At 31.8% G+C, this 135,598-nt stretch overlaps 2 protein-coding genes and 1 long non-coding RNA gene across 3 annotated transcripts; 1 reads left to right on the plus strand and 2 right to left on the minus strand.

Annotated features, from left to right (window-relative positions):
• Positions 1–41,783: 41,783 nt before the first annotated feature.
• Positions 41,784–51,447, minus strand: LOC123656448 (membrane-bound alkaline phosphatase-like). The gene is made up of 8 exons (XM_045592131.1): positions 51,391–51,447; positions 50,367–50,540; positions 49,821–50,013; positions 49,246–49,409; positions 44,551–44,881; positions 44,031–44,239; positions 43,335–43,443; positions 41,784–42,037 (listed from the first exon to the last, which is right to left on the minus strand). Exons 1-8 carry the CDS (start codon positions 51,418–51,420, stop codon positions 41,847–41,849), a joined length of 1,401 nt encoding a protein of 466 aa, XP_045448087.1. The 5' UTR covers positions 51,421–51,447; the 3' UTR covers positions 41,784–41,846.
• Positions 51,448–66,659: 15,212 nt separating this feature from the next.
• LOC123656662 lies at positions 66,660–68,678 on the plus strand. The gene is made up of 2 exons (XR_006743571.1): positions 66,660–66,741; positions 68,510–68,678. It is a non-coding gene; the product is annotated as an uncharacterized LOC123656662 (long non-coding RNA).
• Positions 68,679–71,261: 2,583 nt separating this feature from the next.
• Positions 71,262–102,888, minus strand: LOC123656411 (membrane-bound alkaline phosphatase-like). The gene is made up of 9 exons (XM_045592100.1): positions 102,797–102,888; positions 90,394–90,695; positions 82,202–82,394; positions 79,069–79,238; positions 75,813–75,983; positions 74,754–74,919; positions 73,107–73,427; positions 72,301–72,528; positions 71,262–72,119 (listed from the first exon to the last, which is right to left on the minus strand). The coding sequence occupies exons 1-9, from the start codon at positions 102,849–102,851 to the stop codon at positions 72,115–72,117; spliced, it is 1,611 nt and encodes a 536-aa protein (XP_045448056.1). The 5' UTR covers positions 102,852–102,888; the 3' UTR covers positions 71,262–72,114.
• Positions 102,889–135,598: the final 32,710 nt, after the last annotated feature.

Consider the following 135,598-nt stretch of genomic DNA (forward strand, 5'->3'; position numbering starts at 1 on the left):
GAGTGTGGTTTACCAATAGAAGGTGGGATACAATCATGTTATAAGTTCTATTCAAATCTATTCAGTTGTGACAGACAGTTTTGGGGTTGATTTATGAAAGAAACAGACAAATAGACAAAAATAAAAAGACATTTATGGTTAAAAAATACATTTTAGCAACAGTATCGATTACAAAGAGCCATCTAAAAAAAATGTCTGTCGCGGTACATTTCGCCATTTAACTCAAATCGTATCTACATTAGGCTTATGTTAGAACTTTTAGAGATGTTACATTACAAACCTGCCATATCGATTCCGCGTGAGGCGTGAGTAGACTTTTCGTACTTGCTTGATTGACAGTTATGATAATCGTTTGGTCATGAGACGCACCGTGTTGTTCTTTCAGCTTCGTATTTATTTCGGAAATAAATATTTCCGTTTAACTTTTATTTTTCTAGGATAATACAAGCGTATCGTGTACCTGATGGTAAGGCCTGATGGTAATCACCGTAGTCTACGAATGTCTACAACACAAGCACTTTGTCAATCCTTTAACCCAAACCCCTCAAAGCGCATCCACAAGAGCTCTGGATATCTTATTTAACACATAAACTATAGATGGAGTTATTTTTTTTATTTATATGTATGTCAGCAAACAAGCGTACGGCTCAGAGCTATAAACGCCCGCAACACCAGAAGCATCGCGAACGCGTTGCCGACCCTAATCCCAATTTCCCCCAGGAGCTCTGGTAACCTTACTCACCATCAGGAACACAACACTGCTTGAAAGCAGTATTATTTAGCTGTGATCTTCTTTAAGGTCTAGATACTGACTACCCCAGTCGTGCTGCTCCATTTTTTGTGCAGAAAATTTCCTGCTGTGCCCTACCTCAGTTGAGGTGCCTCCTCATTCGGGCTTCTCTAGCTATGCCTTCTCAAAATGCAAATTAATGTCAAATTTTATCAGCACATACTTTCAACTTAATAATAATTTATGTATGTATATTATGTTTAATTATTTGAATATTTATCATAAATTTGTTGTACTTTTACAACTATGCTGACGCTAGACCATTCCCTTTACCCTAAGGTTGCCTGGAGAAGGTTGCTTTAATATATTGTTAAAATTTTTCTTTCTTTGCCATGTATTATTTTTATTTTTGGTGTACAATAAAGTGTATTATTATTAATTTATATTTTGTGATTTCATTTGTTTTATTTACAAAAAGAACTCACTTATTGACATGCTTTAATAAGTTCATAAATAATAACAATATAAGTAGAATAAAAGGAAATTTAATAAACGGTATAGTTTATTTGACGCTTACTTCAGAACCTTTGGGGCTGATTAGAAAAAGTACTTTTATATTTCACTGTAATTTTATTTAACACACTGTATATAGTTCATGAAATATTTTGGTACAATCCCAAGGGTTCAAACGTCACATATGACATACAAAGGGTCATCTTATAATATTCATATATAATTTTACTATCCAGCTTAATCTCTTCTTAAACCTCAAGACCACATCTCTGAAATTGATCTCAACCTGTTTAATTTGTAATAGCCAATTTCAATTGCTTCTCATAAAATTTATCTCGTACATAAATTGCTAGTAGACTATCAGAGAGTTTATCAGTCATTTCGACTAGTAAAATGCAACGTGTGGTTTTAGAAATACCTGTCGAATATAATTGAGTTTGAAAGCAAAACAGAAAATCCCAAAGAGAAAAAATAGTAGGAAAGTTTTTAGGAAACCTTTATATTCTTATGTTAGGTAAACTACCTTACAACGTCAACGTCAGCGATCAATGAAATTGAACTTCAGCCTGTAAAATCCCACTGCTGGGCATAGACCTCTTTCCTCATGTAAGAGAAGGATCAGATCTTAGTCCACCACGTTGCTCCAATGTGGGTTGGCGGATATATTCCCTACTGAGTAACGATCGCTATCAGGTGTACATGATAATAACCGGGACCGGCTTTAACGCGCTCTCCGAGGCATGGTGGGGAGACCCATAAGGACTGCACAAATACCCAGGCCACGGAAAACATTTGTATGCCAATACAAACGTTTGTCATGTGCGGGGATCAAACCCTTGCGGACTGGCGATCAAACGCTAGGGCAACAGCCACAAACCAGTGCTGTGATCATTGCGCCAACGCGTCTTGCTGCAGTGAAATTGGCCCTTAGTTTAGAGTTTATGCTACCTCAAATTGCTTATTTTCCACTCGGCGGGATGTCCTTATCTTTCAAACTACTGAATATTTAAGTTTAAAATTTATGTATGGTAAAGATCAGGACATAAACTATCTTTCATATGTTTCGAAAACACGATTCCATAAAATTTTCTCGATACAAAAAAATCGCAAAGTTATATCTATTTTTGTATTAAAACCTTAATATCTCAGTAAATATAGAAGTTATGGACTTGAGATTAAGCATGGTAATTGAAATAAATATGAAGAACATTTTATATGTTGCGTTTTTTTAAAAATAACAATTGATAATGTTTGTGGGGAGAAAATACATATAATTCGCGCGATGAACAACCAAGCGCTCTCAATTCTCATGTGTATTTAGTACGGGTGAAATCTGAATTTGAGCTGAGGTAGTGTAGCCCCTTAACTGAATCTCTGTAAATGAAAATGAACCACCAAAATGTGTGTACGCGCATAACTTTTGGACGACTGTACCAAATCAAATAAATTTTTTTAATATTATTTTGAACAGCGAAAAACTCAATATATTAAAAATAATAATATAATAAAAATCTCAATATATTTACAAAAATAAAATATGGCGGTAAGGAGTTCTCGGTGAATTTCGTGAGCTACTCTTAAATAATTGTAGTTATAATTCCCATAAGACGTACTTTATGATTGCTTAAAGTGTCTACTCAATATGGTCTTAAGGATAAGCCCTGTGGCAGAAAGATATTTTGATTAATTGAGTCACGGTGGGACCCTCTGGGACGTTTTGAGTAAGGATATCTAGATTGTTATGCAAACAAATCTGAGTGGGTTGTCTCCTTGTCAAATTACTTAGATCAGGTTTAGTAATGCTTTATTACATAGAAGACATGTGTTTACAATTATTAATGGTCTTTTAAATAGAATTGGTTGAGTTTTCGCTAATTCTTCTCAGCAGAATCTATATTCTGAATTGTTGCTTCACATTAACTAACAAAATAAGTAACTAATTAAATGATATACATAAACTCTCTGAGCTGACGATTTAGCGCTACTTTTGGAACTTTTAAAGAGATTTTCCATTTCGGATTTATGATTTTACAATTTGAACACTATTTGAATAAACAGTAATTGGTGCAAAAATCTTTTAATACAAAGAAATGTATCATAAAATAAATGAAATCAAAATTCAAATAAAAGGAATATAAATACGAAATAACATTTTCTTATTACGTTTTAGAGATAAATCGTTCATGTGATTTCATTGTTATTTTATGGTGATTGTTGCAAACCCCGAGCATTGATAGGGGCTTTCACAATCAATACATTTGAATAGAGGTTCAATTATCATAAAAAGGCAGACATTACGATTAAATTAATGCATCGTTTATTTTTTACCATTGTTTAACTATTATTTAAGAAAGTAAAAAATCACGTAGAATTGTTATAAAGGAAATTAGTTAATTAATCATCATCATCGTTACAGCCTATACAGTCCACTGCTAGACATAGGCCTCTACAAGTTTACGCCAAAAATAACGTGAACTCATGTGTTTTGCCCATAGTCACCACGCTGGGCAGGCGGGTTGGTGACCGCAGTACTGGCTTTGATGCACCGAAGACGCCGCTGCCCGTCTTCGGCCTGTGTATTTCAAAGCCAGCAGCTGGTTGGTTATCCCGCCACCGGTCGGCTTTTTAAGTTCCAAGGTGGTAGCGGAACTGTGTTATCCCTTAGTCGCCTCTTACGACACCAACGGGAAGAGGGGGAGTGGCTATATTCTTTAATACCGTAGCTACAGCGTACGGTACAGTTAATTAATACCAAAATAAAATTTATATAGACGTTACTAATAAACAACACAATAAGTATGACAAGACACCAATTTATAAAAGAATAATATTTATCTGTTTAATACTAAACTACTGTTATAATAAAAAACTATCGGTAAATAACTATTATTAACATTTAATGAATTTTAAAATATGACTAGATCTATGATGAGGGTACTCAAAGTAACAGAAATATATTATTTTTTTTGTCAGACTTTGTAATATACATTGAAATAATATTCAAGACAATTTATTATATTTATTTTATACTCATTTATTTAGGAATTCACATAAGGGTTCCTTAGAGAACACACAATCCCACAATTGCCATAGGTATTTTGCAGCTTACGACTAATCACTGCTCAGAAACACTGCAGTTATTGTGACAACGGCCACAATTAAAATATTAAATATTAAAACTAACAAAAATAACATAATTATACTTAAAATCAAAGTAGTAAAAATTATCGTCATTACTATATTATTACTTATCAAATAAACAATAATGTAATTTATTCATTACAAACATTATTAAAAAATGCACAGGTTTATGACAATGCTATTTAGTAACCAACTGGACAACAAATATAAAACAATCAAACATTTACACAACAACTCATATTAGAAGCAAGCTAGGACTGAACAAATCAAACAAAAATATATCATAACTAACACAGTCAAATATATCAGAACAAGTCACAATTTTATCAAGAAAATGACTTTTAAGTTTACTTTTTAAATTAATTGCATCAAAAAAATACTATTGTCTTTAAAAAAAATCTGTAAAAATATCATTCATCTTCCACAACGATTGGAGACAAAAAGTATTATGTGATTCTGACCTAACGCTATTATCCTTGAATTTCATAAATATGTATGAACAGACAGGGTTTCATTGTATATTCACTGTTTACATACTGTACGGTACTTTTAAAGTCGACTCCTTTTATTTAGGTTAATAACTGAACATAATAAAAATTACAAATTAGATATGTTTGTTTTGGCTTTTACATCTTTAAATTTAAACAGTTAAATCACGTTATTTAATTTGAGTATAATATGAAAGTAAAAATTATTTTTCAGCGAAGAGAAAATAATATGTATATCATATTTTACACTATCTCGTCTGAGTACACACTACTCATTATTACACAGTTAGAGTAACAGTACTCATTATTTATTTATACCTAACTAAAGCAAATAGGGTAAAATTCTAAGGTGAAGCAGTTGTTGGAAGTCAAAAACGATTTTTTTATTTACCTCAAGCTTTATAAAACAAAGCCTAACAAAATTTATGCTATCCTTTGGAAATAATTGTTGCAAAAAAAATCAAAATTACGCATATAGTCAATTAAAATTTCATTAAAAATTACTGATTTCCAACATAAGACAAAATTGGTCGTTAGTTACTTTACTACTTTTAAGACGAATTTATACTCGAGGCGTCGAAACGTGAAACATAACAAAATAATTTTGTTTACAATATTGATAAGTACAACAAAGTTATACAAAACGAAATCTTATTACATCAATAATAAACTAGGATAATATATTGTTTCGTTTAATAATATTGGTTGTAATGGATTACATACTACCTATTGATATTACACACAATTATACGTTATTTACTGGTAAAAACACATTGAAATGAGGTAAAAACAACTTAACAAATTCTATTTATGATGCATATTTATTTACAAATTTTCAATTTAACTGTTACATTTATTTGTAAATAGTTTATTTTGGTTATAATATTTATTAATATATAATATATTATTTATTTATTAGCGTGATTCTGATACAGAGGGAATTATGGGATGGAAATTATATGTATGTTGCCACGTGACCTTTATTTATCAAATATTGTCGTATTTAACAGAAAAATGTTTGGTTATTTCATACCTAACTGGGCGGTAAGTAGTCCCGCGCAGCAAACGCGGTTCTCCCACGTAAATACCGATTTCGCTAGAAACTCGGGATAAAAGTAGCCTATATGTTATTCCATAGCCTCCTCTATTCTTCAATGAAAGTCCCATAACAATCGGCCCAGCAGTTCAGAGACAGATAAAAAATTTAAAATATTTTGATTGTGTTTTAGTATCATATAAATAACTATATGCACTTGAAAAAAACATTTATTTAGAAATCACAGACAGACACCGAAATTTTATTTATATGCATAGATAAATTTTATTAACTATTGCATGTGTAGGTGTAACACCACAAATTCACAGTAAAAAGATTCCCAAATATTATTAAAAAAAAAAATTAATACAATAAAAAAAAGAATAACAAACTTTGAACCGCTATAAATAATAGAAATTATTAAAATGCATTTGAATGATTAAAAAAGTACGTACCCATTTTAAACTTTGTTCACTAACCAAAATACGTAAACTTATTACTGCCACCTAGAAAGAGAGCGACCGTGCACCCTCTACAGGGGATGATATAACACTGAATGAAAACTCGACGCTTTTATCGGGATGAATTTTTCTTCAATGAATATAAAAATAGTGCAGTACATTATGTTATGTGACATTTAAAAATGCCTTACATATTATTATTACCATTCAGTATAATTTTCAACTTTCAATTTTAGCATTATATATGTCTGTTTGGAATTAAGTTGCTATTGTTATATAATCGAAAGCAAACTATAAATAAAATCAATGAAATCTATTAAAAATTAAATTGCTTTTTTTGAGAGATAAATTTGATCTTTTGAAAATCAAAACGCACACACAACTAATTAAAATAAGGATGAAGAAATTTTATGATATTTTTTTTTTGTCGTTTTAGGACAGATGTAGGTTGTTGCAATTGTGGCAATCTGTGCCTAATACTGGGCAAAGTGAAGAGCCAAAGTGGGAATGATTAGTTCGCAAGCGCTAAAATAAAAGACATTGGCAAATATTCGTTTCACAATTTATTTCTCTAGAACTTCGCAACAACTTTTGCTTCTTTAAGTGTTTTTCTTATGCGAATATGGAAATAGCTTTAAACACAAACTCGTCACGGAATATTTCGTTTTTGGTACCTCGGATTAGAACATAATTATGATCTTCATTATCATTACTAATAACCAGCACCGCAAAGAAAAAGGGTTGGTTTCGAAAATCTTCGATATGTTGTTTTCTAATGTTTACGCGAATTTCACTGATTATGATGAAACAACTTCTCGGACCACGGTTCTCCGTGACCATGGTTGTTGTAAAGTATCTGAAAATTCAGGCCTCTTAAAAACATAAAAAACCGTGATAAAATACGAAAAAGTTGTTACATTAATCTTCAATATCTTCAAAAGTACCTTTATGAATTAAAAATTCAAAGAGTATTTAATGGCGCATAAAATAATATATAAAACCTTTTTATTTATTTTTGATAATTGTATCGTATCAGCCTGTAACATTCCACAGCTGGGCATAGGCTTCTTTCTCTATGTAAGAAAAGTGATTTAACTGTACAAGTTATACTTATCACAAAAGTTAAGCACTTAATAAGTGTGAGAAAGGATACAACTACATACATACAAAACACAATTGTTTACTAAAAATTTTATGGTATATTGACAGATAATGTTTAACTCTACAAAAAAAGACACTCCAGTTGAACCTTAAGCCCACTTAGTTCACGATCAACAATGTTTTGAAGCATTGTTTTTGCTCTCACAGGAGAGACAGATTTGTTTTTGTTGAAAGCGCTGTAAGAGTGCGTTAAGCCGTAAATCTCGATTGATATCATAGACACTTTATAGCGATCGTCACTCAAGGTAGGAAAAAATAATCCGTCAATCTTCTGTAGAACAGTGTAGCAAATTTAGGCCTTTGTACAGCAATAAGGCTTTTGCAGCCTGTTTCATTTCAGTTTAGAACATTTGTATTTGCCATTCAGATGTTTGCTGTAGCTATGTGTTTGTGCAGTTCTTGTGGGTTTCCCCACCGTGCCTCAGAGAGCACGTTAAACCGTCGGTCCCGGTAGTTTTCATGTACACCTGATAGTGATCGCTACTCATAATAGGGAATATATCCGCCTACCCGCATTGGAGCAGCGTAGTGGATTAAGTTCTGGTCCTTCTCCTAAATGGGGCGAGGCCTATGCCCAGCAGTGGGATAATACAGATTGAAATAATCTTCAGAAAATATTTCATTAGCATATTTTAGAAAATAGATCAACGCAATGGTCGCAGAAACTGTCAGTTGTACTAACATTTCTGTATTCAAACCCCGTAGAACAAATATTTGATAGAACATTTAGAGTTTTGCGTGGTGTAAGCGTGTGTGCTAACCTTATATATGATGAGTATGAAGCATTTATTTATTTTTACATACAAACACTTACGACCGAGCTTACAATATTTAGACTACAAATAGAAAGTTAGGCTTTATTCAATAAAAGGCATGGTAAATGTATAGTAATTTTTCAAAAGAAAAGAACTGGCGTAATGAAAACCAAAATGATGAAGCCGACGAAATTAATATATCCAGTAAAAGTTCAAAGAAACCGTAAAAAGGACAAGCTGGAGCTAAAAAACGAACGAAATGAAATGAGAAAAAAAATTAAAACTTTATTTCGAGCATTTTACGTAATATACAGAGGAGTTTATCAAACAAAACTGGGAAATAAAAATAATATTTTTACAGGAAAGGTCAAAACTAATTAAATAATAATGATGAGGCGCCTACACTTAAGATGTATTGTACTTAGTAAACTTTGCAAAATAAATACAATCGGAAAAACGTATATCTTTTTTAAAGGTTAAAGTTGCCAATTCAATTTTTTTAAAGTAAATTGATATTGTTTTAAAGTTTTTCTTTTATAAAAAAAAATATTTTTTTACATTGTTTTGTATAATGTGGCTTATTTTCAATTATAGACATTTTTTTTAGATTATTCCAGAGTACAAAAATCATGTTGAATAAATTCCTCATAAATTCTTAATCTGTGGTTGTTTTCTGTCATCTGTCAAAAGAGACAACATATTGAAGTATAAAAACAATGTATGAATTTAAACACAAATACAATTTTAAAAAAGCACGTCAAAAATATTTGTTAATTTAAAAATTCTTTATAATTTGTACATAGGTATACAAAGTATACGCATAAACGTCCATGATTCTAACTTTTTTTACAAAACGCCAGTTTCGGAGCGAGTTATGGATAGGGCCAGCAACGCGTTTGGATGCTTCTGGTTTGGCAGGCGCCTATAAGCTACGGTAATCGCTTACTATGAGGTGAGCCGTATGCTAGTTTGCTGACCTAGTCGTATAAAATAAAACTGACAAAATAAAATAAGAGAAATTCACCAACCCGCTACCGGAAGACAAGTTCGTCTCTTTAATAAAAAGGATTGAAATGAGATTAACGCTTAATAAGCGTATGTCTGTCTATCTATTTGTCTATGTGTCTCTCTTTTTGGTTTTTTGGGACTCTCACTAGAAAATAGAGGAGATTGCGAAACAACATATAGGCTACTTTTTGTCCCGGATTTATCGATAAATTAGGATTTACACGGAAAAATCCGCATTTACCGCACCTAAGTAGCTACCGCCCAAATAGATATGAAATAACTAAAAGCTTTCTATTAAATATGTACGATAATCTTTGTGAGCAAATACATATACCATAAGCCACGGGGCACAGCTAGTGATAAATAAAGCTCCGACCCTTAATATCAATGATAAATACGACTTCCAACTGTCAAGATTCACAGCTACTGAATGACGTACGTGTGCCTTGAATTTTGACATGTTTACTCAGGTGTACGAAATTATCTAACGAATTCGATTGTTATAAAACGGGGCGATGGATGCTTGCTTGCTTGGATTCTCAATCAAACGGTTCTGTTCAGCTTGACATGAAAGATAAAATTAGTCTTGAGAATTTTTTGTTTCCTTATTTAAAACATTAAGCCTTTTTTGTAAGGTTACTTCGCTGTCCCAAATTATAATAAATACAGTACAGAATTACACATCTTTTTTTAAAATTTAATATGAATTATCTTTACTTTTATGGCTAAGCAATATAACTGCTCTATGATATCATGACTTCAGCCTATCGCAGTCCACTGTTGGACATATGCCTCCACAAATTCGCGCCAAAAATGGCGTGAACTCATGTGTGTTGCCCATAGTCACCTCGCTGGGCAGGCGGGTTGTTGACCGCAGGGCTGGCTTTGTCGTACCGAAGACACTGCTGTCCGTCTTCGGCCTGTGTATTTCAAAGCCAGCAGTCGGATGGTTATCCCGCCATCGGTCGGCTTTTTAAGTTCCAAGGTGGTAATGGAAGTGTGTTATCCCTCATTCGCCTCTTACGACACCCACGGGAAAAGAGCTAGCTATATTCTTAACTGCCGTAACCACGCAGTAGTTCTATGATATAAGCATACACAAAATATCGTATTATATGTAAATGTCGGCGCGAAAAACTTTCCAATATCAAAAACACGTTTCTACGAGTTTCTTCTATTTTATTTCATAAATTGTATCAACGCGATATTACATTGTACAATTCGTTTTTAAACCTTTTTGTTACACCATATAACACCTATTTTCGTGATGCACGAAAATAACTGAAATATGAGACGAAATGTATCGTTCGATTTTACGAAAAAGGAACGATGCTTCCTGTTTGGTGCGGTGTCTGTCTGACGGTCGTGCTACATCCATTACTATTGTTTGAGTATAAATGTTAGAATTCGTATTCATCGAAATATTGTTATTGAGTGTAATGTTTAAGTTATTGATGAAATTGTTGCAAAATTAAAGTTATTCTTTTATTTCCAAAATAGTTTTATTATGATACGAATTATCACGACGTCTAGCACGAAGATGATTATATTGAAGATAGTGATGTCAAATTGATAACGTCACTTTATTAAAAAGCCTACTCTAGAGAACCTCCTTCGTTATACAAATGTATATTAAATACATGTCATGGATATTTTAATATTTTCCTTTGCGCTGTCACATAAAATTCGTACAATTTGTAGGCAGTTAAGTATAAAAAAAGAGTTCCTTACTTTCGTACTGTCTTACGCTTAATAGAATAAGATTATCTATTTATATATCGTTTTAATTTTGAATCACTATAAAAGGTTCATATAAGAAACGCGTGTCTTTAGATGTGTTCTGACTGTAAATAAAGATGGGAAATACTGAATCTTTCAATTTTTGTTTTTGTTAATAAATTAAGTATCGACTTAAGACTTCTCTTTTTGACATATACATATTTTATCATGATTCAAGTTTTTACAACTGATGGTTTTAGCATCTTCCTCTAGTAGCTTGTTCAGGAACTTATGATTGATACTACAACGATTATAAGGTCGCTTAGTTGATTTGGTTCGTCCAGATAATCACAGATGGCTTTGATTCTATATTATTATGATAGAAACGTAAAAATATTTGCTGTAAAAAATCGAAGAATTTTTCAACTAACATATTCATTAGACTTCTTAATTAATAGTTTCCTGATAATTTATAATGAATTTAAATATATGTCATCATTATAACCTATGCAGTCCACTGCTGGACATAGGCCTCTATAAGTTTACGCCAAAAATAACGTGAACTCATGTGTCTTGCCCATAGTCACCACGCTGGGCAGGCGGGTTGGTGACCGCAGGGCTGGCTTTGTCGCACCGAAGACGCTGCTGCCCGTCTTCGGTCTGTGTATTTGAAAGCCAGCAGTTGGATGGCTATCCCGCCATCGGTCGGCTTTTTAAGTTCCAAGGTGGTAGCGGAACTGTGTTATCCCTTAGTCGCCTGTTACGACACCCACGGGAAGAGAGGGTGTGGCTATATTCTTTGGTACCGTAGCCACACAGTACAATATATGTAATAAAATGAAAAAATAAAAACGGTTATTTCATCAAGTGGTTTTCGCGTTATTTTGCTATCATCCGTACATTCAAAACGTAGACGTCTAGCATAATATTTTTAACAATTATTGACGTGACAACGTCTAATAAATCGATGAACGGCGGCGGCATACACGAAAAAGGATGACTCGTTGCGTAACGCGCTCATTGTCCCGTTACGCTCAGTGATAGTCGCTCAGTGATAGTATTTTCGACTTGCGCCGCATCTATCTATATTCCACATGCTATCACTCGATTGACCTATACATCCGAGGAGATGTTTTGTTATGACGTTGTCACGTTAAACTATCGTCCGTAAACTAACTTTACAGACATCAATTTTTTTACTATAATAGTAGTCAAAAATACTTTAAATTATATTTGATTTAAAATTCGGTGTGTATTCTGTATAACAGTGTGTATTTAATATCATATTAAGGCATTGTTATAACAATATAGGAGGTTAAGAGCAAGCGCTTCCCGTATTTGCATTTAGTGTGAGTAGGCGTGAGGAGGCGTGCAATATGAAAATGAAATTAAAGTTCTGTTGTAGTGATGCCAGTATCGCGACTTTGCAATGGCAATCGCGGATTCAATTCCCACTAAGGGTAGATTTTTTTATGTATATTAAATGTTTGATCCTTGTTTGGTATAAGTCCTGGGTCTCTTTACCGTGCGTTGAGAACACGTTAAGCTGTTGGACCGGTTGTTCAAATGTAAATAAGGAAAACTCATTGGTAGTGATTTCGTAATCATCCCCTAAGCCTATTTGTACATGGGACATTAACAAGTTAATTGATGTCGTATTGACCCCAGCGACCCCATTGACCTCATTCACTGGGTAATAGTTGTGTAGTTTATTTATGTTATTGTTAAAGTTACGTAAATAATAATAATTTAAAATTATTATTATTACTATTATTATGGATAATCTAGTAAAGTACAAACAACACTTGCTAAACGTAAAACGCACAAACAACATACGCGCTTCAGCCTGTAATATCCCACTGCTGGGCATAGGCCTCTTTGCGCATGTAGGAGAAGGGTCAAAGCTTAATCCGCCACGCTGCTCCAATGCGGGTTGGTATTTGTTGAATGTAATTTTAAATAAATGCATTTTTGCATCAGAATAATAAAAAATTAAAAATGGCGTTTTTTTAGAATTCCTCTTGAATGTAATATTCTTGTTTCATTTGGAAACTTGTCTAAGATTTAATTGAACAAGTGATATAAGAATCTTGTCCAAAAAATAATAATCATGAAACAAAACGAGTGTGCTTTAGACCACACAACTGAAGTAAAACTTCTGCACAATATTTCTGCACTGTCTTAGATATACGAAAGGTAACTGGCTATGATAGAAAGAGAGAAAGAAATTTTGTGCTCGCATACCTCTCTCTCTCTCGTCCCGTTCGCCTCACCCGATCACACTTTTCGTAACGCTCTAGTCACGCATTCACTAGTTTTACTTCAAAGAAAACCTTCAATTTGGTGCGGTGGTACGGAAGTTATACGCGTACATATGTTTCGGTATTTCATTTTTATCCATATAAATTTAATTCTTCTAGACTTCTCATTCCAAACCGCAACTCTCCTATAACCGCGAGTGACACAAATATTAGTTAACAATCAAAGATTAACAAGTAGTTATGATACTTCGTTCCGAACTTAAATGAGTCACAAAATGACGATTTATTGTATATATCATTAGTCGAAAAACAGATTTACTTGGAAAAATAAAACCTTGTGGTGTCGTGGGATAAATATTAATTTCAAGTTCTATTCGAGGTATATAGAAAATTATTATTCCAGTATACATTTTTATTATGATTTTTTATCGATAAAAAAAATACAAAATTATTTTATTTACAATGATTTATAAAAATATGTAATAATTATCAAATGATATAATAATAATAATAGCAAACTGCAATAATAATAGCAATCATCACTAAACTACACATTAGACACTGTATAGCCATCATATTATACATAAGAATCTTACGCTTTTATTTAATGTTACGGCGGTTTTTTGCCAGTAAGGGTATCCCTCCGCAACGCCCCATAAGAAACTTCGTTCCAATAAGAATATTTCAATTGAAACGGATAAATCATATGCTAAACAAATAAATAAACAAACTTTGTTATAGTAACTAATTACGTAGTACTATGATATGGGAATTGTCTACGTTGCATTTTATTCTATATTTACTGAATAAAAGAGTCAATGCAGCAACGGTGTAATGTTCCCACGGATTTAGTTTTAATAATTATTTTTGTAAAAGCGATCATTCTATATTCCCACATCGATGTGGAATCCTCGTTTATAGCATTAAATTGTTGTAATTAAAATATTAATAAAGCTAGTTTTAAAGTAATTTCGGTTTTTTTTTCGATCTTCGGTCTGTCGCAAACGTAATTAACTACATATTATTTACACGAGAGTAGGTTGGATTATTCAAACCTATTTTATTTATTAAGGCAATATGTAGGAGAGCACGTTATTATGTAATCCCGGTTACATTATATATAGGTATAACCGCAATGGAGCAGCGTGGTTCGATTAAATCCTTACCCATCTCCTACACTTTCTCTACCTAGAAGTGGGATGATACAGGCTGTGTCAATTAATCTATCAAAATTACTTTAAGTGCACATATAACATGTCCCTTATTTAGGTTTGAAATGACAAATTTTATTATTTATATTTAATTTTTATTTTTTATTTTTTTTTTTATTTTTTAGCTTTGTAGAATATAAGGATACTAAATGTCAATATGCAAAGTGGCGCCAATTGACTCAGTGTTTATTTTTACACATTCTTCAGTATTGGATGTTATCAATGATTCATGTTCGGTTACAATATCAATTTAACAGTTTATTGATACCGTGGCGATAAGAAATATACACTAGAACACATTCGATTTATTGATGATTTAATATGAATTTTGTGTAGTCTTCGAAATAATACTAAAGTTGAAAAGGATAATGAGAAATAAGGAGAAAGAATGAAAAATTATTTCGAAATAAAGTATTTATTATCTTTTGCTTCTTAGAAATCAGAGAATTTTAATCGTTTGGGGTTTCATTCATAATTTTCGGCACGGACAGCTCTTTATAGTTTTATACTTCAATAGGTGTTACTCATTCCAATAGCGGTTGTAGTTTTTTTAAAGTATGCTTCAGCTTGTAATATCCCACTACTGGACATAGGCCTCTTTCCCCATATAGGAGAAGGATCAGAGCTTAATCCACCACGCTGCTCCATTGCGGGTTGGCGGATATATTCCTTACTATGAGTTACGATCGCTATCAGGTGTACATGATAACAACCGGGACTGACGGCTTAACGTGCTCTCCGAAGCACGGTGGGGAGGCCAACAAGGACTGCACAAACATCCAGACCACGCCAAACACCTGTATGGCCATTACAAATGTTTGTCATGTGCGGGGATCGAACCCGCAACCGCCAGCGCAACAGGTACAATACATGGCTGTGACCATTGCGCCAATGCGGCGTCGAAGTTTAAACTATATCCAAACGTATTGTTTCAAATAATATTAAAGTTACAAAGTACAAAATAATAGGAAAATAAAGAAAGAAAACATAATAGTGTTTGCTTGCAAACGAAAAAAAAAACCGACTTCCATTACTTCGACAAGTAATACAACGTAAGTAGACGAAAAAATAGTCAAGTAAATACGCGTTATCAAAAATTACTAAAAAAGTAGTCATTAGATCTCAATAAAATTTAAATAGGACTATAAGGCAAGCATTCGCTTTCAATTAAAACGAGAGTCATAAAAATCAGTACACCCAGTGAAAATTTATGCGGGTTATACAACGTAGGTCGACGAAAAACTAGTAAATACGTATTATTAGAATTAATTAGAGAAATGCTTGTCAAATCTCAATTAAATGGGGGGATGGGTTGAAATGGAACCACAAAACACGCAACACCTTTCAATATAAAAAAAAAAACATCGAAATCCGTAACGGTAACGTAAGGTAACACACTCGTACATTAAAAAATATAATCGAATAATAAATCGAATTGAAAACCTCCTCTTTTTTGGAAATTGGTTTAAAAGCGTTCAGAAGCTACTGTCTTATGTCCAAATAAGATCATTATGAAGCTAAAATTATATACATTCTGCGTTTAGAGTTACAAAGAAAATATGATTTCATATGTGTACACGGTAATATGGATTGATTCATAAACATGTTTGTTTATTTGTATTTTAACGACAATTAATGAGATAATTAATAATTGATAAATCGTAAAATATCCACAATGATTAATTGCAATAACGTGATTAATTATTATGTTAAAATAAGTCCTAAATTACATTTTATTACTTTGCCATATGTACTTTATGTTTCGCACAGATATATTCCAAGACTCTAAATGCAAGAAAAGCTGTGTAGTTTGAAATCTATCTAATATTAATGAAAATAAAAAAAAAACTTAAAAATATATTAAAATTTAAAATAAATAAGAAGGAATCAAATTAACAAATTTATTACATTAATCATAAGACAGTAAAGTTCTTTATCATCTTAACTAACGATAATAATAAATATTACAGATTGTGAATTATTACAATTCAAAATAAAGCAAGTTAAAAGCGAGTATTTACAAATGTCCATCTACATCCATACTTACATACGTACATATGTACATCCACCTACGCATATACACCAATTGCTAAGGTCATTACCCTTCTTTTCTAAACAGTCCAATAAAAATAAGCTGCCTACGTTAAATGCTTTTTACAAAGACACTCAAGCGTACTAATATAAAATGAATGCCAATAATAAAAGTTATTTGTATATGTTCTAGCACATAGCCATAAAATAGACAAAAATAAATACACACTTTGATTTTGGCAATCATTCAATATGTTCCTATTATTCCTTCAACTGATGCGACATTTAAAATGGCTTAAGTAAATATGTGGTTGTATTGCTTGTGGTCTGCTTACATAAATATAGACAAACCATGACAAAAAGTTAAACTTTAATTAAATATACTTAGGTGTGACTTAACTTTACCCTTAGGTAAATAAAACAGTAGTATATATTATATACTTATTTGGTATTCTATTTTGCGGCCATGTATTCGAATACACATATTAATTTTACTTATTGCATTATTAAATAGTAAATGAATAAAATATGTCTTAAAAATTTAATTACCAATGAAAAATGTTAACGGAACAAACTTTTTTTTATTAATTCTTATTGCAATAAGTAATAAATACATCTATGCAATATTGCTCCAAAGCCCCAAAAAGTCATTTAAAAATAGTTCGGTGTTACTCACTTTATACTAGCGACGGATTGTCACAAATTAAGCTTAATTTTAAGAAATAAATAATAAATTAGATACATGCCCCAAAAAGTCATTTAAATATAGTGTTAAGGAAAAACCGAAATATCGGTGTTACTCACTTTTTATCGGCGCTGGGTCGTCACAAATTACGCTTAATTTCAATAAATAATAATAAAAAAATAATTTAATATAAAAATATAAAATATAAAATAATTTATTATAATGTGATTTGTTTTCGACGTGACAACAATACCGACCAACGTGACGACCCAAACAATTTTATTACTTTATTTTTATATTCCAGACTTGTAAAATATTTATATACTGTTAACAAATTTACTTATAACTTTACTGGTCGAAACTCATAAAATAATAATCAGATACACCAATTTTTAGATGACCAGGAATGATTGATTAAGTATTGTAAATAACATACAACAAATAAAATTTATTTATTTATTTATTGCCATGAATATGCCATTACAGGTTTGTATGGCATGGCTTTATTTATTATATGCCATTAATCATGACATATAATAAATAAAGCAGCTCTTGTGAATTCATTCAGAGTACAACAGAATACGTCCCATCTGATCTGACAACTGATTCAGAAGGCGTGTGGCGCGAGTGAGCGGCGGCGCCTCCCGCAGTAAGTTAGTGCGCGCGGGGGCAAAATAATAAATGCTAAAAATATGTTTCTATTATTTAAGAACTACATATTACAATGTATTTGAAAATATATTACCCTAATTAAGCAGTTCTATATAAATATTTATAGAAAGTTCATTACTAATAAAATAAAAAATTAAACAAAAAACAATCTGTCTAATTTTCGTCTTATATAAAAAAGTCTCATATTGTTTTACATCTTTAAAAAAAATAGATTTTCAAAACTCGGTATTTTTGCTCAAACTGTTCATTTGTTTTTTAATGAATCAATTGGATTTAATGCAAAGAAATTAACATTAATACAATAATTTTTATAAACTAGCTGCCTGTACAGACTTCGTTCTGTCAAAAGTTAATAGTTAAAAATATTATTATATTTTTTTTTAGTAGTAAAATCTTCTGTGGACTCTTAAGAAACATACAAAAAAAAAAATTAGCCGAATTGATCGAGCCATTCTCGAGTTATGCGCTTAGTAACATTCATTTTTATGTACATAGAATTAACGTTAATACAACGTTAATTGTATCAAAATCTTACTAAAGAAATAAATTTAAGGAATTTAAATTTAGAATTACATCACTTTCTAATAGTGATTTTATCATTAAATCTTGTCAAAAAAAATTTAATCACGCGCATAGTGTTAAAATTGGATTCTCGTTGTTGACTGTTACCTGTGGAAGACTTGTATCGGTAAAAGTGTTTATTTAACGCCTGAGTCAGAGAGAAACGGTCAGAAAATTAATATGAATAACATTAACGGCATTATTATCGCATCCGGAATGACAAAATTTAATCGAATATTGGCACGCGTTATTTGATTCTATCGAAATTTGGATTATTTTCCAACGATAACTAACATGTACGTATATGTAATATTACGTGTTCACTACGCTTATCTAATCTCTTTTCAAAGAATTGTATCATCTTGGGATTTAGCGATTACTATGACATGCTTACTAATCGAAGTTGAAAGCACTGAGCTGATATTTACACTAATACTTTATGGCAATATTAATTCTAAATCATGTTAGCATCTGAGGGTTTCTTTTTTCTTATAGGTACTTTAATAATACATAAACTTGTCTGTTATATTATTTTGGAAATCTAAATAATTTTGCTTCTAGCAAACGAAAGTAGACAAAAAAATTAACAATTTGCTGGTTTCCTTATCATGGTACCACCCTTGGTACATCTGCTTTCCAACAAAAAAAGAATTATCAAAATCGGTTCATAAATGACGAAGGTATCTGCGAACACACATAAAAAAATATATACATATATACGGTCCAATTGAGAAACGTCCTCCTTTTTTTAAGTCGGTGATTTAAAAAATGTTAATTGTATGAAGTGTTTTTCTAATAATTAATAATGGTAAATTTATTTAATTTTATTCTAGCTTTATGTCTGCGTTTATATATTTTATGTGATCAGACAGTTCGTTTATTGAGAACTAGCTGTGCCCGCGACTTTCGTCCGCTTGAAATTTAACAAAAAAGTTATTTTTCAGTTCGCAGAGTTATAGGATAAATAAATTTGTAAAATAAAAGTAGCTTAAGTTAATAAAAGTAGCTTAATTGATTACATCAGCTACCTGCTAGCGAAATGCGAATATCCCTTGAAAATCGGTCCAGCCGTTTCAGGGATTAACCAGACCAAACAGTCAGACAGACAAAAATTGTAAAAAATGTTGTTTTGGTATAAGTGTCGTGTCATATACATATGTATATAGTGCAAAGCGATTATTTTAATATTACAAACAGACACTCCAATTTTATTTATTTGTATAGATAACTAACGAAAATACTATTACAGCTTGTAGACGTGTCACTAGACGCTCTTAATCTTGTTTAGGTTGAGAAGGTTCGATAAGCCTTAGATTAAGAACCATAAAATTTTGGGATTTGGGGTGGAAAGTTGAAGGGGGCGTTTCCCCCCGGTACCAGTGCTACTCTTCGGAAATCTATGGTTATGGAGATATTATGGAAATATCCATGGTTAAATTTTTGAGATTAAAAGAAGAATATCGCAGCATTCACACGTCATTTTCACATTTCACTCGTTATTTTCACATTTCACACATTATTTTCACATCTTATACGTTATTTTCACACCTTGTTTTCGAACAGGAGTACGTAAAACCGATCTCGACTGCAAGATCAACAAACGATACAACTTACGTTACTCATGCTCCGTTCTGTAGCTTTCACATTATTTTCACATTACAAACGTTATTTTAATAAATATAATTTAAGAAAATAGCTTGTTAAACCTACAGAACGGAGCTAAGGTGGAGTCAGACGCGGAGCTTGAAAGTATTATAATATCTTCAAATTCTTCTTCTAATCTCAAGACTTTCACCATGGATATCTCCATAATATCTTTATAACCATTGGTTTCCGAATGATGGCAGTGTTACCTAGTGTAGCTTCCCCTCCACCCTCCGCCTTCCACCACCCAAAACCCTATAATTCAATGGTTCTTAATCTAAGGCATAGCCGAAGGTTATTATCTGGAAACACATACTATACGATCCTAAATATCCAGATCAAGAGAAATATCTGTATGGTTTTTACAAATATTTGCCGTTAGTACACTTATACCCGTACTAATTATAAAGTCCTTCGCAACTTAGTTGCCTGGTAGAAATCGTTATAGCGATAAGACATGTTACAGAGATAAGATTCTATTGTTTATTTCACATGTATTCGTTTAGTCTCAGTGTACAGTAAATAATACTATTTTTTTATATTTTATAAATATAAATATGTTGCTAAGTCTGTCGCTAGGCGCAAAATTAGGCAGATCGGTTAGACCGACTTGGCTATTTTTTAAAGATATTTTTCTAAAACTTTGTAGAAAGTTCTTGTGGAATAAAAAAATAAAGAAGTTGCGCAGAAATCTGTAAATTTCAGGGAATCGTAACGACCATTTAAACATTTTGCAAGAATAACGGCTGTTGGGACAGCAATAACTTTATCATTAATTATTCACATAATAAACAAAATAATAAAATTTATTGTTAAATACTAGAAATTATGCGTGGATCTCAACTTGAATTTATTCTTGAATGGAAAAAAAAAATAATAACAATTTAAGAAAAAAAAAAAGCAAGTGTGCTTTAGTCTACCCGACTGCAGTACCTAAAACTGTTTTAGTTGACCCTAGAGTGATAAGTAAACGAAACGTAACAACGTTCTTAATTATTGAAGTAAAACAAAGTGTGACGAAAGCATTACCAAAAGTCTTATCGGGAGAGGGGAACGGAAGTTGAGAGACAGATATAAATTAGTGATGATAGAAAGAGAGAGGGAGAGGGTATACGTTTCGTATATTACTGAAGGGGCTACTAAAGAAGGTTTACTTCAATCGTAAGGTCTAAAGCTCATACGTTTTTTTTTTGCGTCTCACCCGTCTTAACGTTATCCTAATACTTATATTCTGCTATACTATTTTCAAACTTGTTATTTCTTAAAATCAACTAAAATAATGCTGTGTGGCTGCGGCACTAAAGAATTTAGCCACCCCCTCTATTCCCGTGGGTGTCGTAAGAGGCGACTAAGGGATAACAAGGTTCCACAACCATCTTGGAACTTAAGAAGCCGACCGATGGCGGGATAACCATCCTACTGCTGGCTTTGAAATACACAGGCCGAAGACGGGCAGCAGCGTCTTTGGTGCGACAAAGCCAGTCACGGTCAGCTGCGGTCACCAACCCGCCTGCCCAGCGTGGTGACTATGGGCAAAACACATGAGTTCACGTTATTTTTGACGTAAACTTGTGGAGGCCTATGTCCGGCAGTGGACTGGTATAGGCTGTAATGATGAACTAAAATATAAAAAATAAAATTCAAAAAGCAGATGTTAAACAATTTAAAACGGACCGAAATATATAAGCAGCAGCCACATGGATTGTAATTAAAAATAAAAAGTGTCAAATACCTTATTCGGTATGACAGTTATTTATTTAGCCATGACTGTTTTATTAGCCTATTCAAATTTGGAATACAATTAAAGGGAAAACCGTTAAAGCGTTCAAATCGTTATATTATAATTCATAATAATGATTAATGAAATAAGTCATAATAATTGTTATAAAATTATTAACTCCTAAGATATTAGGTCATTTTACGTGCTTCTGTGTTTATTACTAAAAATGTTTCATTGTAACGTGCTTATTGTTACTTATGACATTTTACTGTCTATACTAATATTATTATTTCTTTTTTGTAATAAACGCAAAAATTACTGGCCCGATAAAAAAAAAAAATCACTCATCAATAAAATTCTACATTATCGCTTAGTGACGTAGGTTATATTTTGAAAGGAAAATAGAACAATTAAAGTCGCGTAAACGACGCACGGTGAAGCCGCAGAGTGAAAGTTAAAATATAAATAATACATCAAAATAAATACATGCACAGTACTTCAAAGGAAAAAGATGTAAACGGCGACCTCATAGCTAAAAAGCGACGTCTAAGTATAAGTAACCTTTACCCATAGGGCACGATATAATAAATACCTAAAGATGGCGATGTGTAAAATATAAGATATATGTACCCACATAGACATATAATACAATTAAATTATTACTTTTTTGTAAGTTGCCCGTTAGCTTTTTGTTCATCAAGCAGTTTTGCTTATCCGTATGCGTTGTGTAATGGCACTTCAAATCGGCAGTCCTAAGACTTCCTAGAAATGCTAGGGTGCTGACAGTTTTTTTGTTACTGTGGCAATTATGCCTCAGCAACAAAAATACTAAGATAAAAACAATTATAAATTGTTTGTTTGATCGAACTTGTTTAGCGAATAATTAGTGATAGCTAGGTAAAAGAAATATGATGTGACAGCCTGTGAAATTATATAGCTGAAATCTTTCAAAAAAATATACTCCTCAGGTAGCAGCGAATATTTTTTTATAGAATTATAATCGAGGATGACCAGTCGAGTTTGCCTGTTCTTCTCGCTAGAATCTTCATTCCGAATCGATGATAGTTGAAATTACATATAATTAATTATTTAATTAAGTAAAAGTTAACTCTTTTTTTAATAATGAGTGTGCTTTTGAAGCCTATATTAATAATATAAATTGTAGTTTGTACTTGAAAGTAAAATATCTCACATATAAAGAGGTCCTAAATATTTATAAAGGAAAGTCACCTCACGAGTCGAGTAGCAGGGATGCGGTGATATCATCTCAAATGCATACCTTTCCGCTTACTAACTTGACACTAAAATAATATTGATAAAAAAAAAAATACATCGAAGGTCGACCAATATGGCTGGACTTACTTACTTAATGATAGTATTTGCGTTTGACTAAAAATTAATTATATGGGGGCACGGTAGTGCCCCGCCAAGACGAGCCAAAAAAAAAAAAACGAAACGAGCCATATGATCTCGTCTTGGCAACATTTTACATGAAAATGTTTTTGGTGGGATTTTTAAGTTTCTTTAAGAAAGTTACAATAGCAATTTTGGAACTGTGAAAATCAACGGATGGTGGGATAGCCATCAAAATGGTTGGTTTTTTATATGGATATAATGGTGAATATTGACGAAAACCTGTGTTAGGGGCTTGGAAGCATGCTTAGGTTAATACATGAGTACTATACTAAATTATTAGTAATTTTTTTATGAATAGCTCGTTGGCGCAGTTTGTAGTGCGCTGCTTTCTGCTCCGAGGGTTGTGGGTTCAATTCCGTCGAGTCTGGGTGTAATATAAATATTTATTTATATATTTTTACTTTTTAAATATATATATTTTTGTTACGGTGTTATGAACCGCAAATGCTTATTTTGGTCTATTTTTCATACAATTGCTTGTTTTGAAAGGAACTCATTATAATTAAAGCATCGATTTATATTTAAAAAGCTTGTTTCTATGACTTCGTTTTTCATATGTTTGCATATAAGTATCTTACTCTTAGTATACATATTTATAACCTTCAACGAATGGGTTACAGAAGGAAGTGTAGGTAGTGCCATAGGCGCCTAAACACTGGTGGTTACGGATTCGATTCCCGCACGGAATTGATATTTTATTTGTACAAATATTTGTTTTCGTTCAGGTTGTCTGTCACTGTGTCGCCTCACCGTGCTTCTGAGAGTACGCTACGTTGTCGGTCCCGGTTGTTATCATGACATCTGTTATCTAATAACATTCATTACTCGTAGTAGGTAATGTCCAGATAACCCGCGTTGGAGTAGCGTGGTGAAATAAGCTCTGATCTTTCTCCTACATGGGGAAAGAGGCCTATGCCCAGCGATGGGATATTACAGACTGAAGCGTAACTTTCAATCGTTTGTTTTGAATTGTTGCTTAACTAGAAGTTGAGAAAGTCGAGGCTTATTGCTTGTAATGAAATCGCATGCAGAAGTAAGATCCGAGAGAAAATAAAACTATAAAACTTAATATTTAAATAATTTACACTCGTAAAATCGATTAAAAGAAATAAAGAAAATAGTCCAAATGATAAGCCTTAAGATTATCTTTTCAACTAAAGTAAATTGATAATAAATAATGATTCACATGCATATAGATATAGATTTTTTTAAAATAATCGTATGAAATACCACATACGTATACACTGAATACACTTGAGGCTTAGCGCCGCTGAGTCATCTTATCAGTACATATATAGAGTCGTGAACAACTTACAAACTCAGTATCAACGCGGTTTACACACCTACAAGTCAAGATGAAGGTTGTATTCTTGTTATGTGTCACGTGCGTTATGTGTTTATCAGTTGACGCGAGAACGATAATACCGGAATTGTCGAGTGATTGGTTCTACAACAAATCGGTGCTGAGTGAAAGAGATGTTGTTGTAAGAAATAAACGTAACGTTATTAAGGACAGTTCTTGCCCTTTGGGTTACAAAAGGTTAAAGATGCTGCCGATATTTTACTGCGCTCGGTGTAAACCGTAAGTATAGTTTTTTAATTATTTTTTTTTGAAGATATAGTTCTTTTGGTACGTTAGCGAAAAATTGTGAGAGTAAATATTTAAGATGCGCGCGCACACCGTCACAAAAAACCGACACCCTGATGTTAGCGTTAGCCTAACCTGACCAATGACGTATAACTTCTTACGTGCGTAGTATTTTTAATTATAACACAAAACTGCATACGTATATATGTGTGTGTTTGGAAATATTTGTATATATATGTATTTTTATGATGAAGTGACCATTTATTTATTAAGACATTGTCTTTTTAAAAAAAGTCAATTAAAATGTCGCATTGATGACGTAATTTAAATTTCTATTCCAATTATTTTTATTCGATTCGTTCATTATTCAGTTTTTTTGCATTGAAACGAGCCAGACGGCAATAAAACTCATGGGTAACACAAATAAAAACTGGCTGTATTGAAAATATTATTGAAATAATTTCATACACACATACACACATGTACAAGTGCAAACTCTAACCGCGTTATCTAAATTAAATAAGTTAATTTATTAATAGTAACATATTATTCGAATATCGTAAACGGTAGACTTTTCCTAAGGTCACTTTAAGTCTGTATTTTAACACTAAAGTAACAGCTGATATACCTGTTCGTAGCTTTATTTTATTTTTTCTAGCTTATCTGGCAAACTTTGTTGAGTTTTTTTTTCATAAATAAACCTATTTTTTTTAATTTACATGTCTTTTCTATAGGTAGAGATGGTATAGATATATGCTAGTTTATACTATACTTTTTCGTAGTAAAAAGCACAAAGTAAAAATTATTATTCAATTTGGTGTCCTCTTACGAAATTTATGCGCGTCTAACATTTCGTTGATTCAGAGTAATTTAAATTGATGGAATTTCTTCTTTCAGATAAAGTAACTAAATCGTTGTTTGATTATGTACGATCGTTGTTTGAGATACACTTAAAACATATATAAATAATATTAATATTATTAATTTATTTATATTTATTTTTATATAAATAATTACATCTAGACCTCGGGGGTGAGAATCGCATCAAAAACTCTAAATACGTAAAAATACACTTGAGAAAACAGAGGCATTACCAAGTTCTTCAGCACTGCACCAGGCTTGTTAAATTAAAAATATTGGTCTTAAAAGAACTGTATTTAAAATGTAATAACTACTACAAACATAATTGCATTTGTAATCAAACCAAAAACCGACATCAATTTAAATTGACAAGTAATAAAATGAGAACATTATTAAAGTAGTTGAAAAAGTAGTCAATGAATGATAGCTTGTAAATTACTTGTCTGACCTCGCTTACACACGAACAGCACTAGCTTTTAAATGGACAAGAATCATCAAATACCATACACTCAGTAAAAAGTTACGAGGTTTTTTCTTTCATAACTAAGTCGGCAACCAAGCGTCAAGCAACCAGCTCGCGCGATGGTAAGCAAATACCGTAGCCTATAGATGTCTGCAACACCAGAAGCATCGCAAGCGCGTTGCCGACCCTATGCCCAATTCCCCCAGGAGATCTGGTCACCTTACTCACCAACAGGAACAGAACACTGCTTGAAAGCAGTATTGTTTAGCTGTGATCTTCTGTAAGGTCGAGGTACTACCCCAGTCAGGCTGCTCCATTTTTTGTGCAGGAAATTTCCTGCTCTGCCCTACCTCAGGTAACACACATAAAAAACAGTCAATTGAGAACCTCCTCCTTTTTTGAAGCATCTTAAAAAGAATGATAAAAGCAAGCAACAAGCAAGAGTCACTGACAACTGCACAGTGCCAGTCAATTAAATAAGATTGGTCTTACTAAAACTCAAAAAAACTTGACATGCGGTGACCGTTGCGCGAACGCCTCATAAAACTATATTTAAGATAAGATAATTATAATAACTACTTCAAATAAAATATGTATTAAGCTGTAGAACAAACAGAACGTGTTTACGCGAATAAAAATTAAATATTTACCTGGTAATTACGTTAGCGATAAACAGAAGATTGAAAAAAAAATCAAATTAACTTTCAGAAAAAAAAGATGATTACACTTCGAATTGGAAATATGGAATGATCATTTTTTTTAAAATTATAATTAAAATCATATCTGTGGAAACATTACGCCATTGCTGCATTGACACTTTTATGCAGTAAATATAAATTAAATTAAATGCAGCGTAGACGATCTCCCAATGAAAGTTTGTGAATAGACACATATACTACTAGTATCATAGTACTATGTAATTTATTATAAGATAGATAGATAGATAAAAACTTTATACACAATTCCACAATCCACATACCTACATAATTAAAAGAGTAAAAACAAAATAAAATAAAAAAGTAGCAAATAAAATATCTTAATAGCATTAATAATATCACATTAAAATACAGTGTAACAATAAGACTTAATTGCATTGTGCGCCTACTGTATGAAGTAAAATAAATAAAAAAACTGTCGCATTTTACTCACACATTTAAATTATACAAAAATACGTCATCAAATGTTTACAGATGTAAAATATTTATCATTAAATAAAAACGAATAGCTACATGTAGTTCGAATGACTGCACCAAATTGAATAAATCTTTATTTGTGTTCATCATTGACAGAACATGGTTCGCGTAGAAGAAAGTTCGCCGTTTTTGCCTAGTTTTAAATAAATGATAAAATATTATTATAGTTCGAAATTTGAAGTTAGTAGTAGGACTTTTCTCACATCCGGTTAGGCTTGCGGTGTGACAATTTGCTTGACAAATTAATTGTCACACCGCAAGTTAATCTTTGCGGTTTTAGTCACTAACTCATATTACTGGTTGATTTAATGTCATCATTATAATATGACACATATTTAAACTATGAGAGCTGGCTACATGAGCTTTATTACAGATTTTTAATGATACATAGAAACACGCTTTTCAGGGCTCTTTAATCTTTCTCGGATTTGTATATTTAAAATGGTGAAGGTCAAATTTATTATTATTGGTATAAAGACACTTTAAAAACTTCAGTAATAAAAACTTCAAAGGATACTCATGTTAGAAAATTCCATGCATTTACACGAATACAAAATCGATGTATACACAAATAATAATAAATAAATTAGTAACTAGTAGAGCAGCTCCAAAAACAACGATAATGTCACTTAGGTATGCAAACGTTTCTAAATTTCTAATAAAACGAAAAAAAATTAGTTTCAAAACATAGTTTGACAGCATAAATGAATATTTATAACGATTTTTTTTTGCGTAAAAAATAACTAGATGTCCTTCGCGTTCCTCATGCAGTTGTTTTCATTTTATAGTGAGATTGTCATTAAAGGTTACTGCTCTAAATCATCATCAAAATAGTATTTACACACCCAACAAGTTTATTTGGCAACTTTTCTGGTATTTACCCAAAAATCAGTTTTTGTAGGTTTTGTTCCCTTGCAATCGAGGTTAGATCAATGTATGGGTACAAATATCTGTTCATGCTCTAGGGGTATGATGTTATGGATGTCCCCACCATGTCTCTAAGAGCACGTTAAATTATCCTGATTTTTGTCACAGATACTAACAGCAATTTTCACTCATGGTTAAGAAGTTGTCTATCCATCCGCATTAAAGCAACGTGGTGTATGAAAATCCAACACGTCTCTTATTTGGATAAGAGGCTTTGGTCTAATAACGAAAATTTTGTCAACTTTTTCGTCATCTTTTAACTAAAAATCTCAAATAGTTTTAAAAAAACGTGTACAATAAATATAGCTTTATAAAAATGTTACATTAAAAATAATTAATATAAAATGAAAAATAAATCGATACATTATTATTATCATAAAAAAAAAACTTAATTAAATATAATAATGTAGAATTTTTATCATAACCAAAATTAACAAAAATTAGGAACATATCATCATAATTAAATAATTAATACATTTAGAAATACAATAATATATGTATAATCATTAAAAAATAAAAATAAATATTTTAAAACTAATTATGCATTCTAAAATAATTGTTGTTTCTAAAAACAGACAGAGAGTCGTGAAAGATATCAATGCCAGGAATCGACTTATTAAGTTTTTATTTTTTGCTTTGTAAACACCATCACGTAAGAATTATTGTACCGGTATTATATATTTATTTATTTATTTATTTATTTTTATTTGGGAATCAAACAGTAAAATATAACACAAAGTAAAAAAGAACAGCAACAAGATAGTGCATATACCAGTTAAGTTTCCACTAACAACTAACACATAATAAGCAGAGCGCAAAAAAGTTTATAATTAGAAATGAAATATCTAAAAGAAGAAATAAAATACAAATACAAAACCAAAATTAAATTAAAATCAAAATCAAATTATAACTAAAATTAAATTAAGATCAAATTATAATTTAAATCAAAATAAATTTACTTAAAATTAAAACACAAAATTGAGTAACTTAACAATTGAAAATGTTAATAAATAAAATGAAAATCAAAAAAAAATAGTAAAAAGCAAATAAAACATAAAATAATTAAATTCATTGGTTCATTAATTGATTAATGTTACGTCTAAAACTTAATAACGAACATGAGAATATATCAGCGTTATAAATTTTTTTATTATATATATTGCAGGAACGACGAATAAAACTTATATAATAAATATTATATACCGCGTCCCAGCCGTCTCAAGCTCAGTGCCCCAACCGGCGCACCCGTAGGATCCCGTCCAACGTGGGTTTCTCACCGAGAGCCCTCCTACCCGAGACGTAACAGTAGGTCTCGGCAAGGACCTCCGCTACGAGCTCCCACGGGGGATCGCCAGCTAGAGCAGTAGCTGTAGTCCACAATACTGTACGGTACCCCCGAATCACCCGCACCGCGATGATCCTCTGCGCAGATCGCAGCGTGGCCTTATTCTTCGCAGTGATGCAAGGAAGAATAGCGCTATAAAAGCGTCTAAGTGTCCAACAATCTATATAGCAGTGAAAAAATTTACGTCTGTATGTATTTTTGTTTATTTGTGTGGCGGTTTAAAACTTATAGCAAGCAGCACGAGCTAGCTTTGCCACCGAGACCATCACATGGTCCTTTGCCATGTGATGTGGCGTGAAAACTAAATTCTGCATCTTTACTAAAGTTCTGTTTCAAATGGAAAAGATTGATGAAATTTAATCAATTTTTAAACTTTTGTAATAAAATGAAATTTATTACTAAAACTGATAAAAAAAAACGAATGAATGAAAACTGTTGCTAGCGGGCGTCAGATGGAGCCCGGACGATAACCATCGGCTACTGCGCTCAGGCATTATAACTGGTATAGCTCCTAAACGACTTTTTCGTCCATTCTAGAACTTTGCAAGTATCTTCTATACAATATTAGCTATTTTGGGAAAAAAAATAAAAAATTAAAGTGGTCTAAGTTTAAAAAAAAATTTAAATGCACATTTTCAAAAAAAAGTATAATAGTTAAAATTTCTAAAATTATCATTACAAAGCTCATTTCATCAAGTAAACACTTTTCTATCTTGTTTATTTTAAGATAACTTATAAATGCCTAATATTGGCACTTACAATAGGGCGTTTCTACTGGTTACTCGACACTTTAATGACTAATAACTCGTTTATTAAATAATATACAATAATAATATTACAAATATGGATTAAGGGCATATATAGGTATAACATATTCGAAAATTACTAAAATTGGAAACATCGATATTTTTTAGTTGTCCGCTTCGCGTGGAATGCCCATAATTATGTATGTGTGTTAATTGTAAATTATGTAATTAAGTCACTCTAGTAAATACATATATAGAATGCCTCAGCTGTTCACAACTCAGTCTTAATACGATATCCATAGTGAGAGGTCAATATGAAGTTCGTGTACTTGTTACTTGTGTTGTGTGTTATTTGTCTATTTCGCGATGGCACGATGTCGCCTGTGCTGTCAAGCTCGTTTCAACGTCGTGCTATAGATGCATCTAATTGTCCAAAAAATTATGAAAGAAAAGGAAATTTATGTTTACCGGTATGTATTGAGTGTATTTTTCTCGTGTCCACGTATTTAATGATATAATGTAAAGAATGTAACAGTGTATGTGTAGTGTGTAAACGTGGAAACCTAGAAAGGTGTTACTTTTATCAAGATTAGCGAATATTTTTTTTGTGTTGAAACTTAGAAGTGGCACACTGCAAAAAAAATGTTATAAATATTCAATTCACTATTGCGCAATGTTAAAAAGACACTAACACTTTTTGAATTGGATGACGTTTGTGGTTATGCCTCTTCATATAACTCAAAGGGCGAAGTTTATTATAAATATACGTTAAAAGTTATTTGAAATATATAGAACCTGTTATTCAATTTTTAATCAGTTTTTAATTGAATTTACCATCATAGATATTAAATCTACAAAGTCTAGGAAAACTATCTGCGAATATCCAGAGCTCATTGGGAGGCTTGGGGGTAGATTCAGAAATTCGCTTAAAATGCTCTTGGCGTTACATGCGTTCATAGCCTGTATTTGCTTACTATTAGGTGGACCATACATTTGTTTGACATCTTAGTTAAAAAGAAGATCAGATAATTAATATTCTTACAGTTTTAGAAACAGAAAAGAAACATATAGCATACATTTATACATTCAGGAAATAAGAATAGACACGAAGCTTACAAAGTCTGCTAGTAAAATATAGATAATTAAAAATTAGTTCAATGTCGATATTTCTATCACAACTCTGTTCTGAATAATAATTGAAATATTTTAAAATACATATTTAAAATGACATTTAAATGGCATTGAGTCGCGATCATTTCTGAGAAATGAAATCGTATGAGCAGGTTTACTTAACGGACCTCTGTACCACTTTTAATGATGCCCTGGTTCACAACCACGCAAACTTTATTATTGTAATACATTTTCTATAGTAAATATGTCTTCTATCTTTACTTGAGTGTCCAATTTGATGTCTATAGTTAAGAAAATAAATTAAAAAAAACATAACATGATACTTTAATACATTGTATTGTTGTGGGCTCGGTTCTCCGCATTTAGACACAAAGGTGGTCCGTTATGCATGAAAAGGGGGCTGGCTAATTCAGCCAGCCCAGCTCTTTCCAGAAGCTCAGAAGCCTCCTGGGGCGTTCACAGGCTTCTCGGAGAGTCCTTATTTCCTTAAGGATGCTAGCCCGAATTTAATACATAAAAACGTCCATAATTTTGCTGTATTTCATAAAAAATATTGCTAAATATATAGTAAAACACTTTTTTTTAAGAGTAACTGCGGAGTTTTTACGATTTTTCTCAGTAGGATTTAAAATTTGTGGTAGGAATTTTGTGGTAGTTTCAATTTTAATTGTAGTTAATTAACTAAAACAATTTTATATTCATTGATTTCATAATTCACTTTATTTTTTTAACATTTCTCTCAGTAACCTACGAATCCAAAAGTTGTTCAAATTATTAGTAGGGGTGAAATAGGTTTTAGAGACGCGTCCATTTTAAGAAATTGCGCCGATTGTCATTTAGCATTTAGAAACTACCAATATTTTAACGTCACAGGCGCCGTAGTCACAAATGGACAACTGGCGTCTGCAACGTCGCCGATCAGGGGATTCAAAATAAAAATTGCGGTAAACTGCGTAAAATTAAAAGTGTTAATAGTAAAAAAAAGTTCAGCGATAACAATATATTTTAATTACTCTCAATTTTATTTCTTTTTTTACGTTTTTTTTTTTCGCTAGCCCTTGTCAAAATTCTCAATCATGCGCTCTGAGCTTTTTCTAAAGCGTTCTTTTAGAAATGCCAAATTAATTTGAATTTAAAAATCGCGAGAAGATAGCTAATTTCACATACGCCATATACTACGGGGATCGTGCGGATATGCTTGTTTATTAAATATTATATAAAATAATATTTTATAAATTAAATAGTAAAATTTAATATATGTGTAATAATATATAAATAAATAAATAATAAATGCCAGGTAGTTAGTAAAAGTTTCAAAGTTATATTTTTTTATTTTGTCAAATTGAGTTTAACGTGTACTTTGTTTCCTTCTAAATTCCTTATATATTATAACTACGTTTTTAATAACTCTATGACTAATGTGTTGTAACCTTGGTTTCATATGATAAAAAAGCGGCTTAATACCAATCATACGATTTGACATCAATACCTCGTACGATTTGACAGACTTTTTTTATATATGTATGTATTTAGTAAAAGAAGATTACACTCACTTAAATTACTGCCCTTAAGTGTTACTAATTATAGTTTTTTTTTTTTTTTTTTTTTTTTTTTTAAATCCGTTTCCGGATTATTTATGAAAAAGGGAATAATATATTCGAGCGTACGTTTTCTATAAAAATTATGTTTGATTTGTAATAAATCTTGTTAATTTATTATGACTCATTTTTATTTGAGTGTTTGAATTGAAATATTTTTCTGTTAATAACATATGTTTTATTTTAGTATGTATTGACATTACTTGCAGTAGTTAAATAAGTTGAAGGAGTTGTTTTTCGTATTTATCTGTTATACAAAATATTTGTACCCTACAATTGTTTTTAATGTTCTAAATTGAAGATGATAGATTATATCGACATATTATTTCAACGTAAGACCGTAGGTGCTTATTTCAAAAGATATAATAGATTTTATAAATTATATTATGATTATATAAGATTTATAATACATTAATAGTATTAGAAATTGAATTTTAGATCAATTTTTTATTTTTATCAAAATGTTGCGTATTTTGTCGAAAATATTGTTTATATTTCCTTTCCAACTGAGGTTAGTATCTATGTGATACCAAGGTAACGCTGAGTTTTAACAAAGTCAATAGCACTACAGCTACACAGTATACGAATTGTGAAAACATGTGCAGTAATGTGTATGATAAAATGTTAACAATATATTTTTTATTATTTTACTTTATTTTTTTAAGGTCAAGCTTTTTATCTTTGATTAATTTATTAAAGACGAAACAAATTACAATTATTAAAATGACTATTGAAAATTGTTTTTAAAACTAACTTTTACTAAATACCAATCCGTGTCATCCAACGTGTCGACATTCTGACTATAAAATATAAAATTGTCAACTCTTGCAACAGAATTTGACAAACTTATTTCATAAGAACGACTCGAACTCGTAATATTTAAATCAGAGTGTATTTATGTTCTTTGACGTCTTTACTGCGCTACTTATCTCGTTCAAACAGAACACTAAAACAACATGCTATCATAATTTAAAATCATTAATCAAATATTTAACAATTGATAAAATAAACAGAACCGTTCAAAAACCTGCTTGTGTGTGCTGATAACGAGTAGCATTACCACGTTACTTTCTAAAATAATATCTTATTTAATCTCTACTTATCTATACATCTATACAAGTAAATAAAATTGGAGTGTCTGTTTGTAATATCTCATATATGTGTATTTATTTTTTGTTAGAAAGAAGATATCCCAAGTGTGGTCCTATATAAGGAAATCAGGATCTGATGATGGAATCCCGGAGAAATCGAGGAAAACCCTAGAAAATCGTAGTGACGACTAGTGCGTTTGTTATTTTTTAACCGACTTCCAAAAAAGGAGGAGGTTCTCAATTCGACTGTATTTTTTTTTTTTTTTTTTTTTTTTTTTATGTATGTTACATCAGAACTTTTGACCGTGTGGACCGATTTCGACAAATTTTGTTTTAATCGAAAGGTGGTGTGTGCCAATTGGTCCCATTTAAATTTATTTGAGATCTAACAACTACTTTTCGAGTTATATCTAATAATGTGTTTTTACTTGACGCTTTTTTCGTCGGCCTACGTTGTATTATACCGCATAACTTTCTACTGGATATACCGATTTTGATAATTCTTTTTTTGTTGGAAAGGGGATATCTCTAGTTTGGTACTGTGATAAGGAAACTAGGATCTGATGATGGGATCCTAGAGGAATCGAGGGAAACTCTCGAAAATCCGTAATAACTTTTTACTGGGTGTACCGATTTTGATAATTTTTAATTTAATCGAAAGCTGGTGTTTATCATGTGGTCACATATAAATTTTATCGAGATCTGATAACTACTTTTTGAGTAATCTTTAATAACGCGTAGTTGCTTGACTATTTTTTCGTCGATCTACGTTGTATTACTTGTCGATGTAATTGAAGTCGGTTTTTTTTTCGTTTGCGAGCAAACACAATTATTTCGTCTACTTACGTTGTATTACTTTTCGGTGTAATGGAAGTCGGTTATTTTCGTTTGCGAGCAAACACAATTATTACTAAATGCATATGGGTGTATAGACGGTACATATAGCAAAATAGCATTTTTTTTCAATTTTCGTCTCTTTGTCTGTCTGTCTGTTTGTTCCAGATAACCTGTGAAACGGCAGAACCGATTTTGATGGAACTTTCACTGGCAGCAATAGCTGATATAATAAGGAGCAATTAGGCTACTTTTATTTTAGAAATGTATTTATTTTGTAACTCTGCGAACTGAACTATATTTTTTTAAATTCGACACGAACGAAGTCACGAGCGCAGCTAGTATTATATAAAATACCAATACAGGTTAAATTTATTGTAATGCGGCAAAATTTACTAATAAAAAATATGACTAGCCCGTTGGCGCAGGTTGTAGTGACAATGCTTATAACGTATATTTATATAAAATATATAAAAAATGTAGCCTATACCAGTCGGCTGTTACTTATAGCACAAGCATTAAGTTGTTTAACTTAGGAAGAGATGACCGCGTGTGTATGTTGTAGATATATATAGATATAGAAAAATAAAAAACAAATGAAAAAATATATAAAAAAGAAATATTTTTAAAAGGTTCTAAATCTAAAGGCACTTTGTTCAACTTAGTGTAATAAAAACATCAATATAATATTAAGATCACGAAATAAGGACCTTGTTGACATACACAGAAAATGAGTTCAACGATTTTGATCGTGAAGAATGTCGGTTCTTACAAACGTGTCAAACATTTTTTTAAATATCAATAATATATCTTATAAATGTCAATTTATCGACAATATTTAATAAATAACCGAAAACCGGCGCGAACTTGGGGAGGCCAATGTCCAGAAATGGACCGCAATAGGCTGAGCTGACTAACTGACTGACTGACTGACTTTTTATACTACTAATAATTCTAGTACTACAATTAATTGACTACTATTTATTCGTCTTTTTTACTTCTTTTTAACCGACTTCATTTTAATAATATACGTAATTATATATTTACGATACATTAACGATCCAACGTAATAAAAATCTCTTAATCATCGATAACGAACTACCTACAATATACACACATTACTAATATATTTGAAGAAGATAACTTATCGTAACATTGAAGGTGAATCAGCGACTAGTTTACACATAACCTGCTTTAAGATTATTATTTTTTATTAGAAAATATTGATGTTTATTTATATTGGCTATTCATGACAGTCGTGTAGTCGGAGTTTCACCTTGCTTATATTACTATTATGCTTGTATGATTCATACTTAGACGTTGGCTTGTAGCATCTCGTAATAAACAGGCTTCTAATTGCAAAATAACATAGTCATTTTACAGTTATAAATAACAAAATTAATGTCAACTTTTTAGCTTTCAATAATAAATATTCATTGCCTAAAAATGTATGTTTATTTTTATATTATACTAGCTGACCCCGCAAACGTTGTTTTGCCATAACACAAAATTTCAAATATTTTTCTCAATTTGATCGCAGCACCAACTCGGGACAAACTGAAATTAAAATAGAATAATATTTAATATTTGATGCTGCGATGGTAGCGCAGTCTACCGGATCCAATGTAAAACATTCCAAAATTAACAACTACTTATAAATGAAAAATTAGTTAAATAAACATTTTCCAGTGGACCAAATTGTGAATCTAAGCCATCCTCGAATCCCCTTGAACTCACACAAAAAATTTCATCAAAATCCGTCCAGCCGTCTAGGATGAGTTCAGTGACATACACACGAACACAAGAAATATATATATATATATATATATATATATATATATATATATATATATATATATATATATATATATAAAGACTAGCCGAATTATTTTTGTGTTGCAAATACATATATAGTAAAGTTTTCATTTCGCTCGTATTTCTCCGACTTGATTTATACATACTCTTATATTTTTACTGAATTATTTGTTCAATAACAATAAAATATAGCCTATATCAATCCTGAATAGTGTAGCTTTCTTTTAGTGAAAGAATTTTCATTATTGGATCAGTATTTGCGAAGATTACTCCCTACAAACAAACAAAGTTAGAAACTTTACCTTTTTATAATACCTTTATTAGTATAGATATGTATTACGATAAAATATATAATTACAAAATTTCTAATAAGGCTTAATTCTGAATTAGTAATAGCAAACGCCGCTAATTATTTTTCAACCAAATTGGAACTTCGTAATATTTCAAGATATAACGTTTTTAAGCAAAATGTGTTCTTTTTTAAATCTGACAGGTTCTCCTCGGACTACGCTCGTTTACAACAACATAAACTTTACAATCAATAATATAAATCAATGAATGTTGCTTTTTTAAAGGTTTATCTTGTTTATAAAATTTTAGTCAGTATTTACTTAAATAATTAACAGTCTGAAAATAAGTGTACGCATATTTTCAGTAGATAGTTAAATAGAGCAAAATATTATCCAATATTTTATTGAACTATAGGTCAGCAGGATATATCTCAAAATCTCAAAAGGCTCAAAATTGGGAGCAGCCCGTCTGGGGAAGTACCTTAACTTTACAGAAGATCATTGCTAAATAATACAACTCTCTAGGTAGCCAGAGCTTACGGGTAGGATCGGGGGTCAAAATCGTATTTTAAATACTCCTAGCAGTCGCATGTAGTCTTTGGTATTTGCACATGACTAGGCGGGCTATACGCTTGTTTGCCACTCGTGTCGTAGAGAAATGTTGCATAATGTTATCTAAATGAGTTACATGTTTCAAATATTACGCTATCTTGCTATTTTACTTATGATTTTAATTTTTTTTATTAAATCAGCCTGTAATATTCCACTGCTAGCCATAAAGAATATTTTTTTTTTGTTTAAAAGAAGGGATTACTTTAACCTAAAAACCTTTTATAGGTACTAAATAGCCTTTAACGTTCAATCTATCATCTACGTATGCGATCACGATGTGACATCGGATAAGTCAATGTACTCTCGCACAGATGTTGAACTTGTAACGCAGGCTTGTTGTCGAGCTGCAACTCTGCTTTTTTCTTATAAATATTTATTATTTTAATGACAGTGTACGAGTGCTGACACATGGCTTTAGTGCGCACGTACTTGTCGTGATGGTAACTATCTGTAATGTCATATACATTACGTCATCAAAATTAGACTTAGTACTATGTACACAAAGGACTTGTTAATTTAGCCTTAAGCTAATTAAAATTACGACATTTCTATTCGCATCTATCATCAAATCCTACAAAAAAAGACCTTTATTTTATTGGAGTGAAAAAAAAATTTACGCCTTCAATCCTTATATGTTCTCAGAAAGTAAAACATGTTTTCCTGTAACCATTGTATAGAACTACAGTATATTCGCGTTAAGAAAAGTTGTACAGGAAATACGCCCCACTCCACAGTTTAACCTTCAGACAATAAATATGAGTCTTTTGTCAATTTTAAAATACTCGTAGGAGGATAGAATATAGAAGTTAGATACTCTTGATCTTTTGATATTACCATCGTAAACTTTCCTTATATTTGTTATCTTAAATACTCCTTATCAACATTTAGGGATTTAAAAGTTTATTAGATGTCCTTAACTGTCATAAATTTAAGACTGTAGTTCAGATAAACATTATCTTGCATCTTAATTTACTTAATATTTACTTTCTGTTGTTTCAGATCGGATAAATGCTGACGCTACGAACAAGCCAACGTTAGCACAGCCAAATGCCAAGACCGTTAAATATTTATACTACAAATATTCGATTACTACGAGATTTTGTTATCTTTAAATTTATTATTACTTTATTTATTAAAGTTTGAATATAAATTTAATTATAACGAAAATGAATGGATAGATGATGTCTTATTTTATAGAAGAATAATATTTTCACAGCCCACAAAATTATTTTGAAATTGTAATCTCGACCGCCCAGATCAGTCTCCATCGTGCCCTTTTCATCTTACAATGACATTGGCAAAATCATTGGTTCTATTTTAACATCATTTTTAAATTTTCGAATAAGTGATTTTTTTTATTGAAATCATAAAAAGGGTTAATTATTAGGAATTTTAAATAGTACAGTTCATTAATTTTTTTATTTTATTTGAGTGATGATTGTTATTCTGTTTTAAAATATTGTATTTTTTAATGTGATATAAGTTTATAAGACTATAATATTCAAGGCGTATAATTTATTAATATTGATATTGTATAATTTATAAAAATTAGTATATAGAATTTTAGAATATTTCAGTAATAATTGTAATGCCATTAAAATACTTGGTTTTCCTCTTATAGCAAAATTTAAGAAAAAGCTAAAAATTTAATGAAAAGTTGTAATTTATAACGTAAATAACGGTTTGTTCTATTTTATGCAGGTATGATATGTTTTATAGGTGTATTTTATACCAAGCCGTCTTAAAATATAGCCTCCTTGAATGATAGGCTTATAAAACATAGTATTTAAAGTTTACCAGGCTTTAGCAACTTGAATACTTGTCAATTTCTTTTACCATATTATGTACGCTAGTTGTAAGACTACCATTGTTGATATACTGAGATTTAAAAATTTTAATTGTACTGAGTAATACTTTTACGTCATTTCATACTTTAATAACTTTTTTCGTCTATAAAATTAAAACAATATGTTTAATTAACAGAACAGTTACAATTAAATTATTTAAAAAAAATATTATAAAACTTATCTTAAATTGGTGGACATGGAAAAGATAAATTTAACAGAAAATAAAATAACATTAAAGAGCTTTATAGTAGAGAGGTATATTGTAACTATAGCACTTATTTCTATATATTGACGTAACTTATGTTTTAAAATTGTTTCGTAAAATGAGCTAAGAATTATCTGGAACTTTTTCTATATTCCTAGCTCATATTTTATTCTCTTCATATCTTTAGCCAGTAACTCATTTGTAGATAGCTCACTTTACATCAAACGGCTAAGAGAAGAATAAGTCTTTATTTATTATACATTTTCATAAAAAAGAGGATATTTCAAAATTTATCATTCAACTTCTTGAATTGCATGTATGTATCTCAAGATTGCCAAAAAAAAAAATTCTAAAAAAATAATATAAATGTGCCAAAAGAGAGAGAGAGAGAATGTTAGTCAATAGAGAATAGTCAGTAGTTTATTTGAGTCTCTCTAACTTAGATATAATTAAAAAGTTGTAGTCAGGCGTGAGCGAAGTGGGCCCTCGTCTATACCTTAGCATTTAAGGGGCTTTGCAATGACTCCTTTGCCTGACTTTATTTACCATAGATAAAAAAATAATTTATTTTATTCAGCAGGGCTCCAAAAATTTATTTACGTTTATTCATCTCACGTATAATTACAAATATAACAAGTTAATTTTCAGCAATAAAGGCATACTCTCTAACTCAGCTATAATAATAAATTTAATAAAGAACGTCATAAATCAAAAAACGTGGTTGTTTGAGACCTCACAGGAAGCCCTTCTTAAACGAGACTACGAAGATTTTATCTATCTTTAAAGACTGCGACACTTAGATTGATAGGATCCGGCATTTGGGTAGATATTTGGAAGGAAATAATGGGGGCATTCGACTTCGTCCATGCCATTAGACCCCGCTACATATCTATGTAATTATGTGTATACAAATAAAGTAATTGAAATAAGTGGATGTGTCCTTGAAATTCCTATAAATGTATTTTTGGAAATTTAATATCTTCAATTGTAAATGTAAATTTTATGACGAATAAAAATGTAATTTCAACAGTTTAAATAAAGAATGTTGAGTTTTATAAAGGTTTTTATTTATTTTTTTAACTACTATCATTAAATACGACACGTTGGTGCAGTGGTGGCAAATAATCCGTTGATAGTTGCGGGTTCAGCTCCCGCATAAGATTAAATTGCATAGGCCAAACAGATGTTTGTTTTCGTCTGTGGGTTTGAGGTCATCTTGTGTTGTATCTGGAGTCCTGGTAGAGGACACACATCCTGCTGGGGGCTGTTGAGTGTGAGTTGAGTGTGAGGCGTTTGTTAACTTAAAAGGGTTGAAATTTTTTGCAAATAAGGATTATTACATGTAAAGAATATTACAAAAGCTATTTTTTATCTATATGTTTATATATTAATAGTTATCATATAATAGTAATAATCTTAAATTTGCTTCAAGTCGACTGTAATATAAAAATTATATATATATATATATATATATATATATATATATATTTGCTTGAAATATACAATTTCAATTGAAAAGTTTTTTGTTTGTATTACTTTCCCGTATTATATAATTTGAAATATATAATGTTATAATTTATTCAACGTGAATATTAATTACATATTATGACGTATCTGATTTATATGCAAAAAAAATGTTCAAATTGTTTTATTTATTTTATTTACTGGGATACATAAAAATATAAATTACAAATATCAGTAACATGTCACATACAGTTTTACCGGATCTCAGTGTCGTTGACATTCAAGTTAATATTAAGATACATAATTCCAATATCGTATATACACAAAAAAAAAATGTATAGAAAAAAACCGTCAGCTCCGGACCATGTCCTAGATTTACTAGGCAGTCACGTGATTCGATTTGTAGTTCTAATGATAAATCGCCCGTGGGTATTATAATGAATTTTTTATAAAAGGCATGGGCATTTTGGGCTCGTGGATGTTAATTTTAAATAAAAAAAAATCACATATATAACTCGATCAATGTACATAACTAAGGTATTACAAAATCAAACTACTTATAATCTCATAATAATTTAATACCTTAAACATAGTATTAAGTCTAATACAAACACTTAAATCTATCACGATTTACACTTAGTGAGTCCAGGACCTATACAACTGGCGTACGCAATAGCGTGAGGTATGAAATTTTGTTCATAATTTCCAGTAAAGAGATGAGACCAGGGACCCTTGGCGAAAACCGCTACATCCTCGCCTCCATGGGTCTCTCGAGCTAGCGGAGCGAGTGATGGATATGTGTAGTTTAGATCATCTAAAATAAAGGATATTAATTAAAATAAGAAATACAATACTTACTAAAATTATGATAATTAAATAATAATAAAAATTATTATTAAATTACTAGAATATTCTTTATGGTTCACTACAAATACATTACAAATAAAGCTACATACATATTATGAAGTAAAATGGGCGGACTTATAGCTAATTAGCCATTTCTTAAAGACAACCCAACACTATTACCCATTATAAATGCAGATATACACTAGAGCACCACTATTCTTATTTCCAGAAAACGACTCACTTTAATTTTTTCATATTAAATAGTTTATAAAAATACATTAAAACCGCTGAGACTGCAGTGACTGCAACACTAGGATTTCCTTTGTTGCTAAATTTTGAGAAAATTTGGTACATTTACTTAAGGCGCTTACCTATGCTATTCAACATTATGATTAGAAATCAAATATTAAAACTTAGAAAATTAAATATTTAAAACGATTTTTAGTGTAAGAGATCAATAAATACTTTAGTAAAACTATACGAGGAAGGTCGCAGCAAAAAGGAGAGCTCGTCTGGGGAAGTATCGCAATCTTAAAGAAAATCGCAGCTCAGTTATGCTGTTCTCAAGTTCCTTTGGTGGGTGAAATAACTCTAGCATAGCTCCTGAGTAGGCTTAGGGTTACTTAAGTTAATTTGATCAGCCATCAGTGTAGTCCTTGTGGATCTCCCCACCGTGCCTCGGAGAGCGCGTTAAGTTGTCGGTCCCGGTTGTTATCATGTACACCTGATAGCGATCGTTACTCATAGTAAGGAATATATTCGCCAACCCGTATTGGAGCAGCGTGGTGGATTAAACTCTGATCCTCCTCCTACATAGGGAAAGAGGCCTATGCCCAGCAATGGGTACAGGCCGAAACGTAACTACATTCAATAATTCAATTGCTCTTTCACGCAAAAACTGCTTAAGTGATAATAATAAAACTTGTTACGATAGCTGGAGATCTAAAACAACACAGGCTACTTTTTACCACAACATTTCCATCTTATCCAAAATTACGTGAAGGAAATTGCGAGGAAGACAAACTGAAATTATTGGCAAAGGCAATTTCAAAGAGCACTTTATGATGTGTTACAGTAATAGTAAATATATAATGAAGGTCATGAAGGTGACCCGACTACTGGTATGTATTTGGACAGAAGTCCAATAGATATCAGTTGCAATTTGGTTTAGAGGTTCGCACCGAGAAACGCTTATTGTCTCTCTGAATGAATTTCAATGTGCAAAAATTATTTTTCATCAAAAATAACTATCTTACAATACTTACTCATATCATCCAGAATCAGATTATGTCTTCTAAATCCATGATTAGGCTTATAGCCGGGACCGTTCGCGTAACTGAGAGTGCTGTACGGTAAGTTGTCTGACGTATTAAACTGAAATGTGCAATTGAAACTTTAGTCCTTTTATGCTGGAGTTTGTCACGTTGTTGGAAGTAATGTTCTGAAATTTGCTAAATATGTAGCACTTTAATAAAATTGTGACGCTTATTTTTAAGTTGATAATTGCGCTACGTTAATAGAATTATGTAAATGATGTTGTTATTATGAAACAACTTATGTTAGGACAACATCGAAAATTCAAAACAAAAGTTTTATTGAATATGAATAAGAAAGGTTTTAACATAATTATGCACATTTCATAGGCAGTTATAAAAAGATTAATATTTTTAACAGACTTATTATATATATATATGTAAGATATTCATCATCGTTTTAGAATTTACTTTAAGATATATTGCTGTTACTTCTGAGTGCAAATAATGTTACTTTGTTTTAAATTCTAACAGTAGTTGTGACCAAATTGATGTTGTTTTTAATTTCCTTAGCTTTGTTTGCCAAATGAACGAATTTTATTGATAGAAAACAGCAAATTGGTTTATAGTAATACGTAACTACAATAAATACAATTTTTTTACTGAATGATTTTTTACAGCGACAGTTTAAAAATCGATATAAAATACCTTAGGACTTGCAAGTCCCAATATATCAGCACCCCTTTTGCTATAACCACTGTATGTCATGGTGTGACTGTGATCTGACGTCACCACTACTAGGGTATCTTCAAGATTCACCATTCTTAAAGCAATTTCTACAGCCTTCGCTAATTCTGCCGTTTCGTCTAAGGCCTTGCGAGCTTTTGTCTCATGATGAGCTGTGTCTATTCTTCCTCCTGAAATAAAGTATTCGTTTATCTTATTAACAATATCTTTAACAGTATTATGATTATAACAATGTCTTTATTACACAGTTTTAGACCTCTTTTTGACATTTATATCCTTTTTATTATTCTTAAATGTATCAATGACTTTTCATACAGTTAGGTCGGCAGTTAGCTCTGGTTATCTCAATCGCCATGAAAACACAACACTCCTTGAGAGCAGAATTAGTTAGCTGTGATCTTCCGTAAGGTTCAAGTTCTTACCCAGAAAATTTACTTGCTTAGTATTTTTGTCTTATACCTACATAAAATGCATAACATACCTTCAATAAATAAGAAATACCCTTTCCTGTTTTGCGACAATAGCTCAATAGCTTTCTCTGTCATTTCGCTTAATGTGGGATCATCTTCCTCAGCTTCAAGATGATAAGGCATGTGGTCAAATGAGAATAAACCTAGTATACTATCATATTCAGTATTTAATTTTTCTAGATCTTGTTTATTGTATATATATTTCGGCCTGAATCCGAAGCTTTCTTTTTTAAGAAGCCATTCCCTTATGAGGTTTCTGCCATCGGTTCTAATTCCATAATGACCATGTGGATCTATTTCTGTTGAGGGGTAAAAGTTTTTTCTTCCGCCGCCAAATATTACCTGTTGTGCAAAGATATTTCATTGGTAAAAATAGTTTTCTGCATACTTGTTAAAGCCGTAACAATTTCGAATGGTGAATTTTATTTATAGCTCAAAAATCTTTAGATACAGTCTACACTTTCTTAATGCCGTTTTAAAAATGATCTTTAAATATTTATTTATATTTGAATATGGCGCATGTTTAAAGAATGTAATTCAAAAAAGTTTTAAGATTTGTTAGATTTTCATTGATTTTACATATTTTTATGGCAGGTTTTGTTTATAATAAAATTCCTGAAAAATTCGCTAGAAAATTCGAAATAGCTGATGGCACTGTGATTAATTAAATTAATGAATGAAAAATGTAACGTTAGCTTAAATAGCTCTATTGTTTCGAGTTTTCATTAAAAATAACCTAAACTACCAAAGAGAGGGACATCTCAAACAGCTAATATTTGATGTATTATGCAATAAATGGTATATAATTGTGAATGGACGAATCAAAAATAAAAAATATACAATGTTTGTATAGATGGACCAATGTTATATTTGTTACTCTTTTATAGATAGATAGAACTGATGACGACGAAACTCATTACGTAGTTAGAGATCTGATTAATTGTTTAATTCATAAGTCAAGGCACTGATATTCTTATTACCTCAACTCGACTAATAAAGAAGAATTTGTATGAATGTAGAGTCGTTTTTGTCATCTTCAAATATCAAATCATGAAATAAATTTGTTACCAGAATTGGTTTAGTAAATGTATGACAAATTTTAATAAATTGTTACGAATTTGGTGACTGAAATAATTGAAAAAAAAAGCAAATAACAATTTTTCATAATGTGACGACTGAAATAATGAAAATTAAAAAAAAATATTAATTAAATTTATTCTAAAACACTAAAAAATACAAAATAATATAATTGCTTACGTACTATTTCAAAGTCGATGTTTAATAATACATATTTTTATATTTTTATATTTTGATTATAAAACAATTGACAAAAATTGGCAAAACCAATGAAACATGAATGTAATGTTTTTTTTTTCCTTTTTAAAGGTTAAAAAATTAAGTATTGTTAGTATATCTATTAATTCACATAGAGTAGAAATAGGTAGTTCAAGTTTTCTAATAAATATGCAATAAATGTGTATACCAACTTGATTTGAAGGAAAAACATAACCAACATTTTGAAATTTCCATACATAGTATGACTAATTTTCGGATCACGGAAAATCTAGAAGGATTTGTATTATTCATCAATACTTACACTTTCTAATTATACAAGAATCATCAATTTAATAAGGATTTAAATTTTAAGATTTTTAGATTTTTAGCTGTGCCCACGACTTCGTACGAGTGGAATTTAACAAAAAAGTTATTGTTCAAATGGAAGAGTAATAAAATAAATAGATTTTTAAAATAAAAGTAGTTACTCCTTACATCAGCTATCTGCCAGTGAAAGTCCTGTCAAAATGGGTCCAGCCGTTTCAGAAATTAGCCGGAACTAACAGACAGACAGACAAAAATGTAAACAATGTTATTTTAGCATTCGTTCATATGCATTTAGTAAAAAAAGGTTATTTTAATATTACAAACAGACACCCCAATTTTATTTATTTGTGTAGATGTATAGATATAGATAGTAGTCAGATGATGCAAAACTTCCAAACGACTGCACCAAGGAGGATTATTTTTATTATTCGAACAAGATTCGCATTCGCAAAGAAAATTGAAAAAAAATCTTTACAATCACGAAAAACAATAAATGTGGTACTTCCAAAGTGTTCCAGGTAAGCTAGTTTTACATTAACGATCGTGCATTTACGTATGTAGTTACGTGTTAAATTTAACACTTCGTATAATACAGCTTCTGACTACTAACAGTTTACTAAGAAATAGACAAATAAAATACATCTTAACCGATCGAATACTATGTTAAATTACGTTCGATGCATGTTAGCGTACGTCACTACAATAGCCACTATATCCGTCACGAATCAATTAATCATACGTTAGAATATATGTAATGAGTTAGCCAGTGAATCATCATCAACTACTTTTTTCAAACCAGGATGGATTTTTTTAATACAAAATACCTTAATGTAACAAAAATATATTTTTTATTTAATTGCAATATCCACTATTGGGTAAAAAAACTCTTTCTCCATATAGAAGGAGATTTGGAGCTCAATACTCTACGCTGCACAAGTGCAGATTAGCGGATAATTCCCTACTGACACACGACGACTTTACATGCCCTTCGATACACGAGGACATACACTCAGATTTTCTTAAGACTTAACAGAATATGCGGCTCATAATTCAAACTAAGTTTGAACCTGCCAAAGCGTGCCTGTATTTTTTTTAAAAAAATAGGTGGAAGCAGTAGGCCAAGCTTACACAATACATCAACATCACCAGAAACTGTACAATGTACATGTGTTATAATATCGGAAAGAATAAGATTTAAATTTTTTTTAGTAGCATTCGTAATGAAATTACACTGAGTCAAGTTATTATTTAAAAAAAAATTGCTGCTGGGGTATCAACAAAAACCCACGAATCCTTGCAATCACTTTGCCAGTTAGTAATGATCTTAGAACATTTTCTTTTAATATAGCTATGATGCTAAGACGCTATCGTTATCACGTTTTTTCAATAATCTATTTAAAGCACAGTCTCTGCTGCATACATTATATCTTTCATTAAATAATTCCGAACTATTAACACAATTGCTTAGCCATGCCTCCATCAGTATAATTATATCAGCACTACAGGTCACTAGGCAGCATGGAAACATTGTTTTTTTTCTTGATCTTCTCACATTCTGATAGTAAAAGCTAATGGACGAGAATTTTAAAACTAAATTAATGTACAGCTTATTTTAAGATCAATTTCCCAAATAAACTAATTTCTTTAGTATTTTGTTGTCAGAAGTATGTTTCTTGTGCATTATTATTTCTGATCCAAACGTATTTGTAATGAACTTCCTTCAATTTGAGTCTGGCTGCAGCATACAGGCTTTGTCCGTTGGGGAAAGATGTTATGAGATGTAAATAGAGGAAGAGTTATATCGATTTGTAAATGATGTGGTTTTGAGATTACCGTTTTTATAAGGTATGCCCAGTTAAATTTAATACTAGCGATAGCAAAGTGTCATTAGTGTGCTATTTTTGAAATTGCACCACCATAGCACGTGGACGAGGGCTAGATCTACAATATTCAGCTGTCCGTATGCATCTGACTACATCATTTTGAGCAATATCATATCCTACCACAGTACTCAATTTACTCACAATATTCAACAGGTCCTCGTTTTTATTTTATGGTTTGCACTGTATACTACATTACTCGAACGAGCTCTTTGTTCCATTTATTCAAATTGAGTAGTAATGTCGCTTATCGCAGTGCGCATTGACAGATGTTCCTCCTCCAGATTTTTGATAATGATAAATGTGTTCTTATGATCCTTTACGCGACGCGTTGGCGCAACAGTCACAACACTGGTTTGTGGCTGTTGCGCTGGCGGTTGCGGGTTTGATTCCGTGTCCAGTCTTGGTGTTTCTGCCGTCTTTGTGAGTCTCCCCATCGTGCCTCGGAGACCACGTTAAGTTGTCGGTCCCGGTTGTTATCATGTACGCCTGATAGCGATTGTTACTCATAGTGGAGAAGATATCCGCCAACCCGCATTGGAACAGCGTGATGAATGAAGCTCTGATCTTTCTCCTAGATGGGAAAAGAGGCCTATGCCCAGCTATGGGAAATTACAGACTGAAGTGATCCTTCAACCAGTCTTTATATCAATTGCTTAAAAAAGATAAAGAACTCTTTATGTCTTTCACTTCATCGCACAGCGATTGCAGCTCAATGTTGAAAACATGCGACACCATAGTTTCCGAATTCTTGATAATTCCTTCAAGACGAGAAGAGACATCTACAGTACAGAACTTTTAAATTTCAAACAACCTAAAGCTAATCTTACGCCTTATAAATAAGCCATTTTCCTAATAAAATATATAACTAAGCAATGTTATATATAATTAAATTCATTACATTATTTGATTATGTAACCGAAAGAGGAAAAAACACCAATAAGTCGACAACAAGTCGGATCTGATCTATGATAAGTATATTAATTTCGCACACCGAAGCCCGAGGCACGCGTGTTCTTAAATTCATACTAAGGCCTGATTATTATGACACTCGCACAGAATATATAATGTTTTTGCTTTACATTTGTTTGTGAATTGACGAAAATAAGCAAAGTATGTAGAGTTTTTCTTTCGAGGAAATCAATATATGCCTAGTAGAGCAGAATTTAAATTTGCTTTTGATAGTAGTATTCTTGTGTAGTACAAAAATACCGGAAAACTTACGTCAATGCTACTGCCCACCCTTCCCCTGACAAGTTGACTCGCTATGTCCTCGCAACGAAGGCCATGTCTTGGCATGTCTGCGTCCGCTTCCCATTTCCTATCAGCCGAATGAGCGTAGGCCGCAGCCGGAGTTGCGTGAGTAACTCGCGTTGTTGTTACTATGCCTGGAAATAGTATATGTAATTCTTAAAATTTGATTTAATACAGAAAATGTAGAGTAGTTAATAATAACAAAAGATCAATAAAATAAACCGTTCTGATGTGTGCGTTTAGTGATCTAAATACAGACAACTACTTAAAATTATGAACTAATATTATAGAATGAACATTTTCTTTGTATTAAATCGGATATCTAAGGATTGATACATTAATTACTCAGGCTTAAAATGAGCTATGGAAACATCACACTCAGTGTTTAGTTTTACACACAGTCCTCGGTAAAAATTTTATAATTTTAAAAATAGCATTTGCACATACACACATCACGTTTCATTGCTAAAACTGTCAATCGGTCTTCAATATATTTAAATTTATTGGCAATAAAACAACAAGTTCATCTAGTATTAAAATGCCACCTGTAGATTTGCCAGCTCGTTGAGCCCAACTCATCAAACCAGTGACTGAGTTGGATGAATTTCTTTGCCCCTCGCAATCACCACGTTTTACGACAGCACTGAGTCCCACTGTCCCACTATTGGCCTTGACTCCCGAGAGATAAGCTGTACCGCTACACGCTGAGTCTGCTACGTTACTGTCTACGCAGTATGTCTGAAATATATAATTGTTCATATCATTTAACAATATCAATACCTAATATGTTCTAAAATCCAAGCTAGACACGATCTTCATCCATATTTTTAATGGATAAAAAATATTTTATATCTATTTTTATTATACTTATTTAAATTAAACCGCAAGCGAGTTGTCTGAGCAATTTCTGGCCAGTAATTCATTTCAAATTGAAACTTTTTATTAAAAATTACAGTTCTAAGATGAAGCCTAGGTAGTGTACAACACTACCACCTAAAAAAAGAAAATTCAATAAATTTGATTTAACTGTAACTGTAACTGTGTAGTTTTGTTGATCACTCCACTTTGAAAAATTGAAAAAATAACCTAACCTTAGCTAATCCAGTGAAGGGAAAGGTCTCGAAGCTCAATTTAACTTCTTCACCCAGGTGCCCATACTTTCTGCCAAGGTAGACCCTGGTCGCGGCCAGGGTAGCGATGCTCATGCCATCTCCAAGGAAAAGGATTACATTTTTAGCGACATTGGTGTTTAGAAACGTTGAGATCTGAAATTCAGAATTTTAATAATCAATAAAGGCCTTATACTCAACGGCCACAAAAAGCAATCCAGTGTCAGGGATCCGGAGAGACATATTACTCTATCTATCTGTTTCTTTTTAGTTTCACTATCTCTATTATATGTCTTGTTATTATTGTCTACATTTGGGTACTTTTTTAATTCCAATATGCGCTTTCGAATGCCACATGTGGTTGTGGACAAGCGTCTGACCACGCCTTCTTTTTTTTTGAGCGACACTATCAAGACACATATGATATGTTATGTCTTCAATTAAATATATTTGAAATAACCACCAATAAAAATGGCCAACAAAAGACAATAAAACGTTAACAGGTTTTTGTTGTAGTCACAGCAACAGGTTGAGTCGTAGTTTCATTCCCATGACATCCCATTACATATGTTTGTATAGCCTATACAGAAATTTGGCCTTACATAATCAATTGTCAATTTTTGTTTTCATTTTGATCGGATTCTCTAATTTTAATATCTACATTCAAACGACATCTACTTTGCAATTCTGACAAGATATAAGGTATCGGTAGATCTCCAAATAAAATTCGAAATAAAAAGTATCAGTAGTCTCAGTCAATTCAGCGTATTGCAGTCCACTACTGGACATAGGCCCCCCAAGTTTGCGTCAGTCATACCTACATTGGCAATCTTACGTAGATCGTCGGTCCAGCGGGCCGGAGGACGTCCGACACTGCGTCGACCAGTGTCTACGCTATGCGGTTACTGCTACTCTCCTACAATGCTAAGTTTTGACGAGAAAGAGTTCTATCCAATTTACAAGCAAAATAATTGACTTGGAATTATTCTAAATTTCTTATAATTACCTTCGCTTGTAATGCAAACTGTGCTTGCATCTTCCAATGATCTTTGTTCTTTTCATCAAACAACTGTTTTGTTAGTTTATCTGTAAGTAAAAATATTTCAAAATGTATACATTTTTAAATAATAGGAAGATACAAAACTACAATATTTGCACACCAATACAAAATTGACAAAATACAGAATTACATTTGTAATGTTACAAATAAACACAATAATACAATAAAATACAATTTAAGTAAATTTTTAGTTAAAAATATTTAAGTAATGTTATTTTAATTTATTTTTGATATTTCTATTTGAAATATTTTTGCACAAATCTAACGGTAGGTTGTTAATTAGTCAAGGCACAATATAAGCCGTTGTACGCTCACCATACATATTGTTAGCGCGTACGTAGTTGTATCTCAGTGATCGCCCGTGTGCATACAGAATGTTCAATAATATTATTTAACGATATATCAAAAAATTGTTCTTTAAGCAATATAAAATCTACTTTGGAATGTACTAGTAAAATTTTATAATGCTTATATATATATATACACTACTTACAAAAGTTTCTTAAAAATCAAGATATCAACTTCATTACCGCGGTAATTTTTTAGATTTTGCAGCTAAACATGACACAATTAGGCATTCTCTACATTAGATTAACGACCAAAAAACTGAATTAGGCAGTATCTAAAAGCATAGTGACTAACCAGATGGCGCAGTGGGCAGTGACCATGATTTTTGCTTTTGAGTTTGATTCCCGCCCTAGTCTGGATGTAATATTTGTATATTATTTATATGCATATTTATAAAAAAATATAAAGCCATGTCAGTCGACTGTTACCGACAATACAAGCATTAAGGTGCTTATCTAAGGAACAGACGATTTTTTATTGCCCATTCCTTAGTCAGGAGGAGTCGACTCGTGATGTCTTTTTACTGTCTCAGTTATAATACACATATAAAATAATCGATACAATATATTATAATGATCACAATAAACAAGATATTAACAATTAATTTCCCCACAGCTCACAGTACCTACAAGGTTACGAATCATTTAGAAAATATGTAACGATTTCCAAACAACCAGTTATTTATTACGTGAGGTTGTCCAACTTACCTTGACCTCTTAGGAAAATTCAAATAGTTAAATACTTAAGATCACGAAATATACTCTTATCACGATATCTTGAACCTATCGCAGTAAAAATATTGTTTCATTTATATATTACTTAATATTTTTTTTAATAATTAAATTATTTATTTAAATAAATAATTTTAAGAGTTTTAAATTAAATGATTCGATGTATTTTTTAATTAACAAAATGACAATTTGACTAAATTGTTACGTTTTAATAACTTGTTAATCATACGTTTCAATTAAATTAATTGCTTTAAATATATTGTAACAAAAACGTCTGTTCTGTCTGGGTAAGTAACCAGGATTCAGCTTGTAATATCTCACTACTGAGAATAGAACGGTCACCAACCCGCCTGCCCCGCGTGGTGACTATGGGTAAAACACATGAGTTCACGCCATTTTTGGCGCGAACTTGTGGAGGCATATGTCTAGCAGTGGACTGCAATAGGCTGATGTGTGTGTGTGTTTGTGTGTGTGTGTGTGTGTGTGAATAGGCCTCTTTCAACATGTAGGAGAGAGATCTGAGCTTAATCTACAACGAGCTTAATTATCCACTGCGGTGTGATGAATAGTTACAGAAAATTCATGTTTATTGTCTACATACACACATACAGGGCTTTCATACGAAAGCACAGCACTGGCTGTTGCGCTTGTCGAGGATTCGAAAGTCGCTCTTGACAAATATTATTGGTCATATAGATGTTTGTTTTGGTCTGGGCGTTTGTGCTTGTGTTTTGTGTGTGTTTTCCGGACCCTCGTCACAAAAGATAATCCTAGTGGAGGCCGTTGAGTGTTAAGCGTTTATTATTTACTAGCTGTGCCTGCGACCTCGTCCGCGTGGTATTTAAGCAAAAAGTTATTGTTCAGTTCGCAGAGGTTATAAAATAAACAAATGTCTAAAATAAAAGTAGCCTAAGTTATTCCTTACTACACCAGCTGTGAAAGTCCCGTCAAAATCCGTCCAGCTGTTTCAGAGATTAGCGGGGACAAACAGACAAAATTCATATGCATTTAGTAAAAAGCGGTTACTTTAATATTACATACAGACACTATAATTAAATTTATTTGTAAAGATAATATTATTTTTCTACACATACACATAAAACGTATTGTATACACATCACCCACATCAGACCCAAATATTTGTATGAATACAAACATCTGTTCCGTGTCGGTATAAAACCAAAACCAATGTACCAAAAAGATACAAGTTAAGAGGATGTAACCACTTCATCAGAGCAGTTGTCTAATAATTGTAATAGTAAAACACAATTGTAGCGTCCAAGTTCACAAAGTAATAAATTCTAATATATTTGGGTATACACATCAATACGTGTAACGTGCAGCACCTCGGTTTTGCGACCCTGGCCTTCTTGAGATTCTGGTAACGCTTGATTGACTTCGCTTGACGTTGCTATTTTGTAATTGGTTCTTTATTAAAATTATGTTGTTATAGATGAGGTATTGTTTATTAGACTTTAATTGTTATTGGGACCATATAATTTTTTTATATTTCGTTAAATTTATTTTGATAATTTAACATGCATCTGGATTAATGCATTGTTTTTGTTGAGATTAGCTACAGCAGGAAAGCCTACTCAAAATCTGAAGCAGCCCGAAGAGGAAAGTACTTAAACCTTATATTAGATCACAGCTAAATAGCACTGGTTTTAAGAAGTGTTCTGTTTCTGTTGTGAGTAAGGTAGCCAGAGCTCCTTGGAAAGGTCAGGTTTAAAGTCACCAACGCGCTTGCAGCAAGCAAACGCCAGCTTATAGAAAAGCTATGGTAGTCACAAGAAGCAAAAACTTTGTACCCTTTTTTACGAAAATTGCGCGGACGGAGGAGTATGAATTTGTGCACACTTATAGTTTATATAGAGAAGGAATGCTTATATATTTTTTTCATTTATGCATAAAAATATATTAAATCTATAGAGAAAAATAAATACGCACACTACCATATTTTTGACACATCACGCATATTATCTCTTTTGTTGATTGTCAAAGTCTGTAGTCAAATTGAAATATTAAAAAAAAGATACTTTATTTTCATAGCTTTTTAGTTTTCTTTAATTAAACATTTTAATTATGGTCGAACTCCGACCCCTGGGCGACCAATAGTATTAATTAATTTTCTTCTATGCAATTTACCACGAATTTATATAGTACTTAGAAATATCGTAAGTTATCTTTTAATACATGGATTAAACAAAGACCTCTAATTAAGTATAACAGAATTTATTTTAAAATATATTTATAAATGTTTGAAATCAATTAAAATAATAAAAACGCATTACAGTAGTGACACTGACACTGCTTGCTGTGCTGATGATGAGTGGCTTTGATTCCGCTCAATAGCACTTAAATAAGTAATTTAGATATTTATTGTAGTCCGGCGTGTTATATCATAAGTATTTTATATTTATTTATATTTTTCAACCCTATTTATTGCAATCACCATAGTCACGGGTACAATCACGCATATATGCCAAACATTAACAAATATTTTGGAGAGTTGCAAGTCAAATAATTTAAATAAGTTCATTATATTGTTTGAATGATTAAATTCTGGGAACGTATCTCAATGTGGCATCAAATCTCAAAACAAGTCATTGTATTTTTCCCTTTTATCAAAGTCAATATAATTTTCTGTTACCGGAATATGAATGGAGAGATTTAAAAACGTTTCCAAACAAAATAAATAATGAAATTTCGTTTATGAAATGGTTTTGTTGTCATATTTACTTTTAGAATTGGAACCCAAATAATTCACAGATAAAAGACGAAAAAAAGTTTTATTTGTCTTATTTTATCGTACACAAAAATTAATAGTCTGGCCGTTTTTTCTTTAAACCAAAAAGTATTCTTTCAACTAGGAGCGTTGTAGAGAAGAGTACAATCATTAGATCCTCAATTGTTGGGTAGTAAACGCCTAGAATTATAATATAAAGCAGCATTAGAATACGCTAAAACACAGCAACGTTTGATCAGAATTGAATCTTCTATATACGATAATTTTGATCTCCAATGTGATCATGCCTATCGCCATAATTTTTTTATGAATTAAAACTACTACCTACAAATTGATAACTAGTTTTAGGTAGCAACTGAAGGATATAGATATTATTTTTTTCCTAACAATTACAAGTAAATAATGTATGTAAACAAATACACATTATGTTCAACCTACAACAGCGCCAAAAAGAAAGGTAACCAGAAACTGTATCACGATAAGTCATAACATATAATTATCGATAATACAAAAAAGTACATATTGATTAAAGAGAAGTGTCAGTTTGTAATAGTATTAATCTTAAACTGACATATTATCGATGATTTCCGCAATCATTATCTATAATTGAAGCATTTACGATTTAAGATTATTTTCCTACCTAGTCCTTTCTAATAATATCTATAAAAAGTATAAAGTGATATATATAAAAAGTCATTATGTATGTTAGTGATAAACTCCGAAACTACGGAAGCACCTTTTATAAATTTTGTAAGCATCTGTAATTTGGTCAAACTGGGGAGAATAGGTTTTATCTCAATTAGACCTGGTAGGTGGCGCTGCTATCGGTTGGTAAGCAATTAAATTTGGAAGCTGTTTTCCGGGCAGGACAACGTCTGTCACGTCCGCTAGTAATATTTATAGTAACTGACCTATAACTGACCTATAGCCGACTTATAACTGACCTATAACCGACTTATAACCGACTTCCAATCTAGGAGGACGTTCTCAAATCGATTGTATTTTTAACCGACTTCCAAAAAAAGAGGAGGTTCTCAATTCCACTGTATTTTTTTTTATGTATGTTACTTCAGAACTTTTGACTTGATGGACCGATTTCGACAAAAAAATAATAATCGAAAGGTGGTGTTTTTCATTTAGTCCCATTTAAATTCATTTGAGATCTAACAAACACTTTTCAAGTAATATATAATGCGTAATTACTTGACTATTTTTAACCGACTTCAAAAAAAGAGGAGCTTACTCAATTCGACTATACGATCACAGCTAAATAACACTACTCTCAAGTATTATTGTACTCCCGAGATGGGTAAGGTGGCCTGAGGTCCCGAGGAGGGTCGAGACTAGGGTCGGCAACGCGCTTGCAGTGATTCTGATGTTGCAAGCGTCTATGAGATACAGTAACCGCTTACGACCATGTGGACCGTACCGGGTGATCTGTAGGGATAGCCCTTTCATCATCGGGATATTAAAGTTATCCGAAAATTTAACATATATACAAGATACCAACAACAACCTTCGGGGCAGAAGCCCACCAGACACAACACCCGTCTGGTCGGAGGACCCTTCCTCTTCAGTGGTGGATGAGGAACTTTACACCTTGTTCTCCACACTCTCAAAAATGCTTTAAACACAAACTTTCAAATAATGTCACATTTGTTTCGATTTCTGACTGTTATGTTACTTTTAAGACAGTTAATAATTATTATTAATTATCATAATTTTATATTATTTATTTATTTATTTATTTACATAAAATTAATCAGTACGGATTTATCACTTACACTAATTAATAAAAAACTAAAACTTTATATATCTTATAACCTTCCTCGGGAAATGGACTCTCCAACACAATTCAAAGCAGCAGACCCTAAGATTCATTAGGCAAACAAACAAACAAACTTTTCAGCATTATAATATTAGTATAGATTATTTGAACTGCAAAAACAATAACGTAAAACAAATAAGCGAACTATTAAACTTAAATACAAATTTTGTACAAGAATAAAATCAAATTAAACATTTCTGTAGATATTTTACAAAATTACGTCATTTATTTTATCACCTGTTCAAATTAGAAAGAAAGATGGAGCTATACTTTTGTTTGCCGATCTAGTCGTATTTAACGAAAACGCAATCTATAATCATACCTTTGAAGACCTATATTTTATTTCCTAGGACCAGGTACCATAACTATAATGTATGTTACTTGAGTACTTTTGACTGGGTGGACCGATTTCGATAAAAAAAAAATATCGAAAGGTGATGCGTGTCATTTGGTCCCATTTATATTGATTTGAGATCTAACAACTACTTTTCGAGTTATATCTAATAATGCGTTTTTACTTGAAAATTTTTTCATCGTCCTTCGTTTTATTATACCGCATTACTTTTTACTGCGTGTACCGATTTTGATGATTTTAAATTTAATCGAAAGGTGATGTTTATAATGTGGTTATATTTTAATTTCATCTAGATCTGACTACAACTTTTTGAGTAATCTTTGATAACGCGTATCTATTTTACTATATTTTCGTTTCCTACGTTGTATTAACTCGTCGATGTAATTGAAGTCAGTTTTTTTTGTTTGCGAGCAAATACAATTATTGTATATATATATATATATATATATATATATATATATATATATATATATATATATATATATATATATATATATATATATATATATATAGTTTCGTATATGTAACTAGGTTACTTTTTATTTAATAATTACTATTTGTGTATACTTACTATTGCTGTGCAAACTACGACCTTTTGTACAAACAACACACACTAACACACAAGCCCAGGAACAAAGATTAAAAAGATACATTCTTTACTTTTATCTATGACAAAGTAATAAAAGAATTCGGGAATTAAAAAAATTAATTACATAAAAAAAGTTTTTATATTTGTATTTAAAATGAATGTGCAATTTTTAAATAACTAATTATTATAATATCAGTATTGTTCACTTTAACACTTCAACGGTTAGTAATAAACTGACGGGATCGTTGTTTTCATGTCACTTAAAAGTGCATTTCGGTTGCACAGAACATAACTTGAAGTAGACCGTCGGTATATTTTTTCATTCTTACTCAACAATAAACTGATATAAATATTATAATGTATGTTTGAACATTAACGCCCGGTTTCTGAAACGTTTGTCAAAGCATAGGTCTGCTAAACGACTGTTAGATTTAACTCGGCTGTCAAATAAATTTGAGTTGCTAAAACGTCACTCACAGCAAAATTAGCCAGTCCTCGATTAGTTTGATTTGACATTCGTTTTGTAACATGTGGTGATGTAACATTATAATTAAATATTATTTTATATTTGTGATGTATCAAAACCTACTGAAACTGTTAGTTGTGATGCTATTTAATAATTCTGATAATACTGATACATCCAATAAAGCATCATATAAACGAAGATACAGAAAAAGAAAATAGTTCCTGAAAACCATAATATAATTTAAAAAAAAAAAACAATATTATGAAAAAAAGATGAAGAGTGCATCTTTAGAAGAAAAAATTAAATTATCAGAATATAGACTGATTAAAAAAAAAAACATCCATCATTGGATATAGAAAAAAAAATTAAACAGAAGGAGTATGTAAATATGATAAAGTAATTATAATTATAATAGCTTATTTAAATTCTAGTTATTAAGTAATTATAAGTATTTTTTTTTAAATCGTTCCTATAAATGTATATTTATATATATATTTGATTGAAATTTAAATTTTTATGACCTTTTTTTTAAATTACCTAAGTATTATTTATATACTGTTACTAATAAAATTTAAAAAATAACAGTTAAAAAGTGTCAATAATAGAAATGACCGCACAGAAGTGTTTTCATTTTTTATTGAACTTTGACAATTTTCTTCTTGGTGATAATAATAGACATCTGCGTAACCTACAACAAAAAAAAAACAAAAAAATTTAGTTTAACAAGATCAAAATATAGACTTTTATAAGAAAAAGCATATATTACATTTATAACACTTGGTTATAAATATGTTTTACATACCTTTAAAGAAACAAAATTTATATTCACGTAGAAAATAATTGTTTTCCTTAAGTTAATTCGCCGATATACACCGATTAGTTGATCGAGTATTTGACAGACGTTTGATCAATGATTATAGCTTAATTCGCGTTTCGGAAACCAAAAATGGCGGTTAACATACGATCCCAGATTCAAATTTGATAGCTATGTCAACTGACAGTATGAATAAATTAAGTAGTTTAACCATGCTTTTAGCAACTCATTTGATACTTAACATGAGATTTGATAGATGTTTTGTTAATTTTTGCGTTGATCAGCCTTTCGGAAATCGGGTGTTAATCTTTTTATTTGTTTAATTTTGATATATTATATTAATCACATTTTAAATAAAATAGATTTAATTAGGTTATTGAATGTATATTATACTTAGTTTTTTTTTTAATATTGTAATAACACTATATGTTTTAATGTAAGTCACGCTTTTTAATATTAGTGATATTTTTTAACCGAAACCAAAAAAGGAGGAGGTTACTCAGTTTGACCGTATATATATATATATATATATATGTGTGTGTGTGTGTGTGTGTGTGTGTGTGTGTTCGGGGATAACTTCGTCGTTTATGAACCGATTTTGATAATTCTTTTTTTGTTGGAAAGGAGATATCCCAAAGAAATCGAGGAAAACCCTTTGAAAATCCGCATAACTTTTTACTGGTTGTATCTATTTTCATGATTTTTCATTGACTCTGTCACGTTTAAATTTCATCGAAATCTGATGACAACTTTTAGATTAATCTTTGATAATGCGTATTTACTTGACTATTTTTTCGTCTACCTATGTTGCATTACTTGTCGTTGTAATTGAAGTCGGTTTTTTTTATAAATACAATTATTAAAACAAGAGACTAGAACTAGAAGGAATGTTTCAATCAGTTGTGATCTATTTCTTGTTGGAACGAAGTTCCTTACGGCAGACTTGACATTTGGCTGGGCGACCGAACTGAAAAAAATGTGATAATAAAACCGTAAGAAAAATATATAACGGAAGTGACGTAATATCAGTCACACGAATGTATAATATGACGTTTGTAAAACTAAAATATTACTAGTAAACTTTTTTTTAAATTATTTTTGTAATTTTATACTGTCGACAAACCGTATTTGTTATTTTCTAAAATACTAAATTTCCTAAATACTTTTATGTACTTAATTAAAAACCAATCAACGAAATAAAAAAAAAATCAACAACTAGAAAATATATATAAAATTCAACATTTTTTTTTCAAATTGTGATGCTTCTGTACTATCCGAAGGAACTTCGTTCCTACCTGGTGTCCCATGACACCACATATTTTTTTTTTCTTTTTTTTACCTGCAAGCAACATGTAAGCGCATTGAAGTTGTCAATCATTCTTTACGTCAAATACCCAATATTTTATCTACTATATAAAAATCATTAAAAAAATAAAACATTTTAGTACTAATAACGACTCAACTCAGTACGATGTTATCGAATTAATACTATAAACAGCTGACACATTGGTTGAGTTCCTTATTCCCAGCCACAAGTAAAACCTATTAAAAACTCTTTTGTTTGTGATCTGGAGCACGTTTTATAGAAAAAAAAAAAAAAATAGAGTAAAATCTATTAATAGATGCATTTAAAGATTTAATATGGGTGTTACAACAAAAATTAACTACGTTATTTATTGTACGTAATAACTACGTTATTATTTTTACGTATATTTATTTTTCATTTCAATTAACGGCTTCAAATGTTATAAGAGTATTTCTAATATAATAATAGCTATAATATTATATTATATACTCGTATATAACTTATACGTAAAATGCGCGAACGACTGCATCAAATTAATTTTTTTTTTTGGTATTCATTATTGTCAGGACAAGATTTTTTTTGTATGAAAGAAAAAAAAAAAACGATATATTCAGAAAAAATAATCGCAGTACGAAGATCGTCGGGTCAGCTAGTATTTTATAATACAATATAGAAAGACATATTAAACAGCTGTTACCGCGATAAATTCCCTTGTTCGTAGTCACGGATAAAATTACTAGACACACTTTTCTGTATCATTGATATGTTTGATTTCGAACAAGTTAAACTAAATAGAGTAATACATATAGGTATATATGTTTCCGCCAAAATCTTTACAAATAAATAAAAGTCAAGTATCTGTTTGTAATATTAAAATAACCGCTTTTTACTAAATGCATAATTATGGATGTATACACGGTACATATACCAAAATAACATTTTTTACAATTTTTGTCTATCTGTCTGTCTGTCTGTTTGTTCCGGCTACTCTCTGAAACGGCTGGGCCGATTTAGACGGGAATTTCATTGGCAGATAGCTGATATAGTAAGGAGTAACTTAGGCTACTTTTATTTTAGAAATTTATTTATATTATAACTCTGCGAACTGAACAATAACATTTTTGGTAAATTCCATGCGGACGAAGTCGCGGGCACAGCTAGTTTTTAATAAAGATAGTTGGCCTTACTTACTAATTCATACTATTATAACATAATAAATGCGAAAGTATCTTCTTCTGTCTGTTACGCTACCACACTTAAACAAATAAATTAATTTTCTAATGTATACGCGACTTTCACTCATTATGATGAAACAACTTTATCGAATTTTACCGCGGTTTATTAAGTTTTTTAAATGCCCGACATTTCAAATACTTTAGAACAATTGTGGTCTCGGGAGTTCCTCATGATAAATAAATTGATTTTGATAAAATATTGTACAGAGATAAAGGAGACCTTTGAAAAGGATATAGATTACGTTTTATTGCAAAAGACTTAAATGGGTTGAAAAGGGGGATGAAAATGTGTATGCTACTAATTACTAATGAAATAACAGACACCGTCGAGTGTCGGGGAAAGTTAATTAATAGAAATAATTTAAAGTTAATCAATAGATTACTTCGTAAAAGTTCAAACATATGACAGGGTTCTGGAAACCAACACAAACTCCCGCACAAAATCAGCACAAAACCGCAATACCGCAACAGCCAGATTCTGTAACTACCTCGCTTACCTATCATCAAGTATATATTTTTATTTTTTCTACAGAATACACATTCCAAATAATGACAAAAACAATAAAAACAAAATTGTGAAATTCTGAGCAGTAAATCCCCTTTTCATTTTATCGCATAGTATTAAAGAATAAAAATAGGTAAAAAAACTTTTTAAGTTAAACGGTTTTATGTTAAACATACATTGCAATGTTTAAGATAAATGTACTAAAAACCAAAAAATAATAAAATAGATACAGTCGTGGGAATTATAAACATATGCATAGACTAGACTAAAATAAAACCGTGGGGCACGTCAATTGTCTACAATCGTTGATTAAAATGTTTGTTTTGTAATGTTACACTATAATTAGGCAGTTGTTCAACCGACAAAGATGGACGTGTGATAAGTAGGGCTAGAATGTGGAAACAAGCTAGCAAGCTCGATTATAAGCGAGTTTTAGGGTTTCATAGTGGTGAGCGAGTAGTACTTTTATCATATGTTTTGTCGATTAAAGACAAACTACGAGCAGTGAAACGATTCCTCGCCAGCCAGCAGTGTGAATGTCCAACGATAAACTAGTTGAAACATCTCTTTTATTTACATGGAGTGTATAACTATTGGAATTTCCATGAGCAAGAAAATAGTAAGTAATTTCCTCACCGTCTGCGGGCCAACTGCCTATTTTAACGACGAATTAAACGATTCTTCTATCGCACATTAAGTCGATAATTTGTAGACAATTGACGTGCCCCACGGTTTTATTTTAGTCTAGTCTACGCATATGTTTATAATTCCCACGACTGTATCTATTTTATTATTTTTTGGTTTTTAGTACATTTATCTTAAACATTGCAATGTATGTTTAACATAAAACCGTTTAACTTAAAAAGTTTTTTTACCTATTTTTATTTTCTAGTTTTTAGTATTTAATTTCGCATTCTGTTTAATTCATTTAGTGCTTCATTATTGCAAGGCCCATCTTAAATATTGAGGTTGTATAGTGCACTGTATTCTTCTTGTCAAACCCTTTTATTTGATACCCATATTGGTGGGATTGATAAAAAATTGTTATCAGACATTTGGTAGCGGCGGCCAGCTTAGATTTCAATTTTGCATAGTATATTGTATTCTGCTTGTTGAGCCCTTTCATTTGATACACATATTGATGGGATTGATAAAACCTACGTTATCCGCCATTTTGTAGCGGCCGCCATCTTGTATTTCAATTTTTTATAGTATATTGTATTCTGCTTGTTGAGCCCTTTCATTTGATACCCATATTGATGGGATTGATAAAACCTACATTATCCGCCATTTTGTAGCGGCCGCCATCTTGGATTTCAATTTTTTATAGTATATTGTATTCTGCTTGTTGAGCCCTTTCATTTGATACCCATATTGATGGGATTAATAAAACATAAATTATCCGCCATTTTGTAGCGACGGCCATCTTGAATTTATAATGATAATGAATAAACATAATTGTATTGTCACCAAAATCCAAAGTGTATACAAAATTTCAGATTAATCGGTTGACAGGAAGAGGGTGAAATTTGAATTACTAAATTTGACCCAAGAATAAATAATAAATAAAAAATAAAACAAACGGGGTGAGCTAAATAAAACCGTTTAAAAATGACTCAGCTTTTAAAATCAGGACATATAAGGAGACAGGAAAATACAAAAATTAAAGTTATATACTAAAGACTATACGTTTACTTCATCCAAAATGTGTCTGTTTATTTTTTATTAATTAAAATTAATTTAAATACTTAATTTGGTCTCGTCTCTTCGGAAAAAACTTAAAAAAAGAAGTAAAATCGTATGAAATAACGTGTTTACTGAGTCCTGCTATGCTAATACAAGCGTTTTATACATAATATGATAAAATAACTTTTAATTATGTCATCGCTTTGCGTACATAAACTACCAGGAGCTTTAAATAACCAACGAATGTCAAGTGAAGACGACTTGTATAAGATTTTCGAATAAATTAGTAAGTATATTTTATTTTTTAAGATCGTTGTAAAACCAAAATATAAGTACATGTACATTGTACAAATGAACCCTAGCGTTAGTAGTAAGTAACTCTACCATCCTCTTATGTCGTATGTTATTACACCAGCCTGTCAAAAAACTTACGATTTGGTCAAAAGGCTACAGGAGTTATATATTTTTACGTATCCGACAAAAAGGGCTGAAGATAAATTTGACCCGAATTTGTTTTACGCAAATTCAACTTTTTACATGGCCATTCAACTTTTTACAGAGTCATCCGATTTTGGTAATAAGTATAATTTTTTATTGAAGAAATTGCACAACGAAATAAATTTAATAAAAAGTTTAATAAATAAAATGAAAAAATAAGAAACATATATTACTGTTATAGAAAATATTGTCGTTACAAGTTAAGTTTATATCAAATTGTTGCTATAATAAATAGAAAAGAAAGTGTGCGTGTACTTATGTACGCACGTAAGAAGTTATACTTCATTGGCTAGCTAACTTCACACTGCTAACTCCTTCTTCGTTGACTAGCTAACTCCAGGGTGTCGGTTTTTTGTGACGGTGTGCGCGCGCATCGTAAGAATTTTCTCTCATCGTTTTTCCATAAAGCGCTAAAAGAATATCTTCAAAAAATAACAAAAAAAAAAATTAAAATTGAGCGTTACGTATGTAATGTATGAATACTTGTAGTGATCAGTTAAAGAGAATATCATTACATTAATTTTAATACATTCTTATTTATAAAATTCTCGTGTCACAATGTTAGTTACAATACTCCTCCAAAACGGCTGGACTGATTTTCTGAGTAGTCTGAGCATCGGCCAACATCTATTTTTTATACGCCTGAGTTATAAGGGGGGTGGAATTAAGGGAGTTAATAACATATATGACAAAACAACGTTTGCGGAGTCAGCTAGTATAGCCATAGATCCATTTTTATGATTATAGCGTAAACCTATTTCAATACCTCAGAGATACTAAACATAGGCCCCTTCCTTGCCTTTGTTTAGTAAAAAAAGTAAGACGCTTTAGACAAGTAGATTTAAACTGTCTTCTACAAAATATATCAGAAAAAGAAATTGAAATTTGTCCTTTGAAGCACAAATTTTTAAAATTGTTCTGCGGTCTTTAGTTAATTTAGTAAATAATTGACCTAGGTCAAGTACACAAAATTGAACTTATGATCTATACTTAACCAAAACGTTGAATGACTTAATGTTTACAAAATAATCACGCGTGGGAAATAAATGACAATAAAATCATATAATGGATATATATTTTAATTGTGCAGTGATTGAGCTACCACGGAGCTTTTAATTAGACATAATATAAGATATTGCCCGCAACGTCATTCGAGGCTTAAATAGTAGCCTTTTTACTATTTTAAACTATACCATAGCTACCCGAGAAAAAATGACCAAACCTGACCATGCCTGTTCATGTATGATCAGACTCGAAACTAGACATGATCATTCCTGTCCATGTCTTTCCATACCTGTTTATGTCTGAAGCATTAAATACGCTCAGGTATCATGTCTGTCCATGCCTGATCACGTCTGATCTATATCTAATCTGATCGTCTGATATATAGCCTAGAATAGGATTAAAACTCCATATATCAGCTCTGTTTAGATTTGGTATAATGATTCATGTATGTAATTAAGGAAAAATTATATAAATTTCTATCACGACCCGCCCCGGCTTCGCACGGGTGCTATGTTGATACAATACTAAATTGCCTTAACTCTAAATTCAAACCAAGATCTTAATAGAAGAAATACAATGGTTTTAATCTAATCCTATCCAACATAACTATAAGTGCTTTTTAAAATTTTACCCTAATACCCACTAAAGTACGCGTACTTTCAAACATACAATTTCGAAAAAATTGCCGCGCTGAAAAGCACGGTTTGTCTTAAAAAAATATTTTAATATTAGTATTTAAATACCTATCATACAATTTCGAATATATACCTATTTTTTTAATTTATCGTAACGTAATTATAAGTATGGATTACGTTGTCACGCTGAAAAGCATATTTTATTAAGTAAGTTATTAAGCATATATGTATATTATCTTAACAAATAAAGAAAATTGGAGTGTCTGTTTGCGGTTCATATAGGGTAACAGCACCAGTGGCCAGCCAGGAACCAGTGGTCAGCCTTTTGCGTCGTTTATTGGTCATAAATATTGCTACAATTAGAATAAACGAATCACGTGAACCTAAATAGAAACTTTGATTCCTCATTGAATAATATGTCACACGATAGGTGCGTTAGGGGATCAGGGGGGAGAATTAAACTCGTTCTTACAGGTGACGGCGGTTGAAAAGAGCAGTAGTGTCATGTCCGCCATATTTTTTACTTCGCGTGGTGTTCTCTTAAAACGTAAGAAAAACATGTTTTATTATTAAATGTGATAGTCTTTTATGCAATTTGACATTGTGTATAACTTCACGTATTAAATTATATTAAATTTGAATAAAAATATCGCTGGTTTACGTAAATATTGTAGGGGCTGACCATTGGGTACTACTTTTTTATAAAAGATCCAATGGTCGGCCCCCCGGGGCTGTTCATTGGGTTCTTGAATTATTTTTAAAATTGCGAGAAAAGGCGTCATTAGAACCGTTAAATTAAACTTTTCAAATTTAGTAAGGCATGTTCTTTCATATTCCACAAAAAACCCAGTGGTCAGCCGCATTAAACATTTTATTTTTACGCGGCTGTCCACTAGGTGTTGCTGATCCAGTATTCAGCCCCGATAGACTACATTCACATTGTTTTACCTCAAACAGTTATAAAATGTATTTAGGTAGTTTGTATTTCAGTAATCGAGAAGATATTTTTCGCCCAAAATGCCGCCAAGACAAACTTATCCTCCAGAGAAGCTCTCTTCCACCATCGAAGCCATACGAAACGGAATGCCGATAAGAGAGGCTAGTAGAACGTTTGGAATTCTTGGAGGCACACTACAAGATCGGCTCCATCTACGTGTCCCAGAAGGCCCAAGAAAAATGGGTCCAGATTCCATTTTAAATAAAGCAGAAGAAGCTGCACTGGTAGATTTGTCTCCAAAATTAACAAAATGTGGGTTTCCTTTAAAGAAAATTTATTAAATACGGTCCAAGCAATAGTAAAGGCCGATAGAAGACCTAATCCTTTCGTAAATGACAGACCAGGAAAAAAATGGCTTAAATCCTTTTTTCGAAGAAACCCTTCCTTATCTATACGAACAGCTGAAAAAATTTCTAAGGAACGAGCAGTAATAACAGAAGAATATATAAGAAAGTGGTTTCAAGACTTGACAGAGTTCTTAAAAAAACACGATGCTCTGGATACACTGGATGATCCTATGAGAATATTTAATGGTGATGAAACAAGTTTTATGATTTGCGCCAAAACTGGAAAAGTGATTGCTCTATCTTAGAAAGAAAATTAAAACGGGAAATGATAAAAAAAGAACAAGCAGAAAAAATAGCAGCCAAACGAAGTCAAAAAGTAAGCGTGAGCACTAGTAAAGTAAATCAAAAGTGAACAAGGAAAAGGAAAATAGATCTTTCGTCTGTTTCGCCTCATTTCATCAGATAGTAGTGATTCAGTTCCTACTGACGAAACCCTATCCAAAGAAAATAAAAAAAAAAGTGTGGTAAAAAATCAAAGTGTATAGGGTACCGGGAAATAATGAATATCTTAATTACAAGTAACAGTTCAGATGATTAGATAGATATGAGTACAAGATAGATATCTTCGTTGATATATAAGAGAGTTGAGACATATAAAAATAGGAAGATTATGGCTGTGATTATTTGATTGAAAATAGATTTTACTAGGTACTATTAGTAGATTTGCTAGTGACCTTTTTCTCTTTCGTGTTATGTGTATTAAACCTAAAAGAAATATTTACATAGTATATAAGTATGCATAGATACTAATGTCGTTGATTATCTTATAAATAAATATTGATGTTTTTATGATTAAGTTCTAGAAAATAAGAACACAAATAAGTACTGTGATTGTTTACTTGCAATAATATTTCGGTCAAGTGAGATTTTTTTTGTTCTGATAATTTAGCTGTAAGAAATAAGAGAGACATAAATAATATTGTTGATTTTGATATAAATAATACTCATTTTGATCTCATGCTTATTCATAGGTATAAGGGCTGAACACTGGGTTCATCAAGGCTGATTACTGGATTTTAGAGGCTGACCACTGGCAAAAAGTGCCATATTTTGTTTGAATTTATATATATATATTGTAAAGAGAAAGGTTGTTTTTGACATATGTTGTTTAAAAACTATAATAAACAATTAATCTAATCATGTACTACGTTTCATTATCCGACGAATCCCGTAAAAATGCCAGCTTTCCAAACTTCAAAAAGTTGTTATGAGGCTGACCACTGGTGCCATTACCCTACCTACCAAAATAACATTTTTACAATTTTTATCTCTCTGGCTGTCTGTTTGTCTGTCTGTTTGTTCCGGCTAATCTTTGAAACAGCTAGATCGATTTCGACGGGACTTACACTGGCAAATAGCTGCTGGAGTAAGAAGTAACTTAAGCTACTTTTATTTTAGAATTTTATTTATTTTATAACTCTGCGAACTAAACAATAATTTTTTGGTAAATTCCACGCGGACGAAGTCGCGGGCGTAAGTAGTGATTTTCTAATGTTTCCGCAAATTTCACTCATTATAATGAAACATTTTTTTTCACATTTTATAGCAGTTTATTAAGTTTTTTAGAAGCCCGCATCTTGCACTGGCCATACAGATGCTTGCCGTGGTCCGGATGATATACCATGCCTCGGAGAGCACGTTAATAATAATAAAAATAATACATTTATTTCAGACAAATTCCATACAATCAAATAGAAGTATATAAAAAAATTTATATAGAAACAGAGAAAAACTGAAATATATATATACATTGTAAAACAAAAAAAAAAAAACGCTCAAAATACCTATTATATGTAATATTCATAATTTTTTTTCATGTCATTAATATACGAGTAGTAATGTTAATAATAAGCAATGTCAACCGAATAAATAAAATATTTAACTAAACAAAAAATAAAATTATTAATACATTCAAAATGAATTCAAAGAATACAATGCAATGTCAAATAAATAAAAGAACAATAAGTCACTCTTGTGCTATTACTAAGCACTTCAACCTATGTTGGATCGGGCAGTCTGTGCGTGCAGCAATCATCTTGAGGATGCCATTACTGCTCTTTCTCAATCCATTAATAATGAGGCAACATTTTTTCGAATTGCTGTTTGATAGCAATCCGTATAAGCTTCAGCAAACATAGGCGATGCCGAGCAATATAGAGGCAGCCGTATTAGCATCCTAAAGATGTTGTTACATTGAACACGCAGGATAATTGCGTTTCGACGGGTATAACTCACCCATAGGCTGCTCGTATAAAAAGATAACATGCCTTGAATAAAGACAATATGCCTTAAATAAAGTATTTTTTACTGGAATTGAGCATCGAGCGAATTTACGGGCTATCTTATTCCCTCGGACATGTTTCTAATTTTGTTCTAAAACACAGTTTATATATTATTTTCAAAAGAGTAATTGCAGAGTTTCTTGCCGATTCTTCTCTGCAGAATCTACATTCCGAATCGGTGGTAGCTTCACTTTTACAAAAATAATAATTAATTTCTAAAGTTTTGATTTGTGGAGTGACGATTTGAAAGTGCTCTTGGATCCTATTTGAATAAAGCTATTTTTGATTTTGAATTTGATTTTGATTTTGGACCGTCAGTACTCTGCGCTCCCGCTCCAGATCCGCGTCATCGGACAGATTATCTGTTACAACATGCCCGAGATACCTAAAACTGCAATTGCTCGCCATAAAATTTAATTGAAGAAATACAGACCGGCATGCATAGATATACTTATTTTACCCCTTTTTTTACGTGGGGAAAATCCATCATAGATATATCATGGCATGAGTCTTCTGATCTGATCAGACCTGAAGACTCATGCCTGTTCACGTCTGATTAGATCTGTTCATACCTGGCCAGGTCTGGTCAGATGCGGTCATTTTTCATATCTGATCAAACCTAAAGATTTGCCTGTTTAGATCTGATAATTTTTTCCGGGTATGCGTGTTTAAATCCGTTCACGAATTTTTGATTGATTGAAACAAGAAATCAATCAAATGAAATCAACCTAACAATGGAAATCACGCCATCAATGAAATAATCGGTAGGGGTTTGAGAGTGAGCCGAGCGCGTCAGAATAGGGATAACCTTGCATCTTGTGAAGTACTTCATCCATACTTGAGCCCTTTATTGTCGAACATGTCAGGCTATTAAAAAAAAAATCGACTGTTAGATTAACTCGAGCGCATTAGATTATTATTATATACAGACGTTTCATCTTAAAGTTCTCGTCGTACTGACCAAAATATCTGACAAATATGCAGAGGAAATTAATTTAAAACTTCGAAAAAAAAATTATATCCCTTCGTACGGTCACACCCACCACGCAAACCGACTGATTAATAATTTTCTGAATAACGTAGGGCGCATATATTATCAATATCTGATGCATTAGAGTAGGTACCTATTTCTTTTTGACTGACTAAAAGCTCTGTCTACCGCTGAAAAGGCATACATCATAAGAATCTTTTTGTTTTTTTCACATCTAGGTATCATTATCCAATAGGTCCCCATGACCCATATTTAACTATCTGGAAACATTAGACTGTGCCTTAGACATAGCATTCTAATAGATAAAAAATAACATTATAGTGCCACCTATCGGCGTTTTATTAAATTACTAGCACAAGGTTAGTGCTCGTAACAAACTTTAACATTATCACTATAGATGGCGCTGATATATTTTTTATTATTATCTCAAGTAAAATTAAAACAAGTGGATAATTCACTCATTCTTTATTTCTATTCAAATTATTATATAACAATAATACTATTAACAAAATGGTTCACGAAATCTCAGTTTTAATATCGTTAACTATTTATGGCCGTTTTCTGTACTTTATTGACAGAAAGGAAATAAATACATTTAACATTATAAAAAAAAAAATACTTTGTTAGAGTGAACATATTTTTACTCCTTTGGGGAAGCCTTACTTAGTCTGTTAACAAAGCTAGTATAATAAGAACAGATTCAAAACCTAGTTTTCTTTTTTGATTTGTTTTTTTAGATCACTTTCATTTCGTCTATTCACATTTTACAACAAAATATTACAAAGGCCTGTCTATTTTTTTTTAAAGCCATTAAAGACTTTTTCTGAAGAGAAGCATACGAATTTACGCATTTAGATTTTTACCTAATATGTAGATTTTGTAACACCTTTCTTTACCGCCGACATACATAATTATGTCGCTTCATACAACATAATATTTAATATATTTACATAGCTAATGAATATAATTAAAATTAATATTTTAATTTATAAATTTATTATTAAGAGTAACTAGATTTATATTTTCAACATTTAAAAATCCTCTGTACAAATCCGTTTAAATATTTGCAATTAAATGCAATAAAAATATCACATTTGTTCTAAAACTAATAAAGATTGGTATGCAAATAAAAAGATCATTTTAAAAATAGTTGACAACACAGCATATTACATAAAATCAGGAATAAATTACATAGCGGATTGAGAATAAAGTAATTAAAATAGGTTCCTCAGATCGGTCTAAAAAGTGTTCTGTCACTTGAGCCTATCGCAATCCAGTGCTGGCTGCTTTCCGCAATCCTCATTCAGCCTACAAAAGTGTTGACCCTAAGGAAATAGTCAAATTTTTAAATACAAGACATGGCATAAAGCTGATCCAGATATATAAATTAAGTATCCTGCCCAATATCGTACTAATTAAAAATATATTCCACTAATTAATAATATCACAGCACTTAATATTACTATATAATACTTATTTGGTTTATTACTAAGTCCGTTAGATGTCCAAAACGCTCGTTGAATTTTCGGCCTACAGTTTTCATGAGGATTATCATCTAGACACATGGCATAAGCCATCATGTGTGGTATGACAGATTGTTCGTAGCTGGACGTGAATAGATGCTGCCAAGGCCCACTAGCGAATACTGCGACATCTTCTCCTCCGTGTGTCTCCGAATCAAGAGGAACTAAGCTTGGGTATGAGTAGTCTAAATCACCTGTAAATAAAAAAAAATAACACTGTCAAGTAATGTTACAGTTAACACTAAAGATAATATATGATTTAGACTAGAATTTTTTTGCAACGAAACACGAATCCAAGATTCATACTACAATGTCATCTCTAAATGTACATTATTGTTGTAGTAGACAGCACCTACGCGGTGTGGTTACGGCATTAAAGAATATAGCCACCCCCTCTCTTCCCGTGGGTGTCGTAAGAGGCGACTGAGGGATAACAAAGTTCCACTACCACCTTGGAACTTAAAAAGCCGACCGATCGCGATCGCGGGATAACCATCCAACAGCTGGGTTTGAAATACACAGGCCGCAGACGGGCAGCAGAGTCTTTAGTGCGACAAAGCCAGCCCTGCGGTGAACAACCCGCTTGCCCAGCGTGCTGACTATGGGCAAAACACATGAGTTCACGCCATTTTTGGCGCGAACTTATGGAGGCCTATGTCCAGCAGTGAACTGTATTAGGCTGAAATGATAGTGATAATGATGATGAGACAGTACCTAGCAAATACAGCTTTTTAGTTTTTAAAATATTACAGTTTCAGATAGTATAACTTACCTTTTGAAAATTGACTGTGTAATGTAACGTCAATTCTTCCATGTTCATCAAAAGATGCTGCTTTTCCATTAGCGTAGCTTATAGCTGTGTAAGGTTTCCCATCATCACCAGTAGATGTGTCAACTACTCCTAGAATATCATTGCCTCTAGATGGATATCCAGCTACAGTCATTGTGTGTGCGTGGTCTGAGGACACGACGATAAGTGTATTCTCTTCGCTTGTTAGTTCTTTCGCCTTTTTAACTGCTTTACTATATTCAACTGTTTCATCTAGTGCTAAACGTGCTAAACTGTCGTGATGCGCGTGGTCTATTCTGCCACCTATGACAAAAAAATATGTGTTCGTTCAATCATTCCAAATGCAACGTAGGCACAGCAATGCAAAGATATCATATGTCTTATTACCTTTAAATGGAATATAATTGTTTTTGATGGTGAGGAAGGAAAAACGAAAAGAAAGGATTTGAATATGGAAATAAAAGTTAGGCACACAATGCCGAATTATCTTTTTAAGTTTGTATAGCAAAAGATTAAATATAACGTTAAAATTTTAAACGAAAATTATCTTTTTTCTTTTGTCGTAGTAATTACTGAAAACCTGCGATTAAGACCAGTTTAGTCTGTAACTAGGTCTCGGTTTTTTTCAATGTTATAGTATATAGTAAAATTATATGAGATACTTTTTTTTTCATTGTTATCTACAAGGAAAAAAAGTATGTCATTTTCCTGTTCACTTCCGCTTCGAAATATATTTTATATTTTTTTACCGAAGACAGTAAAAAAGGACATAGCATTGAAATCTTACGAAGTATTTTTTCTTTCAATTCTTTTTATTCTAAGACTAACGTTATTATTAATACTACTTTGATTAATAGAAAGTTTTATATAATTAAATAAAAAGTTTAAGGGTAATTTATACAAACTTAATTTTTTAAGGAGCAATAATGGCGTAAAAGTATCTAATAATGTTTGAAACGAACGTAAAACCGCACGGGAAATGTTGTGACTAAAACCTCAAAAAATTCTTGTATGTATCAAAAAACAAGGCTATAAAACATAACACTAAACAGTGTAAACGGAATACCTACAATAATTTTATCTCACTTATTTACATGGACATGACACATTTTACTGTTGAACTAGCTGTTACCCACGACTTTGCTTGCGTAAACATCTTTACAAAGAGGTGATAAAGTAGTCCTTAAGTAGTCTAATGCCTAATTTATGGCCTCTTTGTATAACACAATTATTGACTTTTGTGTGCTACTACCAGACTGCTCGCTCCGCAAAGCTGTCGTGTGAACAACATTGACGAACACTTGTGCGAAATAAAGTCTTAAGTTCGCTTCAGCCATTTTTAGGTTATTTAAATTGTATAAAGAACTAAACCCCTATTTTACTACCCAGAATTTACGTAAACGATAGAATACGACAGAAGACAGAAGCTCGAAACGCAGGTATACAATCAAAACCCTAAAAATAAAATTTTATACTACATGTACGATCGTGGCGAATCTTACATTTTTTGGGTATCACCGTTTTCTTCAGTCCATGCCAATAATGTAACTACAACTAGGTATATTTTTATCAATAATGATTTTTATAAGACCAAGTTAAAAAATCATAAGCAACGTTAAGTCAACCTACCTTCCACAAACAAGAAGTACCCATTTTCATTCCTGCTCAGCATTTTAATGGCAACTTCTACCATTTCTTCCAGCGTTGGTTGATTGTTTGCCTTTAAGTGGTAATCCATGTGATCGCTTTGAAAGAGTCCTAGAAGATATTCGGGGAGATCGTCTGAATTGAATACCTGTAATATTTCATTTTTTTTTTTCTTTTAAAATCGGAAAACCTTTAATTCTTTGGGTTCATTATTTTAATTGCATTAAAATTCAAGAAGAAGACAGTAAATAACCGTTTCCTATGAAATATTTTTATTGTTATCATTTGTCAAAGGTACACTAATTAACCGACTTTTTAATTAATGTTGACGATATAACATTAACTAATAACAAATTTCTTATTGCCAATTTATAAATTACAAGGTTGGCAATTAACTGAATTATTTAATCGTTTACGTGTATATAAGATGGCCTCCTCCTACAAATACTAAAAATAAAAAACTAGTAGGATATAGATAGGTATAATATTGGTATATTACAATATATATGCCAAATAGTGACTTGACAATGCTACTGGTAAAAATTAATATATCAAAATCTTGTTATCGATCTGTATTTTTATTATTTTCATTCTCATAGATTTGCCTAACCTTTGCCTTTTGTTAGTATATAAGTAAAATAGGTTTCCGCTGCGAGTTCGCCTGCGTGAACCAAACGATTAACAGTGATAGCGTAGCATTCTAATGGTTAAAGGATTTTCGAATTCAGTCCAACAGTTTTTGAGTTTATTCGTTAGAAACACTTCGGTTCGCTTAAGCCGAAAATAAAAATCATCATATCAAAAATTTCGCTCTAGCGGGTACATCGTTCCATAGCTTAATTGGCTAGAGCTCCGACACGGTCAGTCGGAGACGCGGGTTCGAACCCTGCTGGAACGGTCAATTCTTGATATGTTATTTAAAAAAAAAAACACTTTAAAATGCAATTTTTCTTTTTCATAATATTAGATTCCTCTTTACAAAATCAGTTTAAACTGGAGTAACAGTGAAAGTGTTTTCTTAGATTTATGTTTCAGTTATACCTTCATCAGCTCACTTCTGTCAGCGACGTATTGATGTGTCGCGTTCATGCTAATCTTGTCTTCGTGCCAAAGGTCGACGAGATCAAGGCCGTCGAGACGTCTGCCAGTGTTGTTGGTGAAAGGCTTGCTGATGTTTGGCATAAATTCTTGACGTCCACCGCCCATAATAACCTTAAAACAACATGATGATTAAATGTATAAAATTTTATTAATTTTCTCATATTATCATATAAGTTGATTCAAAAAGATGTTGTGAATATTTTATTTTTTTATTTTTGTAATCCATTGAATTTTTAAATTTTTTAAAGCACAAGTATAGTACATAATTTAATTCCGTTTTTGTTTGTTTTTGTACGTGTTTCGAAATAAATTTATTTTAAAATAATAAACGGGATAGTTTCTCCTTAAGTAATTACTTCTTAAGAACTATTACTGGAATATTTAAAAATGTATTTATCTCTTTTTCGCCAGAGACGTAAAGCGGTCAATCTTAATTGGAGGTGTTACTGTTCGAATGATTTCGCTCTCCATATTTTTTTATACCATGGGCGAATAGGTATATCCTTTTTTAAGGAGTAAAAACCAAAAAATGTGTAAAATTTTAACCATAATTAATTTCCGATACCATAATATTTCACTAACCCAACGACTTAATACAGCAAAATTAAATCAACATCGTGGTTTTTGAAGAGTAGGTACATATCAAGTTAGACCCATTACATTAAATCTCGTTTGATAGTAAATTAATTAATAACATGCCAATCAGTTTATTTCCTGCATTGACTTTCGATCCTAAATAGACTATTATCATACAGACACGAGGAAATTATTATCTCTTTAATGATAAGGATTAAAATATTAATAACAGCTTTGTTCTCGTCTCAATAATGAATATAGTATAAAAGCAAATTGCTGCATATAATTGTGAAATAAAATATAAGTAAAACATAATTGATTTTGCTCGCAAATTAAACGAACTTCAATTACATAGACAAGTAATACGACGTAGGCAGTCGATAAAACAGTAAGTTTGTGTAAAAATTACTCGTCCGATCTCAATCATACGACAAGCACCAGTTTTTGAATAAAAAATATTACTTAACTCAGTACACCCAGTAAAAATTTATGAAGTAACAAAGGTAAAAAGTGTGATTGTACTTATGTACGCACGTAAGTAGTTATACTTCATTGGCTAGCTAACTTCACGTTGCTAAATTCTTCTTCGTTGACTAACTAACTTCAGGGTGTTGGTTATTTTATGAAGTTTGCACGCGCATATTAAAAATTTACATAATTTTTCTCTAACGCGCAAAAAAAAGTATAACTTCAAATTTTACATTTTTATGGTTGACGGATAAAAATGCGTAGTCAGTCTGCCCGTTAAATTAACTTCTACCGTTGAACATGAAAATTAATGACATAATCGTATATCTCATTTCCACTAATGATAGCTCATGTATCACTTGATAACTCGTTGTAGTACGAATAAAAAATAATGCTATGTTATCAACTAAACGATCTCATAGTCAAGTATTTATCCATTCATATAAAAAATTGTTAAAAACGCTGTCTGTTTTAATTTGAGAAGTATTTAGGTAAAATTAGGGTTTTTTTAAGCGTCGGAAGCCACACAAAAATATTTTTGGGTAACTACTAAATGTTTGAAGACATTTGTACGCGCGTCAAGTTTAAAGTTAAGTACGTTAAAATAACTTTTTACAAAAGAAAAAAAAGAGAAGAAATCCCGTTTCTCGGTAAAAAATAATTGCGATATACATAAGTACAAACGAATTAATATAACATTGAAATATATGTACTTCAGTCATGGAACGTATCGTGAAAAAATGAATACAGTAATATTTATGGATTATTGAAAAACAATGTATGTCATAAATCCTACTAATTAACTTACACAAGTGTTAAGTTTATGTGTTTTTCTATTGAAGATTAATGACTCTAATAAGAATACTCGTGTTTTAGAGTTTTTGAAAGAGACATAATCTACATTCAAAATGTTACGGTGGTAACATAACTTTAGAAGTATTCATTAATTAATTAAAACAAATATAATTATATTTTCTAGAATAATGATTCAAAATTACTTTTGAAGCTTCTTGAATAAACTAATTTTTCGATTTAAATTTTAAAAGTAACGAAATTGTTTGTTTATTTCATTGATCATTCAAACACGTTATATTAAAAATAACATCTAGTACGCGTTTGTTAACAGGTGCCTGTAAAAAGTTTTTAATGCTTATATTATCTGAGATAAAACTTGTTTGTAAAAAGTCTGTCTTAGTTCTTAGAATGTTTTTAAAATTCAAAATATTTGTAGGTACAAATTAATAACGAAAAAAACTTAATAGATTTTATTTGAATAGCAAACTCTATCTGGTCTGAATCTGATATTAGGTACATAATAATATGTAGATATTTTTTTTTTATATTATACAACTAGGTCGGCAAACAAGCGACGGCCAACTAGATTCCGAAATACAAGATTTACCAAAAAAGAAGTACCGAGCTAAGTTCGGTTTTCCCGATACTGTAGTTTAAACGTTAATTATACTTTAAGATTTCCATAAATTACATTACATAATGGTACATTTACATTACGAAGCCATACGTGGTCATGAATAAAATGAAATAACGTATATACCATAACAAAAGTTAATGTCTTTATATGTAGGTATAAACATAAATATTATAAGAAAGATTATTATTATTATTATGTGACTAGATCGGCTAACAAGCGTACGGCTCACGTGATGATAAGCGATTTACGTAGCTTATAGATGCCTGCAATACCAGAAGCATCGCAAACGCGGTGCCGACCCTATCCCCAATTCCCCCCAGGAACTCTTGTCCCCATACTCACCAACAGGAACAGAACTCTGCTTGAAAATAGTGTTATTTAGCTGTGATATTCTGTGAGGTCGAGGTACTAGCCCCGTCGAGCTGCTCCATATTTTGAGCAGGAAATTTCCTGCTGTGCCTTACTTACCTCAGTTAAGTTATTGTAATTGTTTACTTTATTTGCAAGCATTTGTCCTTGTCTACCTAACACTAAGTAAAAATCAAAAAGTAATTTTCTGTATGGTTCTCACCTGCTTTTATGTACTTATTTGTGTATTTGTATGCATCTAAATGCGAGAGTGTGTGTGATTGTGTCTGTGTGTATGCGTGTGTTTGTATGTGTGTGTGTGTTTGTGTGTTTTCTATAAAATGTTTATGCATTAATTTGTGTGAAATTTACCTTGAACTGTCGCCCAGGATTTGTAGTAATCAGCTGATAAGCTATATCCTTGCAGCCCAAACTCAGGCACTCTTCTGGTACATCAGCGTCTGACTCCCAGTTCCTCTCAGACGTATGTGCGTACATTCCCGCCGGGGAAGCGTGTGTCACTCTTGTTGTTGTGACAATACCTAAGAAAATAAATAAAACTTGTAGTCTTTCGACTAATTGGAAGGTCCTTTTCTATATTTGCAGGGCGCAGGCGTAGGTTATACTCGCACTCTTTACAATATTATATGGGTAGTACTTCAAAAGATTATAACGAAATTGTAATGTCTACCGAACATGTGGATACATGCGCGCTCTTCAGCGATCCGATCCAATCTATCGTGTGGCATAGGGAGTAACTCAGAGCAGTGCCTAGGACTTGCGACCCAGGTGTAGGTTTAAGGAGATCTCCTTTGAGATACGTATCAACGCTCACCTTCACTGCTCGAGTTATACGCCTCGCCTAGCCAAATTAATCGTAATAGATAACAATTAATTCGTTTGCACAAATTAATTATTGAATGAGTCTAGGTTAAGCTACTAGCAGGATACAACAAGTGTATCGTGCCAAGCCAGAGCCAAGACTGCCTTAGCGGCGGTTCCACTGTTCGTTTTATACACGTCAGAATAACTCGAGTGATATAATAAGTGAGGGTAGTTGAATATCGAACGATGTGCATCTGTTGTTTATAAATTCCTTACTAATTGCGTACGACAGTGCTATTGCTGACAAACTTATATCATGGTTGTTTACATATGAAAGGCGAAGAGATGGTTTTTAGTTTTCGGTTATTTGTCTTAATTGTTTTATTTTCTTTGTGGTTATTTGTCTTATTGTTTTTATTTTGTCCTTTTTGTTATTTGTTTTTTTATTAAAAACAATTTGGTTGTAAGGTGGTTATGTTAAGGATACTTTAAGCTAAATTGTATGTTATCAATAGGTTGGTTCTAAAAATAGTGTAATTAGACTAAAATGTATAAATCCTAACTTATTATAAAAGTTAATTTAGTCTTCAATTAATTTAAACTTAATTTAAAAATGTTATTGAAACATTTGGACTACTCGTGTAGTTTGCTAGCCGTTCTCTATCATATTTTATCTGTGAAGTTTTTGTTTCGACTAGGATCTTCCGATCGGAATACTGGTAGTTGCGAATACAGTTGATTTTAAGAATAAATTACATTCAATTGAATACAATTCAAATGTTGACGTTACCCAGCGTTTATCAATTTTAGCTTCATATGTACATATTAGTACTTAGCTTTGGTTTTAACAGTTTAAGTTCCGTGATAAGAAATCATTGAGCAAGGTACCGACTATCAAGAAAGTTAAAATTGATACTATTAATGACATAATAGTTTCCAAACAAATATATTGCTGAACTTTAAAAACATTAAATTAAAATATTATTTGTACGACCGCTAAAGATGTTTAAGTTCTCTCGTGACCTTGGTTGCTGTAAATTATCCTAAACGTCGATCATCTAAAAAAAAAACTAATAAACTGTGATAAAATCCGCAAAAGTTGTTTCATCATAAAAAGTTTTAAATCATTAATAATATATTAATTAAAGTATAAAACTAGTTATTTCTTTACAATGTAAATTAATATTTATACAAAAAGTTTTTTTATAAGAATCATTTAAATTCCAATGTTAATACAGTTCAGTGACATAAATATCAAAGGATTGCTTATTTGCAATAAACGTTTAAAAACGATTAGACAGGATGAGTATCATATTACAAATGGATAATTAACTATTAAAATGGTAGAACATTGCTTTGTTTTGTGTCATTGGATTAGACACTAGTACAAACGGGGAACAAAAAGATATATGACTAATAGACGATTCTATGATAAAAACACCGTCTCAAATGTATTCTGCAAATCGAATGCAAACTTTGCACTAGAATACCAAAAGTTGCGTATTTATCACTCAGAAGTCCTGTGAAACTAACAGAACAACATTATGACACAACAGAACGTAGAACACGACATCAATATGTGAGTAAACACACTAATTCATTCATTTATTTTACACGGATGACTTCGCCTATGTAAAATTAAATTTAAAAATGTATTTATGTACCCGTGTTTGTGTATATGTATGAATGTGTGTATATAAATATATATAAATTTATATGATTTATTTATTGTATTTTAGTTGCATGTGTATATATGTATGTATGTTTGTAGAAATTTATATATGTATTCTGATTAAACGTTATTACTATTGCGCAAGCCCGTTACACTGCTAGCTTTTTTCTGTTGGGTAATCTGGAAGAGATCGCTATTTAGTGATAAGATCGCCCATTGCACTATATGTGTCTAGAATTAAGGTTTGCTATGTATACTATCTTTAGTTGCAATAAAGTGGTTTATTATTATTATTATTATTTAAAATGTCTTGTGCTCGCTTAAGCCGAATATAAAAATCATCATATCAAAACTTTCGATCTAGCGGGTACATCGTTCCATAGCTTAATTGGCTACAGCACCGACACGGCCAGTCAGAGACGCGGGTTCGATCCCCGCTGGAGCGGTCAATATTAGCGGTATGATATTCAAAAATGTTTAGAAATGTCTCTTCAAATAGTCATTCCGCAGTGTATATTTCTTAAAAAAAAAAACATTTTTTCGAAGTTACCATTATTAATGATTCTGCTGTGATAAATCAACAACAAGACCAACAATTACCCTTCCACCAAAATTTATAATTTACTACTATCTCAAAGTATCACCAGATATCGTTTATACCTACTCAACAAAATCTTATTTTACCGTGCTCAAGTAAGTTCAATGACTGTTCGATCAAGCGTGTCAAAGCAAAAAAAGACATTATTTTTATGATATAACGTTTCAAGAATGACAAGAATCCGGCTTTTAGAACGAAATCGTCAAAATCGTTTAATTGTCTCGCAAACTACAATTTTTACATTTGTCACACTTGCAGATGCTTTTGTCTGCGTTTTTGTATCATTTCGTTCGAGATAAACGTTTATTAAAATATTGAATTGAAAATATTGTTTTTCAATTTTTATTATCACCTTGTTTAAAATAAGACTTAACCTAATTTTATTATTGTGTAAAAATCAGCAAACTTACCAACATCTAATCCTTTTGCTAACGCCCATTGGCCAATAGATGGTGACCAATTAGATTTGTACAACTGTGAGAAGCAGGAGCCTCTTGTGACGTTACCATCTAAACCGATGACTCCATACTTGGTCTTCACTCCCGTTAGGTAGGAAGTCGCAGTGCACGCTGAGTCTGGTACTTGAGCATCTATGCAGTACGTCTGGAAAGAGATACAAAGCTTAGATATATGTATTGCAGATAATCAATAAAAGACCCTATTCATATTTGGTACGCCATTTAGATATCCGGTCACGTTTAAAACCTAATTGTAATAAAGGTCCTACGTTGTGATATTGGCCATTGATTGACTAGCGCGACCAAACCAGCCTATAGTGCCAGTGGCTTATATCATCATTGATTTTAGGAGTTATGGTATTCTATTAATATAATAATAGTTTTGCCAAGTTAGCCATCGATTGACTGATATGTACTGGTATGTGTGTGTGGGGTGGGGTGGTATACGAACCAATAAATTACTAACATAATTTTTAATTTTCATAGTTTTTATATACTGTCAAAATAATATCATTGTGACATCATTATACTGAAATATGTTGCTTGTGGCCAGTTTTGGTAACCTTAAATGGCATACGTGACATTATTCCTCCCTACCGGAAAACCTCAATGTCAAAGCAAGTCATGTTAACGAGCATTTAAAGTACTTTTATTGAAAAAAAAATACATTTTTGTGCATTTGTCCATCGTGACGAATGATCAATACATTGATAAGTGTTTTAGAAGAATATCCGTCTCTTCCTGAGTCAAGATCATTGTCTTTTCAACCTTGTGGAACGAAGATGGACTAACAATGGAGTGTCAAGTAATTTCCTACCGCGTTTCCTTCCTATCTTTATAACAATTTTTACAACCGATGTAAATTTTAATGTCTAAAACGTTTTCCTTAAAAGAAATATGACTGAAATTAATATGAATGAAGAAAAAAATAACAATAGGATATGAATTATAATAACTATGAATGATTGATATATTTTTCAGTCAAGTATTAGCACAATTTTATTACTGCGACCAGGAAACGAATCAGGATAATGTAAAAGAAATTAGGAAATTAAATCTCGTGACAGGTTTAAATTTGTGTGAGATTCATATTGTTTTTTTTTTTTTTAATTGCAACTTAAAATGTAATCTTGATGTAATCTAATTTTATAGTGAATAGAATTTGTTTAACTACGAGTAGGCAAGTACTTAAGACTGATATTTTGTAAATTGTTTTTGTTGTGTTTTCTATGAAAATCCCATTTACAATTACCGATATTTTATATCGGTGTTTTTTTTCAAATTAAAGTCCCTACATTTTTTAAAATTATTTTATTGATTTTAGGGACTTGTCGTACAAGGACACAACAGTCCCATAAAGTCCCTTCATAAAACTTAAATGTGTTCGCTGTTGTAATAAATATTGTAATTGCTTATTTCCTCAAGGCCAACAGGATAATAAAACCCACCTTAAATAGAAATTATTGATAGTGTACGTGTCATATGAATGTATTCTCTGTACGCTGTTAACTCAAGAGGAAAAGTCAATGGTTAATGTTTGATAGTTGTAATACAAGATTATCTTAAACTAAATACTTAAATTATAAGGAAAGAGCTTATATCGTGAGTTTGCATTTGTAGGAATACTAATCTTAACAAATACCTACTTGCCTATACTCGTACTTATTTGACATTTTTTTCTATGAGTAACATTATAATTATAAATTTATTTGAATTACAACTGAGGAGATCCTTGCTTATTCTTTCTTATTTATCCACATTTACATTACAATATTACATTACAATGTAGTAGTGGTAGCTTTATAATCACAATTTACCATGTAACATCCCACTGCTGGGCATAGGCCTCTTTCTCCATATCGGAGAAGGATTGTAGCTTAATCCACCACGCTACTCTACAGCTTATAATCTAATAATAATAATATCATAATAATATGTAGTAATAGTAAAGTTACTATTTATTAAAGTTTGTAGTATAGTAAAGTTTGTAGTAGATACATTAAAGTTTTTGTTTACACTTAAAATTGTTGCAAAAATAACACATTAAAAAAAAATCAAGCTTAGTAAAAGGTACGAAGTTTTGCATATCTTCCACGTTCCGTTTTGAAGCGTATTGTGTGAATTACGTGTAAGTTTAGAGGTCAGATGGCAAGGCAGTTTCTTTAAAAGGTTTTTTATTTACTGTCTTTTTTACCAAGCTCATAATTTTTTCGTCAATCGATAATCGATATTTTTTTTCTAATATTGACTTATAACGTGCGTCACTTGGACTTTTTTAAATGGAACATAATTATTTAACACCATAAAAAATTTAAATATCAATTTTTAAAAAAGCAAATAAAGTTAACAAAAAGTGAAGTAATAATTGAAAATCAAATCAAAATCAGTCTGTATTTTCTCTTAAACGCTTAAAATTTATAAGGTGTTAAATTATAAAAAATATAAAAATATATACCTATAATTTCATTTATATAGTTCCATAAATTATAATACATAACAAACTTATTAATCTTGATTTTAAAATTATTAATGTTTAATATTAACGTTTTAAAGTGTGTCAAATCAATTATGTGTAGGTACATACATTAGTACCTAGGTTAAGACATTTATATATACGCTACCAACACGTTCCCTTATCTGACTCATTGCTAACTGTTGCTATAATATTTACGCTCGTAAAATCATTAATGTCGTTCTTCTTGTAAGACTAAAATAAAATGGTATATTAATAAATAAACGCCTTACATTCCACTGCCCTCAGTAGGAATTTCTTCTGTGTAGCCGACACAGAACAGTCTAGAAACACACAATACACAAGCACAAACCGAACGCCCAGACCGAAGCAAATATTTGCATGGTCAATACAAATGTTCGCTGTATTTAGTAATTTATTTATTTACTAAAAAAAAAAAAAACAATTTATGTGAAAACAATGCAGCAAAAATAATTAACAATTTAACAGTGCACTGTGTATGTACATGTAAATTATTATATTTGCAAAAGAAAGATATCGTCAGTTTGTGACTAATCGTACATGAAACAAAGTCAAACCGTGACCAATTCTGAACATTATTTCTCTCATAATAATAGTCTTTACGTGTAGTACTTACAATACGAGAAAAACAACTTTAAGATGTTCGCATTTTTAACAGATTTCAAAAAAATATAGAGGTTCTCAATTCAACTGTATTTTTTGTCTATTTTTGTTGTTTGTCTAAAGAAACGAAATAGCTGAGATTTTTTTTTATTACAGCTAAGTCGGCAAACAAGTGTATGGTAAATGGTGGTAAGTGGTGGTGTAATGGTAAGCGATTATCACAGCTTATAGACGCCTGCAACATCAGAAGTATCGCAAGCGCGCCTTATTCAAGCCAACCTTATCCCTAATCCTCCCAGGAGCTCTGGCCACTCTCTTACTTACCACAGGAACACAACAGTGCTTGAAAACAGTATTATTTAGCTGTGATCTTCTGTAAGGTCAAGGTTCCTGCCCAGGTGGACTGCTCCAGATTGTGAGTAAGATATTTCTTGCTGTGCCCTACCCCAGTTGTTCATTTTGCTCACAAAAGCAGTGAAGTAACCACAAACATAAAATTTCCACAAATGGTTATAATTTAGGCAGTAAAAAATCACATAATAGTTCAAATGAACGAAACAGTAACCAACGGCGAGTAAAACCTTATGAATCTGCTAGTTCAAAGTATAAATAAGATGTACAAGAGAAGAGTTATTTACCCAATCAAATTCAAATTCAGAAAAAGAAACAACTTTTTTAAATACAATTCAGATCAAATTAACTGGGCGTAAGACAATTAATTATATTTCGTTATGTTATATTCTGACCACATTTCCCTTAAGACTACATACATCTTCAGCATCTCTAGAGTTAAAGATGTCCACTGAAAGTGTTGCTTACCGTGCACCCTTATACAATTTTGCAAATTTTTTTTTCTATAAGAAACCTACAAGAAGCCTCGTACATTTCTAAAGACTTTTTAATCTTAATACTATTATAATAATTTATGACGCCTTCACATAACTTATAATAACAATAAGTAATTCATTTAGCTTTTATAGTGTTAAAAAGGTGTTCTACTATTATTATTAAAAAAAAAATGGTGGCATACAGCTACAGTACGTGCGGCCTCTACCATTTCCTTAAACGTGATATTGTGAATTGAATACGTGAATGCCAATCGACCGTAAAAAAAGTAAAATCCAGAAAGTGCTGAGCTTTGAAATACAAAATCTGTTAACCAAAATTAGTGCCCAGCGGGTAATGAAAATATGCTGCGGAAAATTTTATGTTTCAAATGAAATACACTATTTCTCAAATTTTTATATTTAATACAAATCTATTTAAGACAAGCGTGGTCAAACTGCTCTCATTTTATTTGATAAAAGAAAGCGTTTCACTGATTTTTTTCAATAACGTATAAATTGGTATTATACAGTAAATAATGACTATATTCACACCGAGTACCGGCTATATTATACGACAATATTATTCGAATAAAAATATCTTATGTGCAAAAAAAAACACCAAGAAAATTAAATTGAGCGGTTGTTAATTTTAAAATTAATTTCAAAATTAATTTCAAAATTAACAACCGCTCTGGCGTAGTGGTGCGTGTGCTATGTACGCGCTTAAACACTGTCGGTTTGCGGATTCGATTCCTGCTCGGGATGGATATTTGTACTTGTACAAATATTTCTTTCCGGTTTGAATGTCTGTCCTTGTTTTTCTGCCCATGGTACCCCGGGAAGTACGTTAAGCTACCCCAGTTGTTATATAGGTATACCTGATAGCGATTGTTAGTCATTGTTGAGATTATATCCGGCAACCGCCTAAGCTCCAATATTTCTCATATGTTAAGAAAGAGGCATATGCCGCAGTCATCGATCGATGCGCAATAAATTCGACCACAGACTCAAACAGACTGTTAAACATTACAAAATGCTTCACAAAATCACTGATATCTATCCTTGTATTGGCCTTAAAGATGTTTGCCGCGGTCTGGATGTTTGTGCAGTCCTTGTGAGTCTCCCCACCGTGCCTCGAAGAGCACGTTAAGTCGTCGGTCCCGGTTGTTATCATTAATACCTGATAGCGATCGTTAAATAGTAGGGAATATATCCACCCGTACGCAGTGGGGCAGCGTGGGACATTAAGCTACAACCCTTCTCCTAGAAGGGGAAAGAAGCCTATGACCAACAGAATTGAGATCTACAAACAACTAATTAACTATTAAAGTTCAGAAGTTTAGTAATGGTTATCAACATTGTTTTATATAGTTGTAACATTCTGTAATAACAACCCGTGCACGTAAAAAAATGTGCATAAAAATAATCAATATCTTGTCAAGAAGAAATATATTTTTATTACCAGATGAACAAGTATCTCTAATGACCTACAAAAATTTGCACAAGCAAAATGCATTTAAAAGCTTTCGTTACTTTTGCGTCGTTTCATAACGATGTTATTATGTAACATCTCACTAATTAAAATGAAAAAGTTATAAATACAATTTTATTTTGCAATAATTATTTAAGATAATCCGATATTCGCAATAGGCCTTTTAATTTGGAGAAAGTCACTCAAGTTTAATATAAACAAAAAGCTTATCAATGTTATTAACATGTTTATTATGATTTAGCGTATTTATGTTCGAAACAAACAACTTCTATTTTTAAATTATTAATTGAGGCTCCCGTGAAGAAATGCGTTTTGGACGGCTGCTCATAACTCAAGTGCGGATAAACTTTGCAAGTTCAATGGAAAAGATTATATAACAGATATAAGAAGATAAAAGAAGAGGATCATTGGCCTTAGTCCGTCTGTTGCAGACGATTAAAAAAAGTGTCCTCTCCACAGACAGACACTATTTTTTTACGTGGGGAAAATCCATCATGGATACCCTCCGGTACGGGGGCGCCAAGGGTTATGTCAGACTCCTACTGACTAAAAAACCACCACGTGTGAGCAGTCGTCTGCCTGGGTGGGGCGATATGGGGTCGCGCTAGTATTCGCCACCTCGCCCCGGACACACAGACAATCTTGCCTAGGAAACACTTCAGGAACACGCAGAGTTAAGAAGAAAAAGAGATATAATAAGAAGATACATAAGAGATTAACTCAACATAAATTTTGTTTGCAGGAATGACGTAAACGGAACGTTACTTTCTCAATACGAGCGGACTCAATGCTTCGTGACATTTTACATATTGTTCAATTATGTGTCTTGATATTTGACTAGCTTCATCTGTCTCTTTTACTGACTTTGAATTTGCATTTATGCTAATAAAATTTAGTCAACATTGTGCTCTATTGCACTCTTATTTCAAATCAATAAAAGAAGACCCCTCTCAGAAGACGTCCCTTTCATTACTATTTTCCTAAATAAATGTTAATTTAACTTTTCAGTAAATACTTTTTTGTTCTTATGTCATTTTTATTTCTCTAATTTTCGTTAGGAAAAGGCTTATCTTACTTATAAAGAATCATGGATTGACAAAGAATTTTCTATTCGATGACTATTAATATTACGTCTTACAAACAGACAAACTTTTTACAATTTTATATTGCAATAATAGATAACATTAGTTGTGTACTTGACTCATTTACTCACGAACGTCTAGACTATGAAGTAATTCTCTTATATATGAGATATGAATTTCTTAATTATCACGTGCAGTGCGCATGCACATGTCAGGAACGAGTTCAATATTGAACAAATTGTTGAATACTATTTAAATATTCATTAAATATAGGATGCTCTAATAGTACTAACATATACATTAAGACTGGTTTAATAGCAATAAAAGTAGAAAATAAAATTTTAAGGAAATATTTTTTTTGTGAAAATAGATGTTTTGTTTTTTAGTAATCGTCGAATGCCATAATTTCACATTTATTGTGTGTTGTAACGGATAGTAAAGATGTCAAATGAAATTCGTAAGATTAGATTGGTTTCAGAAAGTCGGTGGATTAAATTCTGCTTAGTGAAAAAAAAACAATTATTTGTGTTGTACCATCTGTGGTCGACTGAGTAAGGAGAACGGTTTTTGCCGACTTTCGACTTAAGATTATTTAACCTTTTTTTCCCTAAAACCCCGGTTGTCAAATTTCTTAATTTTATAGAATTTTAGAGTTAAATTATAAAGTTAATATTTATTTTACATATTTTTTACGCGGTTTTGTTTTCACAGCCGTTCGCATTGAATTATTTGTCTTGTTTGTTAAAATATAAAAGATATCATTTATTTATTTCTTTTATGTACAGACTGTAAAACCGTTCATTTAAACTTTTAATATGGATTTGGCATAATCTCTATCTAACCTATCGGCCAGTTTTAATATTCGATCTATGAATTTGCTTACTAAAGATAGAATTTTGACGTAAATTTCATACAAATTGTATCAAAAAGCTTCACTTCCGCCTGTAATATTCCACCGCTGGGCATAGGTCTCTTTCCCCATGTTGTTGAAGGATCACAGCCCAATTCACCACGCTGCTCCAATACGGTTTGGAGAATATATTCCATACTAAGAGTAACAATCGCAATCAGGTGTACATGATAACAACCGGGACCGACAGCTCAATGCGTTCTCCGAGGCACGGTGGGGAGATCCACAAGAACTGCACAGACACCCAGACCACGGCAAATATCTGCATGGCCAATACAAATGTTTGTCATTTGCACAGACACACAGACCACGGCAAATATCTGCATGGCCAATACAAATGTTTGTCATTTGCGGGCATCGAACCAGCAACCGCCAGCGTAACTGCCACAAACCAGTGCTGTGACCTTTGCGAACACAGGTACATTGATTATTTAAACCGGTCGATACAATCAAATCTAAATTGTCTATAACTGAAGTTATAATATTTGCAATTTATAAATATGCAGAACTTGGCGAACGAATTAAGAGAACAGGTGAAATAGCCAATGTTAATGCAAACAAATTAATTTAAGATAGGGACATACTGATATGTTGCTTATAATTTTATTTTTTGATACCAGATATATTTATAATCCAAAATAAGATAGGTTTTAATATATTTCATTGGTCAAAATTAACTGATTGTAGTGAAAATACATAGTATTGGAAGAGAAAAATTAAGAAGAAAATAACTCACCCTAGCCAATCCCGTAACAGGAAATTTTTCGAAGTTTAAAATATTATCTTCTCCTAATTCCCTTTCCAACTGGCCAGCAAATGTCCTGGCAGCCATGACAGTTGCTAGTGACATTCCATCCCCAATAAATAATATACCATTCTTGGCTTTATTCGTATTCAAGGTTTCCTTGAGCTTGGACTTTATGACCTCTGATGCCGACTTCCTCCAGTAGGAACCATGTTTCTCGTCTGCTGGTATGTAGGATGGATTCATAACAGTATCCAGGACTTTTTTTGGTTTTGGGATGAGCGTGACATCTTCTGCGAATAAGAATGATTGCTTGAATTTATAGGTGCTTAAAATTTTTATTTTAATTTGACTTTTTAATTTTTGACTTTAAAATTATTTTGTATTTGCTTTGCTTGTTGTTATAGCAGAAAACCTAATATGATTTTACACGCTTACATGATTTTTCATTAAAAAAAAATAAGCTTCGATAAACAATATAACTGTCACGCAAACTACCCTCCCATATTCTACTATCTATCATATGTAAGTTCCAAAAAATGAGGCTTTTATCTATTTAATTCTAATCGATACCTTAAAAGTAAAGATTCATATTATTTGTAGTTATGATCAAAAGGTAACATAAAATGATGTTTTATAAAAAATATAATCCCCTCTTCTATATCGTTATATAATGAACCTAAATATTCCTTATTCGGTATTGCCAAATTAGTCACCCAGTCAGTCAGTCAGTGTTTCGTTCATTCGAAGATCAAACTGGTTAACATCGCATGCATTTAATACATGTATACACATAATATATATTATATACATACACATAATATATTTATATAATATTATCCACCAACCCGCAATGGAGCACGCTACTCCACTGGAGGATTAAGCTCTAATTCTTTTTCTGCATGGAGAAAGAGGCCTAAGTCCAGCAGTGGGATGTTACAGGCTGAATGCATATGTTATATTCGTATATAATGTACTGAGATAGAAATTTCCTTATCTTATTGCAATAGATCAAAATCCTTTTTGAAATTTTGCAAATTAGTGCAACAAAATATTCGTAAGAATCAAAAGTGTATGAGTGCATTTATGCGTTTACGAGTAATATTTATGCTGTTTCTATGTTTAAAGCCAATATAAATAATTTATGCTTTGAGGATATTAAAAAAGCGAAAGTATCGAGGTGAAGGAGGACTGTACATTAAGGTTGAGGCACTCAACTCTCAATAATGGAGATTTAACGTTAATTGCGTCCACGTCCCGGTCGACTTATTTAAATACCCACTTATTTTTGTAAAAGGTAATTTTAGTTACATGAGCTGTTTGTAATTAAATCTAATATATAAAATTCTCGTGTCGCGGTGTTTGTGGTTAAACTCCTCCGAAACGGCTTGACCGATTCTCATGAAATTTTGTGTGCATATCGGGTAGGTCTGAGAATCGAACAACATCTATTTTTCAGCTCCCAAGTTACAGGAGGTTCAGGCGGTTAATAACATATATGGCAAAACAACGTTTGCGGTGTCAGCAGTATCCTTATAAAATTTATTATAATTTTGTGTGCATATCGGGTAGGTCTGAGAATCGAACAACATCTATTTTTCAGCTCCCAAGTTACAGGAGGTTCAGGCGGTTAATAACATATATGGCAAAACAACGTTTGCGGTGTCAGCAGTATCCTTATAAAATTTATTATAATTTTGTGTGCATATCGGGTAGGTCTGAGAATCGAACAACATCTATTTTTCAGCTCCCAAGTTACAGGAGGTTCAGGCGGTTAATAACATATATGGCAAAACAACGTTTGCGGTGTCAGCAGTATCCTTATAAAATTTATTATAATTTTGTGTGCATATCGGGTAGGTCTGAGAATCGAACAACATCTATTTTTCAGCTCCCAAGTTACAGGAGGTTCAGGCGGTTAATAACATATATGGCAAAACAACGTTTGCGGTGTCAGCAGTATCCTTATAAAATTTATTATAATTTTTTTCATATTTAATTTCTAATCATCACGGGTTAACCAAAATAAATCGAAAGAGTTCAGAACAAAAAATTATATTTTAGTTTTTTATATTATTGACGAATAAGAAGGTATACGCATGCATTTGTTAAAAACATGTTTATATGACATTAGAAACAGGATACTTCAATTTTCTCAACACGCAGATATATAACGTAAAAAATAACACCAATAAAAATAAAGTTTTAAATATGAAGTTAAGAATGATAGACCGATTTTAAATAATAGCTGTGCCTCGCTGTTTTAATCACTGAGTTTTTAACAGAGTTCTAAAAAAGGAGGAGGTTCTCAATTCGACTGTATTTTTTTTGTATTTTTTTTTTGTATGTTACTTTAGAACTTGTGACTGGGTGACCGATTTCGACAAAAAAAATTTTTAATCGAAAGGTGGTGTGTGTCATTTGGTCCCATTATATTTATTTGAGATCTAACAACTACTTTTCGATTTATATCTAATAATGCGTTTTGACTTGATGCTTTTTTCGTCGACCTTCTATTTTACCGCATAACTTTTTACTGGATGTATCGATTTTGATAATTCTTTTTTTGTTGGAAAGGAGATATCTCTTGTCCCAGTTGTTGGAATCCCAGAGAAATTGAGGGAAACTCTCGAAAATCCACATAACTTTTTACTGGGTGTACCGATTTTAATAATTTTTAATTTACTCGAAAGCTGATGTTTGTCATGTGGTCACATTTAAATTTTATCGAGATCTGAAAACTACTTTTTAAGTAATCTTTGATAACGCGTAGTTACTTGATTATTTTTCGTCGATCTACGTTGTATTACTTGTCGATGTAATTGAAGTCGGTTTTTTTTCATTTGCCTGCAAACACAATTATCAATCTTAGACTTTAATTTTCAATGCGCTAAAAACATTAATACTTACATACATATACACACACATATAGATATATATATTCTTATATAATTACATAGATTGCAAATTAAATAAAAGCTTTTCAATTAGGGAACGATCTACTATTGAAATCTTATATAACCGGATTATTTGGTATAACAATTGATATAGCAATCAATATTGGTGCAATTATCAATAATTTTTTAATATTACTGACTTGATAAATGTACTTGCAAAGACATTCATTAAACGTCTCATTTTGTGTGGACATGAAACCGATAAAAAAATTCTCTTAGAAAATTTATACGTGCGACACGTGTTAATACTGATAAGGTTACCATAGAAGTTTCTATATGTTTCCGATAAGAATATAACATTAATATTAAAAAGCCAGTAAAATGATTTTATTATTGCCGTAACATACTTAAAATTGAACTGAGAACAGTAATAAACAATAAGACATTGTAGTCGAAGCACGTAAACTTGTAACAATATTAAATTATCTCGTTCGACTATCTCAATAGCGTATATTACTCGAGTATGGAATAAATACATGTTTAAAAACCGTTCTAGTTGATTTATTAATCATTAGCGACCCGCCCTGGCTTTGCACGGTTGCAAAAACTATCAGTGTTCCTGTATTATATTATGCATATATTATACATGTAAACCTTCCTCTTCATTCACTCTATCTATTTAAAAAAAACCGTATCAAAATCCGTTGCGTAGTTTTAAAGATTTAAGCATACATAGGGACAGAGAAAGCGACTTTGTTTTATACTATGTAGTGATAAAACACATAATTATTAGGATGTCATTTGTCATTTTTGTTTTATTCAATTAAATTTTAATATCAGGTATATGTAAATGTTTTACTTACAAGGTCCCTTGATAAGGGAAATGTAAGGTTCCTTGATAAGGGAAAATTAAGAATGTGTATAAATGTTTTTGTATTCAAAACATCAAAATGGTGTTCGTTGAAGGTCAATAATGAGGTCAGATAATGAGGTTGAGGCTATGTATGAGGAGTAGTAGTCGTCAGTAGAGCCATACATGCCTCAAATACTCATGTCAAGGTGGTGATGGGGGATCTTAATGCAAAACTGGATACGCGAGATGGCAACGATGGCAAAAATTTTGGGTATGGGCAACGAGACCACTGAGACAACTTGCTCGTGAACTTTTTGGAGGAGAACTTCTTCACGATGAATTCCTTCTTCAAAAAGAAGCCACATCGCAAGTGGACGTGGATAAACCCTAATGATTCCACAAAAAAAAACACAAAAGTGAGATTGACTTCATTTTGGCACACAAACATTTTTGATGCCGTGATCAACAGGCTCAAAACCGGGAGTGATCACGGAATTGTAAGAGGCGTATTAAATATGTAAATGTTAAGCTGTAACGGTCACGCCTAATGAGCTCTACGCTTTGAGCAACACTTTTTCAGAGGTCAAATAAAACAGGATTTACACAAAACCAATTAATGTAAAAAAAAAACGGCTTAACATAGACAATCAATCAATTGTGTTTTGATGTACACTTTGGAATCAAAAATAATAAGTATTATTTTTTGTTGTATCTTGCATAACAGAGCGTTTTTGAAAAGTTGCACAACTATTTAAGTTTTACCCTACATATAAAACTTATGCCGCGACATCAATCATGTGAATATTCGCATGTTTAAAACAGAATAACATAATACAGTAAATCGTTTATGTAATATAAAATTTTATATAGTAGTGATAATGTCAATCAATGTTATTCTAATTAATTGTTTTGTTGTATATATTCTAATAATTATAATTTAATTCAATGTTAGTTACTTAGTACTTAATTGTTATTTTCAATTGAAGTAAAAATTAACTAAATCGCATTGTGGTTTGCACCTGTAATTGAGGTGACACTCAACAATTAATATTTTATATTCAAGCTATTTATGTGTTCATTTTGTTGGTGCAACTAAATAAGTAAATAACGTTATATTTAGTTTTTAATGCATTTTAATTAATAAAGATAATAATATTTAAACGTAATTAAAATATTAACTAATCTATACTAATTACTAATAAAATGAAATTGAAAAACGAACAGTCGTTTGGTTAAACCGTCATTAACCCGTCATTTCTATTCGAATTAAAAAAAAAGTATTTCACAACTATTTTAACAAGGAAGGATCGGTATAAATATCACGCTACTACAATTAATATAAGTTGTGAAACATTGAGAAAATTGCAAAAGCAAGGCTTTCAGGTTTTTTACAAAAGATAAGCCACAGCTGCGGCTAGAAGTTAGTATAACGTGAAAATAAATAAATTAATTAATATATTAAGAATGAATTTATTAAAACCGTAACGGTTTTTAAGATCATTAGTTGTTTCCATCATAAACATATCGTCGCTGAATAGGCAAAACTACTAAAGCGCCATTTTGGTCAAAATGAGTTATATATATGGTTCGACTGCATTTTTTTTTCTCTGCCTATTAGTCCGGGTCTCGTGGCGATCAGAGCATTTTTTTGGCGCTTTAGCACTCAAAATGGGGTTAAAATCTCACAAGATGTGTTGCGACTTTTTACTTATGTGTGGCTTACTTCGACACATTTTCGTATAATTGTCGGTTTAGTATTATGCTCGCTGCAACAAGCCCTATTCAGGTTTGTTAGTAATTTTCGAAAGTACACTTTTGATAACCGATGGTATTTATATAACTTTCGCTTGAATCTATTTTTTTACCACGGGTCCTTTAAGTCAAATGAGCTTAAGAAAAAACCACAAGATATGGTGATTTAGTAGTTTCTGCTGATTGAAATCACGTATACTCAAGCTTATAAGTAAATAATCTTTCAGCAAGAATCATCAACCATGGCGCTTTAGTATTTTTGCTTTACTCAGTAATTTAAGTAACAGGATATTAGCATTTTTGAGCGGCTGATGTAACAGAAACAGAAGAGTTAACTGTCAATGGAAAAAACAAAAGTGTGTTAAAAAAGATATATAAAACTTGGCTGCCTATTTCTAAAAAGAAGTACGATGATTTATGGAAATTGTGCACATCAAAACTAATCGCAGAAGAACACGACGATGAATACAAAAACATGCCTTGTATAGCGAACGTTCAGGACACGCTACCAGACACTGACGAAGAGGATGAGATTAATGAGGATTAAGTAGATTATTATTTCTCAATCAATATTTTATTAGAATTAGAAGTTAATAATGTTCAGTTTTGATCTCTTATTTAAATTACAATAAGTATACTGATTATTGTTAAAATGGAGTCTTGTAATTGTAACTAACTTAAGTAACTCCGTCTAGGATGACTGTTTTGAACGACAGGCGTGATATTGTTATTTTAAACTAAGCTTAGTATAAAAGAACAATATAGCGCCTGAACTGAACAGTGATTCCAGAGGGAGTTATTTGTGTTAGTTGCAATAGCGAAACTCCACATTATGTTTTTATTTAGTACGTTTTTATAAACAAATGTGGAAAATTACGGAGGAAGGTGATTTTTGTTTTATTTATAATCTGAGAAAATGTCAATTTTGTTTGAACAAATTTTTTAATTGAATAAAGATTTATGTTAAATTGGTGTTATTTATTTATTATACGGCTTGTACATCAACAGCTCAGCAGTTTCCTATTGAAACACCGTCTGTTGAATCCCATGCAATCCGGTTTTCGTCCAGGTCACAGTACGACTACTGCGCTTGTAAAAATAACTGATGATATACGATCAAATATGGAAAACCAACAGGTCACGGTATTAACGTTACTCGATTTTAGTAACGCCTTTAATACTGTGGACTTTGATATACTATGTGATATTTTACGTTCTCTTAACATATCTCCTGAGGTTGCTGATTGGTTTCTTAGTTACTTGCAGGGTCGCCGGCAGCGAGTTAAATTGAATGACTCATACTCCAATTGGTCAATGGTCAATACCGGTGTCCTGCAAGGTGGCGTGCTCTCCCTCTTTTGTTTTCAATATTTATAAACTCTATCTGTAATGTAATATCTTCTTTCTACCACCTCTATGCAGATGATCTCCAGATATACTCTCATTCCACTGTTCATAACTTATCTCAGTGTGTATCGCGTATAAACAATGACCTTTTAGCCATTGGTAAATGGAGTAAAGCCTATGGCCTAAATATAAATCCAAATAAAACGAAAGCTATTATTGTAGGAAGCTCCAGACTGCTCAGCCGCATTGATAAATCTGAGGTATCTCCTGTTACATTTAATGGATTCACCATTCCATACAGCGAAAGCGTGAGAAATTTAGGTGTTATCTTTGACCAACATCTCTCTTGGGGTCCTCAAATATGTGAAATTAGTCGCAGACTGTTCGCTTCGGTTGGGTCTCTCCGCAGATTGCGTAATCTACTGCCCATTCCTACTAAAATTGCTCTTGCACATAGTCTCCTATTACCAATTCTTGATTATGCTGATACTTGCTATCTTGACATTACAGAGGAGCAGCTTAATAAGCTTGAGCGCATTCAGAATGTATGTATAAGATTTATCTTTGGACTACGCAAATATGACCATATTTCAGAATTTCGCAAAAAACTCAAGGGGCTCCCAATTCGCCTTCGCAGGAATACTTATATCCTTACCCTACTTTACTCCATTTTATTTAATCCCTTTACCCCTTCCTATCTGAAAGAACGTTTCAAATTCCTTGGTGATTCTCACAAACGCTGTCTTCGTTCTGACAGTAATTTTCTTCTTAAAATTCCTTCTCAATCCTCTTCCTTTTATGACAAATCTTTTACAGTTCAAGCCTCTCGCTTATGGAATACCTTGCCCTTGAATATCAGACGTGTACAAACACCTGCACTTTTTAAAAATACTGTTTGGAAGCATTTTCTTCAAACTCAACAATAAACAAGTAATTCATAATTATAATGTATACATATATGTATTTATATGTATGTATGCATGTATGTGGGTATATATGTATATATGTATGTATGTATGTATGTATGTATGTATGTATGTATGTATGTATGTATGTATGTATGTATTTATGTATCTATTTATGTATGTATGTATGTATGTATGTATATGTTTAATTATTTGAATATTTATAATAAATTTGTTGTAACTTGTACACCTATGCTGACGTTAGACCATTTCCTTTGCCCTAAGGTTGCCTGGAAGAGATCGCTTTTTAGCGATAAGGCCGCCCTTTGTACCTAATAAATATATTGTCAATATTTTCTTTCTTTCTTTGATATGTATTATTTCTGTTTTTGGTGTACAATAAAGTGTATTATTATTATACGGGTTAATATGTCATAATAAACATTTTTGTTGCTCACATTAGTAATAATATTTAGGCTGGAACAAGATAAAAAGTGATAAAAGTATAATCATCTCATTATTTAATTGGCAACTATGTCTTGAAAGTAAAAAGCTTTCGAGATTTCTCTAGTGTCCGATGCTGAATGTCTTTTTGCTATATGTCTTTCTGTAGTAGATTTATCTCTTAGTAATTTTCGTTTACGACTATTATATTTTTTAAATAATGTTAGTATTTTTTTCCAAAGAGAATGTTAACACAGTCGAGTCTTTAGTAGTTGGCGACTCCCTAACCGTGAACTTAACGTGGAGGTTAGTAAATTTCCCTTGCTGGTTTTTTTTCAGGACTCAGAGGATTTATCCTAAAGTGACAGCTAACTCCGTAAATAGTTAAAATACGAACAGTGTAATAGATTAATTGCGTAGATAAAATTAAATCATGATTATGTTTCCTTAACAGTTCTTACTTTCACCCAAAAGAAAAAAAGTTGTGACAGGTTAAAGCAAAAAAAAAACTTAAAATTGTTTTTTCTCAAAACAGCCCTTGTGCACGTTAGCAGTTTTGCCTATTCAGCGACGATATATCTTTTACACTATTATGAAATATCACAGATAACTAATTTTTATTACAAACATCTTTAAATCGAAGTGATAGTAATGATAAAAATATCGTATTTATATTTTAACGTAATATTATCACGTTTTTATATACATTTTTTTATCTTAAACACGTTTTGAAATGTCACGCATTCGTATTTGAATTATGAAATTAATTTTATATATAAAAATATAAATAAATAATAATATAATAATATATATATATAATATTTTTTATTTATATATATATTTTTTATATTTTTTTTATTTTATGTATAATGTTTAGTAAAAAGTGGTTCTTTTTTATTTTATATTATAAAGAAACAACTTTTTCGGATTTTGTCGCGGTTTATTGTCTTTGCTGAAGATCATGACATAATCAAACGCAGTTTACGATTCTATAAAGATCATACAGAAAAACATTTATATAACACAACAACAAACATTTATATATAGATAAAGTTATGGTTAAAAATTTTAACAAAATAAATACTTAAATATATAGAGAATGTCGCAATAGTAAGAATTGAAAAAATTAATGATTAATATCGAAATGCAAATGTAAGCTTTGAATAAATTTGGTAACGTTAAAATCATAATGTTGTTTACATAATAAACTTGCTGACATATACGTCGCTTTATACATATTTTGTTGCACACGTTTTTTCAACACTCGCTTTTGAGAATTAGTCATTTATGATTATATAATTTATATTTTAAAATGTTTCATTTAATAATTGTGTTTGCGGGCAAACGAAGATAAATCGACTTCAATTATATCGACAAGTAATACGACGTAGGTAGACGAAAAAATAGTCAAGTAATACGTATTATCAAAGATTGCTCCAAAAGTTGTAATCAGATCTCAATGAAATTTAAATGTGACTACATGATAAACATCGGCTTTCGATTAAATCAAAAATCATCAAAATCGGTACAGCCAGTAAAAAGTTATGCGAATTTTCGAGTTTCCCTCGATTTTTGTAGGATCCCATCATCAGATCCTGGTTTCCTTATCATGGTACCAAACCAGAGATATTTTTTTTCTAACAAAAAAAGAATTATCCAAATCGGTTCATAAACGGCGAAGTTATCCCCGAACATACATAAAATATATACGGTCGAATTGAGTAACCTCCTCCTTTTTTGAAGTCGGTTAAAACACTTCTTATGACAAAAAAAGTTGTGTTATTTCATTGAGGTAAGCGCGGCTTAGAAAAATAATCGTAAAAAAACTAAATTTTGTAACGTTAATTTGGGAAAGTATAATATTTTTTACAATTTTTGTCTGTCTGCCTGTCTATTTGTTCCGGCTAACCTTTGAAACAGCTGCATCAATTGTGACCGCACTTTCACTGAAAGATATCTGATGTAACAAGAAGTAACTTAGGCTACTTTTATTTTAGAAATTTATATATTGTATAACTCTGCGAACTGAAAAATAACTTTTTTGTTAAATTCCACGCGGACGAAGTCGCGGGCACAACTAGTTAAAATATAATATAAAAACTTAAAACAGTGCAAAGCTGGTCTTATCGTATTCCATTGTATTCAGCCTGTAATATCCCACAGCTGGGCTTAGGGGTCTTTCTCAATGTAGGAGAAAGATTGGAGCTTAATCCGCGGGTTACTGGATATGTTCTCTACTATGAGTAACAATCGCTATCAGATATTTATGATAACAACCGGACAGGTATGGTTGGGTGACCCACGTGGACAAACATCAAAACCGGTGATATATTTTTTAGATTATAATATTTGAGTTACCGGTTATTTTTTCCTTAAATATTGTTTTGTAGCAAGGAAAATTTTTAGCAACATAAAAATTACTGCTCTGTTTTAAATTGTTTTGGAAGTCAATTAAGTAACACTTTGTCCTTGTATTTTTTTCTACTTTATTTCGATTTCGTTACAAATATTTAATTAATATATTTAAGTTCTTTAATGTATTAGTATAACATTCCTATAACTAAAGTTATACTTCTTTTGGAGAATCACAAAAAATCGACACCCGGAAGTTAGCTAGCCAATGAAATATAATTTCTTACATGTGTACATACGTACACTTTTATTGTATTAAAACACATTTTATAAAAGAGTATTTGCAGAGTTTCTTGCTGATTCTCTTCTGCAGATATGCTACATTCCGAATCAGTGGTAGCTTTGATAATAAATTAATTAAAACTAATATAATAATAACTTGTAAAATGACTATTAAATATTGCTTTTGAATCCAATTATATAACCCAATTTTTGGACTTTGATTTTTTTTTCATTTATTCTAGTAAACAAGCTATAATAAATAATATATAACTGAAAAAAAGGATTGAAATAAAATCGCAACTCAATTGAAAGCAACGGGAAGGAAAAATTTTCAACACAAATGAGAATCAAATTGTACTTAATAGGAACACATGTCAAAAGCATTTTAAATAAGACAATTGTTTTTTTTTTTTTTATTTAAATATTAATTTTACTTGATGTGCTGCCAGTTAAGATGATGCTGAGTAGAAAAAGTAATAGTTACTTGAAAATGCAAATGCATGATTTAATACTTATAAAATCATCAAGTCACATATAATTATTATTTATTTTATTTTATTTTTTCTGTTTTTTCTTTAGTTTGTTTTTATGATTTTTATTATGATCAATTTATTAATCTAACTTGTTATTGTACTTAAATTTTTTTTTTTGGAATGTGACTTATTTGAAATGTTAATTAATGTAAGTGGTAAATTCGTACTGATTAAATAAATAAATTAAATAAAAAAAAAAAAAAATAATCATCACATAATTAAATAATTTTAACGAGCTATAAAGCAATTTAATAGGGATTGCAAATTTGTTATTTTTTGAGGAGTCGCTTTTAATGTTATCGTTAAATAAAGACTTTATTTTTATAATCTTCAAAGCGTTCTTAGTTTGCCAACGGTAAGAATTTTCTAACGATTTCAACTGCCTACCGACTACATACTACCCGACTACTACATACAAAGGTGCAACTCTAAAGCAGAAAATGCAACCCTGCAGCAGAAAGAGAACAGATATCGAAGCCTTATCAACCCTTATTATAGCAGACACTTAGTATTCGAAACGTAGAAAAATTTTAGGTAGGTAATACTGGTGATTGATAAAATTTAAGCCCATATTTCATTATTTTTTATGGTATAAGTAAAGTAAAAAGTTAAATTGAACATAAATTTAATTATAATTGATAAGAAATTTGATAAAAATAAATAATAATTAATTGGTAGAAATAAATTAAGGCATCCTTCTTTTGTTTCTCTTTTATTTAGGCCTCACCTTTTTTATTAAAATGTTTAATGTAAACTTAAGTTGCAAAATAAATAAAGCAAATATATGTAATTAAATCCAAAATTATTATAACGAAATAAAAAAAAAACATCAATTACTAAATTATAATCTTGATTGTAATTTTAATAACTGACTGCATTTAAAATGTTACAAGAAAAGTTTGTTTACATCTTTGATTCGGTGAAACGGATATTTTAATCGAAATAATCCGAGAAAACATTAAAAAAAATTACAAAGTAATATTCAATAGCGAATAATAGAATTGAGTATTGAAAACAAAATGAACATACCTGCGTCAATAATATTAATCGCTAATAAAATTATGAAGAACTGCGCACGCGACATCGTCTCACTCGTGCGCACGCGACGCTACACGTTTATCAACTGCAGGATCAGCGGATCTTACTACTAACTACATCACGATGATCAACTTTATACGTTTCTGTACTATCGTAATGCTTTATTAGTACGATATTGTAATAGATTTACAGCGGATTTTAATAATGGTAGGGCACAGCAGGAATTTCCTGCTCAAAATATGGAGCAGCCCGACTGGGGTAGTACCTAGACCTTACAGAAGATCACAGTAAAATAATACTGTTTTCAAGCAGTATTGTGTTCCTGTTGGTGAGTAAGGTGACCAGAGCTCTTGGGGGGATTGGGGATAGGGTCGGCAATGCGCTTGCGATGCTTCTGGTGTTGCAGGTGTCTATAAGCTACGGTAAATGCTTACCATCAGGTGAGCCATACGGTGGTTTGCCGACCTAGTGACATAAAAAAAAAATCCATCTCTATTCATCTCATCCATCCATATTTTTTGCCCGGGCCCTTTATTGGGTCAACGATTCGTTTTTTCAAGATTTGATTCATTGAATTTCTAACGCTATATGTTTAAAATTATATAGATCGTTAAGCAAATTAAAAAAAAAAAAACTAAGACAATACGTTCGAAATTGTTTCGCTGATAAAACAAGACGTTTTCTAAATATAGGAAGCAGGCTTTACTATCCATAAAATTTTAAAACGACTCGTTTTAACTTTACGTCAAAATTACAAATATCTCCAGTTATTGATGATAATTTATAGAAACCAGCTCTTAACGCATACATTAATAAATAACTGACAAATTCAATTAATAATAAAGTAAGTAGGTATTCAAATTAGAAAAGATAAAATTTGTTTAATATTAAGTTTTTAGTTCGCACAGATGAGTAATAAATAATCACTTATTGTTATAGTAGAACATAAACTACTTTTATAATGTTTTACACGTTTCATCATTAATTTATTATAATGTTTGTTTGTTCCTATATACTCGTATACCTAGTATCTTATGATATTTAGGATATCAAAAACTTTACACTAATACTTCGTATGAGTAGTAGTGAGTAGTTTTGTATAATCCCTAATAATGAATCTTTAGGTACTATTCTTGTCAATATATTTTTTGCTTGAGTACAAACAATTAGGTACTTATAAGTAAATTTAGAATGATTAGATTTTTTGTAAGTGTTACTGTGGAGCTTCTCGCTTATTATTTTATTCTTTGCAGAATCTATTACCGAAGACTATATAAGGTTTTAAATTAACATGGTTATTTTTATTACTAAAATGATTCAAAAACGTGATATTAACTATGCTTTTTTTTCATTTTGCTGAGCCCGAGATTTCGACATTAGGTATCAACGACGAATGTCTTGTTCATAAGACTCAAGTTTGCGGTTCAAAAGTGTTTTTGAACCCTACACCAAATATGTAATTTTATATTTTGATTTTGATATTGTATCCAACACAAAGTTCGTAGAATGCAAAACGGGATTTTGGTCATCGTTTTTTCACTGCCCGCTGAGCGTGTGATGAATCTCAAAAGGAAAAAAAACTCAAAAGGCCTCTGATTTAAAATCATTGATTACAAAAACATATAAATCCTTAAATTGATCCTTGATTGATGATTAAGTTATCTAACTATAGCTTGTTAATAGACCGACGTATTAAAGTGTAGATAGCATTGAAATACTCATATACACGTGTATAAATTGTATCTTTTGTAATTTGAGGATAATAATATTGTTGATCACGTCCGATATAGTTTTTAATAAAAAATTATATAATTTAACTATAATTATGCTGTTGATCAAACTTGGTTTCGCAGTAGAGAAATATCTGATAATGGAAAAAAGGTAGTATATTAAACTGATATAGCATAAAATAAAATACAGAGTTGTTCTGGATTTACCAAAGGAATATTTTCTTATTCATTCGTCTGACAATTCCGAAAACAAAATGATTCAAATCCTTTAAGCCGTTCCTATGTTATGAAAAATTAAAATTTTAATACGAGTTTTCTAAATTTAATGGGTACACGCGTTCGAAATAAAACGGTTCGTAAACAAAAAGTATCGTTTTTTGAATATATAAACCGGGCTTTAAAGACACGAGGAAACTCAAGAAATGTGTTTAAGCTATTACGCTAGATGAGGTAAATGTCACGTATTGTCTAACAAGAATTCAATTAGTAATTAGTTAACAATTAAAACTTATTACATAGGACATGACCAGCAAATTCGTTTATGCATTGCCTGTACTATTGACAATGAATACAAATAATTATATACAACGACATTTTATTATAAAACAAACTCCCCAACATAAGGGACCGTCCCTTACGAATTAAAAAAATATTTCTTAAAATGATTAATATCATTATTGATTAATATTTCAAATTACGTAATTTTTTATATGACCCATTTCTAGGCTCCTTTTAAATTATTAAGGATGTGTTCAGCGCTAAGTTTGCGACATTGTGCACGCTCAGCAAATTCACAGGTACTTTTCAAGCATATATATTTCCTTATGAGATACTAGTGTCTGTTCGTCCATCTTTTTTTACAGGACAAGTAATCACTAACATATGCTATACTAAAACCTTCTCCGAAACACGCTGCATCTTGAGGTATAATAATAAATACCGCTTACTCCCCTTGGAACTTAAGAAGCCGATCGATGGCGGGATAACCATCTAACCGCTGGCTTTGAAACATACAGCCGAAGACGGACAGCAGCGTCTTAGGTGCGACAAAGTCAGCCCTGCGGTCACGAAGCCGTCTGCCCAGCGTGGTGACTATGGGCAACACACATGAGTTCACGCATTTTTGGCGCGAACTTGTGGAGGCCTATGTCCAGTAGTGGACTGCAATAGGCTGGAATGACTACCCAAATGAATTTAGAAACAATCTACCGCTTGTAACATGACGAGTACAACAAGCCAGATAATTGCGATTTTTCGATCAAACCAAATCTAATTAAGTGTTGCTAGTATCTGTCGACGGTACCTATAGAAAAATAATTAAATTTTAACAACTCTCCTTCTATTACTTCATTAATTTAACATTATTCACATAATGTTATATATGTGGTCGCATATAGTACATATAATAAATCGAGATCTGTTTTTTTTTGTTTTGTTATACTGCGAAAATTGCTATACCGATCGGAATAATACCTATACCATAAGATGCAGTGTGTTTTTAAAAGTTTTTAGTATATAATATGTTGGTGATTAGAAGAGAGGTGGTAATGTGGCTCCCTCCTTTGTTTTTGAGGCCTTACTTACTATCTTACTTGCTTTTATGTATGATTAACTATAGAATAAATAAATAATATGATAGCACACATTTTAGGATGTGCATGCTTATCACAACGGATGCTAGATGGTCACAACATTTGTCCAAATTAATTATACTTTTATATACCTAATATAATATATGAATTTCTTTATACATCATCACCATCATTTCAGCCTATACAGCCCACTGCTAGACAAAGGCCTCCATAAGCTCGCGCCAAAAATGGCGTGAACTCGTGTGTTTTGCCCATAGTCACCACGCTGGGCAGGCGGGTTGGTGACCGCAGGACTGGCTTAGTCGCACCGAAGACGCTGCTGCCCGTCTTCAACCTGTGCATTTTAAAGCCAGCAGATAGATAGTTATCCTGCCATCGGTCGGCTTTTTAAGTTCCAAGGTGGTAGTGTGTGTTATCCCTTAGTCGCCTCTTACGAGACCCACGGGAAGAGTACTAAACTAACTAAGACTAACTAAACTAAGAGTACTAAAACTAATTTTAGTTTCCGAAAACACATATATTATAATAATTTGTCTTACTAGTGAAACTGTGTTATATACATGGTTTTTCATTAAGTTATTTATATATAAATTTTTTTTTGCAATTTTTGTCTTCCGTTTTTACGGTTTCCGATATTTAAGAGAATGAGCAAATTCTTATTTACATGGTTTATTTTTATAAATTTTGTAGACGATATCAAAATGAGATCAGTCAAAATAACGCAGCGAAATGTTTAAAAACTCAGAATTGGTGTCATTTCTCTTAAAAGTCGTTTTCATGATAACGGTGACTTAAACAAGAAACGAGTTTTCTGAAACCTGTTGTTGATTCGACAAAAAATACTTGATATTGAATAATTGATATTTGTTTGTTTTTTTATAAACGATTATTTTTATTTATCTTAACTTGGAGTGATTTCATGAAGTCATTTCTACTGGTTTTAATTAGTCCGTTTAATTCTATTGAGATTGTAGTCTCAAACACACCGATTGATATATTTCGTGTCTTCTTTACGAAATAAATGCTCCGAAATTATCAGCATTACAAATGCTTACTATTAAATAATTAGTTAATTTAGTTTGATCTAATTTTTGGAATGTAATTATCAAACTAGAGACAGACTATGCTTCAATTTGTTTTTTCGGTTCGCTATATATACTTTATTCCAAGTTGATTGAAATCAATATTAATTATATTTATACAAAGATATTTATTTGTATTTGCGCGTGTATCGTTTGATTAAGTTATTTATTCATACGCCGCGTTAGCGCAACGGTCACATCACTGGTTTGTGGCTGTTGCACGGGGGTTGGTTGTGGGTTCGATCCTCGGACGTAACAATTATTGGTAACAATGAATGACAAATATTTGTATTTGTAATACAGATATTTGTCGTGGTCTGTGTGTTTGTGCAGTCCTTTTGGGTTTCCCCACCGTGCCTCGGAGAGCAGGTTAAGCCGTCAGCCCCGGGTATATCATGTACATTTGATAGCAATCTTTACTCATAGTTGGGAATCTATTCACCAACCCGCATTGGAGCGCGGTGGATTAAGCTTTGATCCTTCTCCTACATGGGGAAACAAACCTATGCCCAGCAGTGGGATATTACAGACTGAAGCGTAATTATTAATTTCTGTTTGCTTACCGCTCAATACAGTGTTGCGCATTGAGCCCTACACTGTGCCGATGATATTCTAAGGCATGGTACCAACTAGAATTCAGAACAAGCGTCCATTCTAGGCTTCTCCCATTGTCACAGCAAGATGTCTTTATTCAATGTTATTGTTTTTATTTATCGTAAAAAAAATTGCCAACGACTATAATAATAAAATTTCGAAAAAAAACACCGTCACAAATTTGTGTAATTTTACCTTTTTTGTAATAGATTAAGCATTTACAATCACGTCATAAATGAATACGCTATAAAAATAATCGTGTCTGAACTTACTAATCTTTATTACAATTAATGTAAATACAAGTGAAGATAAGGAGTGAAATCAAAGCAGTAAAATAAATGTTTTTGTTAAGAAATCATAACATAACGAAATCACTTAATCTTTTTACATCAATACTAATATTATTAAGAATAAAGATTTTATTTTAACTTATTGGTAATGGGTAAACTCAAAAAGTAGAACATTGACGTCAGAAATTATTTTACCAGGACAACTGCCACTGCGTGTGAAAGACTGTATTTTAACGAGAGAACGAAACAGCCAAAATTGCGTAATACGCGTGCGCGAAGCCGCGGGCGGAAAGCTAGGCCATGTACATTCTATTACATATGTATACTGTGAAATCGCGTTTATTATATGTTACTTACTTTACAATTAATTTACGTTTATACATAACAACTTTTTTATTACTTCATTTCTGTTTTAATTAAGTGTTATCGTTTTAATTTATACTCTTCATCAAAACGAATATTTAAAAAGAATAATATATTTTATACATATAATTAAACTATAGGGTGTCATCCATTAATTATTTGAGGCTGGAAAGAGGGGAGGGGGGTCCGGAAAAGGAACAAATCATATGTATTTATATTTCATTGAAAACGCGATATCTAAACAAATAACCAACAAACGGGTAGTTTAACCTTAATGTCTGTCTTGACATTTTTATCACGATATTTACCTGCATTTAAAGATGGTATTCTGATCATAGTTTTTTTTTTAATTATTTATTATAATATGCTTTCAACTAAAATGTTAAACGTGATTTTTGGGTAATTTTGCTAAAACCTCATCACATGACTGACTCATTGAATAACTAAGATTGTTGATTAAAAATAGTAAAGTAATATTAAGTACTGAATATATGTATTCAATGCTAGAAATAAAATGTGTTTTCTAGACTTCAGAGAGTAGGCCAAATAAAGCTCACGTGATGTCGTTAAAATGATTAATACATTTTATTGATAATGTTTAAAGACAATCTATACTAATATAAAGCTGAAGAGTTTGTTTGTTTGTTTGTTAAAACACGCTAATCTCAAAATCTACTGGTTCGAAATGAAAAATTAATTGTTTTAGATGGTTCCTTTACCGAAGAAGGCTATATATACAATCTCTTTATGTTGCGTCTAAAATATAGGTATAATGGTATATTTTTTTTTTAGTAAAACTAAAAATAGAAACATCGATACTTGGTCATTTAGCGTATTTAAACTAAACTCGGATAGTGACTAATTACTGAATCGTAATTACGATTCACTAAGTAAACATTTTTTCCACTTTAGATTTCCAATAATTATTTTTGCGGGTGTTCCCTAGGTACTTTAATTAACGTCAGAGAATCGTCATCGAAGCGGTGCTTAGTAAATATGTATATACATATCATGTTTGAATAAGTAAACGTGTTTAATGAGTTGTGTTCATTAAGAGACATCTTTTTAATAATTATTATAAATGCCAAGTTTTTCTTTAGAAGAATTTTCCGTTTGGTTTTTTTTTACAGTTCTTTTTCAATCAATTTATTTTTCAAAATCCTGCTTTCGTCTATACTTAGGCGCAAATACGCTTCCTATACATGACAAAGTGATATTAGAAGTATTTGAATAATATAAAACATTTAAATATTATTATAACTGATCTGATATTTGTATAAAATAAATAAAAGTTAATACCAAATAAAGCTCCATTTATTTAGACTTAATTTATTTTAACGCGTTGTTTATCTTGGTATTTACTCATTAGAATTTATTCATTAGAAATCTTTTTGGTTTGCTGTTTTTACATATGAAAGTTACTAGTTATTTGTGTATGAACGATCGTAACCGTTAATTTAAACCAGGGTAAATGCGGTTTTTCTAATTCGGTTGTTTAACCTTTTTAATTATAATTGTGGCAAATAAACGTACGGTTTACCTAGTGGTAAGCGGATACCGTAGCTTATGGACGATAGCAATACCAGAAGCATTGCCGGCGCGTTGCCAACCCTATATCCTACCCTATAAAGGAGCTTTGGCAACCTTACTACAGGAACACAACATTACTTTAGAGTAATGCTATTTATTGACTTTGTTTTATAGCTGTAAAAGTGACAATACTGTGAACAATATACGTACATTTTACATATATGTATAGCAAATCTACGTCAACTTATACAAGACAATCTAACATGTACGCCAACTTAGTGAATACAAGATCTAAATTGACAACGTGATTCCATGATCACATGTTTTTCCGTAACTTTAATAATTTGAATAGTTTACGTATATATATTTTTTCTACGTAATATAATAATTACTGAATCCGTCTTCTGTGCAATTATGTCTATCATGTGTATTACGTTATAAAGAATTAAAAAAATGATAATTGCGACCTCAGCACAATTAGACATTCTTCAAAAAATATATGTTTTTTTTTTTAATACAAGTATCTGTACAACATTCTCAATATAGCATGACGGAGATTTTTTTTTATTTTCTGCTATGTGTTATATAATATATAACACATGTTTTAATTCATCTTTTTAATTTAGTTAGCCTGAATAGTACTAAGTAGATATAATAAATGTTCTCTTGTTTATAATTATTTTTATAAGGTTCTTAAATTTAACAATGTAATGTTCTTTATAATTGCTATAAAAATAGTTAACGGGCTACTGCGATCGAGTGTTTTAATTAACAAAAACATTCTGAATCTCTATCACGATTTCTTTACACTTAATTTCTTATAGTCAACGAAATAGTTTACATAGTAAATCTTTCCAGATCGCAGGTAAATGGCAAAGTCCATCCTAATTAAATTAGTTGATTTATAAAAAAAAATCACGCAAACAAACACACAGGCACTTACTAAGGAAAGTTTTTTGTTAGTCTGATAAAAGTCTGGGCAAATCGTACCTACTGTTTTAAAGTAAATTTAGATGGTAACCAAGAAAAACAATTTAAATTGGCTACATTATTCAATAACATGTTACAAACACATCATTAAAACGTGTCGGTACTTATTAGTACACTCTTTTGTGATAAATTACGAAACTTATCATCAACGATGTTAACCTATCGATAACCTTTAGGCTTTAGGAAATAAATAGCAATTTATCCGCCAGATTACATAAAAATATATTCATAGATTATTATAAAATGGTTTTATCTTTTCTTTCGCCTCTCCTTTAGCCTTATAACCCGATGTTCTACTGGGGTAGGGTTTAGTTATATTTAGGTATACAAGCTCTTGTCATCAGACTTCAACTAGATATGTATAAACTTTATGATAGCGCTACAAGCTCGACTGCGGTAGCACACGTATTGGTGAAAATCAATAATAAATCAAATTACTAAAATCAGTCGTTTTTGAAACATAGAATAGATACTTTAATTAGACTTAGAATGTAGTCTACATATTATATTAATGTATTAAATTTCTGCTTTCTGCGGAAAATTTCATCAGGCTGTCGGATTTTTTTTGCGACGGTGTGCGCGCACATCGTAAAAATTTATCCTCATCATTTTTCCCTAACGCGCCAAATAAGTATAACTTCAAAAAAAAAATTGTAGTATATGTGTATATTTATTAGTATTACATTAAATCATTTTTGTTAAATTTCAGAACTTATAAATAACTCGAGATATTCATAGTGAGTTTCCTATTTGTATCTAAATAATCACTAAAAGTGCTGTGTGGCTACGGCACTTAAGAATTTAGCCACCCCCTCTCTTCCCGTGGGTGTCGTAAGAGGCGACTAAGGGATAACAAGGTTCCACAACCACCTTGGAACTTAAGAAGCCGACCGATGGCGGGATAACCATCCAACGGCTGGCTTTGAAATACACAGGCCGAAGACGGGCAGCAGCGTCTTCGGTGCGACAAAGCCAGTACTGCGGTCACCAACCCGCCTGCCCAGCGTGGTGACTATGGGCAAAACACATGAGTTCACGTTATTTTTGGCGTAAACTTGTGGAGGCCTATGTCCAGCAGTGGACTGTATAGGCTGTTATGATGATGATGATGAATCACTAAAATCAAATTATATTACCTATATAAAATTAAAAATAGCTAAATTGTAAAATATGGTGCTAAGGATTTTTCTACCATATTCTATTTTTTTTATTGTTTTCAAACATTTGCGATAGAATTATTATTATATATAAACTTATTAGTTTCCGAAATATAAAAAGAAATAGTAATTATACCTACTAAAATGCATATGAAATCAGTGGTAGCTAAACATTCACAATGATTAATTTATGAAAGTCTAATCTTATACTCGTGTATAAAATTCTCGTGTCACAACGTTTGGACCAATTTAAATTAAATTTTGTGTGCATATCGGGTAGGTCTGAGAATCGGCCAACATCTAATTTTCATACCTCTAAGTTATAAGGGAGGTGGGCTTAAAATTACAAATCAAAATTACTTACAAAGCCTACTTAAATAAAGATTTTTGTTTTAATTTCATTAATGTTAAAATTTTTAATTTCATTCCTAATTAACAAAATTAGTTCAACCGTTTTATATTTTTGTTGATTCTAAAATAAATAGAAGTATACATATTTTTAACGCTATATTTCAATTAGTCCTAGAAACCACAAATCCTTACCGTAAATTCCTTGAACAGCGCCGATCGTAGTCAAAACGCACAAGACAGTAAACATTTTGGAGTCACTGAGGGGGCGTGGTCAGCTAACTGTCGGTTATCACAGCGTGTTGCGATTTATAACCGACCGTTTTTAATATATAGGCTGATTTTATTTCCGTGTTTACTTATCATTAAAAAAATTAACATCTTAAAACAAAATGTTTCAAGTTCGCACTAAGTGATTTTTGATGTAATATTGCAGTGAATGATTTTTTAATTTTATGGTTTGATGTCAAATGATTTATTATACAAAATTGTCTTATAGATTTTTTCAATTAAAACAGGCTATTTCATTTTTACCTGTAAAGCTTTGTCTGGCTGCATCTTAAGACTTCACAACGTAGCCTTATACATATGTAGTGTGAAGCATGTCATAGGCTATATTTGATACAAGGTATAACGTGAAAATACTGTTTCACTCATAGAAGTTTATAATACCAGAAACCGTTTAGGAATAATAGTATAGTAAAGTGCTATTATTAAAATGACTAATTATATTTAAAATGTTAAAAATTATATTCAAAACACTCTGTATAAAATGAACCACGCTTTATCACCGTGGGCCTACCCTGCCTCAGAGATGGAGTCTGACGCACGCACCTTATCTGCATATTATGACACTAATATTAAATGATAATTATAATTTTTTTAGTTTTACAATTGTTAGTTTATCTACATGTGTAAAAATTGCAAAATTTTTATGTTAGATAATGGTGATTCTGTGTTTATCAAATACATCGCATTTAGATAAAAATGTATGCATAGGATAATAATAAACGTTTCCTAAGAACTCATTTTGCGACAGGACCGTATTAAGAATATTTAAACCTCTAAGGGCTCTCGAAAGATTTTACAAAACTTCAGTTTTTTTTTTTTTGCTACAATTCGACAAAAAAGGTAGTAAATATCTGCTAAGAATGAATTTTGCGACAGAACTGAATAAAAATGATCTAAGGCCTCGTGCATGTTTGCAAGAGAATCGTTCACTTTTTGTGCTACAGGCTTGAAATTTGACAATAAGATAGTAGGTGTCTACAAAGAACAAATCTTGCGACATAGTCGCATAAAGAAAGTCGAAAGGTTCCTAAAGGATTTTATAAAAGTCCATAAATTTTATTCCGATAACTTGAATATTGACACAGAGGAAGTTTTTAGTAACTAGTAAACGTCTGGTAAGGATGAATTTTATTACAAGACTGGATTGAGGTAGTCTAAGGGCTCTCGTAAGCTTGTATGAATTTCTTCCGTTTTTGGGCTACAAATACTACAAGAAGAATAGAGGTCCACTAAAAATAGATCTTGAAAAATTATAACTCTCAGAAGCAATAGTGGTTGAATTAAAAGCATTACATTTAATTTTTGGACTACTGATAAAACAAATAATTAATACGTATTTCAGTATTAATGGACAATTTACATATACACTAATTAATAAGATTTCATCAAGCCAAGATTAACTGCTTACTACTGGCTGGTGGATGTCTTTAAGACGTTGGATTGGGGGAACGAGGCATCAACGTCAACGGCAAATACATCTGGCACCTTCGTTTTGCCGACAATATCGTCATCTTTTTACGAAGACGTTTGATGAGCTAGGCCAAATACTGGACGGCCTAAACGAGTTCTTCCGACGAGTCGGCCTATATGAACTTGGAAAAAACGGAAGTTATGTTAAGCAACCAAGTGATAACGAGACCGGTACCGGTATCATACCTTCCAACTTGGCTGCAACGACTTCGAGAAAGAGACCGAAGACCGAGCGAGAATTGGGATGGTCGGCGTTTGTCAGCCTTCGTCTAATCTTCACTTCGAAGATTCCACGATGCTTGAAGACAGAAGACTTCGAGCAATGCGTAATGCCTGTGTTAACAACATACGGACCCGAGACATAGACACTGAAGAAGGGACTGGTCCACAAGTTTAAAGTCGTTCAACGTACAATGGAATAGGATTAGAAATGAAACTATCCGGGAGAGAACGAAAATTGTTGACATAGCCCACAGAATTAGCAAGATGAAGTGGTACAAGGCTGGTCGCCTATGTCGCAGGACCGATGGCCGTTGAAGCAGATGTTTTCTGGAGTGAAAACCGTGTTTTTGCAACCGAAATGTCGGACGCCCTCTGGTACACAGCCACTGGACCGACGATCTACATAAAATTGCCGATGCAGGCTGGATGAGGGTTGCGAAAAACCAGGATGTCTGGCGTGACGAGACAATTAAAAGGAAACACTATTTTTCGCATAACTGTTATAGAAAGTGTGAGCGAGAGCAAGCTCTGCAAGCAGACAGTTGATTCTAGCACACAAAACGTGAACCACAAATGTGGTAAACAAAGAGGTCGTAAACTGTTACAATATAATGATTATACACTTCTCTTTGTAAATATCATCAACTTCTACGCGAGCAAAACCTCAGGCAACTGCTAGTAATACTGACAAAAATGTACACATAAAATATGACATAGTGATAAACTAAAATACTTCACGAGGCAGACTAAGAATAATAATTCTTTACTTGAGTAACAGTGTTCTTACGTGGACAACTTAATTTTTTGTGTTTTTGTTCTTATTTAAATATGGTTTATAAACACCTTGCTTTATTTATTAAAGGTTATCAAAAAGATTTTTCATACTATCAGTAATTCTTCAAAGCAATTATTTTCAATAAAAAAATCCTTGTCCTACACATATTACAAGCGTTCTCAATTGTCGCACTACCTTGAGATCTTCAAAATAGTGAGCTATATTTGTTTACTCGGTCATATCACGCTATTGTGTGGGCGCCATTCATCTTAAGGAGGATATGAATGATTCGCCAGCCCATTGTGATAGTGTTGCATCGCTGACCGATATGGAGCGAGGAGCTGACCTTCATAATGTAGTATTTATACGTCGTTATCGTTTATTCGCGGAAATATTCTATGCACTGGAATTTGAAACTGTCAGGAGCCAGTAAAAAAAATTACATCATTTAAAATGTATTAAGAATCTGAAATAAGTTGGGTTCTTGACCATACTGAACAATATCTAGGGCGAATCCCCAAATTCGAATGAGTTTGAATTCTCAACCAAACCAAACGATACCCAGTATGTCTTCTGTCTTTGTAAATTATTTTTTACAAGCGCATTATCATTCTAAATAATGTTGGTATGATCATATGTACTCTGAGATCACCATTTAAAATCATTAAACAAAAATAAATTGAGGAACGAGTTTTTAAATTGACGACTAAAAGCCGTGTATCACGAAGAATTGAAATGGAAATGAGTGTATAATAAAACGTGGTCTATTTTATTATATTACAATAAACGTGACCTATGAGACGATAATGTATAGAAGTAACAATAATGCTTAATTTATTTTTTATGGATATTGTATTAAGTATTAACACTTTTTATTTGCTTTTTAAATTTTTTTTAATGAATTCAGAACATCAAAAAATGTAATAATTAAAAGATTAGATACTGTTATTTATTTAACATCTTAAACGGTGTTGAAATTCTTTGAACAAATTTTTATAACGATTAAAGATTAAGTGATGTGATAAACTTTATTGATTTATATTTATATTTAATTTATATGTAAAAATAATAATTATAGCGATGATTTATTCAAAACTTAATACACATCTTGTATCACTGTAATTCTTGGAGTGCTAACCTTCGGAAAAGTCGTCAAAATATACTACTCAGTAATAAGGCCAGGTTTTATGATTATTTAAAGTTTTAATTAGCTATAAAACAAAAATAATATTCGTTATCAAAACAAAAATACAATAACATAGCAACAATACATTTACAAATTACATACACAAATAAACGCCAAAATTAAGTGCATTTTTATTATTAATCTTTATATGTAACTCAGCGATCATGATTTTCGAATTTTTTAACTTCTAATTTTATTTTATTTAATTTTACGCAACTATAATTAATTATAACATTACTATTATAAGAAAAAATCAAAATGGTCATGTCTAACTATTGTATAAAATAATCGATTCTATATTTTTATTCATGACTGTATTAAAGATTGTAAATAACGAATGTTCAAAAAAATGCATGAAATAAAAGGCTTTTTTATTTTTTATTTTTATTTTTATTTTTTATTTATTTATTATGTAACTCAGCAAAATTTCAAAGTACACAAAAAATATACTAGAGTTATTTACTGCAATTCTTAAAAATAATGCAAGCGACAAGTAACTGGATTAAGTTCGTCTACGTTTAGAAATAGAATTTACTAGAAGACTAGAAGAATTTGTTCTTGATCCATTGAGCTGCCGCAATCCAGATAAGTATATTTATACAGATACATATATTAAGATTTATGCCGAGAATTAAAGGTCTTCTTATAAATTTTCTTTATCACCACTGAGCACGAGATCAACTTTTTAAACAATTTATCACTCAGTCGTAGTCTGACATTATATAGCCTGTGTTTTTGGATTATGTTTATGTTTGTTATATTTTGAAAGAGAAAAAGTTATTAATAAATCAATTTAGTACTTTGTTTCTTTACTAATGTTTTATTGCACAATATAGTATTAAATTGGGCAAAAGGTGAACTCATCGGAAAACGGAACAAAATCGGTGAAAAGAGGCAAAAGAAAATATTGAAATAAGGTGTTTATATATGTATAACTAGGACGGGAAACAAGCGTACGGCTTACCTGATGGTTAGCAATTACCGTAGCTTATAGACATCTGCAACACCAGAAACATGAGCGACAAAGCGCGTTGCCGAGCCTATTCCCAATTGCCCCCAGGCGCTCTGATAACCTTACTCACCAACAGGAACACAACACTGCTTGAAGGTAGTATTATTTAGCTTTGATCTTCTTTAGGGTCGGTTAGCCCAGTCGGGCTAGGCTACATATTTTGAGCAGGAAATTTCCTATTGTGCTCCTCGGTTATGTAGTGCTTAGCATCTATGATATTAAGTACACTACAATAATAAAATAATTATCTATTTAAAGAAATGGATACTTTAATAAGTATATTGATTTAAGCTAAGCGATCACTTTTTATATTTAAATTTATATTTGTTCGGGTGCATACCTTTATTGCTGTGTTGAGGTCCCTATGTTTTGGAAATGTTTCAATCGCCATGATCACGGGGAGACGTAGGGATATAGGGACCTCAACAAAACGGTAAACGTGGTAAGCGACCGAACAAATATAAATTTAGACACTTCAACTTTACGATATAATACCTACGGTATACGGTATATGGTAAATACCATAAAGTTTATTATCGTATTTACCATACACTTATAATAAAATAATAAAATTATCTATTAATAACTAATTGACGTTCTAAACTATCAATAAAATCAATTATATAACTATTTTATATTAAGGTCAAACAGATAATAATCGAATAATACATTCTATATATCTATACAAATAAATAAAATTGGGGTGTCTGATTGTAATATTAAAATAAACGTACATATACCAAAATAACGTTTTTTTACAATTATTGTCTATCTGTCTGTTTGTTCCACCTAATCTCTGAAACGGCTGCACCGATTTTGATGGGACTTTCATTGGCAGTTAGCAGATATAAGGAGTAACTTAGGCTACTTTTATTTTACAAATCTTATATATTGTAAAATAATGTTATATTTTATATATTTTTCATTTTTATTGTAACTGTGTTTTACTACCTCAACTTAACTTTGTCTACTTTAACAGTGTAATTTAAATAATGTAAAATCCGAAATTGGCGTTTGTTTGGATGTTCTGTATTGGTTTAAGAAACATAAAATGTAGCTGTGGATTTTTGTACAAATAAATAAATATATAAATTTATTTTATAACCCTGCGAACTGAACAATAACTTTTTTGTTGAATTCCAAGTGGACAAAGTCGTGGGCACAGCTAGTTATTAATAAAAAGGTCAGTAAGTATTATTACCCTTAAAAGTATAACAGGAGGACCCTCGAGTGTCATGATTATTGTTAATTATTGATGTCTGTTGGCCGTGCGACATGATTGTAATAAGTCTCGGAGTGACTTTGACCTGGCTTCGTGAGCGTATTCAGATTTTGGTCAGTTATTTACTTTTAATTTTTACTATCATTGTTCAGAACGTTAACCAATATTATGTATGATTCAATATAGTTGTATGTAAAAGTAGTCCAACGCTCGACAGATGGCGTGCGGATTAAAATAAATCGCGCTAAAACTTTATTTACGCGTTATAAGTAGGTATGTAAGAAATAATAATTTAAGTAAATGAGCGATATATAATATAAAGCTGATCACATTCTACTACTGTCGATTTAAAGCTGCTCAACATTATAATCAAATTACTATTGGATTTAAAACAATTCTAAAACAACAATAAACTTTAAAAAGCTTTTCAAATTTTATATTCAAACTAGCTGACCTGCAAAGGTTGTAAAATCAAAAATAGCGTTATTCAAATAGACTCCAAGAGCACTTTCGAATCGTCATTTTACAAATTAAAACTTTAAAAATAAATTATTGTTTTTGTAAAAGTGAAGCTACTACCGATTCAGAATGTAGATTCTGCAGAGAAGAATTGGCATGAAACTCCGCAGGTACTCTTTTGAAAATAATATGTAAACTGTGTTTTAGTACAAAATTAGAAACATGTTGTATGAAATACAGCGTCACTAAGTCCACACATCTTTATCAACTATGTAATCCTGCACCGAGTAATAAGCTTTATCTATTAATTTTTTTTTAATAAAAACTTTTAATTTATGTTGAGACAATTCCAAAATCGTTTGTGGTATTTTATTATACATTTATTGCCGCTAAACGCTATTAAAAAATAGGGGTTGATGGTGGACGGGTAACAATTTAGGCCTGCATGTATTTTTATGCCAAATCATAATAAAATAAAAAAAAAATAATTTATCTAAAAATTAAAAAAAAATTTTCATTATCTATCGTTGTGTCCATTTATTATAAATATTCTTTGACGATTAGCAGGAAAGTGGACATAGGGTGCCAATCAAACCACCAATTGCAAATTCATGCGACGTTTCGATCCTTTATTGGACCATCATCAGGCATCTATAAAATATAAAATCATTGAAGAAAGCTGTATACATAAACCAATCCACAACAACAAACAAACAAAAAGAAACCAAATCCTCAGTACCTTTACATACGGTAGTCAAAAGACATCTCCCCGTCAAAGTTCTTTAAGTAAGATTCTAAATTACAAACATTATATACTATTTTTTAAGTTATATTCTAAACTTTAATCTCTAAATTTTGAAAATTTAAACTACAACATTTGAATTTATTAGGTAACAATATGCACACTTTTAAGTTATTAAGTTTTTAATTTTACAATTTCAAGGCATCAAATTCTCCGAACTTGACTATTGAACTGCATCTAAAACATCAATCATATATGTACACACAAATAACCATCAAAGACTGACAATATCTACATAACGATCAACAACCATCATTTTATATTACCTTTACATATGTTAATTAAATTTATAATTTTTTTCCTCCTATTTTGGTTCCTTTAATTTATATTATTTCTACCCACATGTATTTTTCTTCAATTTTATATATTAATTTTTATTATTCATTATTTAAATTGTTAAGATTTACAAAATATTAGTCATTTCTTATCAAATTGTCATTAAAATTAAGTCATTTAAAATTGGCTAGTTAAAATTTACATTAATATTTCTATTTTGTAGTTGTAACCAAAATAGGAGGAAAAAAATTATAAATTTAATTAACATATGTAAAGGTAATATAAAATGATGGTTGTTGATCGTTATGTAGATATTGTCAGTCTTTGATGGTTATTTGTGTGTACATATATGATTGATGTTTTAGATGCAGTTCAATAGTCAAGTTCGGAGAATTTGATGCCTTGAAATTGTAAAATTAAAAACTTAATAACTTAAAAGTGTGCATATTGTTACCTAATAAATTCAAATGTTGTAGTTTAAATTTTCAAAATTTAGAGATTAAAGTTTAGAATATAACTTAAAAAATAGTATATAATGTTTGTAATTTAGAATCTTACTTAAAGAACTTTGACGGGGAGATGTCTTTTGACTACCGTATGTAAAGGTACTGAGGATTTGGTTTCTTTTTGTTTGTTTGTTGTTGTGGATTGGTTTATGTATACAGCTTTCTTCAATGATTTTATATTTTATAGATGCCTGATGATGGTCCAATAAAGGATCGAAACGTCGCATGAATTTGCAATTGGTGGTTTGATTGGCACCCTATGTCCACTTTCCTGCTAATCGTCAAAGAATTAAAAAAAAAATTAGGGATGGGCTACCCTTTAAATTTAGGGGGATGAAAAATATATGTTGTTCGATTCTCAGATCTACCCGATGTGCACACAAAATTTCATGAGAATCGGTCAAGCCGTTTCGGAAGAGTTTAACTACAAACACCGCGACACGAGAATTTTATATATTAGATAATAATAATCAAAACGTACTAATACATTTACGTAATATATACTAATAATATACATAAAGTACGTTATAAAGTACACTCATGCCACATCCAGATTCACATAGACCAAAGAATCTTTAAAACATTGTTAAATATTCATTTGTATACATACTATAATATGTAACTACCCCCAAAATTTTTTCATTTTTCTAATTGTAACTGCTTCTTTTTATATTTAAATGAATAAAAAAGGGAATCAAAAATAAATAGTAGGTGTTGTTATTTTTATATATACTTGTATCACTTCAGCCTATCGCAGTCCACTGCTGGACATAGGCCTCCCCAAGTTCGCGCCACACATCCCGGTCTTCCGCAATCCTCATCCAGCCTACACCGGCAATCTTACGTAGATCGTCGGTCCATCGGGCCGGAGGACGTCCCACACTGCGTTTGGCAAGACGCGGTCTCCACTCTAGGACCCGTCTACTCCAACGGCCATCGGTCCTGCGACACAGATGACCAGCCCACTGCCACTTCAACTTGCTAATTCTGTGGGCTATGTCGGTTACTTTCGTTCTCTTGCGGATAGTCTCATTTCTAATCCTGTCTTTGAGAGAGACCCCAAGCATAACCCGTTCCATTGCACGTTGAGCGACTTTAAACTTGTGGACCAGTCCCTTCGTCAGTGTCCACGTCTCGGCTCCGTATGTTAACACAGGCAGGACGCATTGCTCGAAAACTTTTGTCTTCAAGCATTGCGGAATCTTCGAAGTGAAGACTCGATGGAGTCTGCCAAACGCCGCCCAGCCCAACCGAATCCTCCTATCGGCCTCCTTCTCGAAGTTGTTGCGGCCTAGTTGGATAGTATGGCCTAGGTAAATATAATCCTGAACAACTTCGAGAAGGGTACCATCGACCGATACCGGTATCGGTATGACTTGGTTGTTAAACATAACTTTCGTCTTATCCAAGTTCATACAGTGACCGACACGTCGGGAGGACTCGTTTAGGCCGGCCAGCATTTGGCCTAACTCATCCAGCGTCTCCGCAAAGATGACAATATCGTCGGCGAAACGAAGGTGAGAGATGAATTCACCGTTGACGTTGATGCCCCGTTCCCCCCAATCCAAGGTCTTAAAAACATCCTCTAGCGCAGTGGTAAACAGTTTCGGTGATATTACATCCCCCTGTCTTACCCCGCGCCGGAGGGAAATAGGTCTTGTTCTTTGGTCATTGACATGAACGGTCATCGTCGCCGCGTCGTACATAGATTTTAGTACCTCGATATATCGCCAGTCGATATGACATCTCCGCAGAGAGTCCAGGACAGCCCAGGTCTCGACAGAGTCGAAGGCTTTCTCGTAGTCCACAAATGCCATACACAGCGGTTGATTATATTCTTCCGTCTTTTGGATAATCTGCCGAACAGTATGGATGTGGTCCACGGTGCTGTAGCCATTTCGAAACCCAGCCTGCTCTGGTGGTTGGAATTCGTCGAGTCTTCTGGCGAGACGATTCGTAACAACCCTCGAAAACAGCTTATAGACGTGGCTCAGAAGTGAGATCGGTCTATAATTCTTTAACAGAGACTTATCGCCTCTCTTAAAGAACAGCACCACCACACTCCCGGACCACGCCTCCGGCGTGGTTCCTCGGTGGATGACGGCGTTAAATAGTCTTGCCAAGGATTTCAGGACAGGTCGCCCTGCGGCTTTAAGGAGTTCAGTGGTAACTCCGTCATCCCCCGGGGCCCTCCCGTTTTTAAGCTGCCCGAGTGCTGCACCAATCTCATCCTCTTCGAAGTCCGGGATACACTCCGAATAATGGCGCAACAATGGTGCCCGTGGATCTTCGGTGTCCCAAGTCGCAGGCTTGCGTGCGCTCGACGAGTACAGCTGTCCATAAAAATTCTCAACCTCTTCTCGGACCTGAGGGCGAGAGCAGACGGTTCTGCCATCTGCTGTTTTAAGCTTCGCAAGAAGGCTTCTCCCCAATGGTCTTTGGAAAACTTTGGACCCCCTATTATGCTCAATCAGAGTAGCAACCTCTCTCGTATATACTTGTATAGCTAACAATAATTACAATGATTATTATATCTAACGATGTAGATTTAATGCGATCTTTTACTTCTTTAACTAGTTGGGTTATCAGGCACCTTTGAACAGAATGATGAGATCACACAGCAGTATTCAAAAAAATGTAGATAAAGATATTTAAATAATTTAAAAAAATGTTTAAATTACACTTATCAGCAAAGTAAGCTTAATTTTATTGTGATCACTTTTTAGTATATTACAAATTGTTTCTCTTTGAACCTTTGATATTTTTTTTATTTTAATCTTTTATTGTAGCTAATTGTAATGTAAAACACTATCTTAAGATCTAGCCACGTTTATGCTATTTATGTATGTTATTAGTGTAGCCAAGTTTAATGCAGTTATAACCTATAATTAAAGTTACACTTAGACTTTACTGTTATTGTATGATGTACTTGAAATATGGTGCATACTTTGTTGGTGTTCTATAAATAAATAACGAATAAATAAATAAACAATATTGCTGTCATAAAAATACGTACAAACAGACAACTCTTCAGGTTTATAGTTTAAGTATAGACAGTCATGATAAGCACATCGATTTTTAATATACATTGTAAAAAACCCGTCGAGACTCGTTTGTATGATTTAAAAATAAAACAAAGTTACTTTCGTGAACATTACAACATGAGATTTCTTAAATATTTTTTTTAGTTTCATATAAAGATTTATTGATAACTACTTCGTCATCATAAATAATAACTCTAATTTTGATTATTGTACATTAATAGTGATAATTAACAAATAAAATGATTAATTTAAATTTAATAATTACGCTTGGAAACAGGACGTGAAATAAAATTTATAAATTATTTACTGCTTTTTGCCGTTTTTTTTTTTTTTGTTTTTATAAAGTTAGGTCAGCAAAAAGCTTACGGTTCACGTCATGATAAGCGGTTACCGTAGATTATAGACACCTGCATAATGTACGAAGTATTCCAAGCACGTTTTCGCCACTATGTCCATTTCTATAAGGTTGTGACACTTCCCAAGACAGACTGCTGCAGATTTTGAGCTGGATTATCCACCTGTGCCCTACCTCAGTAAAATTAGTATTATGTCTCAGTAGTATTTTCTGTGCTAGTATTAATTAGTGAATCATGTCTAGTGTTTTTTTTTACTGTTTAACCGACTTTAAAAAAGGAGGAGGTTACTCAATTCGACCGTATATATATATACTCGTATATATATTTTTTAATGTATGTTCGGGGATAACTTCGTCGTTTATGAACCGATTTTGATAATTCTTTTTTTGCTGGAAAGGAGATATCCTAAGTGTGGCACCGTGATAAGGAAACCAGGATCTGATGATGGGATCCCAGAGAAATCGAGGGAAACGCTCGAAAATACGCATAACTTTTTACTGGGTGTACCGATTTTGATGATTTTTAAATTAATCGAAAGCCGATTAAATTTCATCAAGATCTGATTACAAACTTTTGGAGTAATCTTTGATAATGCGTATTTACTTGACTATTTTTACGTTGTATTGCTTGTCGATGTCACTGACGTCGGTTTTTTTTTCGTTTGCCAGCGAACACAATTGTTATTCTTTTCTTCTTTGTGTAAAGACGTGTTTTTGCCTTTAAAACCGTTTTATATGGAAGTAAGAAATAAGTAAATATTCTTTTTATAATAAGAATGGGGACAAACGAGCAGACGAAGCTATCTGATGTTAAACGGCTACCGTCGCCCATGGACATCTGCAACATAAAAGGAGTTGCAGGCTTTAGGACAAAAATGCCTATACTCTCGACGCTTGAAAACCCTCAAATTATAGCGCTCAGCGGAAACCTCAGGAGGACCTCATTCCACAGTTTGCATGTACGCGGAAGGAATGCGCGTGAAGCTCGCACATTGGTCGCAAACCATGCATCCAAATGGTGTGGATGGAACTTAGTCGAATAAATAATATTTTTGTCGGATTTTATATTTTATTTGATATTTTTCTTGATATTCCTTTATCGTATGATATACACGTGCTACCGAATAGCAGGCTTAATGCTGCCTATAACTTCAAGCAAATGTCAGCACTTTTAAATTTTTTTTTTTTTTTTTTATGACAAATAGGCAGGCATTTGACCACAATCTCACCTGATGTTAAGTGACGATGCGGTCGAAGGTGGAGCATGCCTGCCTAATAACAGCCTATTCACTCTGGCCTTGAAGGAACCCAGATTGTATCGTTCGGGAAACACAGACGCGGGCAACGAGTTCCATTCCTTAGCTGTGCGCATCAGGAAAGTAGAGCCAAAGCGTTTTGTGCGCGTAGGTGGCATATCGATGACATAAGGATGGAACGATCGACCGCGCCTAGTGTCCCGATGGCGGAAGGTTGTTGGGGGAATTAGATCGTGTAATTCCTTCGCACACTCACCGAAATATATTTTGTAGAACACCGACAGACGAGCTACCCTACGCCGATGATCGAGACTCTGCAACTTGGTGTCTGTCAGAGTAGGGTCACCTATGAGTCTCTTAGCTCGTTTTTCCACCGAGTCCAAAGTTGCCAGTTGGTATTTGGCGGATCCATCCCAAAGATGGCAGCAATACTCCATACAAGACCGAACTTGTGCTTGGTATAGTTGAAGCAGCTGTTCTGGAGTGAAGTATCGCCTGACCTTAGAGAGAATACCTAGTTTTTTTGCTGCAGTTTTTGCTTTGGACTCGATGTGTTGCCCAAAGTTCAGATTGGACGATAGCTCTACACCGAGGAGCTGTAGGGAGTCGGTAATTTCCACAGAAACATCCCAGAAAGTCGGAGCCAGGTGTAAAGGGCTCCGTTTAGAGGAGAACACACACGCCTGTGTTTTTGTAACGTGACCAGATTGGCATCGCCCCATTCGGAGACTGCCTGGAGGGCGACGTTCAAGCGGCTGACCATATCCTCTCGACAAGACTGGATAACATCCTTACTAGCCCTTGCACTCGAAAAGTATCTTATATTTTTTATAGTTTTTAATTTACAATTGCGTAACGCATTAGAAACTTATTCTTTTTATATTTTTCTATTCACACTTTTTTCTATTCATTGTATGTTATACCTACAGCAGGAGAGTTTATCTTTCCATTCATTTGTTTATTCTGTTTCTTTGTTTGACCTCTTGATAAATTCCGTATGACAATAAGATAAATCTTTCATTGAAATTGTTCGTTTCTATATAAAATGGTTTTAAGTACAAGCGATCTAATCAAGGTTGTTTTTTATAATTTTTACTTTACTTTTTTATGATTTTAAAATATTCCATGACGATCACCACATCACATACGGTTTTTTTAAGATGTACAACTTAATAATAACGTTTTAGGTAACAGCCGATTGATACACGTGTTATGTATGTATTTTTAAATAAATAGATAATTCATACATAAATATTACACCTACGCGATGATTTATTGTCACCAATTACCCTTATATAGATGTATAAATCGCTGTAGGGCAGTGGTTAGAGCAGTAAAGAATATAATGCCCCCTCTTTTCCCGTGGGTGTCGTAAGAGTTGACTAAGGGATAACCCAGTTCCACTACTACCTTGAAACTTAAAAGCCGACCGATGGCGAGATGACCACCCTACTGCTGGCTTTGAAATACACAGGCCTAATATGGGCAGCAGCGTCTTCGGTGCGACAAAGCCAGCCCTTCGGTCACCAACCCGCTTGCCCAGCGTGGTGATTATGGGCAACATGACTTCACGCCATTTTTGGCGCGAATTTGTGGAGGCCTATATCCAGCAATGGACTGCGATAGGCAGAAGTGATAATGATGATGATGATGAGATGTATCAAGGTATATTTGAAAACTTATAATTTCGATCCTTTGAAGCGAAACCGTTGTTAGACTTTTAGTCCATCCTGATTCAACCAGTTAAAACTAGACTGAATTGGTTTGAACTGTTTCGTTCGATCGCAGTAAATTTTTTATAGACGGCTCTATGTGTATACTTATATGTGAATAAGTACAATTATACATTAGGGAGGACGACTAAGAGTGATAACGCCAAGTATAGATAAGGAAGCGTTCTCTCATACTTATTATGAGTTAAATTATCTCTGTAGGCCGGGACGTGCCTTCTTAAGATTGTATTGTTGAAGATAGGTAGGTCAACATTGAGTTGACTTTTTTATTTAGAATTTTTTATTATTATTGTTATATATATTTTTTTTGTGTAAGCGAGATCGCATATCTCGTTACAATATTACATGGTGATATCGGTCATTCTCCAATTCGGCGTTCTCTGCCTAATTACCGTGACGTTTTTTATTTTTCACTGATTTGACTTAAACACATTAAAATATGAAACAAATCAAAAATACGAATTCAATAATTATTTTGGCATGTAACAGTTAATTGTGGTTTTCTAGATAATGAGAGTTAAAAAATTTATGGGTATGGTAATTAGAAAATTTTTATATTTAATGTAACGGTAATTAGAAAATATGCTGTGTGGTTACGGCAGTAAGAATATAGCCACTCCCTCTCTTCTCGTCAGTATCGTAAGAGGCGACTAAGGGATTACACAGTTCCACTACCACCCTGGAACTTGAAAGTGCCGACCGATGGCGGGATAATCATCGAACTACTGGTTTTGAAATACACAGGCCGAAGACGGGCAGCAGCGTCTTAGGTGCAACAAAGCCAGCCCTGCGGTCTCCAACCCGCCTGCCCAGCGTAGTGACTATGGGCAAGACAAGACAAGACAAATGAGTTCACGCCACGTTTTTCTTGAAATATATTCTCTCTTGCCAGGACAAATGCGACTGATCTCATCTTGCTCTACAAAAATTTGGACGTCTTGTTTGGTTTTCTCTACAGTAGTCCCTATATTATTATTATGTAAATACTTTGGTTCTATTTCTTTATCATGACTTTGTTTTGGTTTTGGATGTAGCGTGTTTTATATTTCAGTCTTAATGCTTGCTTCCTGTACTTTTCTTTTGCTCTTCTTAGCTCTATTGTTTTGTCTCAAATATGATATTTCTTTATATGTTTTCTATACATGCCTATACAATAAGAGTGAGATTTTTTTTACGTATCGGTTTCTCGACAGTTATCTTTGAAGATGGTAAAGTTGGTGAAGTTGGTGTTGAACACAAGGAAGACGCTCGTTTCGTAATATTCACGCTTGTATCTTTATTTTCGGTCAAATGCTCATTATTGATTAATAATAAAATAACATACTTTCAGTAGAAGATGATTACAGAGCACTAGATGGACGCGGCGTTGATGTGGTTAAAGAAGGTTTAAAATTTGGTGTCTTTTTTAAGGGAACTAATTCTTTTTCAAAAGAAGTCGACTGCAGAAAAATTTCGTCTTACTGATTATCTTCTTTTTTTGATTTGGGATTTTCAGGACAATTTTGTACTCTTTTAGTGTACTTTTTAGCGCAGCGAGTATGATAAATCATTGAGATGTGGTGTGACAAAGTTTCAAGAGGATCTGTTATATTATTATCAAGCACCTCTATATCTAAGGTCACTTCTTCCTCGATTGTTTTCAATTTTTCCCTTTTCCTTTTGTCTTTTATAGTAAGTCTGAAATTTTCTCTACTTCTTTTTTGAGTCCGGCTTTTGGTGACATTTGGCAGATAGGCAGTATTTTTTTATTTTTTTTATTCTACCCTTCTTTCTTCTTTATTTTTTTTTTGATTGCTAATACAAAAAGGGGCATTTTTAATTCGTTCTCGGCATTGTCGCTTGGCAAGCCTTCTATTTTCTTTAACTTCCTCTTTCGTCTTTTTAGGTTTTCCTATCTTATAAATTAAATAATTTGATGAATGGTCAGCATATAATATAGACATATTTACGGACAATAATAATAATAATCTACGAAAACCGCGGTAAACAAGTATTACTTTTTCATACAACGGTAATTATAAACATATGGCAATTAGTATACGGTAATTAGAAAACGATAAATTTTCTTTAAAATGTTTAAAACCGACACAGTATACAAATTCTAGCTTATTACAACGTACGGAGGCCAAAGTACTGTCTCCATTTACATGATCAACTTGGGTCTATCTTAAAAATCTTGTATTAAAATAAGAACAACGGTAATTAGAAAAGTTTTTAACCAAGGCTACGGTAATTATATAGTCACGTGCTTCATTGGCGGTACATTATCATGAGAGTCATACAACTGCTGATGGACCTCGGTACACACTGAGGAAACGCGATGCGTACGGTAGTGATGTGCCAAATACTTTTATTTAGGGATGTGCACTCGAGAACAGCAGATGTTACGGTAATTAGAAGTTTCCATTGGACATACGATTACTTCATAATAATTATTTGTAGACTGGTTCTATTGAGTTGATATTTTGTTATGCGATAGACGCTGCCTAATATCGTTTAAAACGTTGAATGGATCAAAGTAAATCTATACGCTATAAAAATTACAAGCAAGTTTTAAGATTAAGTTGGTGTGCGGACACGCCACGGTAATTAGAGAACAGAGGTTTTTTGAACATAAGTTAAATTAATTTAGTCTTAATTACTTAAAACAGAAGCCAATATTTTTTTTACAGCTAGGTACGGATGCTATCTAAAATATATAAAAAAGTGCATGATTGAATATGATGATATTACGGTTTAAACAAGCCCGGACACGAAAAATTTGCTAATCGGAGAATGGCCGATATAAAATATTTTAATATTTTTAAACACATATTAACACATTTTAAACACATATTTACGATGTAAATAAAAGTTTGAATTTATTCATCTAAGAAGTCGCATTTACGAAACGATTTGAAAAATTCTATTATCTTTATCGTTAACTTAAACCTGACAAGTATGTTATGGTAAGAACCTTATTAATAGCTTTTTTATCGCATCGTATCGCATTTAGCCTTTAACGTCCCACTGCTATAGGTCTCTTTCTCCATGTAGTAGAAGGATTGGAGCTTAAGCCGAAACCTTGCTCCACTGCGGGTTGGCGTATAAGTTCCCTACAATGAGCAACGATCGCTATCAAGTATTTATGATAATAACCGGGACCGACGGCGTGCTCTCCGAGGCACTTTTTATACAAGTCTCTTTTTCATATTTTATTGATAATTCTGTTGTAGTAACTTCTCTTATTGGTTCATATTCCTAAAAAGTAGCAGTATTAAATATGTGAGTGAGTGAATCATAAAGCGTGTTCCATACTTTGTGTACTCGCCACCCCACGGCGCAGGCGCATGACGCGTGACAGGCGTGTGTCGTACAAGCCACGCGATTGGTTCAACCGGCTTGCGCATGCGCATAGCTTGTGATGTCACTATAACAAGCATTATAAGATAAAAGCGTAATTTAAACGTACTTCAATTTTGGGAGAATAGGTAATATTTTTGGCAGCTTTTATCTGTGATAACAACGTCAAGGTTTTTTATTACTAAACTTAAGTAGTTGATATATGTTAGGCATACGCCAGAACTTTTATATAAAATATGTTCACGTATAGCGCTAAACCAATTTTAATAAAATTTACAGGTTCAGCACATATGTGCTCGCTACCTGTTGTAATAACCTGTGTGTACAAAACCACCAACCGCCATATACCTAAAATTCAGTTGGAGTAATATTCTTTTCGACAAAAAATATCTTTTACAAAAGAACACGAACCGAACGAAATTTATTAGTACCTATAAATAATAATTAAGAATAAAAGGCAATGGCCCGACTAACATACTATAACGTCACTAACACTAGAAGTTTGAACTTATTAGAACTTATTTTTATACCGTGTGTGTTATTTAAGAAAGGATAATTTCATATAATATAATTATGTAACAATGTATGTGTATGTATGTATATATGTATATGTTTATATCTGAATGTATGTATATGTAAGTAAGTATTATGTATATGTAAGTAAATGTATTTGGTGTACATGTACGTTTGTGACTATGTACATATGTATGTTACATAACATTTTTGCGCCCTATCCCACACTTCTTACTTAGTCCTCTGCCCAAAGGTTGCCTGGAAGAGATCGCTGTAATAGCGATAAGGCCGCCTGTTGCAGCTGATGCAAACTTTATTTTTATATTTCATTTATTATGCTGTTAAAACCTTGTATTAGTGTGCGAAAGTGTAAATAAATAAATAAATAACAACAATAAAATGTTCATGCAATCGACGTCGCTACAGTTAAACGGTATATAATCGCTTTAAGTGTATTTGTTATAATCTCCCTACTCTGAAAATTCTTACGCGAATCTCGAACTATATTCACGAAACAAAAACTCACTTGTGGGTGTGTTTCATCATGTGTATATTTCGTGTTGTAAGATTCCTTCCATACGCCTTTCATGCTTATTTCACGCTTCTGTCCTCACCGGATTACTACGTTTTTTACATTCATGTTGTAAAAGTATACAAAGATAATATAAATTAGTAAATAAAACGGTAGACATTTAAGATGTATCGTCATAAAGGTAATAGTCAAATAACCCTGTATAAGGCGATGATCTCCATTGTTAAGATTTAATTGTATCTCTGTTTGTTTAATATTTACTTTTATAGCGTGAATATGATAAAATCGAGATATCTAACGTTAGTTTATTTTAAAATTCAAGACGTGATAAAATAAAATTGACACGAGGCTTTAATTTTTATGATTATTGAATTTGTGTGGTTTTTTCTTGTAATAATTTTCATTGATTAGAATTTTGCAAGTAAAAATTATCGATTTTCATCTCTTGTTGTTTTTCTCACTAGTGTTGAATTACGACATCAGCAAAAGAATGAATGAATTTTGAGAAATGACTAGCTCGTTAGCATAGTTTGTAGTGACCCTGCTTTCTGGTCCGGGGGTTGTGGGTTCGATTTCCGCCTCGATTTGGGGTGTGACATGTGTATTTTTTGTAAGTATTATTTATATGTATTTCTCAAAGTAACTTACTTAGAGTAGCTTATAGGAACAGATGACCGTGTGTGTATGTAAATTTTTTTTATCTTTTTCTCCCTAATCTAGTTGTTTTGTGCGGGACGAAAAAACAAATTAAGGAGAAAAAGCTGAATGTAATATAAAAATAACTGTACCAACAATATCAGTAACGATTATAATGTTAATAATACAATTAAGATATAAGATAAGCATCACGATTGGCGATTGGCGTTATATCAAACTACCCCCGTGGAAAATAATAAGAAACGGACAGTAAAAAAAACTGTACAAATTGATTACAAAAATAAAAGCGTGAAGTTTATTTAGTTTTTGTATTTAGTATTAGTGTAAACAATGACCAGCCGAAAGACTTTTAAGTAAATAAAAGATAAATACATTTATGGCCAGAATCGTACGTTACGTAGGTTTTTACTTATACGGAAATTACTGTCGCCCGTAAGCATGACGTCGCCAACGTTACCAGTATATCGGAAGTTTCAAAATGACATTTGCGGAAAGTAAAATTTATATTTTACAAGAAATAAATAAAAGACATAAAATTCACATACCAATTTTATTAAAATGTCTTTCTTTCATACGAAGCTTGTAAATTCATCTAGCTATACACCAATCTACCTTGCGTAATATATAATTATATGTATATATATTAAATAATATCATAACATTCACATAGCATTAGGTTAAATTAATTTATCGATTTCGTATTCAAATCTCGAATTGTCCTAAACAAATAAGACCGAGATTTTAGTTTATTTTAAAACAATCATTTATTCTCAGAACACATGAATTGAGAAAATGAATTAAAAGTTATTTTATTCTTAGAATATATGAATTTAAACTAATTTGCCGATTTTGTTTAAAAATTTTTAGCTGTCCGTTCCGTGAAATTTTATTTTATTACAATATTTTTAAGAAGCTGGTATAAAACGAACATTTGTTCTCAGAATATAATTAATATTAATTAAGAATTTCTATTGTATGAAGCACAATTATTATTACTTTTTATTACATGTATTATGTATTTTAATATAACTACATACTGCATTTTTCAAATTTATTTACAAACATTTTCTTTTACATTTTTTAAATGATTATACACTGAGAAAATGTTATTTAAAATTATTATAAAAATAAATGTAAGAATAATTTTAATTGTAAATATATTTTTTTGTATCCATTAATTGATTATAAATAAAATATTTATCACTTAATTATTCATTTATTGCTCGTGATATGCGAATTATTTTCTTTTCTCGATTCTGAAATATATATTTTTTAATTTTGTTTGTGAAAATTGACCTGAACAAGATTAATTTTTTTTTTATTGTCCTTATTGTACATAAAATAACAATTTTACTTAATTAAATAAATAAATATAACCTTAAGTAAGGAAGCCCATTTATAGGCTATTTTTCTCTCATACTTTTACATTTTTGCGTTTCAATAACACCAGATATTTATATCTAGGGTCATGTCAAATTAATGGAAACTAGAATACCATTATGATTACTAATTACAATAAATATTCATACTATTAATATAAACAACAATTACCATTACATATAATAACTTTCATTAAATATTTTATATGAATTTATCAATTAAGTGAATTCGTATAATTTTATCACTTAAATTATTCTTTCGCGTATCTCTTGGCGTTGATGTTGAGATTAAATGAATTAAATTAAAAAAATACAATATGTTAGTAGATTAATTAAAGTAGGTATAGATGCTACAAATGATCTTGGCGTGCCGCACTGTGTGCGTCAAGCTTGTAACTGAGTACGCACAACAACATACATTAAAAAGGAGTTTTTTATATATATAAAAGGACACCGAATATGAAAATTTTCATAATATTCCAAATCTAAATTAATACATAACAACATCAAAATATTAATTTAAGGGTTAAATGTCTGCAACGTACAATATGGCGATAAAAATACGTGCTATTCGTACGACGTCTGTCGAGTGACTGACACACAAATAAAAGCTGCACAAGTACACGCACACATATCCACGCTCGAAGATGGTTGAACTATTCATAAGTATAAAATGTTTTCATTACATTAAATTACCCTTTTAAGTGTTATATTATATATGTATATTTACAAACGCATCTTTATTTACCAGAATAATAATAGTTTTGTATTTATTTGTGACTATTTTATATGTATTTTTTTAATAATTTAAGAGTAGAACGCTCATTGTTTGAATAAATCTGAAACGAAACTTAATTAATTAAATTAAAATAGTATATTTACACGTAAAAATAAATTCAACAATAACTCAATTTTTAGACAGGAATATAAAATGAATAGATCGTCTAAGGATGACTCGTCATGCAGCTTCACACAGCATTTTCAAAGAATTTTACTACAGTATGAAGTAAAGTTGTGTATATTCATATGTATGTGCTTTATTCATGTCCTTTTTTTAAATGTTGTCTGGAAGAGATCGCTCTTTAGCGATAAGACCGCCTTTTGTACATTTCTTTTTTTTGTTATTTTTTCTTGCATATTTAATGTTAAACGTATTGTATCTGGTTGTACAATAAAGCATATTTGTATTGTATTGTATTTTTGTTACTAAAATACTGCTTGTGATAAAATAAACGTTTCACTTCATACGCTTGTGTTACACAAAATATTATAAAACCTGGTATAATAAAGATGCGATTCCATCTACTAAAACATCCAAGCACATTCAATTATGTTAACATTACGATCTTTCAGTCAACCTTCGCAAGTTGGAAGACTAACGAAAATCACATCACTAATCAATAAACACGACTAACTCTACGATCATTATTAAGCCATATTTTGACTGGGCGTTTAGGTGTACAGTTAGTCAAATTTAAGGAACATGCGTACGTATACCATGACACGCACACATTTACAGCGTAATAAGCGTATTATACGCTTATAGCATGTACGAGTGGCGTAGGACATTTACAGCGTTAGTAGATTAAACTTAGTTTTATGTGCATGTGTGTGCAACGCACACATATGAAAATGAAGATGTAGGCTACAGATATGTACTGTGCATTTCAATGTAGGCGTATTTTAAAAGATGTTCAACACACCTACATATACATATATTAACCAAAACACTCAATGTGTGCGTGCTTCATCCGTATGTAATTGCATTTTAGTGTATGTATAGTGTACAATTTTACGAAGTGTTTTTAGCTGTTGATACCAGTGTCAAAAGCCACTATAAAGACAACGTCACCAGCGTGGAAGCAATATACTAGGGCCTAATGTAAATTGTTAGCCTCTTTAGGACTAAATCTCACTGTTTCTCCTAAGAGTGTCTACTAGCGAGATCGTAGGTACCTCCACTAAGAACGTCATAAATGTGGATACTGATGTTAAGCTCACACGCGTATATATTATGAAGAATGTAAAAATGTGCATGAGCTGTAGCTACAGGTGTTCCAGTAAGCATGTATCCTATGACATGTA

This window comes from Melitaea cinxia, chromosome 9, assembly GCF_905220565.1.
Source record: "Melitaea cinxia chromosome 9, ilMelCinx1.1, whole genome shotgun sequence".
In the NCBI taxonomy this organism is placed as follows: Eukaryota; Metazoa; Arthropoda; class Insecta; order Lepidoptera; family Nymphalidae; genus Melitaea; species Melitaea cinxia.

What these genes read in the sequence shown, in the direction of transcription:
- LOC123656448 (XM_045592131.1), bottom strand. Translation starts at nt 51,420, where the DNA reads ATGCAAGCACAGTTTGCATTACAAGCGAAG. An exon ending in AGTTTGCATTACAAGCGAAG is followed by an intron (nt 50,541 to 51,390) that starts GTAATTATAAGA and finishes TCTGAATTTCAG; the next exon opens with ATCTCAACGTTTCTAAACAC. An exon ending in CCTTCACTGGATTAGCTAAG is followed by an intron (nt 50,014 to 50,366) that starts GTTAGGTTATTT and finishes TATATATTTCAG; the next exon opens with ACATACTGCGTAGACAGTAA.
- LOC123656411 (XM_045592100.1), bottom strand. Translation starts at nt 102,851, where the DNA reads ATGTCGCGTGCGCAGTTCTTCATAATTTTATTAGCGATTAATATTATT. An exon ending in GTACTTCTTGTTTGTGGAAG is followed by an intron (nt 73,428 to 74,753) that starts GTAGGTTGACTT and finishes TTTTTGTCATAG; the next exon opens with GTGGCAGAATAGACCACGCG. An exon ending in ACACAGTCAATTTTCAAAAG is followed by an intron (nt 72,529 to 73,106) that starts GTAAGTTATACT and finishes TTTTATTTACAG; the next exon opens with GTGATTTAGACTACTCATAC.